The sequence below is a fragment of the Erpetoichthys calabaricus genome, chromosome 5, assembly GCF_900747795.2.
Source record: "Erpetoichthys calabaricus chromosome 5, fErpCal1.3, whole genome shotgun sequence".
Taxonomy (NCBI): domain Eukaryota; kingdom Metazoa; phylum Chordata; class Cladistia; order Polypteriformes; family Polypteridae; genus Erpetoichthys; species Erpetoichthys calabaricus.
The window spans coordinates 16275797-16408330 of record NC_041398.2 but is presented as its reverse complement, the minus strand read 5'-3'; the positions used below and the strand labels follow the sequence as shown (position 1 = coordinate 16408330).

Genomic DNA, 132534 nt, shown 5'->3' with positions numbered 1-132534 from the left:
TAGATAGATATATATATATAGATATAGATATATATATATATATAGATATAGATATCTATATATGTATATGTATATATAGATATAGATATGTATGTATATATATATATATATATATATATATATATATATATATATATATATATATATATATATATAGATATATATATATATATATATAGATAGATAGATAGATAGATAGAGATATATATATATATATATATATATATATATATATATAGAGAGAGAGAGAGATGAAAATACTCGAAAATGTAACAAAAAATAACAACTTTAAAAATAGTCAAGTGTAGCATATATTCAACTCTATGCTCTCTCATGCCTTATATTTTGGGGGAAAAAAGACCCCAAAACTTTAATCAATTAGAAATATATGTGTGACTTGGTGGCCATTTTGCCGACCACCCAGCTCGTAAAGTCCTAACTCGCACACAACTTACCGTCGCTGCAGTCCTGCTCTCCATTCGTCACATGTGTCCAGACTTCTCAAACGAAGAAACCAAAGTGTGTGAGGTAAGAGACACTCATTCGGCTGGGACTCTGGTGTTGAAGGCTTACTAAATTTAGGAAATGCCCGACATGGCATGGGTCGCTCGCATCTACAGATTGTTTTTAATTTTCTGTTTTTTGGTATTGGCACTGCAAATTGCTCCCTTGCAGCTTACTCTGAGTAGCGGTACTGCAGGAATTCTCCCCCTGTGTTTGGGATCTTATGAAAGTGTTGGTGCCCCTTGAAATAATCACGCCTTTTCATTTAGTGCAGGCTTAGGCGTGAGTGTTACTGATCTGCTCTTGGCCGCATATTCCGTATTTCACCCATGTTTTGTGTCTTTCGTTGGTCACACGCACACGCAGCTGCATGCTCTTCTTTACGATCCTGCACAGTGTCGTCTTAGACTCGGTGGGCAGCATGCTTGGCCCCCGCTTTTCAAATGAATTCTTAAAATAATCGTTCAGATATGTGTATCAATTGTTAATGCATGTGTGTTACATCTTTTAAATGAAATAAAAATTCTAGAAAAAAAATAATCTAAAACCGTTAAGTGGTTCTGTCATTCGCTTAGGCTGGTGCGTGAGTGAGGATTTGTGTCACTGTACTCTGCAATGCGGTGTATGAATCACATGACAGTAAAGCCACCTGACTTAATCACAAAATGGTTGAGCTATACTGTTCTTTGAAAATTAACGGGAATTCGTAATCCGTCACATTTGAATGTTTGTGCCATTTGTCCACATCTAAAGTCGTTGTGACACTAGTTAATGTTCTATAAACTTCTCGAACTTCGCCAACACAGTAGACTGCATTCACGTGTGAATAACGACACAGACGGGCTCATTAGGTACAAATCATTTATAGCTTCAGAGTGCAGGACGCTCCTGTTAAACAACGTTGACTTGTGCAGTCGGTCATGTTGATGAGGGCAAACGAATCAGCGGGAGTGACAGTGGGGCACTGCCACTGGGGCTGAAACTGCAGTTTCCTTTTTGCTTGTGTCGTGAATCCGCATGATCTTGACCGCATGGTAAAAAGTTTGTGTCTGTGGAATTGATTGAGCCTCAACATGAAAACAAGGTTTATTCATGTGAGACTTTATCAGCTGTGTCTTAATTTCATAAGCGGTCTTCTTGCAATATTCCTAAAAACAGAACTGAACTGAGGGGTGAGGAGGATATATGAACCATTGTGCCTATCTTGTGATAAGGTTTTATTTATTTTAAAATGTTTAACTAAACTCTTTGTATCCTTGCAGATTTACAGGAAATTGTCAGCTACTCTCCTTCTTCATCGGCTCAGCCTTCTCTTCAGTGCAAACTGGAACAGAAATGGGACATGGAGAAGAGGAAGAACTCAACAAGAGGATCACTGAATTTGACAACACCCTCCTTCCGATGTAGTTCTTTGCCTGTGAGAGAAGCTTTTAAAACTGACCAAGAGGCTGTGTGCGTGGACCAAGTGTGTGGAGGAATTTTTAAAAACAAATCTGACTGTAAAGATAAGTCAGTTCACTCAAAACCAAAGCCATTTTGCTGTTCTGAGTGTGGCAAACGTTTCCTCTATAACAGCAAGCTTCAGGCACACCTAAGAACTCATACTGGAGAAAAACCTCATTGCTGCTCTACATGTGGCAAAAGATTTAGCCAGAGCAACAGTCTTCAGAGACACGAAAGAATTCATACTGGAGAAAAACCATATTGCTGTTCTGAATGTGGCAAACGATTTACAGAGAGTAGCAGTTTTCGTGTGCACACTCAGATTCATACTGGAGAGAAGCCATATAGCTGTACTGAGTGTGCAAAAAGATTTACTAGAAGTAGCCATCTTCAGAACCACTCAAGAATTCATAGCGGAGAAAAGCCATATTGTTGTTCTGAATGTGGCAAACAATTCTCTGACTGTTCCAGTCTCCTAAGACATAAAAGAATCCACACTGGAGAAAAGCCGTACAGCTGTGATGAATGTGACGCACGATTCTCTTACAGTTGCCAGCTTCAGCAGCATAAACAGATTCATACTGGAGGGAAGCCATATTGCTGCTCCGAATGTGGAAGAACTTTTACCAAGAGTGTCAGTCTCCGTGTGCATGCCCAGATTCATACTGGAGAAAAGCCACATGGGTGTGCTGAATGTGGAAAAAGGTTCATTAAAAGTAGTGATCTTCAGAGGCACACAAAAATTCATACTGGAGAAAAGTCATATTGCTGTTCTGAATGTGGAAAACGATTCACTAGAAGTAGCGATCTTCTGAGGCACAGACGAATTCATGCGGTTGAGAAGCCATATTGCTGTTCTGAATGTGGCAAAAAATTTACCAAGCGTGGCAGTCTCCATATGCACATTCAGGTTCATACTGGACAGAAGCCATTTGACTGTGCTGAATGTGGAAGAAGGTTTTCCACAAGTAGCAATCTTCAGAGCCACACAAAAATTCATACTGGAGTGAGGCCATATTGCTGTTCTGAATGCGGTAAAAGATTCATTAGAAGCCACGATCTTCTGAGGCACATGCATATTCATTCTGGAGAGAGGCCATATTGCTGCTCTGAATGTGGAAAAAGCTTCATTAAAAGTAGTGATCTTCAGAGGCACACAAAAATTCATGCTGGCAAAAAGAATAAATTACAGAAGGAAGCACTGACAATGTAAGTACTACACAGAGCCCTGGCAGAAAATCGAAGACAATGACAACGGTAGCAGTGCAAAAATCACTCCGGAGAAACGAGTGCACTTCAGGACTCGAGAGTGAGATTCATTCTCTCCTGAAAAGTAGGCAAACTAAACCGTTGTTAAGAAATCAATCCACCAAGAGAACAGTCACATTGTTGTTATGAATGTGGAAAAAGATTTGTTAGCAGTAGCGATCTTCTGAGGCACTTACAAATTCATGCCGGAGAGAACCATATTGCTGTTTTGAATGTGGTAAACGATTCTCTACCAGTGCCACTCTTAGAAAGCACAAATTTGTATTGGAGAGAAGCCATTTTGTGGCTCTGAATGTGGTAAAAGATTCTTCCATTTATACCATCTTAACAGCCACAAACGAATCCCCCCTGGAGAGAAACCTTATTTCTGTGCTGAATGTGGGAAGCGATTCTCTAGTCTGAAAGTCAACCCTACATAGACAGACACAGAGGCACAACTTCAAAGCACACAGGGCTTTTATTTTTATTTTCCCTTGTGGGAAACGCCTTCCCCATTCCCCACAAGTATAACACAGTCCTTTTCCTTTTCTTGCTTTTTTCTCCTCCACTCCTCCCGACTCTGGCTCACCGAGTAGTGGCTGCTGACCCCTTATATAAGGTACCGGGAAGTGCTCCAGGTGCTCGTTGATGGATTTCCGGCAACAGTTCTGGGTGTGGTGGAAGAGCTGCACTCCAGGGCTCAACGTCTGTTGCAGCACCCCCTTGCATTGCCCACGGACCCCAACAGGGCTAGTATTAAACTGCAACTCCCATGGAGCCCTGCGGGAGTCCGAGGCACCTCTGTCAGCCAGGGCAGTTGCCACCCAGCTCTCCGGGGGAGGTAATGTTCTGGCCACGTTTCCTCCCCTGGTCCTTCTGGCGTGGAGGCTTCCCGGATGGGTGAGGGCCCTGGCCGTGTATGACACTAGTAATAGAGCTCGTCGAATAGCACAAATGCATTCATTGAAGGTAAAAATCTTTCAGGTTTTCTGGATTTCTCAAAAACCAACAAGTCTTCAAAAATACACTGGAGAGAATTGCATTACAGTGTTGAATGTGCTGAATGATTCTCACCAATAAACAATTTTCAGTGCGACTGAGGAATCCACACTGCGGAAACATTTTTGAAAGAGTAAAGATGGAGGGTGAAGAAGAAGGTAATGAAGGAAGAAGTGTAACTTTGCATCCTACTCAAGTCTTGATGAGTATGTTCACCTGGTGAAACTACTCTCACAGTTTAAAATGCACCCCAAAAAAAAGTCATTTCTACTCGTTGCATGTCCGCTAGAATAAAAAAGTGCCCACCTCTGCCTCTGCAGCATTATTTGCAGCAAATTTACATGTTCGCATTTGCTCTAATTCGTCAAATTATTTACTGATCATTCAGCCAGTTTAGGAGAACGTTTCTTGTTCAGTGTCCCATGATGCTTTGCGATGCCTCTGCAGCTGTAACAACCAACATTAGATGGGACCACCCCTACGACCAGGGTATATAATGCTGATCATTTCCATTACAGACTGGTTACAAAGCTTGTGCATCTCTCACTATGTTCTGATCTCATCAAGGCACATCACGCGGTGATTGGCACCATGAAGAGCACACGATTGTGCTCACACTTGTATATCGCTAGTCTATGGGCCAAAAAAGTGCAGATTTGAACTCTGGGAGAAACTCGGGTTTAGCAGAGAAAACCCATGCACATTTAAACAGAACGTGCAGACTTGATGGAAACCAAAGGTTCTAAGGCAGCTGCTGAACTACTAGAGCGTCAATATTCACTGCAGTTTTATTACATTATTGCGATAAAATGTAAAGCCATAAAGGCACATTAACACTGTGCGTATAGAAGGTGAACTCCATCAAAGGAGCTTAACAGATAAGTGAGTAATGCAGGTTCTCAATTTTTATTTTTATGAAACATAAACAGCTTGGGGAAGCACGGTGGCGCAGTGGTCGCAGTAAGGAGACTTGGGTTCGCTTCCCAGGTCCTCCCTGCGTGGAGTTTGAATGTTCTCCCAGTGTCTGCATGGGTTTCCTCCCACGGTCCAAAGACATGCAGGTTAGGTGTATTGGCGATCCTAAATTGTCCCTAAGGTGTGTGTGTGTGTGCGCACACACGCGCCCTGTGGTGGGCTGGTGGCCTGCCCGGGGTTTGTTCCTGCCTTGCGCCTTGTGCTGGCTGGGATTGGCTCCAGCAGACCCCCGTGATCCTGTGTTAGGATATAGCGGGTTGGACGATGACTGACTGTACAGCGTGATACCGAGTTATCTCTGCTTGTCACATTTGTGCAAGTCGATCACCGAGTTCCACGTTAGTATAACAGGAGGAGGCCCATGCCCTATGCTTGCGTAATTAGCCACGTGGAGATAAGAAATGAGGCTGACAAACCCCAAAACACCCCCAAACACACAAAACTCTAGCAAATAGTAATAATAATGAAAGATTTATTACTATTTACAAGACTTTTTTGTATCTTTTTGATAGAAGAAAAAAGTACAAAGCATCAGCACCAACAGTTTGGACAGCCTTCAGCGCGACTTCAAAAAAGAAGAGAAACGAGCCAGCGGCTTCAATCATCACCTGCCACTTTGAGTTTTCTGCCTTTAATAATCATGCATGTCGTCTTCAGCTGCATAATATTAATTTTATTCTTGCACCACCCGCAAATAGAGGCAACATCGTCCATTGGATGATCAACACTGTGAAGAAATTTAATGATGTTCACATTGAAAATTTCAATAAAAATATTGGCAACTACATATTCTCCTCAGTCACCACGTCTTCTTCGGTTACCCGATTCCATTATTCGTCATACCACAAACACACCAGATACTCAAATTTTGTTTGATGGGACAGCTATAAGTGCTGAGGATATTGGATTTGTTCAGACTACGATGGCTGTGTAGCGCACATCTTCGATAGTATGAATCATAAACAACTCACTCAAGGAGAAAATGTCTATTTGGAAAAGTTGTGCGGTGCTAACTTCCAAAAACAATTCCGTCCAATCTTAACTTATGTCGACTGTGGGTTCTGTTCTATTGCTTTTGCTGTCTCTATGTGTTTTGGTAGAAAGCCATGTGAAGGATTACGATATAACTTGTTTACGAAGTTGCACCACAGAAATATTGCAGAGGCAACGTTTGGAACCATTTCTGTAAAAATTTTAGATGTATCAAGTGGTCCTTTTGTACAGATGTTCAATGTGGTGTATTGTTTAATTCAGGTTATCGAATGTGTGACAATGAATTTTATTTGCATTGAATATTTTTGGGGTTCTTATTTTCTCTGTGTGATTTTGATTAAGTTATCTCTCTAGTATAACAGAAAATCTTGACACGAGATGAAAGAAAATCTTGAGATGAGACAACGGCCAAGAGATGTTTTCAAGTCCCGCCCTCCTCTCAACAGGCCACGCCCTCTCACGGTCCTCTCACCTCTCATTCGAGTGAATGCTTTTGACAGACACAGCTCCTACTCTCTCAGCTCTTATAAATTATTACGTTTTCCTCACTTTAAATTCCCAATCAAAGTCTAAACGCTAAAATAGTATTTCTGCAGGAGACCCAGTCATTAAGCAAGGATCAGTTTCGGCTGCACAGACACGGGACTGGCCAAATATTCCATGCCAGCTTTACAAAGAATACTAGAGGTGTGGGAATTTTAATACATAGAACAATCTCATTTGTATTATCAGATGTGGTATCTGATCCTGAAGGGCGATATGTGATCATCATGGGGACTTTAATTGTATTTTAAATCCAGACCTAGATAGGTCTCCTGTCACAGGGATGATGACATCTAACACTGCAAAGACAATTACACAGTTTCTAACTGATCACAACTTATCAGACCCCTGGAGATTTCTAAACCCAAACTCAAGAGCATATTCCTTCTACTCTCCAGTGCATCACTGCTACTCAGTAACTGATGATTTCTTTGCAGATAACAACTTCTTGCCTACAATTAAATCTTCTAAGTTTGACGCTATTGCTATTTCCCTTTGATTTTGGAGCTAAAATCACTATGCCCCACATACTCATCTCGCAGATGGCGTCTTAATCCACTTTAATTCACAGACGAAAGCTGTACAGAATTTATATCCAACTAAATCGATTGTTTTTTAGTAAATTCCCAATAAAAGAAGATGTATTATGTCTAAATCTTATTGAAGAATCTCATCCTGATGGGTTATCAACAGAAGAAATGAGTACACGGGCAATTCTAGAAACAATGAAGTCAAATGAATTAACGCAAAAATCGTCGATCGGTTACACGGCAAATTGGTTAAATGCGTATCAATAGACAACGCTGAAACAGTTGGTGGAGATGGTGTGGAAGATGAAAACATCGACTTACAATATCACAAAGAATATCTACAACCGCTAACACCGTCCGGTCTTTTCTTTCTGTTGAAAGAAAAATGTATCGTAATGTAATTGCGTAATTGATGTCTGAGTGATGGGCTATGCAATGGGACAAGATTAGTTGTATTCAAATTGGTCGAACAATTCTGACATGTCAAATTTTAACAGGCGACAAGAAAGGTAACGTAGTCGATCTTCAGGGGATAACATTAGACACTGAAGGAGATCTTGATATGCCATTCGTATTAAAACGTTTACAGCTTCCCGTTAGAAGAGCTTTTGCTATGACAATTAATAAATCACAGGAACAAACATTCGAAAAAGTCGGTTTATTTATTAGAGAGAAAGAAACGATATTCACTCACGGGCAGTTATACGTTACATTGTCATGACGTAACTCCAAACACGGAATCAAAATTCAAAGCGATCTTGACGAAGTGTTAATTCCAAATGTTGTTTTTTACTGGCGTTTTACAGTAAAAGTGTAAGTTTAAAAAGTATTGGCGTATTAACTTCAAAGCCAAATAGAACGAAAACATATAATGCAACGAATACCTCTAACGCAACATGAAGCATCATTTTCATTCAATTTATTACATTCTCCTATTTTTTACTATGGTGAATTAGTCACTGTAATGTAAAATAGTTAGGTCTGTTATGCATACGTAAGAATTTCCATGAAAATAACAATCTGTTTAAATTGTACATCCGCTTCCTCACACGTGAGTGGCAGAGCCACGACCACCCGGGGGTTGGCGAGCAGGGGGCAGAGCCCCCCAGTTTATATTAATATATTTATTAAATTCACTCTTATGGGTGTACCAACTACCCATTGATTGTAAATATATAACTATAAAACACACATGTACAGAACCCACCACAAAATGGGTAATGGGAATCTGTGTCTGTCGCATCCACGTCATGGGTCCTGGGCAATGTGCATTTTTATTCTTATTAAATATGAACATAAACACGTAATCAAAAGACAGATATTCAAAATGTGCTTCATTTACATTTGAAAATAGCATGCCAACATAAAACCTTTACAAATAATAAGGTTCATAATAAGATAACCTTTTCTTTCGGTTTACCTATATGAATGACTCATCCCTATGTCTGAGTATACGAGAAAGTCGAGGGGAGGTCACTCCCAAATTTTTTGTATAGTAATCAATTGTTTTCTTTTGTGTGAGTTTTGGTGATTTGTAAAATTCATGAATAAATAAAAAACAAAGAAATGCAGTAGGGGGTCTGCTGGACAGGACAAAGATGACAAAATATTGAAGCACCACTTCATTACTGATGTAATAAAACTGCACATACAACAGTATAACATCAAGCAGAACCAATCCATGAGCGGCTGATTCATCCGGACAGCCCATTTCATGAAGACACTCGACTCACTGAGCCCACGTTAACACAATCAGCTTGTGATCTCCTCTAAAACGTCTCCAGTTAAGAACAGAGCTGTCCACGTGTGCCGAGTGGATCTGCACATCCACCGACTCTCTGGCAGACCATCACACCTAAGACACGTCTTCAGGTCGGTTTCTCCTTTCTCAGCTTTATAACCGTGAAGATGAAGGAGTACACATATGCCCTTGGGGGGAGCAACAGAACAGTAATCTTAAAAAGAAACTGAATGTCAGGATTGCTTTTTGTGAGTCTTCCTGACATATGCATTAGTTGTAAATTCTGGATTTTGTTTCTGCCAGTAGCAGCACTTGACCTCCTCTTTGTCTTCAGTTGACCACTGTGCTGTGTTAAGTTCTCTTCATTGTCTGCTCAAGTTGCACTTTTGTGGTTTTGTTTGTTCCACTGTTCATCTGGGTTGTCACCTTAATGAAGTTCTTGTTCTCTTCTTCTGAGGACATTACACTCTCACTACCACTGTCACCTATCCCACAAAGGAAGGGGGTACCTTTTTAATCATGGGAGATATGTTACTACTATGAATGATGTTTTTTTTTTTTCATTTTCATATTGTAAACGTATTTTTTTTTACTGTTAAAACAACAAAGCCCACCACGTGGAGGTACTCATCAACACTTGAGTAGTTAGGAGAGTTACGTTTCCTTCCTCCTTTCATTCCTTCATAATTCACCCTTCAGCTTATTCTTACAGGGCTTCTCCACTGTGAATTGCCATGTGGCCATTAAGACCCCAACTATGTGAGGTACGCATGAAACATTCAGAACAACCGTGTGCCTTCTTACCAGTGTGAATTCTTTAATGATCATGAAGTCCAATGCTGCCTGAAAATTGTTTACCACACTCACTACAATAATGGAGCTTCTTACCAGTGTGAATTCTTTAATGGACATAAAGTTCACTGCTGTCTGAGAATTGTTTTCCACACTTGATACAATAATGGAGCTTCTTACCAGTGGGAATTCTTTAATGGTCATGAAATCCACTGTTGAGAATTGTTTGCAACACTCGGTACAATAATGGAGCTTCTTACCAGTGTGAATTCTTTAATGGACATGAAGTCCACTGCTGTCTGAGAATTGTTTACCACACCCAGTACAATAATGGAGCTTCTTACCAGTGTGAATTCTTTAATGGACATAAAGTCCACTGCTGCCTGAGAATTGTTTAACACACTCGGTACAATATAGAAGCTTCTTACCAGTGTGAATTCTTTAATGGACATGAAGTCCACTGCTGTCTGAGAATTATTTACCACACTTGGCACAATATAGAAGCTTCTTACCACTGTGGATTCTTTAATGGTCATGAAGTCCACTGCTGAAAATTGTTTACCACACTCAGTACAATAATGGAGCTTCCTTTCAGTGTGAATTCTTTAATAGTCATGAAGTCCACTGCTGAGAATTGTTTACCACACTCAGTACAATAATGGAGCTTCTTACCAGTGTGAATCCTTTAATGGACATAAAATCCACTGCTGCCTGAGAATTGTTTAACACACTCGGTACAATATAGAAGCTTCTTACCACTGTAAATTCTTTAATGGACATAAAGTCCACTGCTGCCTGAGAATTGTTTAGCACACTCGGTACAATATAGAAGCTTCTTACCACTGTAAATTCTTTAATGGACATAAAGTCCACTGCTGCCTGAAAATTGTTTAGCACACTCAATACAATAATGGAGCTTCTTACCAGTGTGAATTCTTTAATGGACATGAAGTCCACTGCTGTCTGAGAATTATTTACCACACTCGGCACAATATTGAAGCTTCTTACCACTGTGGATTCTTTAATGGTCATGAAGTCCACTGCTGAGAATTGTTTACAACACTCGTTACAATAATGGAGCTCTTACCACTGTGAATTCTTTAATGGACATGAAGTCCACTGCTGTCTGAGAATTGTTTACCACACTCAGTACAATAATGAATAATGAAGCTTCTTATCAGTGTGAATTCTTTAATGGTCTTGAAGTCCACTGCCCAATACAATAATGGAGAATCTTACCACTGTGAATTCTTTGGTGGTCACACATAATCTGCCACAGCTTGCATTCATCACTAGGAATTGTTACCTGAATTATCCAGGCTTTCTTAAGACTGTTTTCCTTGATAACATTATCTTGTTTTCTGGCATCTGTTTTTCTGTCAGTTGGTATTGATGTGTCCCAAGTGACTAACATCTTATCATTTTCCATTATTCTTACTCTCACTGTTGTAGCACCTGCATCATTCCCTTACACAGTCTGGACTGTGGTCCCAGTGTCTTTTTGGCGCCGGTATGTTGTATTTCTAATAGATTTTCCAGTGAATGAATCTGCCCACTTTGCTGTCTCTTTCAGCATATAATCTTCCTTGCATCAGGACCGCACACCAGGCCACCAGATGTGTGAGCATTTCTAGCTTTCTTTGGCCAAAAAGGCTCTTATTGGTTATATGCTGCATCTTCTTCTTTTTTTTTGTTTTCTACAGTATGTTTTTTTGTGTGCTTCTGCTGGTTGCTATTGTCAATTAATCTATTGTCACAATAAGCACAGTCCTACAGTTTATCCTCTTGTTTAATTTCTCAGCACTACAATGGCTTGGTTTACATACCATCTAGACAGGAGTGAACCTCCCTCCTGAGTCATGTAGTGATTTTTACACTACTGCTGATGTTATTCCCTGAGATTTGTTGCCAGGGCCCAGTGTGGTATTTGCATTTGACCCCATTAGTGTTTCCTTCTGTAATTCATTCGGTGCCGTGGCAATTGGTAAGATGATCCGATGGGCTTGATTTTTTATTTTTTTTTATAAGACCGGTTTATCCCAGAACCACTACCACAATTTCAGTTGTTTATTTCTCCATTGTGGATTGCTGTGTGCCTTTGGAGACCGCGACTATCAGAAAATTGCTTGCCACAATCAGAACAACAATATGGCTTTTCTCCACTGTGGATTCTTGCATGTCTTTGGAGATTGCAACTGTTTGAAAACTGTTTCCCACATTCAGAGCAGCAATACGGCTTCTCTCCAGTATGGATTCTTGTGTGTCTCTGAAGGTGGCTACTGATGGTAAATCGTTTGCCACATTCAGAGCAGCAAAATGGCTTTTCTCCAGTATGAATTCTTGTGTGGCTCTCAAGATGGCTGCTTTTAATGAATCTTTTCCCACATTCTGCACACTCATATGGCTTTTCTCCAGTGTGGATTCTTTTATGGATGTACAGACTGTAACTGTTAAAAAATCTCTTTCCACATTCAGAGCAGCAATGAGGTTTTTCTCCAGTGTGAATTCTAGTGTGGCTCTGAAGATGGCTACTTTTGATGAATCTTTTTCCACATTCAGCACACCCATAGGGCAGTTGTCCCGTGTGGATTCTCGTATGGCTTTGGAGACTGTAAATGGTGGAAAATTGCTTGCCACATTCAGAACAGCAATGAGGTTTTTCTCCCGTATGCTTTCTAATATGTGCCTGGAGCCAGCTGTCATAGAGGAATCGTTTCCCACATTCAGAACAGCAATACAACTTTGGTTTTGTATAAATCGATTTGTCATCTTTACAGTCAGACTTATTTTTCAAAGTTCGTCCACATTCTCGGCCAGCATACGGAGCCTCTGGATCTGCGTTATGGCCTGGTTGTTGGTTAGTACTGGTGGCTTTTCTCACAGGAAGAGAACTGCACTGGAAAGAGTTAGCTGTCACATTCTCTGAACATCTTGTTGATTTCTTCATTTCGTCCTTATTCTGTTTCTGTTGCATTCTGCACTGAGCAGAGGTCTGAGCAAATGAAGATAGGGATAAGCTGATATTCTCTTGGAAATCTGCAGTGTTAGAAAGAATTAGAAAAAACTTTTTAATGTATTAAAATAAAAAAAATCTTAGCATGAGATACATGGCACATTGTTTGGTGTTTCTGGTGCTGCTCCTAGAAGAACACTTATGAAGTTCAGATATAGCTGAAGAAGTTTTACCTGAATGATCATTATTTTGAAATTGAGTCTCAATTGATTCCGCAAATGCAAAGTGTTTACCATGAACTTAAGATGGCCTGAGACAATCCATGACTATGTGCACACTTGTGATGTTTAAGAAACCCTAAGAAATTGAACATTGAGAACATCTATGAGGGCTCAGAAGGACAGTCCACACATACCAGTAACAGCATTTGACGTAACTGGCCCCACGCGGGGTTGGTCAGCCCTATGCCTGGCCCACACCTAAATCCGCCTCTGGGTGTACCTCAGGAAATGGGATGCTGAAGGTTCACCTGAAAATGGGGAAATGCACCTGAAAGAAGAAGATACAGTGCGGACAGGACGGTCAGGATGAAGACAATTAAACCCGGAAGGGAAGGAAGAGACAGAGAGAGAGAGATGCACATTGAGTGATGAAGCGAGGAGCAACAGCGTGTTAGCGCTGAGAATCCACTTGCAAGCCACCAGCTGGAAGAAGGTTTATTTTACCCAGGGATACAAGGGAGACGCGTCTCTGAAGACAATCTTTTTTGTAGTCTCATGGCAGAGATCAACCTATGGACTGGTAGGACAGAACATTTATGCTGTTGGCATCGGCTGCCTACGTACTCTGTTGTGTTTCCAGCATTCCATCTTCCTCTTGAACTTTAAAGACAGCAAACCAATGTGTGATAATTTGGGGTTATCTCTAGCGATAGCATATTGTACCCTAATTTGTCAGCTTTTGTCTTTATTTATGGTATGTACTTGTTGTTCTGGGAATTATGTTTAAACTGTCTTGTCTGTTAATATGTAAATACTAGGGGGCTATGCCCCCTGCTCGCTTCGCTCGCCAACCCCGTATGGAGCCTACGCACTCGTCATTTCCCGGATCTGCCGCTTGCAACGAATCGTGCTGTGATTTTGGATAAACACAAATATCAACTCTTTCTTTGACATCTCAGTCTTTCAAAACTATTATCGCTGACAGTTCCTCACCTGTTGGCTTATTATACAGTCATATGAAAATGTTTGGGTACCCCCTCTTAATTCTTTGGAATTTTGTTTCTCATTGGCTGAACTTCCTTTTAATACGACATTCCTTATGGAAACAGAACGATTTCAGCAGTGAAATTACGTTTATTGGATTAACAGAAAATATGCAATATGCATCATAACAAAATTAGAGAGGTGCATAAATGTGGGCACCCCAACAGAGATATGACATCAATACTTAGATTTACAAAAGGAGGCTCAGCTAACAGCCTCTAGACGCTGTCCTCCTATACCCTCTGATGAGTGTCTGATTCTGGATGGAGGTATTGTTGACCATTCTTCATACAAAATCTCTCCAGTTCAGTTCAATTTGATGGACAGCCTGCTTCAAATCATCCCATAGATTTTCAATAATCTTCAAGTCAGGGGACTGTGACGGCCATTCCAGAACATTGTACTTCTCCCTCTGCATGAATGCCTTTGTAGATTTCCAACTGTGTTTTGGGTCATTGCCTTGTTGGAATATCCAACCCCTGTGTAACTTCAACTTTGTGACTGATGCTTGAACATTATCCTGAAGAATTTGCTAATATTGGGTTGAATTCATCCAACCCTCGACTTTAACAAGTGCCCCAGTCCCTGAACTAGCCACACAGCTCCACAGCATGATGGAACCTCCACCAAATTTGACAGGAGGTAGCAGGTGTTTGTCTTGGAATGCAGTGTTCTTCTTCCACCATGCAAAGTGCTTTTTGTTCTGACCAAATAACTCCATTTTTGTCTCATCAGTCCAAACCACTTTGTTCCAAAATGAATCTGGCTTGTCTACATGAGCATTGGCATACAACAAGTGACTCTGTTTGTGGCGTGAGTGCAGAAAGGGCTTCTTTCTCATCACCCTGCCATACAGATGTTCTCTGTGCAGATTGAGCTGAATTGTAGAACGATGTACAGATACACCATCTGCAGCAAGATGTTCTTGCAGGTCTTTGGAGGTGGTCTGTGGGTTATCTGTCACCATTCTCACAATCCTGCTCATATGCCGCTCCTGGATTTTTCTTGGCCTGCCAGATCTGTTGGGTTTAACAGCAACTGTGCCTGTGGCCTTCCATTTCCTGATTCCATTCCTTACAGTTACAGAAACTGACAGTTTAAACCTCTGAGATGGCTGTTTGTAGCCTTCCCCTAAACCAGGAGACTCAACAATCTTTGTTTTCAGATCTTTGGAGAGTTGCTTTGAAGATCCCATGCTGTCATTCTTCACAGGAGAGTCAAAGGGAAGGAAGCACAACTTGTAATTGACCACCTTAAATACCTTTATATCTCATGATTGGACACACCGGTCTATGAAGTTCAAGGCTTAATGAGCTCATCAACCAATTTGGTGTTGCAGGTAATCAGCATTGAGCAGTGACAGGCATTCAAATCAGCAAAATGACAAGGGGACCCACATTTGTGCACAGCCAGTTTTTCACATTTGATTTCATTTCATACAACTAAATACTGCGTCACTAAAAATCTTTGTTTGGAAAACACCGCAGTACTCGGATGTTCATAGGAAATGAAAGACAGACCACTGTTATCTTTACTGTTGAAAGGAGAGTCAATTATTATGCAGGCTGAGAGGGAGTCCCAAACTTTTCATATGATATTCTTATAATAGTAATAAACTACTCACAAGCGAGGAGAGTGTGATGAGAAGATTGAAAGAGTACTTTGAGAGGCTGATGAATGAAGAGAACGAGAGAGAGAAGAGGTTGAATGATGTGTAGACAGTGAATTAGGAAGAGCAACAGATTAGAAAGGAGGAAGTAAGGATAGCAATGAAGAGGATGAAGAATGAAAAGGCCGTTGGTCCAGATGACATACCTGTAGAAGCATGGAGGTGTTTAGGAGAGATGGCAGTGGAGTTTATAACCAGATTGTTTAATGGAATCTTGGAAAGTGAGAGGATGCCTGAGGAGTGGAGAAGAATTGTACTGGTACCGATATTTAAGAATAAGGGGGTTGTGCAGGACTGTAGTAACTACATGGGGATAAAATTGATGAGCCACAGCATGAAGTTATGGGAAAGAGTAGTGGAAGCTCAGTTAAGAAGTGAGGTGATGATTAGTGAGCAGCAGGATGGTTTCATGCCAAGAAAGAACACCACAGATGAGATGTTTGCTCTGAGGATGTTGAATGAGAAGTTTAGAGAAGGCCAGAAGGAGTTGCATTGCGTCTTTGTGGACCTGAAGAAAGCATATGACAGGGTGAAGAGAGAGGAGCTGTGGTATTGTATGAGGAAGTCAGGAGTGGCAGAGAAGTATGTAAGAGTGGTACAGGATATGTACGAGGGAAGTGTGACAGTGGTGAGGTCTGTGGTAGCAGTGACAGATGCATTCAAGGTGGAGGTGGGATTACATCAGGGATCGGCTCTGAGCCCTTTCTTATTTGCAATGGTGGACAGGTTGACAGATGAGATTAGACAGGAGTCCCCGTGGACTGTGATGTTTGCTGATGACATTGTGATCTGTAGCGAGAATAAGGAGCAGGTTGAGGAGACCCTGGAGAGGTGGAGATATGAGAGGAGAGGAGAGGAATGAAGGTCAGTAGGACCACCAAGACAGAATACATGTGTGTGAATGAGAGGAAGATCAGTGGAGTGGTGAGGATGAGGGAGTAGAGTTGATGAAGGTGGATGAGTTTAAATACTTGGAATCAGCAGTACAGAGTAATGGGGATTGTGGAAGAGAGGTGAAGAAGAGCGTTCAGGCAGGGTGGAGTGGGTGGAGAAGAGTGTCAGGAGTGATTAGTGACAGACGGGTATCAGCAAGAGTGAAAGGGAAGGTCTGCAGGGTGGTAGTGAGACCAGCTATGTTATATGGGCTGGAGACTGTGGCACAGGAGACAGAGCTGGAGGTGGCAGAGTTAAAGATGTTAAGATTTGCATTGGGTGGGACGAGGATGGACAGGATTAGAAATGATTGTTTTATTTTCAATAAATATAACATTGACAATGATTTACTGTAAAAATGACAGCTTTGAATGGGTAAGTCATGTGGTGGACGCTTTCCGTTTTTCAGAGTTTGCACAAACCTTTACAGTTTTATTATTTTTTAGGTCAGCTATTGTTAGACGCCTTGGACCCCTGCAGCTCATCTCCGTTTGTGTGCCTGACTGCCACTTCCACCTACTTAAAGTGGTAACACAAACACAGATTGGACTTGTAAATGTCAGGTGTTTCTTGTGTCCTTGATGTTTAATCACATTACTTACTTGTTCCCACATTCCCAGATGACAGCTGCTCTTCTTCTTTCCAGCTTCCTTCACTGATTTTCTCTTCAAACTTGAATTTCACTTCTGAAGAACTCTGCTGGGTAGCCGGTTGTCCCGTATCAATGCCCCGATGCTGTAAACTGGGAGGAGATTCTTCAGAATTCTCTTGTTTGAAAAGATTCCCACTTTCAGGGTTTTGCAGTTGAAGACTAACTGAGACCTCTTCCAAATCCTCCACTTTAACTTCAATCATCTCCCCCTTGCACTCCCCCTCTTTAAAAACTGACATTCTCCCCTCACGGGCCTCTGACTTCACATCTTCTGGTTCACCCCACTCACAGTCCTCTTCTTTAATGTGCGACAGTCTTTCATTCATGGTGGAGGCCATGCTCTGTGTTAAACTCTTCTTTTCTAAGGTTTGCTTCTCAAACAAACGCCATTAGACACCTCCATGCTTGGCTTAACGTGAAGGAGGCAACTTTTTATCTGTGAAAAACAAAGTGACAGAATTACTTTATATAAGTTACCCAAAATAACTCAAAAACATTTAAGGGTTAACTTCCAGTTAATAGCAAACACAGAGAACTACCACCTCTGTTTTTTTGCAAAATTTCAACTGCTTTGAACCCTCACTGTTAGCCTAAGAAGAACGTTTAAAAATTCAGGATTTAAAATTTTGAATCATTTCAGAGTGGCAGCACAGGTCTACTCAAGTCTAGTCAAAATGTAACCTAAACTCCGGATTGGGTCTAAAGACCACCACCGCAAAAGAGACTCGGCATGTGATGTACTGATTTGACACACAACAACTACAGAGATACCCACAGAATTAAAGAGAGCATTTCAAGCACAAACACATATGGGGGTCACGTTTGGCAGCCATTAACAAATATGAAGAAGCTGACAGATGGCTTCAGTGGACCTGCCTGAATGGTTGCTAATGGTCTCCCATCTACTAGGAGGGGCTGCTCTTCCACCAACCCACTCCATACTCAAAGGCACTCCTTCTCTCATTCCTCTTGCTTTATCTTTCTGGAATGGAGAGGGCTTTAATGCCCCATCTGTCACTTCCATCCCAAACCCAAAATGATTTCTCTGGATCAGAGGGAGCCCTGTTTTTGCTCCACTTGACCCCTGGACTGAATGCCCACTGCCTGCACCCAATGCCCCCACTCCTAGGAGTGACCACTTAAAATACATTTGACATTCACATCGGTTTATCCTACACACATGTCTCTTGTTCTGTGAATTTGCATCGAACTGACATCAGCTGTTAGGTTTTTGTCACTAGCTGGCGTCTTCACTTGCGGTGATCGATTTTGTACCCTCGCCCTGTCACACTTGTTGTTCCCAAACAGTTCCCTAGATTGATGTTTACTCCATTATGTTTGCCTCCCTTGTAAGCTGCATTGGATTAAAAGCATCTGCTAAGCAAACAAATGTAAATGTATCTGGCTCAGACATAAACTACACAGAACCAGCTCCACATTGTACGCTCCATATTGTCATTCGATTTGAAGAAACACAAAAGGATGAAGAGCAGGAGAGCATGCCATGGAGGACACAATGATACCACAGACGCCATTTTACAAGTAACTCATTACAAACTGGCCACTTAAACCAGACGTTCTCAAGCTTTTTTTTACTCCCCTCCTGGACCCCCTTTTGTAACATGAGGGTCACTACTGGCAGTCACCCCCCCCCCCCCCCATTATACACAGTTTCATTTACTGTGCCCATAATTTAATCACAGCTGTGATGACAAACACAAGTACCTGAGCAGACCCGCTTATTCATCACACTGGACTGCAGACTCAGCCCTCCGCCAGATTCATTCATTCAATGACGTTCAGCAGGTCATTATCACAGACAGAGGATCCAACATATCACCATATTCCAGAAAGTTGATTCAAAGTTCATCTGGACATAGTTCTTTTCCAGGGAGATATGTTACATCACTCATCCAAGTGACTTCCTCAGTCTCAGCTAACTGCAGGTTTCTCCAACCTTATAAACAATACCTTGGCATAGTGACCGAAACTAGCACCATTGACTAACAATGGGCCGTGTGATCAATGATACGCAAATTGTCCATTGATCAATGGCCATGAGTACCATTCACAGAGAATTGGGGAATGGCTGCAATCACAGCATTGTAAGATGGTAAAAGATATACCCTTCGGCCCCCTCCTTGTTCCTTTCTCACGTAAGTGGCCTCTTTGACTCCTCACTCAAACCAGAGTTCCTCCCTGTCTAGGATGTGCACATCTTCATCACTGAAAGAGTGACCGCTGTCCTGTAGGTGTAAATAGACTGCGGAGTCCTGGCCTGATGAGGTAGCTGTTCTGTGTTGTGCCATCCGCTTAGATAGATAGATAGATAGATAGATAGATAGATAGATAGATAGATAGATAGATAGATAGATAGATAGATAGATAGATAGATAGATAGATAGATAGATAGATAGATAGATAGATAGATAGATAGATAGATAGATAGATAGATAGATGTGGTGAAACAAAATGCCGACATACAGATGCATTTGTGGTGCTTTTATATTCAAGCGTCGCTTATTCCCCATTGTAATGACACGATACATTTGAAAATTGTGAATTTCCCCTTTGGATTAATAAAGTATCTATCTATCTTTCTAATTCTGCCAACTACGCTATCTATCTATCTATCTAGTCTCACACACCATCTTATTTTCTGGGGCTTCCTCCTTCCTATTTTTCATAAATTTCGCCAAAAACCTCAAGTAAATTTTTTTCACGTTGTCATTGTGGGGTGTTGTGTGTAGAATTCTGAAGAAAAAAATGAATTTAATCCATTTTGGAATAAGGCTGTAACATAACAAAATGTGGAAAAAGTGATGCGCTGGGAATACTTTCCGGATGCACTGTACATACTTTAATGCATTTCATCATGAAAGTGAAATCAGGTAATAATGTATGGATCATAAATGTGCAGAGAGTTGGAATATCTTACATTTAATGTGCTGTGTGTGGTGATGTATTGCTGCGTGCCACTTCTGTCAGGTCCGGAGGAAGCCCCAGAAAAAAAGATGGTATGTGAGACTAGATAGATAGATAGATAGATAGATAGATAGATAGATAGATAGATAGATAGATAGATAGATAGATAGATAGATAGATAGATAGATAGATAGATAGATAGATAGATAGATAGATAGATAGATAGATAGGAAAGGCACTATCTATCTATTATATAGTGTCTTTCATAGATAGATAGATAGATAGATAGATAGATAGATAGATAGATAGATAGATAGATAGATAGATAGATAGATAGATAGATAGATAGATAGATAGATAGATACTTTATTAATCCCAAGGGAAAATTCACATTCGCCAGTGGTTGTTTGGTTTCCCCGATGTATGATTCACCGCAATCCTCTTAAACTATATTACTCTGTCTGTGCCGGGCATCCGGTCCTTGGGGTGGACCCGTTTTTGATGTAGCATGTTTAGGGGTTTGAAAGCCACCGAGACCTGGGGCCTCATGCATAACACCGTGCGTAGAATTCACATTATAACATGATAATGTAAGCACAAAAGTGTAAATGTGCGTATGCACAGAAAAATCCAGATGCATAAATCTGTGCGTTCACCAACTTCCATGTTCTTCTGCTACATAAATCCCGGTCAGCGTGAAAAGTAACGCACGTGCACGCACCTGCTGTCCCGCCCCAACTCCTCCCAGAATTACGCATCTTTGAATTTGCAAATCAATATAAATAGCCCTTAAGCTCAGCCTTCTGTGAAAAGACAATGGGAAAAGCACGGGGGAAAATAGAAGAATTTCAGCGAATACCAAGTGGAGGAAAGGAAAAACATACTATTAGTTGTTTTAAACAGTTCTATAAGCAACAAAAGGAAGTTGATTGAGTAACATAGCGTGTCGGAGAAACTTGAAAGCTCAGGTTCACAAAGTCGCCCTAAATAAAAAAGAAGTCACATATCAAAGTTTGAGTGAAAAGGCGAGTCGTAGCCCACCGTCTCAGTGTCATACAAAAGCTTATTAGGGTACAGAGAAAAAAAAAATAGGCACACAGTGGGAAAAACGCACGAAATGTCAACTTTAATCTCTAAATTTCCACTTTAATCACATAGTTTATTTTGTCAGTAAAGTAAAACATCATAAACTTCATCTTAAAATCGTTTATTTTACTAGTTTCACAAATCCCATCGTAACTAAAGTAGCATGTTAATGCTTTGTTGTGTATTTGATCTCCTATGTGCTCTGTGCCTGAATCACTACGTGCTCTTCCTCTGACAGGACACAGAATCCATTACGTTAGTGATATTACAGCTCTCTGAGTAATTAAAATACTGAGATGTATACGTGATATCATTTTCATGATGATAGGAGTTAAAGCACGTTATTAAACATGGGAACACGGTGGCGCAGTGATTGTTCATGTCTTACACAAGATGATTACTGCGCCATGCGCGACCTTCAATGAAATGCTTTATCACAGAAGTACTGTCTCTTTCAAACGTACTAACCCCCAATTCCTGTCCTTACTTTTCTTTCTCCAAATACCCAATCGCCACACAATCAGCTCTGTAATAGACGTTAAGCCATCTGTAAGCTTAGAACGCTGATTCTTCAAAACTTTTAAGGAACATCGAAATATCTTTGTAATGTTTAATTATTCTAACCATCTATCCTTCCAGTGTCGCGCCAGCCACAACAAGAATACCGCGCGAGGCAGAAACAAACCGTGAATGGAGCGCCAGCTCCTCGCTAGCACTGTGGCACCGTGTGATTAAAGTTTTATCTGTATAATATAATCAACATATTTTGCTGCATTTCATCTTAAAAATGATATCGTCATCATATGTAAATACGTGCTTTATAAAGTGGCTCAGGTTGTGTAATAACTGTAGTGCAAGTTTACAGTGAAGTGATTGTACTTATAATTCCAAACAGTTCTACAAGGAGCACTTGTTGGACTGATTGAGTGCGTTTAGAGGTCTTGGGATGAAACTGTTTGTGAACCGCGAGGTCAGTACAGGAAAGGCTGTGAAGCGATTGCCACATGAAAGCAGTTCAAATAGCGAATGGCTGAGGCAGCGAGTGCTTGATGCTGTATACCGATAATTCTCTTTCCGATCAGCTGCTGCTGTGATTCCCCACTCAGATACAGTGATATAAATACTCCGAGTGGTGCAGTGAGAGTAATATGGAAAAAGATGATCCGCTGTGGCAACACCTAACGGGACCAGCTGAAAGAAGAAGAAGGTGCAGTGAGAGTAACAACGCTAAAGCAGTTATGATATTTAGAATAGTTTGACCATTCTGTGGACCATTATACTGTTACAGGTTAATTACAATCAGATGCATTAAACTAATAAACAATATGTGGTTAATTTCAGCCGCGTCAGGGATGTGGATCTAAAAAAGAAAGGGTGACCACACAGGAACAGTAGCACTGCTTTGACGCTGGGTGCCGCCAGTCTGCAAAACTGAGCGCAGAACTTGCCTATACCAGGGTATGAGCTACCGTGGAAATGTGCGTTGCTTTACACCAGGTTTAGGTTTTATACATCGTGAAACGGGAAATGGGAGTACGCAATATTTCTGTGCGTACGCACCATTTATACATGAGGCCCCAGGTGTTTTGAAAAAATGTGTCCCAGCGGTTCTGATACTCCTGACACATAAGGGATCACCAAAGGTTTTTGCTTAGGCAGTGGTTGCTTGTCCTTCCTCTCTCCTGGATTGCTTAGAGCATTCTTTGGGTGTCTTCCGTGCTTTGACAAAAGTCCAGCTGGGATAACCACATTTACTCAGGGCCTTTTTGATGTGATGTTCTTCTGCTTCCCTGGCCGCTGTGTCTGTGGGTTTGGTGTCTGCTCGGTTTTGTAGAGTTCTGATGACACCTATTTTGTGCTCTAGCGGATGGTGAGAGTCAAACCTTAAATACTGATCCGTATGTGTTGGTTTATGGTACACATCAACTTTCAAATGTCCCCCATTGCTGATGGAAATTTCACAATCTAAGAAAGCTATCCTGTCACGTTTTATGTCCTCCCTGGTGAACTGGATGTGTTTGTCCACTGAGTTGATGTGGTGAGATTTGATCTTCACCCAGGTGTCATCCACATACCTGAACCAATGGCTCGATGGTGTTCACCATACAGCACTTTATTCATTGAAATCACCGCTGGCTGAATGAGGCTCTTGTCTGTTGTGTGAATCTTTTTGCCTTTAGCTGTTAAGTCCACCATGTGTGCTTTATTTATCTTTGTTTAGTTTGGATGTCACAGTGTCCGCCTAACCGGCTGTCATTGCGATGACCAAATTCAGTTGTTTTTTTCTTTCAGTGGCATATACAGTGGTGTGAAAAACTATTTGCCCCCTTCCTGATTTCTTATTCTTTTAAATGTTTGTCACACAAAATGTTTCTGATCATCAAACACATTTAACCATTAGTCAAATATAACACAAGTAAACACAAAATGCAGTTTGTAAATGGTGGTTTTTATTATTTAGGGAGAAAAAAAAATCCAAACCTACATGGCCCTGTGTGAAAAAGTAATTGCCCCCTGAACCTAATAACTGGTTGGGCCACCCTTAGCAGCAATAACTGCAATCAAGCGTTTGCGATAACTTGCAATGAGTCTTTTACAGCGCTCTGGAGGAATTTTGGCCCACTCATCTTTGCAAAATTGTGTGTAATTCAGCTTTAATTGAGGGTTTTCTAGCATGAACCGCCTTTTTAAGGTCATGCCATAGCATCTCAATTGGATTCAGGTCAGGACTTTGACTAGGCCACTCCAAAGTCTTCATTTTGTTTTTCTTCAGCCATTCAGAGGTGGATTTGCTGGTGTGTTTTGGGTCATTGTCCTGTTGCAGCACCTAAGATCGCTTCAGCTTGAGTTGACGAACAGATGGCCGGACATTCTCCTTCAGGATTTTTTGGTAGACAGTAGAATTCATGGTTCCATCTATCACAGCAAGCCTTCCAGGTCCTGAAGCAGCAAAACAACCCCAGACCATCACACTACCACCACCATATTTTACTGTTGGTATGATGTTCTTTTTCTGAAATACTGTGTTCCTTTTACGCCAGATGTAACGGGACATTTGCCTTCCAAAAAGTTCAACTTTTGACTCATCAGTCCACAAGGTATTTTCCCAAAAGTCTTGGCAATCATTGAGATGTTTCTTAGCAAAATTGAGATGAGCCCTGATGTTCTTTTTGCTTAACAGTGGTTTGCGTCTTGGAAATCTGCCATGCAGGCCGTTTTTGCCCAGTCTCTTTCTTATGGTGGAGTCGTGAACACTGACCTTAATTGAGGCAAGTGAGGCCTGCAGTTCTTTAGACGTTGTCCTGGGGTCTTTTGTGACCTCTCGGAAGAGTCGTCTCTGCGCTCTTGGGGTAATTTTGGTCGGCCGGCCACTCCTGGGAAGGTTCACCACTGTTCCATGTTTTTTCCATTTGTGGATAATGGCTCTCACTGTGGTTCGCTGGAGTCCCAAAGCTTTAGAAATGGCTTTATAACCTTTACCAGACTGATAGATCTCAATTACTTCTGTTCTCATTTGTTCCTGAATTTCTTTGGATCTTGGCATGATGTCTAGCTTTTGAGGTGCTTTTGGTCTACTTCTCTGTGTCAGGCAGCTCCTATTTAAGTGATTTCTTGATTGAAACAGGTGTGGCAGTAATCAGGCCTGGGGGTGGCTACGGAAATTGAACTCAGGTGTGATACACCACAGTTAGGTTATTTTTTAACAAGGGGGCAATTACTTTTTCACACAGGGCCATGTAGGTTTGGATTTTTTTTCTCCCTAAATAATAAACACCATCATTTAAAAACTGCATTTTGTGTTTACTTGTGTTATATTTGACTAATGGTTAAATGTGTTTGATGATCAGAAACATTTTGTGTGACAAACATGCAAAAGAATAAGAAATCAGGAAGGGGGCAAATAGTTTTTCACACCACTGTAATGCCTGGTATTTAAAAAATCTTTCAACACATTTTAAGCCGCCGTGAGTGAAAATACTCCATGATAAGAGCTAACGAGCATGGAAATCCAAAGAGCTGGGGATCAGCCTCATCTTTTCTCACTTGTCCTTTGCCTTTTTACGTTTATCATCATCTGCTGGTGTAAACAATCCAATCGATTTATTAGTCAGTTACAGGTGACATGTATTTTTGTTTTTTATAAACATCTCGATTACCGTTTTAGTGTAACTGCCTGCGTAATAAGCCGGCCCAACCCCGAGGTCCTGGCATTTCAAAGGTTTACTTCTAATCTTTGCTGTGCTACAAACGATGTCTTAATTAACTGGATTAACGAGCGCGCTTTCAAACTATAAAAGCAAAGCTCTCCTTATCTATCAGCTTGTCTTCTGCCACTCACCTTGTGTCTTTTTGTAACCCTCTATAACACTCCTCTTGTTATCTCCTGACTCCTTAACCTACAAGCCTCCTCCTGTCTCTCATTTCCAAAGACTCGTGTTCGCCCCTATAAGACAGACCCCCCCTTCTAACAGCCCCCTCACTTACACAGCTCTACCATTTCGTTCCCTAATTCATAGTCCATTAGCAGCCACCTGCACGCCACAGTATAAAAGGATTATTGGATGGTTAGTGAGGACACGTATGTGAGGAAATGAAATGTGGATGATGAAGCGAACACCGCTGTCTGTACAAAATGGCAGAATAAAGCCGTTAAAGTGACGGGCGCGACCGAAGCCCTGCCCGCCATCACAGCCGCCACTCCATCCGCCTTTACAGACCAGTCGAGCCGCTTCAGGCGCCGCACCCATTAAGTCCCACCGAGTCAGACGACAAGTTCCAGGGTGTGTTACTGTCTTTTAAATGTAATCGCTACGATTTTAAGCACTCGAAAATATATTACAAAACTTAGAAGGTGTCGTGATTTTGAATGTCACAGCTACGCGCCCCTCCACTCACTTAAACCCCCTGTTTAAGCCTCTGCATTAACCCAGCCCTGTCCAAAAACCCCCTCTGTTCGTATTGAAAACGATATTTACGGTAAGGGTCAGATGAGTCTCGTAGATTCCCCCGCACACTAAATTGAGGTGACCAGAATTTTTTGGGTCATTCCGGGGACATGGGTTGAGGGGGCGGGACGACGACTTCACTCTAAACACCACAGAGTACAAAGCGAAAGCTTGTCACGTGATTTCTCGCCAAAGTTGCAGGATGTGGTAAAGCATAACCGCTGTCAAAACACCGCGCACGCGCGCTGAGTTCAAATTATCGTGGTGATGAGATACATTCAAAAAAAGTGAACCAGCTGAAACCGGGGACGAACTCTTAAAACGGGGACATGTTTCTGAGTGGGGACAGTTGTCCGGAAAACGGGACGGATGGTCACCTTAACTAAATTCAGGCTGAATGACGTGGACAGACGGGACGAGCTAGCGGCTCACACGGCAGCCTGGAGACTCAACGTGAACGTAAACGCGAGAGGGGGTGCGTTTTCTTTACAATCAAAGAAGGATGGCTGTGACGGACTGCCGTGAATCTCTCGGTCCCTCTCTAGCCTTCTCCCTTTCTCCAGGTTTTGAATCGCAGGACTTGTCTCCCCACGTCCTGCTCCATTTTTTTCCTCGCGTACCCGCCCGTTGCTCTCGTTGCTTACCGACACTTTTCCTCCCGCTCTTTATCTTCTCTTCTTCTGCTCCCTTTATGCTGCTCACGTGTCTGCTATACAGTCTGAGCCGTCAGCCAGCGGCATCAAACGAAGAGAAACAGAACGAGTCATCAACGAGCGACTCGAGTGAAAAACGTGATATAAGTAGCTAAACACTGCCATCTACTGGACAGAGAAAGGAATATTTATAAACGTTTCGTTTTTCTCTGTTCTTTAAACCAGCGTTTCTCAACCTTTAAGTTATTTGCGACCCGAGTTCTCATAACAGTTTTAATTGCGCCCCCCTCACGTTTTTTTGAAAGGAGCCCACTAATACCAATTTGTTTTTGTTTGAACCAATATATCATAGATGCATATTTTATTATACCTACTTAACTTTTATCGACATTTATCTAACTCTATATTTATTTTTCTAGTAACAGAATGTAGTTTAACTTAATTTGTTTTGGTGTCAATGGATGTATTTCTCATATTTTCGATTCTTGTTTTCTTTTTTTCACATCTTCAGATTGAGAACCGCTGCTTTAAAGTAATTTCTATTGAATAAAATAATACAAATCAATAATTAGGAGAGAAGAGTGACTGTATTAGTTCTTGGATTTTTTATTGTTATTTTTTAGTTTAATCAGTTAAGTTAAATCATTGAAATGTTATTTACAAAAAGGTTGGACAGTTTGTGAAGCCCAAAGCCACCCTTTTAGTAATGAGGCCAGAAGCAAGTCATGTTGGACTTTTAGAGCAGGGGTCGCCAAGTCCAGTCCTGGAGGACCACCGTGGCTGCAGGATTTCATTGTAGCCCTTTTTTTTTTTAAATGAATGCCCTGTTTGTGCTGCTAATTAACCCCTTTTTCCTTTTATTTTTTACTTTTATTAAGATTTCATCCATCCAGTATCCAAACCGCTATATCCTATCTACAGGGTCACGGGGGTCTTCTGGAGCCAATCCCAGCCAACACAGGGCTCAAGGCAGGAAACAAACCCTTGGCAGGGCGCCAGTCCACCGCAGGGCACACACACCCACACACCAAGCGCATACCAGGGACAATTTAGAATCGCCAATGCACCTAACCTGCATTTCTTTGGATTGTGGGAGCGCCCAGAGGGAACACACGCAGACACGGGGAGAACATGCAAACTCCACCCGGGAAGCAAACCCAGGTCTCCTTACTGCAAGGCAGCAGCGCTACCCCTGTGCCACCGTGCCGCCCTTCTTAAGATTTGTTCCCCTAAATTGCTTCATTTCTTTCCTTAAACAGAAATGAAATGTGAAGTGAGGGAGCCAACAGAAGACCAACTGAGTCAGGGCCTCAAACGCCAACCAGTTTCACTCCAACCAGCTGCTTAATGGGGTGCCAATTCTTGTCATTAATAAAACTTGTTCTTTAATTTCGTGGCTTTATTGACGCTCTCGTGGTGCATTAGCAGACATTTCTGAAATTGTTGATTTTCTCTTTTCTAAGAGAACTTTTAAAATGTTTTGTGGACCTGAGCAGATTGACATTCCCGAGATCTTCATCTTTCTTTATTTTCAGATATTGTGCGATGGACACCAGTTGTTTTGGCTCATTTTGTATCTCATTATTGTGTGGCTGCTAATTAAGGAAAAAAAAAACAATTAAGGGGTCTGAGTCTTAAAGAACAAGTCAATTAAAATTAGTTCAAAAGTTAATGAGCAGTAAAAACAGGTCACTCATTAAGAGAAGGGTTAGAATGAAAAGAATTGAGTCTGAATGGGCCATGTTCCGAGCCTCCATTGTTGAAGCAGCAGAACGGAGCTGTGGCCGCAAGGTTGTTGGTGCCTCTCATGGCGGCAATCCACAAACCCGGTGGTGGACACCTAAGGTTCGTGGGGCCGTCAAGTTGAAGAAAGAGTCCTATCGGGTCTGGTTGAGTCCCAGTGGGACTCCAGAGGCAGCTGAGGGGTACCGGTGGGCCAAGCGTGTGGCGGCTTCGGCTGTTGCAGAGGCAAAAACTCGGGCATGGGAGGAGTTTGGGGAAGCCATGGAAAATAACTTTCTGTCGGCACCGAGAAGATTCTGGCAAACCGTCAGGCGCCTCAGGAGGGGAAAGCGGTGCTCCACCAACACTGTGTACAGTGGAGATGGGGCCCTGCTGACTTCAACTGTAGACGTTATTGACCGGTGGAAGGAACACTTCGAGGATCTTCTCAATCCTACCAGCATGTCTTCTTTAGAGGAAGCAGAGCTGGAGGACTCCAGAGGGGTGGGGGGGGGGGGCTGTCCATAACAGGAGCTGAGGTAGTTAAAAAGCATGGTCCCTAGGGTGGACAAGGTCCACCCTGGGTTACTCAAGGCTCTGGATGTTGTGGGGCTGTCCTGGTTGACACATCTCTGCAGCATCGCATGGACATCGGGGGTATTGGCAAACCGGGGTGGTGGTCCCCCTTTTTAAGAAGGATGACCGGAGGATGTGCTCCAACTTTAGGGGGATCACACTCCTCAGCCTCCTCGGTAAGGTCTATTCAGGGGTGCTGGAGAAGAGAGTTCAGTCAATGGTCGAATCTCGGATTCAAGAGGAACAATTCGGATTCCGTCCCAGCCACGGAACACTGGACCAGCTCTATACCCTGGCCAGGATCCTGGAGGGGGCATGGGAGTTTGCCCAACCAGTCCACATGTGTTTTGTGGATTTGGAGAAGGCATTCGACCATGTCCCTAGAAGCATCCTGTGGGGTGTGCTCCAAGAGTACGGGGTACAAGGCTCGTTGTTACGAGCCATTCAGTCCCTGTACAGAAGGAGCAGGAGCTTGGTCCGCATTGCCGGTAATAAGTCGGACTTGTTTCCTGTTGAGGTTGGACTCCGCCAGGGCTGCCCTTTGTCACCGATTCTGTTCCTAAGTTATATGAACAGAATTTCTAGGCAGAGCCAAGGAGCAGGGGGTCTTGTTCGGTGACCTCAGAATCTCGTCTCTGCTATTTGCGGATGACGTGGTTCTGTTGGCTTCATCGGACAGTGACCTCCAGCTCTCATTGGAGCGGTTCGCGGTGCGAAATAGTGGGAATGAGAGTCAGCACCTCTAAATCCGAGACCATGGTTCTCAGCCAGAAAAGGGTGGAATGCTCTCTCCGGGTTGGGAACACAGAACTGTCTCAAGTGGAGGAGTTCAAGTATCTCGAGGTTTAGTTCACGAGTGAGGTAAGAATGGAGTGGGAGGTTGACAGACGGATTGGTGTGGCATCTGCAGTAATGAGGGCTCTGCAACGGTCTGTCGTGGTGAAGAGAGAGCTGAGCCAAAAGGCGAGGCTGTCGATTTACCAGTCGATCTATGTTCCTACCCTCACCTATGGCCATGAGCTTTGGGCAGTGACCGAAAGAGCAAGATCGCAGATACAAGCGGCTGAAATGAGTTTTCTCCGCAGGGTGGCTGGACTTTCCCTTAGAGATAGGGTAAGGAGTTCAGTTATCTGGGAGAGACTCGGAGTAGAGTCGCTGCTCTTCTGCATTGAGAGGAGTCAGTTGAGGTGGTTCAGGCATCTGGTTAGGATGCCCCCTGGACACCTCCCTGGGGGGGGGGTTCCACTGGGAGAAGGCCACGGGGCAGACCCAGGACACACTGGAGGGATTATATCTCACGGCTGGCCTGTGAATGCCTCGGAGTCCTCCCAGAGGAGGTGGAGGAGGTGGCTTGGGAGAGGGAGGTCTGGGCTTCCCTGCTTAGACTGCTGCCCCCCCGACCCGACTTCTGATAAGAGTTGGACAATGAATGGATGGATGGATGAAAACTTGCAGCCATGGTGGTCCTCCAGGACCGGAGTTGGTGACCCCTGATTTAGAGGATGGATTGGAGGAGTCAGTCCACTTTAAAGACTATCTCTGCAAGTATCAACACCAAGTTCTTGACATGCTGACCCAACACCACAAACTCAGGGTTGCTGAACTGGAGGAGGAGTCGACTGGCCTGCATTATAGCAGAGAATTGGCAGACATGACCCAGGTGTCCTTCAGACAGTGTGCACCTCTAAGACCAGACAGGCAGAGATACTGTAGATGGGTTACGATCACAAGGCGTAAGGTAAAGGGTGCACACTGTCTGGGAGCACCAACCCCAGAAATAGAAGTGTCAACCCATTTTCAAGTCCTTGTGGATCTGTACGGAGTCACTGAACATTCTGAGATGTTAAATAGGCAAAAAAATAGTCCCAACAGGCCACCTGAAAACCAGTTCACCAAAAGAGAGGGGCAGTGATAGCTGGGGACTCAATCATTAAGGGAACCGAAGTGCAGATTTGCTCCAGAGACTACACTGTGTGCTGCCTTCAGGGTTCACAGGTGGGAGTGTGGATAGGCTCCTGGACAGATGGATCCAGTTGTCATTGTCCACGCTGGAAAAAACGACATGCAGTACGTTTAATCACATAGTGCGTTGCACCAAACAGTTGACTCAGATGAACCCCCTCCCCAACATATCATGTATGAAGCCTTGCATTCTGCTATTCTTCGCGACTTGGCTGACCATCTGCCTCACAGGAGAATCACCGAGGTCATCAGGTGGGCCCCCTTCTCTCAAATGGCGTTTCGTTACATTTAAGGCCCCCGACACCAAGAACATTTTTAACAGCGCGTGTGACGTCATACACGCACCCCGCTCCTTTCCTGATTACAGAGGCTCGGCCAATTCTATACATCTCCCTTAGTGTTAATATGAAAACCATATTACAGAATAATAAAATAATAAAATCAACCCACTTATTTCCTGTAAGAGCCTGTTCTGCCAGTCTAGAAGGTAAACTCCGATCGGAGTCACACAAAACAGGCGCGTACTACAAGCTCGTCTCGGCAAACTCTGAGGTGAATTCATATCGGAGTCGCGTATTATTTTTAAAACTGTCTTACTACTCTTAAAACATACATCACCCAGCATGCATTCATCATGCACCTTTAAAACCAAAGCTAATTATCGCTACCGTAATATACTGTTAAAACTCTAAAATAATGAAATCGTAAAACATTCGCGAAAATAACCCCACCATCCTAAAACGCGCGACATGCATTCCACGCGTGTCTTATAAAGTCCATTGCTATTCAGACGTATTGTTAAGACTCTTAAAAGACGGTAATAGTCTTTTCTCAGAATCTCTAGACATGGGAAAATGATACGGAAGCGTCGAAGCTTGTGTGGGTCAGTCAATCTGAAGAGTAGTGAGTCAAATCAATTTGTCAAAACACCCCTGTCACGTGACCCGTGACGTTTGAAGCTTTGAATGTCATCAGTGCTTCACAGCGCGCTTTATTGGTTTGACAGCTTTGGCGCTAAATGAACAGGTAGCCTATTTATATAAAATGCGTCATTCTCATTCAACAATGTTGAGTTGTGAGGAGAGAGAGAGATTTGGTGAGCTTCGGTGACACTTGGCGACTAACAGCGGAAAACGGCAGTCAAAATTTTAGGAACACTCATACCAACGAATAAGGTAAAATATGTTACCTCCTGGGTAGCACAGTGGTAGCGCTGCTGCCGTACAGTGCGGAGATTCGGGTTCGCTTCCCAGGTCCTCCCTGCGTGGACTTTGCATGTTCTCCCCGTGTCTGCGTGGGTGTTCTCCCACAGTCCAAAGACATGCAGGTTAGGTGTATTGGCGATCCTAAATGTGTGTGTGTGTCCTGCGGTGGGTTGGCTGGAATTGGCTCCAGCAGACCTCCGTGACCCTGTGTTCGGATTCAGCGGGTTGGAAAATGGATGGATGTTACCTCCTTATCTACATTTTATGATCTGATTAGAATCGAATCTTTACGCTGTTAAATGAAATTATAAAATTATCCTGTTTCAATTGTACAATTTTGTGTAGGTGCGGTGTTTGCTGTGCACGCAAGAATTGTCTCACAACACGTCACGCATGTTGAGAAACCTGCATCGCCACTTGTCAAGCCGCAGCAGGAAATATCTCTGGTATGTCTTTTTAGTCCAGTGTTTCGGGTTCAAACTTAAAAAAAAAAAAAAAAAACTCGAAATCCTAAATCTGCTTGAAATGAACCTGCAGACATTTTAGCCATCATACTCAAACCAAGTTATATTTGTTCTTAAATTGAATCTGGAATGTGTCTTGGGTTTGCACGTTAAGTCTGCCATTATACTGCTATCCTCTTTATTTAGAGATGACACAGAACACTTGCTTCTGGTACAGTGTCAAAATCTCTTCTAAGAAATCTATTCATCCTTTAATCCCAAGTATGTGAATTTCCCCTTGGGATTAATAAAGTATCTATCTATCTATCTATCTATCTATCTATCTATCTATCTATCTATCTATCTATCTATCTATCTATCTATCTATCTATCTATCTATGATAGATAGATATGAAAGGAACTATATATCTATCTATTTTAGATAGATAGATAGATAGATAGATAGATAGATAGATAGATAGATAGATAGATAGATAGATAGATAGATAGATAGATAGATAGATAGATAGATAGATAGATGTGAAAGGAACTATTTAAAATAGATAGAGAGATAGATGTGAAAGGAACTATATAAGATAGATAGATATATAGTTCCTTTCATATCTATCTATCTATCTATCCATCTATCTATCTATCTAATGTCTAACGATTGTGCATTTTTTAAATAGTATAAATGGACAAGAACCTTAGCAGAATAAAATGAGAACAGACTTTTCTGACTTTTTCCTGGTGACGTGTATGGAGGACTATTTCGGACAAAATTAAATAAATAAATAAATAAATGCGCAAATAAATTAAAGTTCTGTGAAATGTGAGCATAAATAAATAAATGTATCATGAAATGAAGCCTTAATAAATAAATGTGCCATGAAATGAGAGCATAAATAAATAAATGTGTCACGAAATATGTTTTTTGTTGCTTATTTATTTATTTCATTTTGTCCGTAACATTCCTCCAAACCATCATGAAATACGACTTGAAATAAAACTGTCACTTTCACTCGTTAAAGTTGAGAGGGTGGGCTCTAACACACCCTCTAGTTATTGATTTGTTGAGTGTTACCTTCAGCCTAGAGTAATCGAACTATGAGCCATATGATTCTCAAGGTACCAAAGCGCATGCTTAAAGTTGTGCTTGTGAGTGTCCATGGCGAATATGACTGCTACAAAAAGTTGCCCAGAGTTGCTACGTGAAGCGGCAGTTTTAATTCAGGAAGCTCTAACCTCTTCATCCCCTCAGGAATCAGCACATGAGGTTTCAGCTGTAAGTGCCCCACTTGATAGCCGAAGACCTACCCCCACTTTGTCGAGTACTCACTCTACTCCTGTTCAAGATATACTACTGTATTTTAGGTGGCTGTGCTAATAGCGCTGTAAATTTGCAATAGTTATTTGTCTGCAAAATACAAACCTGCCTACAAGTAAACAGAAAGACCTGACGGTAGCCACATCACAAACGAAATATCAGTTGCTAAATACTGAAGAGCTATTAAATCTAACAGAAATATTTTGTGAATGTCGCACAATAGTTGAGTTGGAGCCATCATTTTATAAACATACTCGCCTCTTTATATTCACTTTGTTACAATGAGTATCATTGAAGAGTGGCTATCTTAAAATGCAGTTTTCACCTACTGTCAAGTGATTTTGGTAGACTGAGAATGCAGAAATTAATTTGATGCAAAGTATGTGGAGGAAACAAAACAGGTTTATGTGCATTTTTAGGATAATAAACTTTAATATGAACAGTTGTTTTTCTTCTCACTTAACGGTATGTTATACACATATATTGTTGCAAGTGTTTGTTTTAGTACATTCAGTAACCCACAGCAGAAAGACTGTGGAAACAATTTTGAGTTAATTTTTCATGCTATTAAATAGCTTTCCGTTACTAATTTCCTATGTTGTTATGCATGTATTTTTCCTTGATTTCTCAATATGTGACTGTATTTCATTTTTTACTTTTTTCTTAATTATTTTTCTATGTTTACCAATATGTTCTATTTTCTTATATCACATTGTTTATATTTTTCATGTAATTGTATTTTTAATTTTTTATTCTATGTAATTGTTAGTCTACTACCTTTGCCTTTTTCTGCTTTTTCTACCACTTTTTATATTTAAAAATTTGATTCATTTTCATTTCAGTTTGTATTCTTTATACAATTGGTTTCTGGGGGGTTTTTTGTTGTTGTTTTACCTGATTTTTCCCCCCTTTTCGTAATTAAACAACACGTTTCTTTGTTTTTCACCACCCCCCATAATTACTGTTTAAAGTAGGTTTTAAACATTTATTTATACTCTCTCTCTCTCTTTCTCTAAGACCTGTGGTTCCTTGCAGTTTAGTGAGCATATTTTTTATACAGTGTTTCCTGGTATCCTGATTCAGTTTTACCCTTCTGTAGTTATTTGTAGTATGTTGCTACTTCTAGCTTTCCTAAACAATCCTCAAAACATGGTGCCCACATTCCAGAAAGGATGATTCTCCTCTACATTTAACTGGGCTTTCAGTGTTGCAGTGAAAGAAATACAATGATGAGCACATTTATTGAACACATTCAATTTTATCTTGTTAAAAACTATATTGTTGCATGTCAAAAATTAAATGTGTTGCTTCTTTTAATTAACAGCAGAGGTAGCACGGCTATTTGCCCCGTATGGGGGCTCAAACAACCCAAGGAGGCAATTTAGGTCTACTAGAAGGATGCCTTCTTCAAGCATAGTACATCACATAATGTACACACATAATTTCTGTTGTCTAAGTGACCAGACTTCTACCAAAACATCAAGTGTGTTTGTCAAAGCGAGCCTTGCTGCCTCTGGACTTGGAGAAAAGAGGATCTCCTTCACAGGTATGTAATATTATTAGACCACAAATAAGTAGCCCAGTTAACATAATGTAAAGTATGGAAGGAGAGAAATAATTTTGGTTTTGCAGAATAATGTCAGCAGTGTGAAAAGATCATAAATGTGAAATTACATGGTTAAGTAAAATGTGTGATATTTAATTCAAACTGGAACGTCAGTCTTCTTGCATTCTTCCATTTCTCTGCAACAATTCTCTCTCTGAAATATGTGATATCTTCGGCAGAATCCATTTCATCGGCAGTAGTAAGCATTTTTCTAATTAATTCTTGTGCTATCTCGTTTACTTCCATCTCACACACAGCCATGTTGAATTAGGCATAGCCAATCTACAGAAGTCGATTAACCAATCAATAACTAGAGGGTGTGTTAGAGCCCACCCTCTCAACTTTAACGAGTGAAAGTGACAGTTTTATTTCAAGTCGTATTTCATGATGGTTTGGAGGAATGTTACGGACAAAATGAAATAAATAAATAAGCAACAAAAAACATATTTCGTGACACATTTATTTATTTATGCTCTCATTTCATGGCAAATTTATTTATTAAGGCTTCATTTCATGATACATTTATTTATTTATGCTCACATTTCACAGAACTTTAATTTATTTGCGCATTTATTTATTTATTTAATTTTGACCGAAATAGTCCTCCATAGTCCATAGACGTGAGGCTGAAACAGCGAGTGCAGCTTCACTTGCGCTCTTGAGATCTTGCCTTGACCTCAGTTAACCAGCAGATGTCGCTGTTCATACTGGGGCTGAGACTTCGAATCTTTTTCGGCACAAACAGAGGAAAGCCAAGCAAAATGACACCTTTTATTGGCTAACTAAAAAGATTACAATATGCAAGCTTTCGAGGAAGAAGGGGCCTGAGTTTCCTCGAAAGCTTGCATATTGTAATCTTTTTAGTTAGCCAATAAAAGGTGTCATTTTGTTTGGCTTTTCTCTACATTCATAATGGCTAACACGGTACAACACCCTAGTACAGGGGTCGGGAACCTTTTTGGCTGAGAGAGCCATGAACGCCACATATTTAAAAATGTAATTCCGTGAGAGCCATATAATATGTTTAAAACTAAATACATGTAAATGTGTGCATTTTATGTAAGACCAACACTTTTAAAGTACAATAAGTCTCTGAATTCTTTTTAATAACGTTGTTATGCTTTTGCTAACCAATGATGAATAAAGTACTTCTTACCATTATGCGACTTCTGGTGCTGCATGGTTTTGCTGATGGCTTTGTAGTCTGGTTGATACGTGGTGAGATTAAGCTTCATGCAGGCGTTGAGACTTCTATCCGTTAAACGTGATCGTAGGTTGGTCTTAATGTTCTTTAGATGTGAGAAAGACTGCTCACATGTATACGTAGAGCCAAACATTGTCAGTACAGCAATACTCACACGCTGCAGTGTGTGGTATGTGACGGGATGCGCGTTCCAAGTTTTGACAATCAGCTGGTCTGCGGGTTGAAGTTTTTTCATTTCTCCCCACTTGTGTTTGCTCGCCAGCTCTGCTTGCTGTCGTGCAAGTATTTCCAAATCTTCATTCAGTGACTTGAACTTATTCACCCACATGTCTGAGGCCTTCAGGTCAGCAGCTTGTAGCTCAAAATCTCTGACGGAGACACCGGGGATGTAACTCAGGTCGGCGATGTCCACTGCACACTCGTGTGGATGGGTGATGAACTTAAAAAGACGAGTGCGCTCACAAAATTCTCCAAAGCGCGCTTTGAATGACTGCAGGAGATTAGATGTGAAGCCCGCTAGCTGCTGAAGATCAAGATGTTGAGCAGGGTCACTTGCTGTGCATGTATCTTTAAACTCTCCCAGTTTTTCAAAGTAAACGACCTGTTTCAATGTCGGCGATGAAGAGTTCTAGCTTGTTTTCAAATGCAAACACTGCTTGTTGAAGGGATAAGACTGTATTTCCAACACCTTGCATTTTCACATTGAGCTGGTTCAGATGTTCAGTCATGTCCACGAGATAGTAGAACTTCAGGAGCCACTCAGTGTTAGCTAACTCAGGATGCTCGACGTTTTTCATTTCAAGAAAAGTCCGGATTTCGCTCAGACAAGCCGTGAAACGGCTGAGCACCTTCCCTCTTGACAACCAACGCACATTGCTGTGCAGAAGCAGACCAGGATAATTATTCCCAACTTCATCCAGCAGTGTTTTAAACTGGAGATCATTTAAAGCTCGGGCAACAATAAAGTTGACCACCCGAATGACCAGCGACATCACCTCACAAAGCTGTTCGCCACACATCTGAGCACAAAGCGCCTCCTGATGTAGGATGCAGTGAAAACGTAGGATGGGTCTCTTTTCATGTTCACGAAGAAGCGCTACGAATCCTCTGTTTTTCCCCACCATGCACGGAGCACCATCAGTACACACCGAAATAAGTTTATCCATCGGTAGATTTTTTTCTTTAGCGAGCTCAGTGAAAGACTTGAATAAATCCTCCCCTCTTGTTGTCACTTTCATAGGCAAAACAGCAAGACTTTCCTCACAGCATACCTTGCAATCACGCTGAACTGGGATAAATGGTTTACGTCTCTTGACTCATCCAAAGCGAGAGAAAAGAATGGTGCTGCATTTATGTCCTTCACTTGTGTTGCCTCAATTTGATTTGCCATCATGATGGTACGATCGTGAACAGTTCTTGCCGACAGAGGCATGTCTTTTATTCGTTTGATTATCCCGTCTTTATCCGAAAAGTCGTCAAAAAGTTCATTGGCAACATCAAGCATGAATGTTTTGGCATACTCCCCATCTGTGAATGGCTTTCCGTTTCTCACAATTGCTAAAGCACCAGCAAAGCTAGCCGAATTCCAGTCACCTTGTTGGGTCCAAACACGGAGTTGCTGCTGACTAGCTTGCACTCTGCACAGTAGCTCTTGACATGCATTCTTCCTGCTGTCCCCCGCAGGATATTTCGATGCAAATGTAGTATAGCGTGTGTCGAAGTGCCGCTTTATATTTGACCGTTTCATCGATGCAATTTTATCATTGCATATTAGACACACTGCAGAACCTGCTCTCTCCACAAAGGCGAATTCCTCTGTCCATACTGTCTGATACTCCTCATCTTTTTTTCTTTTAGCCATTTTCTTCGATAAAAGGGTTTCTGCAATTAGCTAGCTGACTACTTGATTAAAAAGAGGGAAGTTTACTTCCTGACCTCACAACGACCCGTGTACGTTACGCATTATCCAATAAAAATGTGGTGTTGTCCCGGAGGACACCTGTGATTGGCTCCAGCCACCCGCAACCATAACATGAGCGGTAGGAAATGAATGGATTGAAATACATGAGAATGTTTTATATTTTTAACGTTATTATTTTTTTTATTAAAGATTTGTCTGCGATCCAGATACAGTCATCAAAAGAGCCACATCTGGCTCGCGAGCCATAGGTTCCCGACCCCTGCCCTAGTACTATCGGCACAAATAGAAAGAAAGCCTCAAAGCTTCACGAGGGTTCATTTTCCCATCACTGCAGTGAAGCTGTTGAGAATGATCGCACCTTCATGTGCAGGCGCGTCTCGACCCAACTACGTCATTAACTCCCCGCGGTTGCGCGTGTGCGCCCACGGAGACTGTCACGGCCAACGGATTATTTTTTTAAAAATAAAATAAAATAACAAAATAAAATGCCATTCTTTCGTAGCCGCGGACCCGCTACATCACAGGGACTTCTATCCATGTCCTTAACCAATTCTTCTAACGGCGGCATATCCCCATGGCAACCTCATTTCTCCCAACTTTTCCTTTTCGGTATATATGTGTTATGCAAGTACCCCTCTAATTCTTCTTTGGACACTTTAAGCCGTCCACTTCTTCATGTTAAAACAAGGATTTTGTAAATTTAAATGGGTCATTCAAAAAAGAAAGCCATCCCTGCCCGTTCCTTCATCTTCTAATTTATTCTCAAATTCTCTGCTCTCCTCAGCGCTGCCAATTTCACTTTTGTCTCCTCTTGTAGGACCCCCTATGCCCTCTCTTCAGTAGCAAATGGTACATTTTCCCGTTGCTTTCTTCTTTCTACCATTAATTTACGTTTTTGCCCTGCAATCCAAATTTAAAGTTACGTACCAGGCTGAGAACAACTGACAAGGGTCATCTTCCCTGAAGTTCTGCCTGTGCCACCCAACAGTCAAGGTAAGCTTGAGGAGATTAGAAGGCTTAATGCATGGCTCAAATCTTGGTGTATAGCAGTGGTTCTCAACCTGTGAGGCGGGCCCCCTTAGGGGGGTGCGAAGTAACAAAAAGGGGGGTACGAAGATGTGAAAAAAAGAAAACAAGAATCAAAAATATGAAAAATACATCTATTGAAACCAATTAACTTAAACTACATTCTGATACTAGAAAAATAAATATAGAGATAGATAAATGTCAATAAAAGTTAAGTAGGCATAATAAAATATGCATCTATGATATACCATTAATTAAAAAAGAAATTGGTATCAGTGGCTCCTTTCAAAAAAACGTTAGGGGGGCGCGATTAAAACTGTTATGAAAACTCGGGTCGCAAATACTTAAAGGTTGAGAAACGCTGGTGTATAGGGTAGAAGGGTGTAGGTATAGGTGGCATTGGGACTGTTTTTGAAAGAGATGGGACCTGTTCCATCATGGCAGGCTACATCTGAACTGCAGGGGCACCAGCGCATTGGGGAATCATAGGAGTAGGTGAGTTGAGGATTGTATACAATAAGGAAGTGGGCCAGGGGGTTCAGGGAGTTTAGGACAGACCAGGTTTAGAATTGTACATATAGGAACAAACAATAGTGAAAAAATAAAAATGCATAGTAATGTAAATTCTAACTCAAAGCTGGGCTATCTATTAGTATGAAAAAGTCCAATGTCATGGGCCAGGACGTCCCAGTGCTTGAAGTCACCGACCACTTCACTTACTTGGGTTCCATCATCAGCAGCAACCTATCACTGGATAGTGAAATCAACAGGTGGACTGGCAGAGCTGCTGGGTTTGATGGCTAAACAACAACAACAACATTTATTTCTAGAGCACATTTTCATACAAATGATGTAGCTCAAACTGCTTTACATGATGAAGAAAGAGAATAAAAGATAAAATAAGAATAAAAATAAGAGAACACTAATTAACATAGAATAAAAGTAAAGTCCGATGGCCAGGGGGGACAGAAAAAAAATAAATAAATAAAAACAACTCCAGATGGCTGGAGAAAAAAACTCAAATAAAATCTGCAGGGGTTCCAAGGCTACGAGACCACCCAGCCCCCTCTAGGTATTATACCTGACATCAATGACCTCAATTAGTCATCATGGTATTCAGGCTTCACATGGAAGAACTTGATGATGATGGTCAAGTGGACTTCTTACCCCATGAACTGACCAAGAAGAGCGTGGACCCTGAGCACTAAACGGAAGGAACAGTCATATGAAAAAGTTTGGGATCCCCTCTTAATTCTCTGGATTTTTGTTTCTCATTGGCTGAACTTCCTTTTAATATCTGACTTGCCTTATGGACACAGTAGTAGTTCAGCAGTGACATTAAGTTTATTGCATTAACAGAAATTATGCAATATGCATCATAATAAAATTAGACAGGTGCATAAATGTGGGCACCCCAACAGAGATATGACATTAATACTTAGCTGAGCCTCCTTTTGCAAATCTAACAGCCTCTAGACGCTGTCCTCCTATAGCCTTTGAGTGTCTGGATTCTGGATGGAGGTATTGTTCACCATTCTTCATACAAAATCTCTCCAGTTCAGTTCAATTTGATGGACAGCCTGCTTGAAATCATCCCATAGATTTTCAATGATCTTCAAGTCAGGTGACTGTGACGGCCATTCCAGAACATTGTACTTCTCCCTCTGCATGAATGTCTTTGTAGATTTCCAACTGTGTTTTGGGTCATTGTCTTGTTGGAATATCCAACCCCTGCATGACTTCAACTTTGTGACTGATGCTTGAATATTATCCTGAAGAATTTGTTGATATTGGGTTGAATTCATCCGACCCTCGACTTTAACAAGTGCCCCAGTCCCTGAACTAGCCACACAGCCCCACAGCATGATGGAACCTCCACCAAATTTGACAGTAGGTAGCAGGTACTTTTCATGGAATGCAGTGTTCTTCTTCCGCCATACAAAGCGCTTTTTGTTCTGACCAAATAACTCCATTTGTGTCTCTTCAGACCAAAGCACTTTGTTCTAAAATGAATCTGGCTTGTCTAAATGAGCATTTGCATACAACAAGTGACTCTGTTTGTGGCGTGAGTGCAGAAAGGGCTTCTTTCTCATCACCCTGCCATACAGATGTTCTTTGTGCAAATTGCGCCGAATTGTAGAACGATGTACAGATACACCATCTGCAGCCAGATGTCCTTGAAGGTATTTGGAGGTGATCTGTGGGTTGTCTGTCACCATTCTCACAATCCTGCTCGTATGCCGCTCCTGAATTTTTCTTGGCCTGCCAGACCTGCTGTGTTTAACATCAACTGTGCCTGTGGCCTTCCATTTCCTGATTCCATTCCTTACAGTTGAACCTGACAGTTTAAACCTCTGAGATGGCTTTTTGTAGCCTTCCCCTAAACCAGGAGACTCAACAATCTTTGTTTTCAGATCTTTGGAGAGTTGCTTTGATGATCCCATGCTGTCACTCTTCAGAGGAGAGTCAAAGGGAAGGAAGCACAACTTGCTATTGACCTCCTTAAATACCTTTATATCTCAGGATTGGACACACCGGTCTATGAAGGGTTAACAAACTCCTCCAACCAATTTGGTGTTGTAAGTAATCAGCATTGAGCAGTGACAGGCATTCAAATCAGCACAATGACAAGGGGACCCACATTTGTGCACAGCCAGTTTTTCACATTTGATTTCATTTCATTCAACTAAATACTGCGTCACTAAAAATCTTTGTTCGGAAAACACCCCAGTACTCAGATGGTCCTAGGAAATGAAAGACAGACCACTGTTATCTTTTTTGTTGAAAGTCGAGTCAATTATTATGCAGGCTGAGAGGGGTCACAAACTTTTTCATATGACTGTACACTTGCCATGTGTCCTCAGCTCCATGCTGTATGGCAGCACATCCTGGACTACGAATGCCAGGCAGGAAAATCGCCTAGAGAGCTTCCACCTTCGCTGCTTACGACACATCCTTAGCATCACATGGCAAGACAAAGCTACCAACACTGTCATACTGGAGCAAGCTAACTCACAAAGTATTCTCCTTAGCCACAGACGACTGTGCTGGCTGGGACATGTGCATCGAATGCCAGATAGTCACATTCCCAAGGATCTCATGGTATGGTGAGCAGTTCACAGGACATCGCCCAGTGGGCCGCCCAACACTGCCACAAAGATGTCTGCAAGTGTGACCTAAAACGAACAGGCATTGACAGAGAGAATTGGGAACTTCTCGCAGGTAACCAAAGTGGCTGGCGCTGGGTAGTTCAAGAAGGCATCAAGAGAGGCGAAGAAAGACGCAATCAGCAGCTAGAAGACAGAAGGCAACTCAGGAGGCAGAGACAAGAAACTCAGACTCCAGTTTCAAAATCCAACCTTATAGGCAGTGCCTGTGGAAGAGACTTCCATGCAAGGATCGGATTGCTATGCCACTTCACATGTTGTTCTCAACAGCACTAAGATAGACCGACCATGGCACAACCATCATGTTCCGAGATGGACGGCTGCCTACTACTAACCCAAAGTTTAAGCGCAAAGGTAAAATGAGTAATGCGTAAAAAATAGCTTGCCTTAATGTTAGAAGTATCAAAGATAAAGCAAGTAAGCTGGACTTTTACGTAATGGAGCATAATTAGATTATAACAATAACAGAAACCTGGCTAAGTAACAAAGATGGGGATGAGTAGAACACAGAGAGGGTAAACATTTTCTAGAAGGATAGGCATGGCAGAAAAAGAGGGGGGTGGCTGTTTATGTCAAACAGAATTTAAACACAAGCCCTGTACAGTTGGATGATGAGCCCCATCTTAGTGAAGACATCTGGCTTCATGTGGAAAGAGGCGTCATCTTTGGAGGGCGTTATCGACCAGCCAATGCAGACAATAAATTCAATGCACACCTTTTTTTGGTAATATTAAAAAGGCAAGTTTACTGGGGGGTATTATAGTCATGGGGGGCTTTAACTACCCAAACATTAACTGGAATAACCTAAGAGCAGGAGCTTTGAGATGAAATCAGTGACTGTTTGTTGTTTTTTTTATTACAGTATGTTAAAGAACCAATGCGGGGAGAGGCCTGTCTAGATTTAGTATTTTTTTTAATAATCAGGATAGGATTTAAAAATACAGACAGTGAAATAGAAGATGCTCTAAACTCTTTTCTGAGGTCATGAAATGTGAGGAAGTGGACAAGTTCCCAGCACTAAAATGGGGCTCCTAAGGAAGTAGTGAGGGATTTGGAAATTGTAGAGGGAGAAGAGCTGTTCAAGTTAAATAGGCTGAAATCAAACAAATCACCAGGAGCAGATCATATTTACCCTTGAGTTCTTAAGAAGGTTAGTGAGTACAGATAGAAACCCTTAATGCATATTTTTAGGAAGTGTGACACCCCGTATAGTGGGAATTAGCAACACCAGCCTACACTCTAGGTATCTAGTTTGTGAGACCGAGCGTGACCAGGATGATAATGCAAGACAGGGAGACACGGACACAAAAAAGGGTTGGGTTTTTTGAAAAATAAAGTGAAGTTTTATTTACATGTGCACTTAACAAAAATAATGTCCTGCGGAATTTTATATATTAAAACACAGTTCAATACCACAAAAGACACACAAAAACAGTCAATAAATGAAATCCAAAAAATAGTGGCTATATACAAAAATAAACTGCACCAATACCCATAACCCAAATAAATACCTTAACCAAAATTACTCCAGAGATATTTTCTGGAACAAATATTTACAAAAACAAGGCACAAGCCGTAACACTTGGTAAATTTGAAAACTGCTCTACCGAGTACCTTTCTCCAAGATCTAATCAGAAAGGGACCAACCTCTAGGGGCCATGAGTCTCTTTTATATTCGGTGCCCTTGTGCCAACCAATTAGGCTGTCCTCCGTCATCTCTCTACACCCACGCGATGACGAGAACGCGTCTGCGAGAAGTGGCGTCTCCTGCCCTGCAAAAATACTATAATAGATCAAGCAGCCGGCGCGCGTGCACATAGCTGTGCCGGCTTTTGAGACGCAACTGCGCTTCTGCCTTAAGTTACCGTAAGCACTTTTTAAAGTTTCACATCATTCCCCTGAGCTACTGCCCAGACAACTATACACATGGGATCCCTTTTCTAAACAACGGTAACCTAATACTATGACGCTTCACACTTACTTTTACTCCTTTAGAGTTGTGGGGGCGCGGGAGGCACAGGCAGTAGTGGAGGACCGACAATGCCATCCCGGCCGGTAAACAGCAAGGCTGTCTCTCCAGTCTACCCGAGGCCTACCGCGACTCTCTCCAAAAGGCGCTAATAAGGTCAGTGAAGATGTCTATCTGCAATACTATAAGAAAGGAATAAGGCAAGTTTCCTTTCTTTGTACTTTAACTTTTTATTACAAACAAATGCCTCTCAACACTGCAATGGACACTTGACAAATTTTATTTAATTATAGGTATCGCCAGTAAGGCACATTACCACAGGAAGTCATTATGCACTGGAGACATTTGAAAGGACTGGAAAATGGCAAATATGATCCCCTTAATATAAAAAGGGTGACCAGGCAGATCCAAACAACTATAGTCCAGTAAGCTTAACGCGCATCACAGGAAAATTAATGGATGGAATTATTAAGGATTAGATTGAGCAACACACGTCAAGGACAGGAGTTTACTGAACAATCAGCATGGGGCCAGAAGAGAGAGGTCGTGTTTTACTAACATGCTGGAATTCTAAGAGGAGGCAACCCAAAGGATATGAACAGAGTGGAGCAGATGAGATTATTGATCTAGACATTCAGAAAGCATTTGATGAGGTGCCACATGAGAGGGTGGGCATCAAACTAACAGGAGTGGCAGCTCAGGGTGTGGTGTGTCGATGGGTGCAGAATTGGCTCAGACACAGGAAGCAGAGGCTGATGGTGTGAGGAACCAAATCAGAACTGACTGATGTTAAGAGTGGTGACCAGCAGAGGTCAGTGCTAGGGCCACTGCTATTGTTAATATAAATGATTTAGATAGGAATATAAGTAACAAGCTGGTTAAGAGTGCTTATGATACTAAGATAGGTGGATTGGCAGATAATTTGGAATCCATCCATCCATTTTCCAACCCGCTGAATCCGAACACAGGGTCACGGGGGCCTGCTGGAGCCAATCCCAGCCAACACAGGGCACAAGGTAGGGAACCAATCCTGGGCAGGGTGCCAACCCCGTTATATCATTACAGAGGGACTTGGATAGCAGACAGGATTGGGCAGATTTGTGGGAGATGAAATTTAATGTCAGTAAATGTAAAGAATTACACATAGGAAGTAAAAATGTGAGGTTTGAATACACAATGGGCGGTCTGAAAATCGAGAGTCCACCTAATGAGAAGGATTTAGGAATCGTTGTGGACTCCATGAAGTCATTATGAAGACTAACAGAATGTCAGGTTATATAGCACCTTGATGTGTGGAGTACAAGTCACAGGAGGTTCTGCTCAAGCTTTATAACACACTGGTGAGGCCTCATCTGGAGTCCTGTGTGCAGTTTTGGGCTCCAGGCTACAAAAAAGACATAGCAGCACTAGAAAAGGCCCAGAGAAGAGCAACGGGGCTGATTCAGGGCTACAAGGGATGAAATTTAATGTCAGTAAATGTAAAGTATGACACATAGGAAGTAAAAATGTGAGGTCTGAATACACTATGGAAGATCTGAAAATTGACAGTCCACCTTTTGAGAAGGATTTAGGAGTCGTAGCGGACTCATCACTATCAACTGCCAGACAGTGTTCAGAAGACATTAACCCTTTAACCGCCAACTCCCTAAATATTCCCCAAGCCAGGCGAAATCTGAACAATTTTTGTTTTTTTACTTTTTTACATTTTTTTTACATTTTTTACATTTATTCAAGCAGTATTGACCACTAAATGTTGTGCAAGTTGCCAGTGTATACACGAAATCTATAAATGTAACCTGAATTCTCAGCTAAGCAAAACATCTTGATACCAAACCGTGCCCTTTTCAATGGTAGATACTGTCGAAACTGTAAGCGGCCCTTCCACGACAATAAACTTTCATCAACTGCAACTGACGGTCCTGGCATGTAGGGCAACTGAAATGCTTCAAATAAATGATCAATCAAAGGACGTAGCTTGAACAAGTGGTCGCGGTTTGGATCTTTCTTATCTGGCTCGTTTCTGTTGTCATTCAAATGAAAGAATTTCAGCAGCAAAGAGAATCGGTTACGTGTCATGACAGCTGCAAAAATAGGTGTTGCATACATAGGATCTGTAGACCAGTACATCTCAATATCTGGTTTTCTGATTATTCCCATCAACATCAAAATCCCAATGAATTTTTTCATTTCGTTTTCATCAGTGTCAAACCAAGCACGAACACGGGAATGTGGAGGTAAATTGGGATTTTTCTCAATAAACTGTGCTGCATACAGATTTGTCTGATGAACAAAATGTCTAATCAAATCAGGTGACACAAACAGCTCATAAAACTGCTCAGCAGTGTAATTGTTTACATCAACAATAAAGCCACACGTTCCCTCAAACGAATGCAGAAAAGGTAGTTCACCTCGGGCAGCAGCCCAGCTGAGATGCTGGGGATACACCCACTCAGCGCCGTCATCCGATGCGTCTTCATTCACAATATCATGCAGCGCACGTTGCTGCTCATCACTGTCACTAAAATCTTCTTCAGAACTGCTACAATCATGATCAGAACTGTCCAAAATCGCCTGCAAAGCCTCACTTGAAGTCAGTTTACGTTTCGCCATATTCACAGCTGTTACATGCGAATCACGTCACATGACCGGCCAAAACAACCACAGACTTGTCGAAATACAACGTAGTAATAATACCCACGCCAAACCGTCAGTTATACTACTTGCCAGGCATTCATATAACCACAGGCAAATGTGCCGGATAATTCCGGCAGTAGGGCGTTAGCATTAAAACAGCGGTGCCGGATATATCCGGCAGAGGGCGGTGAAGGGGTTAAGAAGGCTAACAGAATGTCAGGTTATATAGCGCCTTGACATGTGGAGTACAAGTCACAGGAGGTTCTGCTCAAGCTTTAGAACACACTGGTGAGACCTCATGTGGAGTCCTGGGTGCAGTTTGGGTCTCCAGGCTACAAAAAGGACATAGCAGCACTAGAGAAGGTCCAGAGAAGAGTGACTAGGCTGATTCAGGGCTACAGGGGATGAGTTATGAGGAAAGATTTAAAGAGCTGAACCTTAAGGAGATGAAGAGTTGACCTGAGTGAAGTGTTTAAAATGATGAAGGGAATTAGTCCAGTTGATCAAGACAGTGACTTTAAAATGAGTTCATCAAGAACACAAGGACACAGTTGGACACTTGTTAAGGGTAAACATCACACAAAGATTAGGAAGATTTTTATCACACAGAGGACCACAGACAACTGGACTAAGTGACCAAGTAGTGTGGGAGACAAGAGGACTTTAGGGTCTTTCAAAACTCGGCTTGATGTTTTTTTTTAGAAGAACGAAGTGGATAGGATTGGTGTGATTTGCTGGGCTGAGTGGCCTGTCCTTGTGTAGAGTGTTCTAATGTTCAAATATTCTAATGAATATTATGGGGTGTTACATTTCTATTTGAGTCCGAAGTGCACACCAAATCACTGAACGTTCCCCACACAATCTCCACGTGTATGTTGTGAGATTTTTGAGAGCCGGATATACCCTCAACTCTTGTAATGCTCTAATAACTTTATGAAAAAAGTAATCATTCAAAAAGAACAAACACACACACACAAGGCAGGGAGAAATCGCAGAGGGAAACACCCCACTTGTATTCTCACATAAAGGCTTTTGTAGTTAACACATGACACTACTGTGCTTCAGAGGCCTATTACAGATATTTAACAGAATCAAAAAGAAATCCTAATGAAGTCCCATTAGCACATCCACCTTGACAATTCATAACGCAGTACAAACACTTAATTACTGCAGCACACGCACCAAGGAGTTGAGAAGTCTTCACCACAACAGCAATTGGGTTTCTCTCCAGAGCTCATGTGTCCATCAGCTTTATTGATGCCGTGACCCTCAATGGCTTATCAGGGCATGTTGTGATGCTGCACTTCTCATGAGGGCTCACCTTAATTCAGCGGTTCTCAAACTGTGGGACGTGTCCCCCAGTAACAAAAAAAGGGGGCACGAATGTTGCCATAGGTGGCGTAATTTCGCTAGTCGTAGGAAAATTTTAAACTTGTAGCAGTGTATCGGCAGCAAAAAATATACGAATAAATTTTATTAGGGTTTCAAAAAACGTTAGGGGGTGTGTGATTAAAACTGTTATGAAAACTCGGGTTGCAAATACTTAAAGGTTGAGAAACGCTGCCTTAGTTCTTGCATAGTTCCCAGTAAGGCTAACGTTGGTCATTTATAGGGGGTGACGGTGTAATAATCAACTATGCCCGAGTTGTGTTACTAACACACCAAGGCTGACTTTCTAGACCGCTCAAAAAACTAAATCTCTAATTGATGGTGTAGGACAAAACAACCAAAATATATTTAGGATTCTAAAATGCATTCATCAATAACTACAAATACTGGAATATACATATCTATGAATACAGAAGTACAAAGTTTATATAATATCAAGAAAAGTGAGGTTTTGAAATTCCTAATAAACCCAGGCAATATTGTTTATTGTTTCCATTACAAAATAGGACTGATCTCACCCATTCCTTGTGGATATTCTTAACTGCATCCAATGCTGGTTGTTTTGTTTTTGTTTTTTTTTCCCTTTGTCTAGTTTCAGGGAACATCCAGTAAGTACCATCCGTTATTTTAGCTACTTGGAAGCTTCTCCATCCCATCTCGACCTCCACAACCACTTTGTCATACTTTGTAATCCTCGAGACTATTCTCCTCGCAGTCTCCTCTTCAGGCCTGTTTTTCCCCCAAAATGGAGGATCTCCGCTCTCCCCTTTCTTTGCCCTTCTTCCGGATGATGATGATGATGATCTTCCTGTTGCACTTTCTATCAACACAGAAGCCCTTCCTATATTCACCTTAACTCTGGCAGTCTTTTCAGAATAAAAGCTCACACCAGAATTGGAGTTTCAGTAACCCAAATTCCAAGTGTGAATTTCTGGCTCACTGTGCCATTGTCACAACGTTTGCCTAAAGGGTCCAGGAAGTTTCATGTGACAATTCTGGTTCATTCCAGTACTACTGGCACTACATATTCAGTTTTACTTCACATGTGGCATAATTCGGTTTGTGTCTCTTGGTAGTTTGTTATTTTATTTTTCTATTTAGCTCTTGTAGAAGCGAAAAATGCGCACTTTAAATGAAGGCTCTAGGAGTCGGAGGATAGGCAAAGAGAGAACTTAGTTTTATTGCAATAAACAATAATACTGACTCCACCCAATTAGGCCAAACTGAGCTGAGCCTCCGAACAAGCCAAATATCAGTTTATATAATCATTTCTTATCATCTTGACCTTGCTCGTAACAATGCATTTGCTGTCTATTCTGACTCACTACTCCAGCTGGCTTCTCATGGCCACCAATATTTTCTGCATTTCGTCATTAGTATCATTCCTTGCTTCCATTATTTCCTAACTGGTGTTCCACCCTGTTCCCCCTTCTCTGTCCTCGGGTAGTTTCCGTACGTCATTCTCTTCCTGCTCTATCTTTCCGAGTTACCCAATATTGGTGGTTTCGCTTTCAGCTTAACTATAAAAATGAAATATGACAAATGCCTTTATTTAACTATTTGCTTGACATATCTAATTCACGCTACGTTTAACGCTTATAGAAGCTCTTAATTAGTTTTATATCTGTTTATGCTAATACATAACTTTTTATTTTCCATACTCTTCCGTGTGAATGTTCATGTGACTGTTAAAACTGCTGCTTCTTTTGGAAACACTTGCCACATTTGAATCAAGTTTTTGATTTCTCATTAGCAGGAATACTTTCATGGTGACAAAGCCCACCATTTTCTAATGAATATCAGCAGCATTCAATACAGCAATAAGGTTTCTCGACATTATGAATTTCTAGCCTCGCTTTGAATACGATATTCTTGTGAGAGTCTTCATCCACTTTCAGCAAAACGAGGGAGGTTCAATAATTTATCTACCTCAGTAGGAAGGAAGAGTTTTCCAAAAATTTTATTTTTCACTATCGTCCTGCTTACTTCATACACTTCATCCACTTTTTCTGCAATGACTTTAACCCCCTTTGGAGGGAAAAAAATTTTCTGTCTGATCTTCAAAGCAGGACGTTGTCACAGCTGCCTTGACATCTTCATCACTTGAAAACCGCTTCTTCAAAACTTGGAACAGGAAATAATCTGAGGGAGCCCAGTCAGGACTGTAGTGGGGGAGATGGTTCAGCTAGTAGAACCCACCTTCTTGGATGGCAGTCTGGGATTGACATGACATGTGAACCGCCTTGTCGTGAAGAAGCTTACTTGATTCGCAAAAGGACTCTCCTGATCTCCTGTCTCTTGAAATGTTAGACTCGCACTAAGCCACAACTCTGCAGGAGTAACCTTGAGACACATCACAGCATGCCCAGACTTGTTTCAACAAGCTTGCTACTTTCTTTCATACTCGGGTAGATAAATTATCAAACACTCCTTGTAAGCTTTCTCCACCGTATGATTTTTTTTTTTATGTTTAAGATGACTACAGCTCTGAGGAAACCTCTTCCACATTGAGAACAATATGGATTTTCTGCAGTATGAATTTCTGCATGCTGCTGAAGACCTTTACTGTAAGAGAAATGTTTTCCACGTTGAGATTCACAAAATAGATTCTCTACTGACTGACTCCATTTGCACATTGGAAGAGCACTACTCGTGGAAAATTATTTTTCACATTCTGAACAGCAATCAGCTTTCTCTTAGTTTTAATTTCTCAACAATTATTTACTTTGCTTACAGGAATGAACATCACTCCTAACTCTTGTGGACTTTTGTGTGTCTCTTAAGACTGAGGTAACTGGAAAATGTTTTGTCACATTCAGAACAGCAGTAAGGTTTTTGTCTAGTGTGGATTTGTGTGTGGGTATGCAGGTTTGCACTGAATGAGAAACATTTGCCACATTCCAAGCAGCAAAAAGGTTTTTCTCCGGTGTGGATTCTTGTGTGGCTCTGAAGATGACTTATAAGTGAGAATCGTTTACCACATTCTGGACAGCAATAGGGTTTCTCTCCTGTATGAATTGTCATATGCAGTTTAAGGCTGCTGCTCACTGTAAACCGCTTGCCACATTCCAAACAGTTATATGGTTTTTCTCCGGTGTGAATGCGTGCGTGTCTCAGGAGATTGCCATTATTACAGAATCTTTTGCCACATTCAGAACAGCAAAATGGATTTTCTGCGGCATGAATTCGTATGTGCTGGCGAAGACTGCTACTGTAAGAGAATTGTTTTCCACAGTCAGAGCAGCGATATGGCTTTTCTGAAGTATGAATTTGCATGTGCTCACGAAGACCACTACTGTATGAGAAACGTTTGCCACATTCAGAGCAGCAGTAAGGCTTTTTCACAGTGTGAACTTGCATGTGCTCGCGAAGACTGCTGCTATAAGAGAAACATTTGCCACATTCAGAGCAACAATATGGCTTTTCTGCAGCATGTACTTGTGTGTGCACACGAAGACTGCTACTGAAAGTAAAACATTTGTCACATTTTGGACAACAATAGGGTTTTTCTCCAGTGTGGATCCTTCTGTGGGTCTGAAGATTGCTTATACGTGAGAATTGTTTGCCACATTCTGAACAGCAATGGGATTTCTCTTTAGCATGAGTTCTCTTGTGGGTATTAAGTCTGCTGCTGTCTGAGAAACACTTGCCACATTCAGAGCAACTGTGAGGTTTTTCATCAGTATGAACTTTTTTCCGTTTGTAAAGTGAACTACGGCTGGAGTACAGTTTACCACATTCAAAACTTGCACATGACTTCTGTCCCGTATGAACCAACTTATCTTTACAGTCAAGAGTATTGTTCAAATTAATTCTGCATTCTTTGTACCCACGCAATACCTCTTTACCTGAATTATGCACTTGTTGTTGTTCAGTATTGATGACTTCAGTCTGCTCTCGTTTGTCAGCAGGAAGAGAACTACATTGCAAAGTGGCTTCTATCACATTCTCTGATCCTCCTGTTGCATTCTTCTTCTTATCACTATTCTGTTTGTATGGCAGTCTACACTGAAGAGAGGTCTGAGCAAAAGAAGATGGCGTGAAGCTGTCATTGTTTGGGAAATCTATAAAAACAAAAACAGATCAGGTAAATGTTTTTAAATACAGAAATTATGAAAAGAGATATCTGGCACATTGGTTGGTGTTGCTGTCTTAACCCTCAGTTCAATCCACATCGATGACACGATGGACTGATTGCGTAATACAGAGGTGCAACTTCAGAAAGGGAAGAACAAGTCAAGTTGGGGAGCATGCACTGGTACAGCGCGTTGCCACACCCACCACACGACACGGATCCTGGTTGGCAATCCCCCAGGCAGACATGCGGTCCAGTCCCATCCTCCGGAAATGACCCTCTATCTGCCGCAGCCAGGTGTTACATATGCATCCCCTTGGCCTGGTCCAGCCACTCGGGTCCCCAACAATGAGGATCTTATCAGCTGGATCACCCTCTGGGAAAAGCACCACATGGCCGTAGTGCCGTAACTGACGCTCCCTCACAATGCAGGTAATGTGCCTCATTCGGGACTCCATGAGCAAGACAAAGTCAAACCAACGGTACCCAAAGATTTTCCGGAGAGACACAGTACCAAAGGAGTCCAGTCTTTGTCTCAGGTCACTCTAACATCCATGTCTCGTAACCATATAGCAAGGTAAGAAGCACCAGGAAGCTACAGACTTGGACCTCCATCCTTTTCAGAGATATCAGGAGCGTCACACCCCCCTTTCCAGCGACCTCATGACCCATACCAATGCTCTTCCAATCAGTCTACTGAGATAATAGAAAGAATCACCAGAGACATGAATGTCACAACCAAGGTAAGTAAACCACTCGATGAGGTCGCCACACTCTCCGCAGAACACTCTTCTTTTTAGAGGAGACTGCGCTCATTTAATGTAGTAGTGAAATCTACAACTCAGTGCTAGCCAGTGTGATTTTTGTATGCTGTGTTGTGCGCTGGGCCAGTAACATCACCAAAAGAGAGGCCCATCAAATCAACAGGCAGATTAAAAGGGCAGGCTCAGTTGTAGGGTGCACTCTGGACCCACTTGGAGCAGAGAATGAAAACAAAATGGAGTGCCATCATGAACAATGGACAGCAGCCAAAGATTAAAATCAGTCCTCCGTTGTCTTGTTCTGTTGACATTCACCTCCACCCTGACTGGCTTGTGGTCAAATGAACGGCACGGTGTGATATCATTTTGAACTCTCTTTAATTTGTCGAGATTTATTTCATGACATTTTGATACTTTAAAAACTCAATTTTTGTTTTAATAAATGCACGGCATTATGCTTCCCCACAACCTTCCCTTAGATCAGAAGATTTAGCTGTGTGCTTAGTGTGTGAAGAACATATAGCGGTGTTTAAGGAATACAATTTGAATCGCCATTACGAGAGTAAACATGGAGGAAAATACAAGAATTTCAGTGATGCAGAGCGGGTACGGGCATCGGAAGATTTGCTAGCTAAACTGCAAAAGCAACAAGGATTTTTTACAAAGCTCCACTCATCCAGGGATGCAGCAGTCATGACCAGCTTTGTAATATTCCACAAAATTGCAAGATACAGTAAGCCATTCTCTGATGGGGAGAAGGTGGAGTCTTCAGCACTAATATGCCTTGAGAAAAAAAATCGCGTTTGCAAATATGTCTCTCTCGAGGCGCACCGTAACGAGGCGGGTGGAGAACATCGCGGGGAATTTGGTGATTCAACTGCAAAAGAAAATGGACAATTTTGTCTCGTTTTCCTTGGCTCTGGACGAGAGCTGTGACATCCGTGATACAGCCCAGTTACTTATCTTTGTACGTGGATTAACGAAAGACTTTGAGATGACGGAGGAGCTGGCAGCTATGCGGCCAATTTAAGGGTCTACAACGGGGAGTGATTTGTTCACAGAGGTAAATGCATCCATGGACATGCTGGGACTAAAATGGGACAAACTAATAGGAGTTACAACCGATGGCTGTCCAAATCTGACGGGGAAAAATGTTGGACTTTTGAGGCAGATGCAAGATAAAGTGACTGACATGAACCCAGAACAGAAATTGATATTTTTGCATTGCATCATTCATCGGGAGATGTTGTGCAAGTCAGTGCTAAAAATTAGCCACGTTGTTGATGTTGTAACTGAAATAGTTAATTTCATCAGGGCAAGAGCACTGAATCACAGCTGTGAGACGGCTCAGCCTTGGCAAGGTGCTTAAAAGAGTATGGGACCTGAGAGCAGAGCTTCAGGAGTTTTGTGAAAAGAAAGACAAGGACATTCCAGAGCTCTCAGATACACACTGGATTGCAGATCTGGCCTTTGCTGTTGATGTGACTGCACTAATGAATGAACTAAACACCAAGCTGCAAGGCAAGGGCCTCTTTCCACACAAAATGTACAGCTTGGTGACGGCTTTCATGAGAAAGTTGAAGTTTCTTTCAAGTCAATTAGAGGGCAACATTCTCACTCACATGCCAACACTGAAAGAAGTCACACTAACAGCTGATCACCTCCACAAGTATTCATCCATGTTAGGGGCACTGCATGGTGAGTTTTCAAGAAGATTTGAAGGCTTCAAAACAGTGGAGAGTGAAATGCACAGGATTTCTTCTCCCTTTACTTATAGTGTGGATAATGCAGTGATGTCCAGCTTGAACTCATTGATCTGCAGTCTGACAATCTACTGGCCGAGCATTTTAAATCAGTATCACTGGTAGAGTTTGATTCCTCTCTCAAAGAGGAAATCTTCCCACACTTGAGAAGGCATGCGCAGAGGATGTTGGTTCTCTTTGAATCTACCTACATCTGTGAACAAACATTCTCAGTGATGAAGTTTAACAAATCCAGATGCTGTATAGATCCTGTCTCAGTGATGATCACTTGTGTGCTGTCCTTCGCATATCCACCTCAGATATTCAACAGGACTTCAGTGTACTTGTTCAAGCCCAAAACAGGCTAGATTTCTCTCACTGAACACCAAAAGAACCGAGGTAAACTAATGTGATGTTGGTCTTTGAAAACTAGTTAATAAAGTTAAGATGCTATTTTTTAAATGCTGCAAAAAATGCACATTTTCTAAATTGTTTTTATAAATTTTCCTTAAATAGTACAATAACTCTGTGCTCAATGCTTGTTTGATTGACTGTTTGACATGTTTGGTTTACTGTAAGTTGATGCTGCTATTTTACGTTAAGTTATGATGCTAATTTTTTTTAAACATTGCAAAAGTTGAAATTTTCTAAACTGTTTTTGTGATTGTTCATTAAATAGAATTTTATATCTTCTATATTTTCTCATTGTAATATTACATTTACTGTTTCTTATAGTGGGATATCATATCTGTGGTGGGTTGGCGCCCTGCCCGGGATCGGTTCCCTGCCTTGCGCCCTGTGTTGACTGGGATTGGCTCCAGCAGACCCCCTGTGACCCTGTGTTTGGATTCAGCGGGTTGGAAAATGGATGGATGGATGGACGGACGGATATCATATATATTGGAAATTAATTAAGAATATTATAGGTATTAAGTATATATTAGGAATATCATATATATTCCGGCCCTCTAAAACCATTCCAATTTCTCCTAGGGTGTTTCATTTTTCCAAAGATGTGATTTTCATATTACTTTGCTTACGCCTCAAGTCTCAGTGATGTAAAAGATATACAGGTGCTGGTCATAAAATTAGAATAAAATGACAAAGTTGATTTATTTCAGTAATTCCATTCAAAAAGTGAAACTTGTATATTAGATTCATTCATTACACACAGACTGATGTTTAATCAAATGTTTATTTCTTTAAATGTTGATGATTATAACTGACAACTAATGAAAGTCCCAAATTCAGTATCTCGGAAAATTAGAATATCAATTAAGACCAATGCAAAAAAAGGATTTTTACAAATGCTGGCCAACTGAAAGGTATGAACATGAAAAGTATGAGCAGGTACAGCACTCAATATTTAGTTGGGGCTCCTTTGGCCTGTATTACTGCAGCAATGCGGCGTGGCATAGAGTCGATCAGTCTGTGGCACTGCTCAGGTGTTATGAGAGCCCATGTTGCTCTGATAGTGGCCTTCAGCTCTTCTGAATTGCTGGGTCTGGCATATTGCATCTTCCTCTTCACAATACCCCATAGATTTTCTATGGGGTTAAGGTCAGGCGAGTTTGCTGGCCAATCAAGAACAGGGATACCATGGTCCTTAAACCAGGTACTGGTAGCTTTGGCACTGTGTGCAGGTGCCAGGTCCTGTTGGAAAATGAAATCTTCATCTCCACAAAGTTCGTCAGCAGCAGGAAGCATGAAATGCTCTAAAACATCTTGGTAGACGGCTGCGTTGACCTTGGACCTCAGAAAACACAATGGACCAACACCAGCAGATGACATGGCACCCCAAACCATCACTGACTGTGGAAACTTTACACTGGACCTCACGCAACGTGGATTCTGTGCCTCTCCTCTCTTCCTCCAGACTCTGGGACCTTGATTTCCAAAGGAAATGCAAAATTTACTTTCATAAGAGAACATAACTTTGGACCACTCAGCAGCAGTCCAAAGGCGAGACGCTTCTGATGCTGTCTCTTGTTCAAGAGTGGCTTGACACAAGGAATGCGACAGCTGAAGCCCATGTCTTGCATACGTCTGTGTGTGGTGGTTCTTGAAGCACTGACTCCAGCTGCAGTCCACTCTTTGTGAATCTCCACCACATTTTTGAATGGGTTTTGTTTCCCAATCCTCTCCAGGGTGCGGTTATCCCTATTGCTTGTACACTTTTTTCTGCCACATCTTGTCCTTCCCTTCGCCTCTCTATTAAGGTGCTTGGACACAGAGCTCTGTGAACAGCCAGCCTCTTTAGCAATGACCTTTTGTGTCTTGCCCTCCTTGTGCAAGGTGTCAATGGTCGTCCTTTGGACAACTGTCAAGTCAGCAGTCTTCCCCATGATTGTGTAGCCTACAGAACTCGACTGAGAGACCATTTAAAGGCTTTGGCAGGTGTTTGGAGTTAATTAGCTGATTAGAGTGTGGCACCAGGTGTCTTCAATATTGAACCTTTTCACAATATTCTAATTTTCCGAGATACTGAATTTGGGACTTTCATTAGTTGTCAGTTATAATCATCAACATTAAAAGAAATAAACATTTGAAATACATCAGTCTGTGTGTAATGAATAAATCTAATATACAAGTTTCACTTTTTGAATGGAACTACTGAAATAAATCACAATATATACACACACACACACACACACACACACACACACATACAGTGCATCCAGAAAGTATTCACAGCGCATCACTTTTTCCACATTTTGTTATGTCACAGCCTTATTCCAAAATGGATTAAATTCATTTTTTTCCTCAGAATTCTACACACAACACCCCATAATGACAATGTGAAAAAAGTTTACTTGAGGTTTTTGCAAATTTATTAAAAATAAAAAAATTGAGAAAGCACATGTACATAAGTATTCACAGCCTTTGCCATGAAGCTCAAAATTGAGCTCTGGTGCATCCTGTTTCCCCTGAGATGTTTCTGCAGCTTCATTGGAGTCCACCTGTGGTAAATTCAGTTGACTGGACATGGTTTGGAAAGGCACATACCTGTCTATAGAAGGTCCCACAGTTGACAGTTCATGTCAGAGCACAAACCAAGCATGAAGTCAAAGGAATTGTCTGTAGACCTCCGAGACAGGATTGTCTCGAGGTACATATCTGGGGAAGGTTACAGAAAAATTTCTGCTGCTTTGAAGGTCCTAATGAGCACAGTGGCCTCCATCATCCGTAAGTAGAAGAAGTTCGAAACCACCAGGACTCTTCCTAGAGCTGGCCGGCCATCTCAACTGAGCGATCGGGGGAGAAAGGCCTTAGTCAGGGAGGTGATCAAGAACCCGATGGTCACTCTGTTAGAGCTCCAGAGGTCCTCTGTGGAGAGAGGAGAATCTTCCAGAAGGACAACCATCTCTGCAGCAATCCACCAATCAGGCCTGTAAGGTAGAGTGGCCAGATGGAAGCCACTCCTTTGTAAAAGGCACATGGCAGCCCGCCTGGAGTTTGGCAAAAGGCACCTGAAGGACTCTCAGACCATGAGAAAGAAAATTCTCTGTTCTGATGAGAGAAAGATTGAACTCTTTGGTGTGAATGTCAGGCATCACGTTTGGAGGAAACCTGGCACCATCCCTACAGTGAAGCATGGTAGTGGCAGCATCATGCTGTGGAGATGTTTTTCAGCGGCAGGAACTAGGAGACTAGTCAGGATAAAGGGAAAAATGACTGCAGCAATGTACAGAAACATCCTGGGTGAAAACCTGCTCCAGAGCGCTCTTGACCTCAGACTGGGGCGACGGTTCATCTTTCAGCAGGACAACGACCCTAAGCACACAGCCAAGATATCAAAGGAGTGGCTTCAGGACAACTCTGTGAATGTCCTTGAGTGGCCCAGCCAGAGCCCAGACTTGAATCTGATTGAACATCTCTGGTGAGATCTTAAAATGGCTGTGCACCGACACTTCCCATCCAACCTGATGGAGCTTGAGAGGTGCTGCAAAGAGGAATGGGCCAAACTGGCCAAGGATAGGTGTGCCAAGCTTGTGGCATCATATTCAAAAAGACTTGAGGCTGGAATTGCTGCCAAAGGGGCATCGACAAAGTATTGAGCAAAGGCTGTGAATACTTATGGACATGGGATTTCTCAGTTTTTTTATTTTTAATAAATTTGCAAAAATCTCAAACTTTTTTCACGTTGTCATTATGGGGTGTTGTGTGTAGAATTCTGAGGAAAAAAATGAATTTAATCCATTTTCGAATAAGGCTGTAACATAACAAAATGTGGAAAAAGTGATGCGCTGTGAATACTTTCCGGATGCACTGTATATATATATATATATATATATATATATATATATATATATATACACACACACACAGAAAAGCAAAATTTGAAGCCGTTTTCCCCCACAGTGATGCAAGTCAGGAAGCTGCTCCTTCAAACGGTGTATATTACAGGATTCACCCAAAAATATTCAAAATAGAGAAAAAAAAAAGTGTATATACAAAAATAAACAGTGCACCAAAAACCACAACTTAATAAATACCTCCACCAAAGTTAATCCATAGATATTTATATAAGGAAAAAAAAGAATACTTACAATAATCACGGCACAAGCAGTAGTACTTGGAAAATTCAAATAGCTGTTCTACCAAGTACCTTCCTCTAGCAAGATCTAGTCAGAAGAACCAGCCTCTAGAGGCCATAATTCCATTTTGTACCAATTAAACTGCACTCCGTCATCCCTCCGTAGGCACGCGATGACGTGAATGCATCTGCAAAAAGTGGCGTCTCCTAACCCTGCAAAATACTATAAAAAGTCGAGCAGCCGGTGCACGTGCGCGCATAGCCGTGCCGGCTTTTGAGATGCAAACTGCGCTTCTCCCAAAAGTGAAAGTAAGCATTTAAAAAAAAAAATTTCCTCCTTCCCCTGAGCTATAGCCCAGACAACTGCAAACCTGGGATCACTTTTCTAAACCGTGGCAAACTAATATTAAGGGGCTTCGCACATTCTTTTGCACCTATAGAGTAATGATGTCGTTGGGAGGCACGCACTTGGAGTGGAGGAGCGACAATGCCATCCCCAGCCGGTCAATGGCAGGGCCGTCTCTCCAGTCTACACGAGACCCGCCGCGACGCTCCCCCAAAAGGCACTCATATCATCAGCGAAGACGTCTCTCTACAGTATATAAAAGAAAAAGGCAAGTTTCCTTTCTTTATACCTTTTTGTCATTTTTATCCCAAACAAATGCCTCTCTCTTAACACTGCAGAGGACACTTAACTAATTTTCTTTAATTGCTGGTAATGCCACTAAGGCACATTACCACATCCAGTCCTTCAGAATCTCTCCAGTGTGCAGTGACTTCCTAAAAATATGTGTCAAGGGTTTCTATCTGTACTCACTAGCCTCCTTAAGAACCCGAGGGTGAATATTATCTGGTCCTGGTGATTTGTTTGATTTCAGCCTATTTAATCTGAGCAGCTCTTCTCCTTCTACAATTTCCAAATCTCTCACTATCTCCTTAGTAGTCCCTGTTACTGATAGTAGGTTATCCAATTCCTCACTTGTGAAGACCTCAGAACAATACAAGTTTAGAGCGTCTGCTATTTCACTGTCTGTATTTCTAATTCCCCTTTACTATTCCTGATGCACTTCACCTCCTCCTTGACTGTTCTTTTACTACTAAAATACTGAAAGAATCTCTGAGGGTCTTCTTTCGCCTTATCTGCTATATTCCTCTCCAACTCTATTTTAGCCTCCCTGATATCCTTCTTAATGGTTGCCCTCATGTTCTCATACACTCTGTGATTCACTTTTCAGTCATTAGTCGTGTATGCCTTATAGAATTTAAGTTGGAGGATAAACTAATTCATAATATTGTTTTTGACACGGTGTTGTCGTCATTTAATTTATTTACTTTTTATGTTTTACTTTTTTACTTCTACCTTTTACTATGGGTTGTTATTCAATGCTATTTAAATAGACACTTGTAGTGAAACACTCAATTAACTGATTTTCTGTCTGTAATAACTGAGGTCCAAACCGTTTTCCTCCTGCGCACGCATACTCTTCTATATGCCATCATTTTAAATACAATCACTGTCTCTAATGGAGGTGCACCCCAATGCCCTTCAAGCAGCTCAGCCATGAGATTGTGGGCACCTAGTGCCAGCCCCTGGGGGTTGGCGAGCAAAGCAAGCAGGGGACCGAGCCCTGCAGTTTCATTAAATATTGTCCTACAATGATTTACTGCTAGAATCACAGCTTTATGTAAGGAAAGTCACATGTTGGATCCTTTATGCAAACATCCACACATTTTCAATTTATAATTTAGTAAGTCAGTTCTTGTTAGGTGTCATGCACTTGACCAGGTGGTCTCTACTCAAATTCAATCACACATGTACCAAACAGCCACAAGTCGAATTTAGAAATGTTATTAGTTCCACTTTTATATGTTTAATCACATTACTTACTTATTCCATCGCTACTAGATGACTGCTGCTCTTCAGCTCCTCTCCCTCTTCCGTCATCGATTTTCTCTTCAAACTCAGATAATTCAGACTTCATTTGCACAGAATTCTGCTGGGTGGGCAGTTGTCTCGTATTCGTGAACCAGGGCTGTAAACGTGAATGAGATTCTTCACAAACATCTTGCTTGGAAATACGCCCACTTTCAGGCTTTCTAACCGAGAAGTCTTCTGAATCCTCAACTTTCACGTCATTAGTCATCTCCTTGTACTTCTCCTCCTTAAAATTTGAAAACTTTAATTTACCATCTTCTGTCTTCACACACCATGCCTCTGCTGCACCCCATTCACAGTCCTCTTGTTTAATGTGTGCCAGTCTCTCGCATGTGTCGTCGTCTTCTTCTTTGGCTGAGGCCATGCTGCATGTCAAACTCTTCTGCTCGTCTTTGTTAAGATCCCCACTCTCTCACATGGACAGTCCTGATGTGGAGGCCAGTAGACATTTCACTGAATGGCAGGCTGAACTGGGAAGTGGGCTTCTTGTCAACTGTTAAAATAAAAGTGATAGAATTACTTCATAAAGTCATCAAGAAAAACTCAAGCACATTGCCAGGTTAATATTCAGTTGTGTCAAACACAGAAAAATACCAACAAAGTGTGGTGAAAGATCTAATGCTGAAATTGACGCACACTAAGGCCATCATTTTATAGGGACCCAGTCTGTGATGTATTGATGTCACACTTCAATTACAGTGAACATAACAGAAAGACATGCTGAAGAAAACACATTCAGTAAAAACATATATTGAGTTATATTTGACTGTTATTAAAAGCACTAACAACTCAGCATACAGCCTCAGTGGGCAGCTGTTGACCACCATCTGTTAGGAGGGGGTGGCTCTTCCACATGTCCTCTTTCCCACACACAGAAGCACTCATTCTGTCACTCCGCTTCAGTTTTCTGTCTTTCTCTATGCTGTTAGCTCTCCAGTCCTATCTCAACAGACGTCTTGCATGGAGACGGCTTTAACGTCTCCGCCAATTGCTTTTCTTTATCAGAGGCAGCCCTGTTTTTACTCCTCAGACACCTGAATTGAATTCCCACCGAGTACACCTGACGGCCCCACACCCAGGTGTATTCACTTTAAACAGATTTGACATTCCTAATGGTTTATCCCTCTCAAACTTTGTTGTCCTCACATCATCAGAAAGTATATTTCTAACTCTGCCCTGTTCGTTAGTGCTCGGACGCGTTTCTTTTGCTCTGTCAAATTTCCTACTACATGCCAAACTCACATGTGTCCTGTTCATTAGCAGTTTTAAACTAACCTCGATGACTGAGTCTGTCCTGTCCTGGAGTGTGGCATTAAACTGGCATCCCCTCCATTGCTAGTTCCTACCTTGCACCCGATGCTACGTGTGTCCACTGTAACCCTGAACTGAACTTAGTGAGTGTGAATACAGAAGGATGGCTAGCGCAGGACAATGGCTGATCTTGTTGTGTTAATGGCCACCATGTGAACTGACCTGCTCAGTGTTATTTCTGACCTGTTCAACACAAACTCCTCACATTTCTTCAGATAGACAGAATTTGGTATAGTAGGTAGAAGTAGATGGACAGACAGAATTTTGTAGCCAGGAGTAGACAGGATTTTGTATGATAGGCAGGATCAGATAGACAGACAGACTTTGGTATAGTAGGCAGGAATAGATAGTAAATTCTGTCTGTCTGTCTGATCCTACCTATCATACAAAATCCTATAATAGGTAGGATTACATAGACAGAATTTGGTATAGTAGGCAGGAGTAGATGGACAGACAGAATTTGGTATGATAAGCAGGATCAGATAGACAGAATTTTGTATAGTAGGCAAGGTTAGATAGGATTTTGAATGATAGGCAGGATCAGACAGACAGACAGACTTTGGTATAGTAGGCAGGAGTACATAGGATTTTGTATGATAGGCAGGATCAGATAGACAGACATACTTTGGTATAGTAGGCAGGAATAGATAGGATTTTGAATGATAGGCAGGATCAGATAGACAGACAGACTTTGGTATAGTAGGCAGGAGTAAATGGACAGACAGGATTTGGTATAGTAGGCAGGAGTAGATAGGATTTTGTATGATAGGCAGGATCAGATAGACAGACAGACTTTGGTATAGTAGGCAGGAGTAAATGGACAGACAGGATTTGGTATAGTAGGCAGGAGTAGATAGGATTTTGTATGATAGGCAGGATCAGATAGACAGACAAACTTTGGTATAGTAGGCAGGAATAGATAGGATTTTGTATGATAGGCAGGATCAGACAGACAGAATTTACTATAATAGGTAGGATTACATAGACAAAATTTGGTATAGTAGGCAGGAGTAGATGGACAGACAGAATTTGGTATGATAGGCAGGATCAGATAGACAGGATTTTGTAAGGTAGGCAGAAGTTGATGGACAGACAGAATTTGGTATAGTAGGCAGGATTAAATAGGATTTTGTATGATAGGCAGAATCAGATATACAAACAGAATTTGTTATAGTAGGCAGGATTAGATAGGATTTTTCTATGATAGGCAGGATCAGATAGACAGGATTTTGTATGATAGGTAGGATTACACAGACAGATAGAATTTGGTATAGTAGGCAGGAGTAGATGGACAGACAGAATTTTGTAAGGTAGGCAGGATCAGATAGACAGGATTTGGTATAGTAGGCAAGATTAAATAGAATTTTGTATGATAGGCAGGATCAGATATACAGACAGAATTTGCTATAGTAGGCAGATTTAGATAGACAGACAGGATTTGGTATAGTAAGCAGGATTAGCTAGACAGGGAGGACAGATAGATCTTGATTTGTCATCAGAGGGAAATTTTTTTTTTGTTTTTAACATAAGCTTTTAAAATAAATAAATGGGTAGATAAGTAAGTAAATAAATAAATTTATACAAACACACTTTGATCTGAACACACACCGGAATGACTATACAGCAAGAAAATTCAAACGAAAGAATAGTTTTGACTTGGCTGTCACAGTCCCAGTGAGGCATTACGTACACGTAGACATATTGCTGTTGGTATACTCGACACATTTCTGCTGAATATTTTCTTTTTCTGAATGTCCTCAGTGTTAGTGTGTCACAGAGAGGATGTGCAGCATTTTGTTCATAATGTCACTCAGTTTTGTTTTAATTCTCTCCTTTGCTATGACCTCCAGGGGGTTCACCGGTGCATCCTATAATACTGAGATGCTCTCTCATTGAATCACAGATTATATTAAGTTCTGTGTCGACACAGTGGTACCCTCAAAGACAGTGTGCTGTTTTCAAAACAACAAACTCTAGATTACTATGGAGGTAAAAGATGAATGAGGAGAAGAGAACGCTGTTCAAATCCGGCAACAAAGAGGCTCTGAAAGACATGCAGTTAGTATAAAAAAAAAAAAAAAGCAAAGTGAAGGAAATGAAGCTTACAAAGCTAAAACAGAAAAACTTGCTCACAACAGCATGTAGGATATCTGGAATGGACTGGGTGTAATTACTGGACTAAAGAAATCAAGGGCTCAGGTGCTGGAAGGGGATGTGGACAAAGCCAACATCCCGAAACTAATTTCTTAATAGATTTTCCCTCCCACTGCCACCTTCTTTCAATGACCAGTCTTCCCACACCATACCTAATACATCAACAACTCCTACCATGTCAACTGGAATGACCAGTGACATGTCCACCTCTGACCACCAGTGTGGACTGTCCATAACTGAAGACCAAGTAAAGAGGCAACTGAGGAAGCTACACACAGGAAAAGCTGAGGGATCAGATAGAATCGGTCTTCGAGTTCTTAAGGCCTGTGCTGACCAACTTTGTGGTGTCCTCGGTCACCTGATCAGTCTGTCCCTAAGGCTTCAGAAAGTGTCACAGCTGTGGAAAAAATCCTGCATTGCTCTTGTTCCAAAGAAGGCAGGCACTTTTTCACCTAATGACTACAGACCAGTAGCATTCACGTCTCACATCATGAAGACCTTTGAGAGGCTGGTCCTGAACTATACGAGTCCTCTTGTGGTAGACCACCCTATCGGACAAAGACTGGAATGGAGGATGGAATTATCTAAACTGCTCCACAAGAGGATACCAAGAGGATTGTGTGTTTTGATGTATCCAGTGCCTTTGATGCCATCTAGCAATTCCTGTTAAGGGGTAAACTCAGTGATATGCAGCCTGTGATGCCCTGATGATGGATTATCTGTCGTGCAGACCAGTTTGTGAGACTCAAGGACTGTGTGAGCAACATTGGAGCACCAGAAGGAGCAGTCCGGTCTGCTTTATTCGGTAAACCTCAGACTATAACAGCAGATCAGGTCACTTGCAGAAATTCTCAGATGATTCCGCACTTATGGGGTGAAGAGGAAGAGTGAGGGCAGAGCCAAGGATAAAATGGTGGAAGATGAAAAAGGAAGACTGCAAGGTTGAGTTTAGGGAGGAGGTGAGACAGGCACTGGGTGGCAGTGAAGAGTTACCAGACAGCAGATGTAGTAAGGGTGACAGCAAGAAGGGTGCTTGGCGTGACATCTGGAAAGAGGAAGGAGGAAAAGGAAACCTGGTGGTGGAATAAGGAAATACAGGAGATTATACAGAGGAAGAGGATGGCAAAGAAAAAGTGGGATAGTCGGAGAGATGCAGAAAGTAGACAAGAGTACAAGGAGACAAGGTGCAAGGTGAAGGGAGAGGTGGTGAAGGCTAAAGAAAAGGCGTATGATGAGTTGTATGAGAGGTTGGACACTAAGGAGGGAAAAAAAGACCGGTGGGCTAGACAGAGGGACTGAGCTGGGAAAGATGTGCAGCAGGTCAGGGTGATAAAGGATAAAGATGGAAACAAGCGAGGAGAGTGTGTTGAGCAGATGGAAAGAGGACTTTGAGAGGCTAATGAATGAAGAGAATGAGAGAGAGAAGGTTGGATGATGTGGAGATAATGAATCAGGAAGAGCAACAGATTAGCAAGGAGAAAGTAAGGACAGCAATGGAAAGGATGAAAAATGGAAAGGCGGTTGGTCCAGATGACATACCTGTGGAAGCATGGAGGTGTTTAGGAGAGATGGCAGTGGAGTTTTTAACCAGATTGTTTAATGGAATCTTGGAAAGTGAAAGGATGCTGAGGAGTGGAGAAGAACTGTACTGGTGCTGATATTTAAGAATAAGGGGGATGTGCAGAGCTGTAGTAACTACAGGGGGATAAAACTAATGAGCCACAGCATGAAGTTATGGGAAAGAGTAGTGGAAGCTCAGTTAAGAAGGGAGGTGATGATTAGTGAGCAGCAGGATGGTTTCATGCCAAGAAAGAGCACCACAGATGAGAGGTTTGCTCTGAGGATGTTGATGGAGAAGTAGAGAGAAGGCCAGAAGGAGTTGCATTGTGTCTTTGTGGACCTGGAGAAAGCATATGACAGGGTGACTAGAGAGGAGCTGTGGTATTGTATAAGGAAGTCGGGAGTGGCAGAGAAGTACGTGAGAGTGGCACAGGATATGTATGAGGGAAGTGTGACAGTGGTGAGGTCTGCGGTAGGAGTGACGGAGGTGGGATTACGTCAGGGATCGGCTCTGAGCCCTTTCTTATTAGCAATGTTGATGGACAGGTTGACAGACGAGATTAGACAGGAGTCCCCGTGGACTATGATGTTTGCTGATGACATTGTGACCTGTAGCGATAGTAGGGAGCAAGATGAGGAGACCCTGGAGAGATGGAGATATGCTCTAGAGAGATAGAGGAATGAAGGTCAGTAGGACCACCAAGACAGAATACATGTGTGTGAATGAGAAGGAGCTCAATGGAATTGTGAGGATGCAAGGAGTAGAGTTAACAAAGGTGGAGGAGTTTAAATAATTGGGATAAACAGTACAGAGTAATGGGGATTGTGGAAGAGAAGTGCAGGCAGGGTGGAATGGGTGGAGAAAGTGTCAGGAGTGATTTGTGACAGACTGGTATCAGCAAGAGCGAAAGGGAAGGTCTACAGTACGGTAGTGAGACCAGCTATGTTATATGGGCTGGAGACGATGGCACTGACCAGAAAGCAGGAGACAGAGTTGAAGGTGGCAAAGATAAAGATGCTAAGATTTGCATTGGGTGTGACAAGGATGGGCAGGATTAGAAATGAGGACATTAGAGGTTCAGCTCAAGTTGGACGGTTGGGAGACAAAGTCAGAGAGGCGAGATTGCGTTGGTTTGGACATGTGCAGAGGAGAGACGCTGGGTATATTGGGAGAAGGGTGCTGGGGATGGAGCTGCCAGGGAAGAGGAGAAGAGGAAGGCCTAAGAGAAGGTTTATGGATGTGGTGAGAGAGGACATGCAGGTGATGGGTGTAACAGAACAAGATGAAGAGGACAGGAAGATATGGAACAAGATGATCTGCTGTGGCGACCCCTAATGGGAGCAGCCGAAAAAAGAAGAAGAAGTGAATTAAAGGAGTGGATGGATGAGAACCACTTGTCTTTAAACATTGATGAAACAGAGATGTTACATATTGGAGGGAATGGCACTGATCACAACAGTATTTTGTCATCATTTAACTCAGTTAGAATCACCATTAGTTTTATTGAATCAGCCCGCAATCTCGATGTTATCTTTGGCATTTAAAGCGCACATTTCAAAGTTGTCCAAATCATGTTTCTTCCATCTTAAAAATGTCGGGAAATTAAGCCATTTTCTAATGAAGTGGAATTCTGAGAAATTAATTCCTGCATTCATTTCTAGTAGGATTGACTACTACAATGCGGTGTCCACTGGATGTTCAAACTGTTCTTTATACAGCCTCCAGTTAATCCAAAATGCGGCTGCAAGAATTATTACAAGAACATGAAAATATGAACACATAACTCCAGTTCTTAAATCCTTACACTGGCTCCCGGTTAAGTTTAGGGCAGATTTCAACATCCTCCTTTTAACATATAAAGCCTTAATTGGCCGAGGTCCGGCTTACTTGTCTGAACTTATCATGACTTACAAACCAGAGTGCACATTAAGATCTCAAGATGCCGGTCTCCTTAGGATTCCAAGGATTAATAAAATAAGAGTGGAAGGTCCAGCTTTTAGTTACAGGGCCCCTAAACTGTGGAGTGGTCTGCCTGCTACTATAAGAGATGCCCCTTCGGTCTCAGCTTTTAAATCCCGGCTGAAGACTCACGACCTTCAGTTTAGCACATCCTGACTAGAGCTGCTGATTAACTGTACAGACTGGATCTTGGTTGGTAGGTAGGTAGGTAGGTAGGAAAGACACTATATGATAGATAGATAGATAGATAGATAGATAGATAGATAGATAGATAGATAGATAGATAGATAGATAGATAGATAGATAGATAGATAGATAGATAGATAGATAGATAGATAGATAGACAGACAGACAGACAGACAGACAGACAGACAGACAGACAGACAGACAGACAGACAGACAGACAGACAGACAGACAGAACGAACGAACGAACATAAAATTGTTAATAGAGAACTTGGCTCATACATGTGTTTATCAAAGCTGTGCTTGACAAATACAAGCAGCTGAGCAAACTCACCCGCTTATATCAGCTGATTCTTCTGAGTTCGCCAAACGTTCATCTCGGGTGGCAGGTCATCAATGCATAGCCCCATGGTTCTCAAACTGTGGGGCGGCGCGAAGTAACAAAAAGGGGGGGGGCGCGAAGATGTGAAAAAAAAAAAAAAACAAAACAAGAATCGAAGATATGAAAAACACATCTATTGAAACCAAAACAAATTAACTTAAACTACATTCTGATACTAGAAAAAATAAATATAGAGTTAGATCAATGTCGATAAAAGTTAAGTAGGTATAATAAAATATGCATCTATGATATACAGTGGAACCTCGGTTCACGAACATCTCGGTACACGTACAAAATCAGTTTACGACCAAAAAGTTTGCCAAACTTTTGCCTCGGTTCACGACCACACACTCGGTATACGAACAAGCCAGTGTCTCTTTCGGTTTGTGCGTGCCGATAATTGCATTGTTCTCGGTCAGACGTGCGTGCGTGCGTGCGTGCTTTCGCTGTGAAGTCTTTGTGCTCTATTTCATTTCCCTTCCGGTTCGTACGCGCCGATTACTGTATTTAAGTACGTGTTCAGCCTCTTCCCTGTTCATTGTTCTCAGTCAGACATGCGTGCTTTACCTGTGAACTCTCTGTGCTCTACAGTATTTTGTGTGCTTTTGCAGTTAACCATGGCTTCTAAGCAAGTGAAGAGTGGTGAGAAGAAAGTTTTGCAGAAAATTGAAATCGAAGTAAAGAAAGAAACTATTGAAAAGTATGAGCATGGCGTTCGTGTTACTGATCTTGCCACCGAGTACAAGAAGTCAAAGTCTACGATTTTGGCTGTTCTAAAGCAGAATCTATTAAAGCAGCTGATGTTGCAAAAGGAGTTACAGCGTTAACCAGGCAGAGGCCTCAAGTGCTGGAAGAGGTGGAAAAACTGTTGCTAGTGTGGCTGAACGAGAAGCAACTTGCAGGGGATAGCGTAAGCGAGGTGATGTTATGCAAGAAAGCCGGGAAGATTCATGGTGAATTGCTGCAAAACTATCCTTCTATGAGTGGCGAAAGTGAGGAATTTAAAGCCAGTAGAGGATGGTTTGAAAAATTTCACAAGAGAAGTGGCATTCATAGTGTGGTAAGGCATGGAGAGGCTGCTAGTTCCGACGCTGAAGCTGCGAAAGAATTCGTGAAAAATTTCACAAAATTAGTGGAGGACAAAGGCTACATCCCGCAACAAGTCTTCAACTGCGACAAGACCGGATTGTTCTCCACCCAGTTCCTCCTCACTTCATGCCAGAACTCGACTCATGCAAGGTTAGTTTTCTTGGTGGTTTATGGTTAGTTTTTGTATTACAGATTTTTCAAATGTTCATTTTTCGGTTCGTAGCGTGAACTGTTGCAATGTTCATTTTTTTCCCTGTGCTTAAAACTCATTTAAAAAAAGTGTTTACAGCGAGTGGTTCGTAGCGTGATTTGTTGCAATGTTACTTTTCTTGGTGGTTTATTAAATTACAGATTTTTCAAATGTTCCTTTTTTTTCCCTGTGCTTAAAACTCATTAAAAAAAGTGTTTACAGCGATCGGGTCATAAGGTTACAGTATAGCGCGAACTCTTGCAATGTTAGTTTTCTCTGTTGTTCAAGGTTTTCTCAGTGTTATTCAATGTTTTTACATTTAGTTTACCATTACGCTGTGCATTCTATGGTTTAATTAACTATATTTGTGCTTAAAAACTTAAAAATATATATATATTTACATACAGTTCATATGGTCTGGAACGGATTAATTGTATTTACATACAATCCTATGGGGGAAATTGCTTCAGTTCACGACCAGAGTTTTGGAACAAATTATGGTCGTGAACTGAGGTTCCCCTGTATCATTAATTAAAAAAAGAACAAATTGGTATTAGTGGGCTCCATTCAAAAAAACGTTACGGGGGGCGCGATTAAAACTGTTATGAAAACTCAGGTCGCAAATACTTAAAAGGTTGAGAAACCCTGGCATAGCCCAACCACCACACAAAGGGGGACCGCATTCAAGCAGACAATGAAACTTAATCACCATGCAGGACTTTACTCATTGCACTGGTCGCTGGATAAATGAGGCTCTCGACACCTGTAAGAGGTGTTTTGCACCAGTCTACTAAATATGCTGTTTGTTGCAGTAATTATTTAGTGAATGTGTACAAGGAATTTTTCTAAACGCCTGTTAAGTTTAATCGATTTTGAAATCACATAGGCGAGGAATTCTGAGCATAAAACACTCGGTGGATGAGAACTCGCCTTCAAAAAGCAAGAGAGCGTAAAGTCACACTGCAGGGAATCAACTTGACATCTGGGCTTTTCACTTTCTTTTCTGGTAAGTGTATTTGTCCTACGCCTTCCGTTTATCAACACCTTCTGGAGCAAACCATTCCAATCGATCTATTCGATTTGTCACTTAATGATGACATGGGATCATTATCTCGATTTGTTTGTTTAACATGAGCCACTTTTCTACCTTGATTACGAAGTGTGTTACTAAACGGACGGCTAGTACCCTTTTCTATTATCATGATGCAAATGGAATTTTCGTTTTTAACAGTAGGCACCCAAAGGGGTGAATAACATTAGGGTTCTATAGGCAACTATGCTCCACCCCCATTAACTTTAAGGTTAGTATTTGTGGTTGGGGTAGGTCAGCCTAATAATTTAAACTCCAAAAATTAAGCAACCCCCACGGAGCCCAACACTAGAATGGGTAGGAACTGCCGTCCGTTTAGTACACTAGTACCAAAAAGGATTTTTGGAGCTGAACGAGGACGCGTATGTAACGAAATGAACGGCTACAACGAACGTAACGCCGCTGGTTGTACAAAACGGCAGAATAAAGCTGTTCAAGTGACGGGCGCTATTGAAATCCTGCCTGCCGTCGCAGCCGCAGCTTCGTCAGCTTTAACAGAGAAGTCGAGCAGCTACGGGTGCCGCCACTTTAGAGACCCACAAATTCAGACTGCAAGTTCAAGACGTCTTGATTGTGTCTTTTAAATAAAAGCGCTACGTTTTTAACTACTCGGAAATGCATTGCAAAGCAGAAGAATTCCTAGTATTTTAAGTCATGAGCATGCGCCTTTCCACTTTGATGATCCCCCAAACTGCCCGGTTAAATCCGTCCCCGTGTCATTTTCGTCGGTGCTCTGCTCATATTGTAAACGCTAATTGGTAGAAGGTTCTTTTTAACGTGAATCCCTCTGCACGCTAATCTCGGGCTGAATGGCGAGCATAAACGGACGGCAGCATTGGAGACTCAGCTGGCGTGAACGTGAACAGGGCAGTGGAAGTAAAAGTGAGCGGCGGGCTTTCCCATTCTCCCTTTGCTCTCCTGCTTTTTATGTCCGTCCTGGATTTTCTGTCCTTTTCACTTTCCTTCCCTCTTGTCTCCCACCCGTAATTTCCTTCCCCGACTCGATCCTGCTGTTACTTACCGTCACTCCTCTCTTTCACCGCACTTTCTCTTTTTTTTTCTCTCTCTTTCTGCTCCCATTTGACTCTGAAGTGCACGCACGAAGTCTCGCAGGGCAGTTGGCACAGCCCGCCAGAGGAATTAAACAAAGAGCAACCAATCGAGTCATCAAAGAGCGACTCAAAGGATAGTTGTTGTAGAAATCAGGTGAACACTGCCATCTACTGGCCAGGCAGAGGATTATTTATAAATGATTCTGTTTTCTTTATTCTTGGCCTCCGTAGCGCAGTGGCGTGCAGAGACTAGAAGATGCACGGGGCAAACTCCTTGATTATATTACCCCTGCTGTCAAAGTGAACGGTAAAGGTGGCATATGAATATGATAAAGATAGGCATATTAAATAAGAAATTAACTCTTTATTCAAATTAAATATTCATTTGTTTGTTTCCCCAAATTAGATCTTCTCTCCGAAAAACAATTGTACTCCTTCATTTTTTACATCATCTGTGAGGAATTCTTTTTCAATGCAGATTAAAGCCAGACTGGTCGGATGCTCTTGTGACATGGAAGATCTCAGGTGAGTTTTTATTAATTTCAATTTTGAAAATGATCTTTCACGACTTGCGATTGAAAAAGCGATGGTAAGCAGTATGCAACGCAAATCGTGGGAAAGACATCCCTTGCAAACGGTACTAACCACTGGAGAGCATTCTTACGATCAGGGGGGGAACTGTATTCCCCCCAACTGGAAGGAGCATCACAAAGTCAATAATTTCGTCATGTAATTGAATTGCTGTCATATCATTATTATAGTAATCTGCAAAGGCTGAGCAGTCATTTTTTAATCTCTCTCTTTCTTTTTTGTCTTTAATTGTGACTGAATGCAAATCCAGAAGAAATGAAAATCGGTTTCGAAGGTCTTGAAGTCAAACACTGCCGTCTTCAATTTCCCCTTTCAGTCGGTTCATAATCTCTCTCATAACTCTATTCATTTCTTGCTGTGGCGACAGTCCACTATATCTCCTGCTGATTCTCCCGGCATTCTTCTTCTTCTCCTTGTTCGGACGATTGGCATTTCCTAATTAATTTTGAAACTGGGCTCTCCTAGAGAGTAACACTCTTTGGATTGGATGCACCCCCAGATATGGATACCCGGGGCTGTAACCACCTAGTCCTAATCCCCCACCTCTTTGCACGCCACTGCCTTAGCGTTATGTTGAAACCCAGAAAAGCGGGCCAAAAACGTTGATTTTTTTTTTCTACATTTTTATTTACTTATTAACAAGAGAAATGTTATCAGGGATGTGCGGTCAGGGGAGACAAAAGTAAAAGTGTGAAAAGTAAAAAATAATAATAATAATGACAACTTAAAATAAATTTGTCCACTGGTCTGTACATAAATTTGCTTTCTGTATGATTACAATTTTGATCATTTTTATAGTCAAAATCGCTGAATCTGCGCATTGCCTATTCAAATACAGGGGAGAAACTCGAGGTGCAGCAGCGACGAACCTCACCTCGCCTCGGACTGCGCTCTCCTCACACACTTGGTGGATGCCTTTAATTGGCGCATGCCTGTTGCTGTCTCTCTGTATGTTGCCAATATAATGTTTGCAGACACGTTTATTATACACCCTGACTGTCCACAGTCTGGCTAATATCTTTAATGAATGTGTGAGACATATTTAGTCTTGCTGATCGGACATAGGGTGGTGCAGTGGTAGTGCTGCTGTCTTGCAGTTAGGAGACCCGGGTTCGCTTCCCTGACCCGGATTTTTGCATGTTCTCCCCGTGTCTGTGTGGGTTTCCTCCCTCAGTCCAAAGACATGCAGGTTAGGTGGATTGGCGATTCTAAATTGGCCCTAGTGTGTGCTTGGTGTGTGTGTGTCCTGCGGTGGGTTGGCATCCAGCCCGGGATTGGTTCCTGCCTTGTTCCCTGTGTTGAATGGGATTGGCTCCCGTGACCCTGTGTTCAGATTCAGCGGGATGGACAATGGATGGATGGATGATCGGACATAAAACCACAGTGAAATGGCACAAGAAGAGTGAGGCAGACAGTACCGTCCTGAAGGGGGCGCCTGTGAGCCCAACAGGTGCTCGTTGCTGCTGACACAGAGTCGCCAATAAGTTAGCGACATCAGAAAGTCACCTGCACTGCAGCGGTCTGCTTATTTTTATCTTTTGTTCCGAGTGACTGTCAAAATGGAAGATTAAGATTTTTAAAACTAAAGGCAAATAAGGAGGACTTTTATAAGAAAGTGACAGAGATTTCCGTGGAGAAGGAAAGGCGCATGGACTTCATTTACAAATAAAGGTAAGACTATAAACGGTTTTCAATTTTATAAAAAAAACTAGCCGACGCCCACCGTAGCATATGGCGGTGTAAGAATAGGAACGGAAAACGGTGAGAAAGAAATTCAAAAACCAAGTAGAAATAAATACTTCTTGAAAGACGCAGTATGCATGTAGAATTTCCGGCCAAGCAGGATTACATGTGTAAATTGATAAATAAATCATGCTTTCCAAATTTAGGTACTATGGCCATGGCATCCTGATAGTTTTGTTGCATGTATCTTGGACTTCCTGGAAATGTGGATAGTAATATGATCATTTTGCCTACACGTACGTTGTTATTTTCAGTGTTTGTTTGCAGTGCATCTGATAGTTCGACGCACAGATCTTGTTGATGTAATCTGAGGTAGCTGGGACACGCGCCCTCTGTTTTAACATACACTGTAAAAATGTCAGTAAATTTAATGGTAAAAATACTGTAAATGGTGAAAGTAAAAGACCTTTTCTGAAAAAAAGGAAAGTTACCTTATGTTCTACTGAAAATTACCTGTATATCTTAAACAATACATTTCATTATTTTTTACAGCCAAGTTCTGTAAAATCGATATTTTTCTACCTTCAAAATGTGCTAAATACACTTGACTTGAGCATTCCTAGTTTTCCTCCTCTTTCTCTGTATGTTTATCATTCGTTTGCTCAGAGGTTGATGTGCTTGCAGCTTACTGAGCAGCTCTTCTCTTTACTCCACCCTAGCGGCCCGCTGCTTCTCTTCTTCTGTTGGCATCTTTTCGCGTTAAAACTGATTAAGTCAGTGTTTGTGTTGCAATTACTCAGTACGTTTTCCTTAATTTTTCACTTAAGCTGGCACTTAAGTCTTCAATCTGCCTCAAGAATGATTAAAGATATGAAGAGGTAGGGGAGGTAATGGCGAAGGTGGTATAGGGATGAGAATGGAGTGGTGTTTTGTCTAACAAGGTGCAAAACAATGGTTACCGCAAAATCCTGCCGGACTACGCCAATTGTTTTGTCTTGGTAGAGTACAGTAATCCCTCACTTATCGTGGGAGATAGGTTCCAAGGCCGACCGCGATAACTGAATTTCCACGAAGTAGGGACACTATATTTATTTAATTATTTAACGTGTATTTGGACGTTTTTAAACCCTCTCTGTATTGTTTACAACCCACCATTTACTCTATTAAAAACAGGGACAACTGCTAAGCAATATGAAATCGGTAGTTAAGTTTACACTTACTGTATAGCGAAGTACATGTAGCAGCTTGTAGGCGGTCATGACGTCGTCGACCTTGTTGCAAAGATTCCTAAAGCAGATTCCATCCAGACTACTGCCTTATCACGTCCACTTGCAACTCGTTTTGCACCCTGGTTAAAGGACACTGCGGCCGTAGATCTTATATGCTTTTCCTCCTTTTTAAATAAAAAGAATCGATGTCCTGCAGCGGTGTAGCTGTTTCCTTCCTTCAACATATCCAAAACTTTTACCTTTTCTGCAATCATTTGCATCTTCTGTTGGTGCTTGGACACAGCCCCTGAAGCATTAGCACGTTAATGATGAATGAGTGAGATGAGACTTCCTGGTTAATGCAACACTCCGTCGCTGAGCCAATCAGCAGCGCACAGGATCTTAACTGCGTGCTCTGATTGGGTAGCTTTTCAGCCATCCGCCAATAGCATCTCTTGTATGAAATCAACTGGGCAAACCAACTGAGGAAGCAAGTAAAAAGACCCATTGTCCACAGAAACCCGCGAAGCAGCGAAAAATCCACGTTATGTATTTAGATATGCTTACATATAAAATCCGTGAAGTCGTGAATCCACGAAAAGTGAACCGCGAAGTAACGAGGGATTACTGTAATATATATTGCTCTACTTTCCCCTATTGTATTATTAATATGTAGCCTTAGAATGCCTAATCTCACAGACTTACCACTGTTTATAAGGTTTTATTGTATATAACTTATCCCCACCTTCCCTTCTGCATCTATAACCTCAGGCAATTAGATGTAGTAAAAAGACAAGCAGAAGTTACAGTTTAAACAATGTATTAGTATTATTGATAATATTCATAAATAATAACAAAATGCAAAGTACATTTGAATATTGGCAACCATACAACCTGATTAAATGATATGTAGTTCAGGCGGCACACAGTCTTGTGGTTACTTAAATGTCTCCAGTTAAGGCATCATTGGTGCTCAGCTTTCAGCCACATGTCTGTTCAAAATGGCTGCTGGGCTGTGCTCTTCATCACAGGATAGCAAGAGAGATGCTTCTTTCAGATGTTGGTTAGTAAGAGAGAGATACTGAGGTTAAACACATCCATTTATAGATGTTCTGTCCAACCCAGAGAGCCAATAGCACATCATGGTACTTAAAGGCTTCTGAACCAAGCCAATTCCAAACAGCCATACTTCAGACCAATGGGGGAAATAGAACATCTGCCACCAAAGCATATGTTAAAGTACACCTTAGCCCATTTGCGAGGGTAAAAATGACTTTAGGAAAGAAACACTTGCCAAACTGGTTTAAAACACACATCCCCCAAATCCTGTCGTAAAATTCAAACAGACCCATTCCTAGGGGGTGGGGGGTGGGGGGGTTTGGGGGTTTGGAGAACACTAAATTACATTCCTTTGCCTAAATTAGAAATAAACACATGCAAACCATTTATCAAGTTATATGTAAAATCTCACATCACAACAAGTGGTCACTCTGAGGATAGGGATCTGCACTGGCAATCAGAAGGTTGCTGGTTCGAATTCCGTAAAATGCCAAAAAAAGGGACTCTGCTCTGTTGGGCCCTTGAGCAAGACCCTTAACCTGCCATTGCTAAGCACTTTGAGTAGTGAGAAAAGCGCTATATAAGTGCAAAGAATTATTATTATTAAAGGCACCTGTAAGCAATCGCTACACGGCTGCTGTCGTGAGTTGATTCTACAATAAAATATAAAGAGGAATAACCTTGGATGTCAATCATCACCCCGAAATCGGATAGTAGACGTCACGTAGTATACGCGTACCAAATTTCAGGTCAATAGTTTAAACAGTTTGCGAGCTACAGGCGATTTAAAATCCTGGACAGAGAAGTGAACAGCCACGGTAGCGTATTATAGAAGAAGATCTCGAGGTTGGGGTATTTCTTTATGCAAGATTCTGAGCTCATTAGGTGCAGGTCTTTTAAAGGCAGGAAAATCGAAGTGGTGTGTCACGATTGATTCCGCGTGCTGGCTCGTACTGTTTTTTGAAGTCGCTCTGTAAATAGTAATACATCTTTCATTATTATTGTAATTTCATAGAGTCTCCCGCGTTAAAGCGTCAGGCTCCTTCAAGGCTTGTTTTTTTAATCATAGCACATGCTCCTCCTTCTCTCATAATGACGTGGATCTCAACGATTGACCTGTGCATTTGCGACAAGCAGAGATAACTCGTTATTTATGCAGTATATGTTTCATAAAAATAAAATTTTGAGAACCTGCATTATTTATGTATTTGTTGTACCAGTAATAAGAGTCTTTAATGCAAATCATCAGCATTATATTCCCGGGGGGCAGTCCCACTCAGTGTTGGCAGTTACAGCTCCGGGGGAAGACGCGCTTGCCACACAAAGCATTATGGGGGAAAAAAAGGTTCTCCTAAACCGGCTGAATTATCGAGAAGGGTATTGCTGCGGGAGAGGAACTATCAGTAAACAATAGTGATGGGAAGTTCAGATCATTTTACTGACTCAGACCTTTGAGTCTCGTTCAGCAAAATGAACGAATCCTTTTTCGAGTCATTTCGTTCATTTTAGCAAAATATAATTAAAATGTCACCTGTTACCTCCCTAACACATCTACTGCTTACAGAAATGTTGATCACACTACAAACAAGACAAAACTATAATGCTATAAGAAACAGAAAATATTAATTCGTTGTTTTCCTGGGTCTTTAGTCTATGATTCGCTCACCTCGCCTCTTATCTGACAAGTTTTCGGGTTTGAGTCGTTCGTTCATCACGTGACAGCCCAATTAGCTAACCAAGGCAGTCTGAGCCAGAAAGAGAATTGATTAGTTCATCGTTCGAGTCGTTCGTTCATCACGTGACAGGCCCATAAGCTTAACCTAGTATGCAGTCTGAGCTGGAAAGAGAATTGATTAGTTCATTCCTCGAGTCTTTCGAGTCATTCGTTCTTTTGTCACGTGACCACTTACCGGCTCAGTACCTCAGTCAAATACTAACGTAAAATTCCATTTGTTGTATGTTGGATCATATTTAGAAATTATCATAAAATTATCAAAAATATCTAAAACGCATTTTCTTATAAAAGAAAGTGAACGAGTGAACAAATCACTCCCACGAGACGACTCGTTCTTCCCGAGTCACATTAAAGATTCGTTCAAAATGAACGAATCGTTCAAGAATGACCCATCACTGGTAAACAATTTGACGAAGAATGGCGAATGCAGCAGATTCACTGTGAATAACGCTTTGGTGAAATTTTCTCATTAACACTACGGAGAAGTAAAGTATTGTAGCGTCCCAGCCAGGCTGAAGCCCTTTTTTTTTGGATTGACTGTCGGGTCTGATTGAGGGAGGGCAGAGTACAGCGCGGGTATGATTGATTTGGTAAGGAAGGTCGTGCGGTAGGTTGGAGAAGGGGCTAGAAGGTTGTGTGGTGGGATTACAAAGTTGGCGTTTTTTTCTTGACTGTGAGACTTTACTACGTCTGTGTTTTTTCGAACCTATTGTGGGAGCCACATCTGATCCACGTTCCCCGTAAAAAATAAAAGCGTAAGGCCGCCGTGGGGGGGGGGGGGGGTGCCAGAGAGCGGGGTGTTTGGCTGACACCTTGGGCAGTCGGTAGTGGTCACTCCTGCTGAGTGTGTAGTTGAGGAGCAGGAGTGACCGGAAGAAGGTTGGCTCACCGTGGGAGGCTTGGGAGGTGGATGCCCCAACGTGAGTGTCCTGCTTGCTGGGGAACCCAAGTCTCGGTCTGGGGAGAGCAGAACCAAAGCCAGGGATCGGGAAACCTCCAGACCAGCAGGTAGAGCAGGTCAGCTGCAGCTAGGGTGACTCCCCAGTGCATTGCCTGGATGGGAGAAGCAGGGGAGTCGCCAGTAAAAGAAGAATGCACTGGGCTTTATTTTTTAAAAAAGGGACAGCTTCCAGCTATTGTTTTAACCTCGTTTTAAAAAGGATTTTTTCTATTAGTTGGATTTTAACCTCCACCAGTTCACTTGTTTTATTGGATTATCTCTCTATATTATAATAAAAAAAAAAAAAAAAAATCGTGGGTGAGAAAGACTAGGGAGACGAGACGTGATCTTCACGTGAAGACACCTAAAAGACCCGTGAGACGAAAGAGATTGGCTTCGGAGCGTCTCATGGGGACCTTAAACATGAGACTTTGTGCCAAGAGACTGACCCAGGACCATCTCACAGGGACGTAGAACATGAGATTCTTGCAAGACACACCCTACTTACAACCAATATCAAATAAGACCACGGGCAGCAAAACACTCAATCATGTAAAGACTTTGAGCACACACAGATCCAGGGCTCTCAGCGCATATAAAGCATGTAAGGACAATACGTTGCAGATGAAACGTTGACGACTAAGCGAAGATGAAAAAGCAGCGTGGAGAAAAGAGACTCAAAAGTTTTGGAGAGAAAAAAATGCAAAAAAGAATAATCTAGGTGCAAATTCAGAAAATAAGTAATAATCAGCCCGTAACAAGTGGAACTGAAACAAAGCACGTCCAATCGGGCTCAGAATTAAAAGACAAAGTAGAACTTCATAAAGACGTTCATAAACGTTGGTGCTATACACATGCAGAGCAGGTTAGAGATTATGAAAGCAGTGGAATTCGAAAGGCTCAAAAAAACAGCGCGATACAAATGCAGAGAAAGTTAAAGAATATGAAAGCAGGAAAATTAGAAAGTATCAAATAAAAAAGAAAAGATCGCAGTAGCGCAAACAAATGGAAATCATTAGTCGATAAAAGGGAAAATAATCACCACGGACCTAGTGTCATTGAAAAAAGAAAAGCAGGACAAAGCGAGTACAGAAATAAAAGACAAAGAGTAGAAAACAAAGTAAAACGTCATAAAGAGGTTAAAAAACAAGGGGGCCAAACACATGCAGAGCAGGTTAGAGATAATGAAAACTGGAATTCAGAAGACTCAAAAAAAAAAATGTAGGCGAGAAACACATGCAGAGCAAGATACAGAATATGAAAGCAGAAAAAAATGACAGTGTCAAAACAAAGAAAGTCAACGTTAGGGGTTGCCACAGCGGATCATCTTCTTCCATCTCTTTTTATCCTCATCATCTTGTTCTGTCACACCCATCACCTGCATGTCCTCTCTCACCACATCCATAATACTCCTCTTAGGCTTTCCTCTGTTCCTCTTACCTGGCAGCTCTATCCTTAGCACCCTTCATTCATTCTACTCAGCATCTCTCCTCTGCACTTGTCCAAATCAACACAATCTCACCTCTCTGATTTTGTCTCTCCAACTTGACTGACTGAAGTGTTTAAAATTATGAAAGGAATTAGTGCAGTGGATCGAGACAGTGACGTTAAAATGAGTTGAACGAGAACACGGGGACATGGTTGGAAACTTGTTGAGGGTAAAAATCACACCAACTTTACAAAGTTTGTCATCACACAGAGAACCACAGACACGTGGAATAAGTGACCAAGTAGTGTGGTGGACAGTTAGGACTTCAGGGTCCTTCAAAACTCAACTTTATGTTACTTTGGATAGGATCGATTAGCTTTGTAGGGCTGAATGGTCTGTTCTCATTTAAATATTTCTAATGTTCTAAAAAAACATTAGGGCACACAATCCTCTGTTACGTTTTCTTTCCGAAAAAAGTTTATGGTTACATGTCTCAGCTGGCAGTATTCTGACTAAAAGTGTAGCTGCTATTGTCAAAGGTCTCCAAAAATGTTGCAGCCTCAGCTTGCTTCATAGAATGAGTCAGACAATGAAGGTGACATGTGCAAAAAACTCCACAGTCCAAGTATCGTCACTTGAAATGTTTTAATAAAATTTAAAGCAGAAACAGTTCACACAAACTAGTTACATGTCCGGTTTTGAGTCTGTTTGTTACCTCATGTGTACATGCATACACAACAGACAATCATTTGGTCAGAAAACCGTACACCATTGCATCCTTCTATTTGCAGGAAAATCGAACAACCCATTATTCTAGCAGACAGACCATGACCATAAATTACAAATATAGCAGAGAAAGTTCTATAAGATGTTATCTTATAGGATAAAAGATTACAACATTCTCTAAGTAACGTTGTAAAACTTATTTTCTATTCAGATTAGCAAACATTTGTGTGAATTTACCATTAGTATTCTAATTTTGGCTTTTACATCCAGAATGAATTCTCATGTGACGCAGAAGGTTGCTGTTGTCAGTGAATTGTTTGCCACATTCAGCACAGCCATAAGGCTTTTCTCCAGTGTGGATTCTTTTGTGTTTTTGGAGAACGCTGCTGTAGGAGAACTGTTTTCCACAATCAGAACAGCAATATGGCTTCTCTCCTGTGTGAATTCTTAGGTGGGTCTGAAGACTGTTCTTAAGGGGAAATCGTTTGCCACATTCAGTGCAGTAGTACGGCTTTTCTCCAGAATGGATTCTTGTGTGCTTCTGAAGATGGCTGCTATCAGCAAATCTTTTTCCACATTCAGTACAGCCATAGGGCTTTTCTCCAGTGTGGATTCTCGTGTGTCTTTGGAGACTGTAACTGTTGGAAAATCGTTTGCCACATTCAGAGCAACAATGAGGTTTTTCGCCAGTGTGAATTCTTATGTGTAATTGAAGGTTGCTGTTATGGAGGAATCGTTTGCCACATATCGAACAGCAATATGGCTTTGGTGTTGTATGACTCGTCCTGTGATCTTTACAATCAGATTTGTTTTCATAAGTATTTCCACCCTGTTGGCAGGCATGCAAATCCTTGTCATCTGGATTATGCAGTTGTTGATCAGTGTGGACAATATACTTCAATGAGGCTGGGGTCAAATTCTCTGTTCCGCCCTGGGAATCTGCAATAGCATATTCAAATAAATAAAGAACAAATGATAAAATTAGATGGGTAGCACATCAAATAATAAAAATAATAATAATAACAATTATTTGCATTTACATTCATATGAAAAAGTTTGTGAAACCCTCTCAGCCTGCATAATAATTGACTCTCCTTTCAATAAAAAAGATAACAGTGGTCTGTCTTTCATTTCCTAGGAGTACTGGGGTGTTTTCCAAACAAAGATGTTTAGTGAAGCAGCATTTAGTTGTATGAAATTAAATCAAATGCGAAAAACTGGTTGTGCAAAAATGTGGGTCCCCTTGTCATTTTGCTGATTTGAATGCCTGTCACTGCTCAATGCTGATTACTGTCAACACCAAATTGGTTGGGTGAGCTCATTAAGCCTTGAACTTCATAGACCGGTGTGTCCAATCATGAGATATAAAGGTATTTAAGGTGGTCAATTACAAGTTGTGCTTCCTTCCCTTTAACTCTCCTCTGAAGTGTGACAGACAGCATGGGATCCTCAAAGCAACTCTCCAAAGATCTGAAAACAAAGATTGTTGAGTTTCCTGGTTTAGGGGAAGGCTACAAAAAGCCATCTCAGAGGTTTAAACTGTCAGTTTCAACTGTAAGTAATGGAATCAGGAAATGGAAGGCCACAGGCACAGTTGCTGTTAAACCCAGCAGGTCTGGCAGGCCAAGAAAAATACAGGAGCGGCATATGTTCAGGATTGTGAGAATGGTTACAGACAACCCAAAGATCACCTCCAAAGATGTGCAAGAACATCTTGGTGCAGATGGTGTATCTGTAATCGTTCTACAATTCAGCACAATTTGCACAAAGAACATCTGTATTGCAGGGTGATGAGAAAGAACCCCTTTCTGCACTCACGCCACAAACAGAGTCGCTTGTTGTATGCCAATGCTCATTTAGACAAGCCAGATTCATTTTAGAACAAAGTGATTTGGACTGATGAGACAAAAATGGAGTTATTTGGTCAGAACAAAAAGCGCTTTGCATGGCGGAAGAAGAACACCACATTCCAAGAAAAACACCTGTTGCCTACTGTCAAATTTGGTGGAGAGTCCATCACGCTGTGGGGCTGTGTGGCTAGTTCAGGGACTGGGGCCCTTGTTAAAGTTGAGGGTCAGATGAAATCAACAAATTCTTTAGGATAATGTTTAAGCATCAGTCACAAAGTTGAAGTTACGCAGGGGTTGGATATTCCAACAAGACAATGACCCAAAACACAGTTGGAAATCTACAAAGGCATTCAAGCAGAGGGAGAAGTACAATGTTCTGGAATAGCCGTCACAGTCCCCTGACTTGAAGATCATCGAAAATCTATGGGATGATTTGAAGCAGGCTGTCCATCAAATTGAAATGAACTGGAGAGATTTTGTATGAAGAATGGTCAACAATACCTCCATCCAGAATCCAGACACTCAAAGGCTATAGGAGGACAGCGTCTAGAGCACTGATTCCCAAAGTGGTCTATATGGACCCCCAGGGGTCGATTTTGACTTGCAGGGGGTCTATATCAGCAAGAAAAAAATATTGGGGGTGCACGAGATGTAAATGGTGGTCCACGTGAGCGGACACAAGTTTTCATATCAGCAGCAACGCATCTATTCATCTATTATAAATAAGAGCGTTAGAGACAAACACTGTTCATTAGCTTTCTGAGTTTTGAGAAGAAAAGTGCCTTGAAAATACGTTCAAAAATATAAATAGGTACAAGTCAAAGTGAATCAAAATCATCTTCTTTAGGAGTGCCCAAGAAAAGTAAGTACAAAATTTTATACATATTTTTGTATTCGCTCCGATTGCATAGAGCCATAGATGCTGATCACGACTTTAGATAAAGTTGATTTTTCCTAAATTCCTAAAAAAACATTTTCTAGAAATATTTCTGTAAGCTATTTTCACGGACATTTCAACATTTTTAAAATATTTTTAAAATATTTGTGTGCTCTCTGGGCAGGAATAAATTTTGAATTGCTCTGTCTTATGTTTAAATAGCTTTTTTTATATATTTATATTTTATATTGACTATATATTTATATTTTGTGTCTTTTCAATAAAGGTATGAATAAAAATTGTACATGTTTTTCTTTTTTTTTACAATTGTCCACTCTACAAAAAAGCAGCACTGTGTCAGTTGTCAAAAACACATTTGAAGTTAATAAGTTTAGGAAAATTCAATATTAAGCAGGCAGGGGGTCTATGGAAATCGGTAAGGGGTCTACAGGGCAAAAAAGTTTGGGAACCTCTGGTCTAGAGGCTAGTAGATTTACAAAAGGAGGCTCAACTAAGTATTGATGTCATATCTCTGTTCGGGTTCCCACATTTATACACCTGTCTAATTTGTTATGATGCATGTAATAAAAAAAAAGTTTTCTCTGTAACAGGAGAAGGGATGAAATAAAGGAGTAAGAGGAGGTTGGTCGCTTCAGTGCAAAACCAGCTACAAAGATTGGAATGTCTGGGATGATAGCGAAAGAATGTGCAAAAACCTGTTTCTTGTAGAGGGCTTCAGAATGTTTTAGGGAAAAGGTTAAATTAATGCAAGATGTTTTTCTGTAAGTTGTTTTGATGTCTCTAAGAAGGATTGTTTTAGGCTTAGTAGAGATAAAACAAATGTCCCGTGGGAAGAGGTGTGCAGAAACTGATCACTTCTGTATACACTGCTTACACGTAAGCCATTTTGGGTAAGGACACTCAATTAGTATATAAGGGAAGGTTCCGCCCTCAGTTTCTTTGGAAGCTCAACCGTGGGGAACGTGCACACCGCCCGGTATTGGACCAGGCTCACGAGTTGATCCTCTGACGAGACTGACACGCGGGCTCCCTCAGTCTACTGGTCTAGGATGATGGCTCTGGGTCTTTTGATATTACTGTAAGTCAATAGTATAGTTTATATATATATATATATATATATATCTGTATTACTGTAAGTCAATAGAATAATTCATATATCTGTATTACTGTAAGTATAGTATAATTCATATATCTGTATTACTGTAAGTCAATAGTACAATTCCTATATCTGCATGTTTATTACTATTATATTGTATGTAACTGATACTATATTTGAACAAGTAAACAATTGAAGTACTGGACCTTTCCTCTCTGATTCCTGCCTGCTTATTTTCTGTTAAAAGCTTTGAACCATTTTCCCAAAAATAAAACAATGCATATTGCATATTTTCTGTTTATTCAATAAACTTAATGTCACTGCTGAAATACTACTGTTTCCATAAGGCATGTCAGATATTAAAAGGAAGTTGCTACTTTGAAAGCTCAGCCAATGAGAAACAAAAATCCAAAGAATTAAGAGGGGGTCCCCAAACTTTTTCATGTGACTGTATATAGTTGCTTTTCTCACTACTCAAAGCGGTCTCCACAGCATTCTCCACGCAGGGAGGACCCAAAACGTGAACCCATGATTTATGTACTGCGAGGCAGCAGCCCTCCCACTGCGTCACCTGGGTGGATCTGTCAGTGTTGGTGGGTTCCATCCCACTCCTCACTGCTCACTTTCTCCCTTTTTCTCTCATAACCCAGAGATGCGTCCGCTGTGTTAAACACTTTCTGGTGTGACTGAGGGTGGATATGTGCGCTAGCATTCCCTGCCTTTAAAGTCGGGGGGGCGGGGGAGGGGGTGGGGGGTATTGGGTTTGGTCCATCTCTTAGCAGTTATGCAAGGGTGGTCCCACCATTGAGGGTCCCCCCTCACAAAATACAAGGAACACTGGAGATCACACTTAAGTATATACATACAATGAAAATGACAAATCGGAATGATGAAAACGGAAAACACATACGGGAAATAAATACATGAAAAGTGAAAATAAGCATATAAATTGGGGAAAAGGATTTTATTTCCTTTTTTATTTATTTATTTATTTTTTTCCTACTCTTATAGTTTTACTCTGTCTGCTGGCCTAGCTCTCTTTCTCATGGGTGGGGATTGATTGGATCTGAAGTCTGTTTTGTCGAGTTTGACTTGCTTGTATGGAGTGTTATTTGCTTTTAATAAATTCAATAAAATGTTAAAAAAAAAATGGAGACATAACAATAAAGAAGGAACACGTCGGAAAGAGAAATAAATAAAAGCAAGGGGAGCACATCCTGACATGGACTGGACAAGAGGAGCCGATGAAGGCTCTAAATAAGCCTCGTCTCCCGATTGCTGCCATCATTTTGACTTTTGGTTTTTAATCTTTGCTAATAGCAGTAAGGTGATGTACCCTGTTCGCCATTATGGATGTAACGAGAACTCGGGCAAAATGACCCCTTTTATTGGCAGTTTGCAAGCTGCCTGAAGAAGGGTCTTGAGTTGCCTGGAAAGCTTGCAAATTGTAATCTTTTTAGTTAGGTTAGGGAAAAGATGGGTTCCCCATAGGCTACAAGCTGTTTGTTTCTGGCCCTATGGGTGCCCAGAAGGCACGGGCCATCAACCCCAATTTTATTTGGGGGCTAATCATGCCTGAGTTGCCTCAAAAGCTTGCATTTTGTAATCTTTATAATTAGCCAATAAAAGGGGTAATTTTGCTTGACTTTTCTTTGAATCCGTAATGGCTAACACTGGACAGTACATCACCCTACTACTATTAGCAAAAATTAAAAAGCAAAAGTCAAAACGATGGCAGCAATCAGGAAATAACCATTACAACACCCTGGTACTACAAACATTTATGATACAATTAGTTATGTTTTGTTTGCTTTTCCAATTGGAGCCCAGGCAGGTGAAGTGACTTGTTTAGGGTCACACAGTGGTGTCAGAAGTGGGATTTGTACTCGAAACAACAGGGTTTGAAGTCTAAAGCCTTAACCACTGCACCATAGAAACCATTGACACATATTTTTAGGAAGTCACTGCGCACTGGAGAGATTCTGAGGAACTGGAAAATGACAAATATCATCCTATTATATAAAAAGGGTGACAGGGCAGATCCAAGCAACTACAGGCCAGTAAGCTTAACATGAAACATCACAGGAAAATTAATGGAAGGAATTATTAAGGATAAGATTGAGCAACACCTGGCAAGGACCGGAGTTATAATGAACAGTCAGCATGGGTTCAGAAGAGGGAGGTCATGTTTTACTAACATGCTGGAATTCTATGAGGAGTCAACAATAGGATACGATCAAAGTGGAGCACATGAGATTATTTATCTGGACTTTCAGAAAGCATTTTATAAGGTGCCACATGAGAGGGTGGGCATCAAACTAAAAGAAGTGGCAGTCCAGGTGTGGTGTGTAGATGGGTGCAGAATTCACTCAGTCACAGGAAGCAGAGGGTGATGGTGTGAGGAACCTCATCAGAACTAGGTGACATTAAGACTGGTGACCAGCAGCGGGCAGTGCTAGGGTTGCTGCTATTTTTAATATACAGTGGATCCTTGACTTACGAACTTAATTCGTTTGCGAGGGCTGGTTGTAACTCAAGTTGATTGTAAGTCAAGACTATTTTTCCCATAAGAAATAATGGAAATACCCATAATGTGTTCTGAACCTCCCACAGCAACACTTACTTAACCTTTTCATAATAAAAAAGGGTTGTATAATGTGCATAATTTACCAAAACACCAGTAATTTTTCTAATGTACTAACCAAAAAGTTACGTATAAAAAGTGCCTAGCCTACCAGAAACAACAATTTCATACTGTACTCGCCATTTAATTTGACATCTTTGGGCTGCAGGAAGGAAGGAGCAGGAGAATGAAATGGAAGGTGGTTATTGTTTGGAAGGAACCTCCTTATACAAATCTTTTCTTTGTAAAATTGTCGAGATGGTGGATTTTGACATGCTGTACATATTAGCGAGATCGGTCACACAAACACCACTCTCATATTTCCGCACAATTTCCTTCTTCGTTTCGATTGTGATCGCTTTCTTTACCTTCATTACCTTCTCTTCCTTCCTTAGCAATTATCAAAAAAAAAATGATATAAATCACTGCACTGACCGAAATTACGTCCACAAACACACGTATCTGGGCTCCGACTGACGCTTACAAACGCTCTCGGCTGTTTGTTTACAATCGCGCAAGCGGATACACGTGACCGCATTCGGGTCGTAACGCAAGATGTTGGTCATAAATCAAAATAAAAATTTTGGTCGTAAATCAAGTTGTTCGCATGTCAGGCCGGTCGTATATCAAGGGTCGACTGTATATATAAATGATTTAGATAGGAATATAAGTAACAAGCTGGTTAAGTTTGCAGATGATACCAAGAGAGGTGGATTAGCAGATAATTTGGAATCCGTTATATCATTACAGAAGGACTTGGATAGCAGACAGGATTGGGCAGATTTGTGGAAGATAAAATTTAATGTCAGTAAATGTAAAGAATTACACATAGGAAGTAAAAATGTGAGGTTTGAATACACAATGGGCGGTCGGAAAATCGAGAGTCCACCTAATGAGAAGAATTTAGGAGTCGTAGTGGACTCTAAGCGATCATAAAGCCTATGACAGGGTGACTGAGAGGAGCTGTGGTATTGTATGAGGAAGTCAGGAGTGGCAGAGAAGTACATAAGAGTTGTACAGGATATGTACGAGGGAAGTGTGACAGTGGTGAGGTCTGCAGTAGGAGTGAAGGAGGTGGGATTACATCAAGGATCGGCTCTGAGCCCTTTCTTATTTGCAATGGTGATGGACAGGTTGACAGACGAGATTACACAGGAGTCCCCGTGGACTGTGATGTTTGCTGATGACATTGTGATCTGTAGCGATAGTAGGGAGCAGGTTTAGGAGACCTTGGAGAGGTGGAGATATGAGAGGAGAGGAATGAAGGTCAGTAGGACCACCAAGACAGAATACATGTGTGTAAATGAGAGGGAGGTCAGTGGAGTGGTGAGGGTGCAAGGAGTAGAGTTGGCGAAGGTGGATGAGTTTAAATACTTGGGATCAACAGTGCAGAGTAACAGGGATTGTGGAAGAGAGGTGAAGAAGAAAGTGTAGGCAGGGTGGAGTGGATGGAGAAGAGTGTCAGGAGTGATTAGTGACCGATGGATATCAGCAAGAGTGAAAGGGAAGGTCCACAGAACGGTAGTGAGACCAGCTATGTTATATGGGTTGGAGAAGGTGGCACTGACCATAAAGCAGGAGACAGAGCTGGAGGTGGCAGAGTTAAAGATTTGCATTGGGTGTGACAAGGATGGACAGGATTAGAAATGAGGACATTAGAGGGTCAGCTCAAGTGGGACGGTTAGGAGACAAAGTCAGAGAGGTGAGATTGTGTTGGTTTGGACATGTGCAGAGGAGAGATGCGGAGTATATTGGGAGAAGGATGCTAAGGATAGAGCTGTCAGAGAAGAGGAAGGACTAAGAGAAGGTTTATGGATGTGGTGAGAGAGGACATGCAGGTGATGGGTGTAACAGAACAAGATGCAGAGGACAGAAAGGTATGGAAGAAGATGATCCACTGTGGAGACCCCTAACGGGAGCAGCCGAAAGAAGAAGAAGTGGACTCTAAGCTATCGACTTCCCAACAGTGTTCAGACGCCATTAAGAAGGCTAACAGAATGTCAGGTTATATAGCACCTTGATGTGTGCAGTACAAGTCACAGGAGGTTCTGCTCAAGCTTTATAACACACTGGTGAGGCCTCATCTGGAGTCCTGGGTGCAGTGTTGGTGTCCAGGCTACAAAAAGGACATGCTGTACAGCACTAGAAAAGGTCCAGAGAAGAGCAACAAGGCTAATTAGAGGGCTACAGGGGATGAGTTATGAGGAAAGATTAAAAGAGCTGAGCCTTAAAGAGATTAAGAGGAGATCTGACTTAAGTGTTTAAAAATATGAAGGGGGTTAGTCCAGTGGATCGAGACTGTTATTTTAAAATGAGTTCATCAAGAACACGGGGACGGAGTTGGAAACTTGTGAAGGGTAGATTTCACACAAACGTTAGGAAGTTATTCTTTACACAAAGAATGATGGACACTTTGAATAAGCCAGCAAGTAGTGTGGTAGACAGTAGGTCTTCAGGGACTTTCAGAACTTCACTTGATGTTTTTTTATAGAAGAATTAAGTGGACAGGACTGGCAAGCTTTGTTGGGCTGAATGGCCTGTTCTCATCCAGAGTGTTCTAATGTTGTAATGAAATACCACACTGCGTGCATGTCCTAAGAAGGGGTGGGATTGTATGCATGTCTGATTTTACCACACTGTAATCATTTGTAATCTGGAAAGCACTTTGTATTTAAAATGTCCTACATAAATAAAATTATGATGTAAGAGACGGCCAGCAGCTCAACCCGACTGGGACGCCCCGAGAATGGAAGGATGGGGGTAGGAAGCTACTTTTGGACACTTCCTTCCCACAAAGAAGTTAGATGGCAGCTCCCCTGGAGTGTTGCGGTACCCCAGATTCCCACAGGGCATCCTGGGACATGGACTTTGGTATCTCAGCCCTGTATGGTGCCGTGAAAGGACCTGGGGAGTCATGATTCTCTTATAATCCGAGGACAGAAGCCCCAAAGTACTTCCGGGCTGATCAAAGAACTTGAATTCTCCATCTGACCCAGAAGTGTGGGCATGTCACGTGGGAGGAGGAACAGAAGCACTTCCGGGTCAAGAACTATAAAAGGGACTGCTGAAATGCCCAGCAAGTGAGCCAGAGTCGGGTGGATGGTGGCTGAAGCTTGCTGGGTGGTGTGGAGGAGAAAGAGAGAGAGTTGTGTTTATTATTGTAATTACTTGTCTGTTTAATGTGGCTGTGGTGCTTAGACGGCACCATTTAAAGAAGAGGATTATTAAAAGATCTTCTTGGTGCTTTTACCTGGTGCCTTGAGTGCCTGTCTGTTGGGTTTAAAGGGGCAACAGTGCCACCTAGCGTCCACAATAATTACTATTACTACTATAGCTCAAACAGGGCTATCCATCTGACAATATTGGTTTTAGAATGCCTACCAATTTTTGAGATAAAAATAATAATGTGTATTGTGTGGGGATGGTGAAGGACCCCTAAGGATGAGATGATAACCCCTAGGATTCTGATGAGACCCTGGAGTTGAGGAGCAGAAATTGTTTATCTTGCAAAAACTGCACTATAGGCTGTCATGCCATCCTGTCTTTCTACATACAGCCTGCTGCCCACCATGGCATTGGACAGAAGGTCTTATTGCCTTGTGAACAACGTTTCTCCACACTGAAGCTTGTGAAGAACAGGCTGAGGACCTCCACCACCACACAGGAGCTCCTTGAGGCCTTTACACTCAGGTCAGTACAGAGGGAGACTCTTGTTGGACTCGACATGGACAGTAGAATCGAGGAGGCTGCACAAAGAAGTGAACTCTTGCGCCACCAGTTGATTTTCTAGGCCAGGGTAAAAATGTCTTTTATATGGCGTGGCTTTTATTTTTGGTACATCAGTGGCACAGCCTTGGTGGGTATGAGAATCCCGGCCTGAATTTTAAATTCCAGTCCAGCCACTGTGTGACCCTGTGGACAATGATAACTAAACACTGAATCCCACAATCCAAATGAAGGAGTCACCAGAACATTCTAGTAAATCTGCTCCAGTGGATTTGTCCACCCAGAGGTAACAATTTTGCAGTTTTGTTTTTTGTTCACAGTTTTCTCTCAAGTGCAGCACATTTGAGAAAATATACAAAATTGAACAAGATGTCATTCTTTCATTTCATTAACGAAAAAATAGAACAATATTGGCTTGCAGTACTTCACTACCACACTGGACTCCTTCAGTACACATGACCTGCATTGTGACGGAGTGTCAAGTCAATTCAAGTTGGGGAGCAGGCACTGGTACAGCGCGGTGCCGCACCCGCTACATGATGAAACAGCTTGGGATCCCGGTTGGCAACCCCCCAGTCAGACACGCGGTCCACTCCCACCCTCCGGAAATGACCTTCTATCTGCCACAGCCAGGTGTTACGTGGACGACTCCTTGTCCTGGTCCAGCCACTTGGGTCCTCAACAATGAGGATCTTACAAGCTGGATCACCCTCGGGTAATCACTCCACATGGCTGTTGTGCCGTAACTGACGGTTCCTCACAATGCAGGTCACGTGCCTCATTCGGGACTCCATGACCAACACAAAGTCAAACCAGCGGGACCCAAGGATTTTCTGAAGAGACACACATGAAGGAGTCCAGCGTTCATCTCCAGTTATTGGATAGCGTCCATGTCTCACAAACAGGAAGCACCTGGACTCTAAAGACTTGGACCTTCGTCCTATTGCAGATATCAGGAGCGCCACACACCCCTTTCCAGTGACCTCATGACTCCCCCATGATCTCCAAATCCGTCTACTGACTTCATAGGAAGAGTCACCAGAGGCATGAATGTCACTGCAGAGGTAAGTAAACCTCTCGAAAAGGTCAACACTCTCACTACAGACAGACACCCTGCTGACGGCCATGCCCAAGAGATCATTAAAGACCTGGCTCTTTGGTTTTTATCAGGAGACTCACAAGCCCAGACACTCCACCCCAATTAGAGCCTCCGTTGAAGATCACAGCATCATCAGCAAAGTCAAGATCAGTGACTCTTTCTTCACCAACAGATGCCCCACAGTCACTGGACCCCACCACCCTGCCCAACACCCAGTCCATCAAACATTGAACAGAGCAGGAGCAGAACACACCCATGACAGACCCCAGAATCAACTGAGAGGTTCTACCTCCACTTTGCACAGCACTCACAGTACCAGTGTACAGGCCGACCATGATGTCCAGCAACCTTGAGTTGATCCCGCGAACCCTCAGGATGTCCCACAGGGCACCTCGATCAACTGAGTCGAACACTTTACGAAAATCAACAAAAGCTAAAAAAGAAACTCTGCCGATATTCGCGTTTGCACTTCATGAGAACCATCAGTGCCAGGATGCGGTCGATGATAGACTTCTTAGATGTAAAACCAGACTGTTCCGGTCGCTGGTAGGTGAGCAAGTGATCACAGATCCTATTGAGGACCTTACCCGGCACTGAGAGCAGTGTTATCCCCCTGTAGTCCCCCCAATCCAGGCGATCACCTTCCCCTTTCCAGATAGGGACAACAAGTCCCATTTTCCAGTCAGTTGGGATGATGACAGTCTCCCAAATGGAAGCAAATACTGCTTGCAATGCCAGGAGGACAGCCTGACCACCTGCCTGGAGAAGTTCACCCTGGATACCACAGATCCCTGCTGCCTTTCCCCACCTCAGCTAGTTCACCACCTGTGTCATCTCAGTGAGATGGGGGGGGGGGGGGGGGGGATGGGGGTTCACAGCTAATTGGAGGATCAACCCCAAGAACCGTGGACCCAGAGATATCCAACATCCTAGCCGGAGGATCAGCTTTAAACAACTGCTCAGAGTAGCCAGCCCAGTGGGTCACAACTGCCGTGTCATCCATAAGGACCATTCCATCAGCCACCCTGACTGCAACTCTCCGATTAACAGATTCAGATGTGCTTAATGCTTCGTGGGAGTGTCAGTTACGGTGTAACAGGCTTAATCTGGTTTTCTAGGTTATATTTTTATTTTGGGGGTTTGTTTGTTTTTTTTTGTGTATTTCCCAAAAATTGTTATGTTTATATAGTATGTACATAATGTGAAGTAGGAACCAATCATTGGGAAAGCAAGCTCTCGATTGGGGTGCTTTTATGGGTACTCGTGTCCTTATTTCAGCAGGCGTGTATATGGCTTGCTAGAGGTAGGGTGGGCTTGTGGAGCTCCATTTATTTCTTTGTTTGAAAATCTTTTGATTGTTTGTATTGTTTTCCCTGCCGTGCCAACCAGGATCTCAAGCTGTTTTGTCGTGGGGTGGGTGTGACAATACGCTGTACCAATACCTGCTCTCCAACCTGACCTAACCTGAGCACTTTATGGTTAAAAATCACATGTTTAATACTGGGAAATGCAGCAAGCTCAGCAGCTGGTCGGTCTTCAAATTCGATTAAAAGATAGTAGCCTGCTCTCGATTAAGCTTCATAAAAATACCAACACACGCAACATCAGAATGTATAAATGTGACCAATTTCACTTCCTTTTTCGTTTACTTGCACTACTTACTTAATCCAACATTCCCAGATGGCTGCTGCCCTTCTCCTTCTCTCCCATTTCCCTCGCCAACTGTCTCTTCAAACTCGGATTTCAGTTCCAGAGAATCCCGCTGGGCTCCCAGTTGTCTTGAATTTGTGAGCTGGGACTGTAAACCATAATGAGATTCTTCACAGATATGCTGCTTGAAGATGTTCCTATTTTCACACTTGTGCGGATCAAGGCGAACCGAGAGATCCTTTGAATCCTTGACTTTCACGTCAACAGTCTCTCCCGTGGGTGCCACCGCCTCCTCCTCTTTAAAGACTGAAATTCTTTCCTCACAGTCCTCTAGCTTCACGCACAAAGCTGCGGATGCAGCCAACTCACACTCCTCTTGTTTAAAGTCTGCCAGTCCGTCATCCACGCCGTTATCTTTGACTGAGGCCATCATTTGTGGAAAACTCTTCTCTCCCGAGATTCCCTTCTCACATGGACCAGCCATTAGACACCTCATTGCATGGCCATGTGAACTTAGGCTCCTCCTTATCTGTCAAAAAAAAAAAAAGATAAAACTACTTCATTAATTCATCAGACATAACCTGATCACATTTCAGGGCTGAATTCAATTTTTACCAAACACAATAAACACAACAAACTACTGGCTAAGCTTTTTACGAGAGATTTTGAAATGCTGTGGACTCTCCACGTCAGCCTAAGAAGCTCTAAACTGATTTGTAGCGTACAACTATTTGATACAAAGTCCATCCGATTGAGAAATGGCCAATAGGAGGAGGGGAAGGGGAAACGCTTCAAAACCTTTTCTTATTTATCACTTTGAAGCATTTCACACTGGCAGCATGGTCTAGTTGAAGCTGGCCAAAACACAGTAGTGAATGACACATTACAGTGATGACAACAGAAAAACACACTGCAGAGAACACATTCAGCACAGACCTGCACAGAGCCACAGATGTCAGCCATTACAAACATTAAGAAGCCACCTGTTAGCTCCTAATAGACAAGGACCTGCCTATTGACACTACCAACACATGCAGCATTGGAATGTATAAATGTTACTAGAATTGCTTCCTTTTTCATTTAATTGCATTACTTACTTAACCCAACACTTCTAGGTGGCTGCTGCTGTCTATTGAATGGCTGTTGATCCCCGTCTATGAGGAGAGGTGGCTCCTTATCACAAACTATTGTATTTAACTCAGGTGCTTTCCATTTCTTCTGATCATCCTTGAGATCACCTTCATTTGAGTCCAGCTGTGTTTGATTATACTGATTGGACTTGATTAGGAAAGCCACACACCTGTCTATATAAGACCTTACAGCTCACAATGCATGTCAGAGCAAATGAGAATCACGAGGTCAAAGGAACTGCCTGAAGAGCTCAGAGACAGAATTGTGGCAAGGCACAGATCTGGCCAAGGTTACAAAAACATTTCTGCTGCACTTAAGGTTCCCAAGAGCACAGTGGCGTAGATAATCCTTAAATGGAAGACGTTTGGGACGACCAGAACCCTTCCTAGAGCTGGCCGTCCGGCCAAGCTGAGCTACGGGGGGAGAAGAGCCTTGGTGAGAGAGGTAGAGAAGAACCCAAAGATCACTTTGGCTGAGCTCCAGAGATGCAGTCAGGAGATGGGAGAAAGTTGTAGAAAGTCAACCATCACTGCAGCCCTCCAGCAGTCAGGGCTTTATGGCAGAGTGGCCTGTCGGAAGCCTCTCCTCAGTGCAAGACACATGACAGCCCGCATGGAGTTTGCTAAAAGACACTTGAAGGACTCAGAGATGGTGAGAAATAAGATTCTCTGATCTGATGAGACCAAGATAGAACTTTTTGGCCTTAATTCTAAGCGGTATGTGTGGAGACAACCAGGCACTGCTCATCACTTGTCCAATACAGTCCCCACAGTGAAGCATGGCGGTGGCAGCATCATGCTGTGGGGGTGTTTTTCAGCTGCAGGGACAGGACGACTGGTTGCAATCGAGGGAAAGATGAATGCGGCCAAATACAGGGATATCCTGGACAAAAACCTTCTCCAGAGTGCTAAGGACCTCAGACTGGGCAGAAGGTTTTTCTTCCAACAAGACAATGACCCTAAGAACACAGCTAAAATAACGAAGGAGTGGCTTCACAACAACTCTGTGACTGTTCTTGAATGGCCCAGCCAGAGCCCTGACTTAAACCCAATTGAGCATCTCTGGAGAGACCTAAAAATGGCTGTCCACCAACGTTTACCATCCAACCTGATAGAACTGGAGAGGATCTGCAAGGAGGAATGGCAGAGGATCCCCAAATCCAGGTGTGAAAAACTTGTTGCATCTTTCCCAAGAAGACTCCTGGCTGTATTAGCTCAAAAGAGTGCTTCTACTAAATACAGAGCAAAGGGTCTGAATACTTAGGACCAGGTGATATTTCAGTTTTTCTTTTTTAATAAATCTGCAACAATTTCAAAAAATCTTTTTTTTGTCTGTCAATATGGGGTGCTGTGTGTACATTAATGAGGGAAAAAATTAATTTAAATGATTTTAGCAAATGGCTGCAATATGACAAAGAGTGAAAAATTGAAGGGGGTCTGAATACTTTCCGTACCCACTGTATATCAGCTGGCTTTGAGCAATATAAAAAATGAAGAATTCATTAATAAAGGCTTGATAGCACTGTGCTTGCTGACTCAAGGCCTCTCGCCTGCTTCCAGCTCCAGCAGCTCAGCTCTTATCAGTAAAGCTGTGTGCTGCACTTACCAGAACAGCTAGCTGCCTCTGATTTTAGTCTTACTGGGTGCTGGTGCAACAAGCAAGTATTAATTGAACAGTTCAGTTTTTTTTATATGTGGGTCACCCTGGTTCCAACTTAATGATGAGATCCAATCAATTAAAAGGCCACCACTTTTTATTAGCTCAACACTGGGAATGTGAGGAATGTAAAACATGATCAGATGATGGTCGTCTCTGTGGCAGGTGGCAAGTACGACCTTCTAGTCCTAACGGTGGCGGACCGTGCATTTCACACCTAGGCCTTCAGCAGTGCTCCGTCTGAATCAAACCGCCCCTCAAAAACTAATTTATGGTTATAAAAACCATCTTCATATGCAGAAATACAGTATAAAGAGCCGTTGCATCGCAGATAAATAACTCCTATAGCCACAATAAATGCCTTTATTGAACAGACAAACCAGGGGTGAACAAGTTCCTTTCTACTGCAGCTACAGCCTGCGACACACATAAAAATCATCAATAATAACTCATAAACTTGCAATATTATTTAGGAAAATCGCAACATTTTACTCACCAAAAATTCGGATTATTTGTAAACCAAATCCATCCTCCTCTCTTTCCTCAAAAACAGTTTAATTACTCTGTCATACAGATTATCTGTGCGCTTCAGTTCCATCACGAAGTCCCTTTCTATCGCCATCAAAACTAATGCTGAAAGCCAAACCTGCCCTGTCGTATTTCTGGCATAAGTTTTAATTCGCTTTATGGCTGAAAATGTCCGCTCGACAGAAGCAGGGGACACGGGAATGGTCACCGCCAAACATACCAATGTGTACAGCTGCCCCATGATGCTCTAATTCAGATTTTTATATTACACCATCCTATCCAATCAACGGGTCTGAATACGGTGACGTTGCCGAACGCCTGCTATAGGGCCCTAGTGAAACCAACTCAAAATCTGATTGGTTGAAGCAACGGTTTAATGGACATTTATTTTGTGTTAGAGGGCCTGCAGAACGGATTGTGAAGGCCTCCTGGCAGACTTCTTTGACTTTGACCCTGCCTGGCAAAAAGTGATGGTTGAAACGTGACTAGTTAAATGCTTTAATACGAAAATACATGTCTGGAAGCAGCACAGCCATCGGAAAAGCTATGAAAGGAAGCGGACAGACTATTTGGAATTATTTAATAAGTATTCATGGACAAAATATAATTAACATCAGTTTGTGATTCAGATATTTTTTTAGGCCAGCAGAGAAGGCCTTGCAGGCCCTGACGGCCCGCCACTGATTCCTAATGATTGTTATGAAAAGACTGATAATCACTGGTCTACAAAAAAATATTTTTTCTTTGCTTCTGGGAACTTCAGAGCATCTCTTTATTAAGAGATCGGAATTAAGCTAGCACATCAGGTTTTTGAAATACACATCATTGACGTTTTGACACTTTTGAATATCAATATAATAGATCAACACGATATCTGGAGTTTGGACTCTGTCCCACCAACATTGTTTTGATGTGTTTATTCTGAAAAAAATCCAGAAGACGATACCAGGGACACGTTAAAGTATATTCATGTCAATTTACCTCAATATAAACCCCAAAAATGTTGGAGGCCCTCGCTTTTGCGTTTGTACTGCACATTCGTCTCTCTTTGCAAGAACCAACAGTAGTCACCCATCATGCTCGGAGTGAATTTTTCCCCCCCGATATCAGTTTTCCGTCACCTTTATATCTTGACGACATCTCTCCCCATGCTCATCTCTGACATCGCGTAGATTTGGTGGAAAAAAAGTCGAGATGAGAATGTAAAAAATGTGTCTTCAGTGACATTCTTGCTCCCGTAAGCTAATATCCTTTCAGCAGGTTCTCCACAAGCTCAGTATGATTCTCTGCTCTGTGACAGTCAAGAAAATTCTGGACAACCTGCACGGATGAGGGTGCTGATTCAGTGGGCTTCAGTTTCCTTTTGAACTCCTCATCAAGCATCAGTTCACGGATTTCAGGGCCAACAAAAACACCTTCCTTCATTTTGGCTTCCCTTTTCTCGAGACCAAACTTATTTCTTAAATGCTGAAAACGCATCGCCTTTACTGTCCAGTCAACCTAGTTGTTCAAGACCTGGAACATCAGAACTAAAAAAATGGGACATGCTGGACGAAAACGGTTTTCAGATTTGGAATCAGTAAGTGAAATTTATTCAAGTAACAAATTCAGAGATATTGCGGTAAGATGTTGTGATTTTAATGGCTGCTCCAGGCAATTCACAACACAGCGAAGCCGGACCTGTTCTCACCATGATGAGATCTCGCACTGCCACCTGGTGGATTCTTCCAGATTTACGTAAAGTATGCATGCAAGTCAGTCAGTCAGTCATTTTCCAACCCGCTATATCCTAACACAGGGTCACGGGGGTCTGCTGGAGCCAATCCCAGCAAGCACAGGGCGCAAGACAGGAATAAATCCCGGGCAGGGCGCCAGTCCACCACAGGGCACATACACACACACCAAGCACACACTAGAGACAATTTAAGAACGCCAATGCACCTAACCTGTCTAGAACATGCAAACTCGGGACCCGAGAACCGAACCTTGGTCTCCATACTGTGAGGCAGCAGCGCTACCACTGCACCACAAGTATAAACAGTACAACGCTTGCGTAGCAGGAGCGTCCGCTGGAGCATGCGTTGCATCGAGCGAAGTATAAGCCTACCACTTTAGCAAAACGCTAAACTAGTAGAAGTGGCAGCATAATGTGGATGATAATTTTATAATGTATTGAAACGCGGAAAAGAAAAAGGAGAAAAAAAAAAAAAGAAACGTACGGCAAAACGCTGGTGTGTGCAAAGGGGGGATTTGGGGAACCGAAGTTGTTAAACGATTTAGTGGGATGAAAATAAACGCCATTCCTAAACAGGCACTACCGGATGGAAGGTGTCCAGCAGGGGTGAACGGAGCATGCAGGAAATAAATGAGGAGAAAGTCGATAGGACACGAGTGCAACCCGCTAGCAAGTTTTTCACGATACCAGACTGGGGTGAGACGAAAAGACAAAGGAGGGACACACGGAAGAAGAATTTATCCACCCAAGGTCTGTGTTTTTTATTATTCCTTTGATTTATGTGGCTTGAGGTAAAGCTCAAGTGAAGGAGCCCGTGCTGTTTTGTTTGTTGGCCGCTACACACCTGAGCTACGATTGGGACTCCCAATGGAGTGACTAACTACTCTAAAAGGGTTTAGATATTAACAGTGAGCTCAGCAGTAGTGTTGAAAGGATGGCCTATAGTTTTATACAGAGCATCCGGAAACTATTCACAGCGCATCACTTTTTCCACTGTAACAAAGGCGCTATATAGGCGCCTGACCCGGCACAGAAGGACACAGAGGCACGTATACAACACACAAGGACTTTTATGTTCTTCTCCCGTAGGCGCACGTCTTCCCCGTGACCCACAGGCAATACACAGTCCCACAAAGCACAAGTCCAACACAACACAATTCTCTCGTCTTTCCCACCACTCCTCCTCAGGCTTAGTCCTCCTGCTCCCGACTCTGGCTCCCGAATGGTGGTGGCTGGCCCTTTTTATAACCCACCCGGAAGTGTTCCAGGTGCTTGGCCACCTGGTCCTAATTGCACTTCTAGGTGTGGCTATAGAATCGTCCAGCCGGGCTGTTGGAAGGAGACAGCCCCCCCCCCCTAGCGGTCACCCCGGGCCCCAACCAAGCTGTGGAGGACTCCATCTCCCATGGAGCCCTGCGGGAGGTTGGGGAATCAGCGTCGGCCAGAGAGGCTGCCACCAAGTGCCCCGGGGGAGGTATTGAGCTGTCCATGGCTGCTCCCCCGGAACATACACAGCAGGGGCGTCCCGGCCGGGCATGGAACCTGGCCGTTCATCACACCACATTATGTTATGTTACAGCCTTATTCCAAAATGGATTAAATTCATTTTTCCCCTCAGAATTCTGCACACAACACCCTATAATGACAACGTGAAAAAAGTTTACTTGAGGTTTTTGCAAATTTATTAAAAATAAAAAAATTGAGAAATCCCATGTCCATAACTATTCACAGCCTTTGCCTTGAAGCTCAAAAATTGAGCTCAGGTGCATCCTGTTTCCCCTGATCATCCTTGAGATGTTTCTGCAGCTTCATTGGAGTCCACCTGTGGTAAATTCAGTTGACTGGACATGATTTGGAAAGGCACACACCTGTCTATATTAGGTCCCACAAAGAACCCGATGGTCACTCTGTCAGAGCTCCAGAGGTCCTCTGTGGAGAGAGGAGAACCTTTCAGAAAGACAACCATCTCTGCAGCAATCCACCAATCAGGCCTGTATGGTAGAGTGGCCAGACGGAAGCCACTCCTTAGTAAAAGGCACATGGCAGCCCACCTGGAGTTTGCCAAAAGGCACCTGAAGGACTCTCAAACCATGAGAAAGAAAATTCTATGGTCTGATGAGACAAAGATTGAACTCTTTGGTGTGAATACCAGGCGTCACGTTTGGAGGAAACCAGGCACCGCTCATCACCATGCCAATACCATCCCTACAGTGAAGCATGGTGGTGGCAGCATCATGCTGTGGGGATGGGAGACTAGTCAGGATAAAGGGAAAGATGACTGCAGCAACATACAGAGACATCCTGGATGAAAACCTGCTCCAGAGCGCTCTTGACCTCAGACTGGGGCGACGGTTCATCTTTCAGCAGGACAACGACCCTAAGCACACAGCCAAGATATCACAGGAGTGGCTTCAGGACAACTCTGTGAATGTCCTTGAGTGGCCCAGCCAGAGCCCAGACTTGAATCTGATTGAACATCTCTGCCGAGATCTTAAAATGGCTGTGCACCGACGCTTCCCATCCAACCTGATGGAGCTTGAGAGGTGCTGCAAAGAGGAATGGGCGAAACTGGCCAAGGATAGGTGTGCCAAGCTTGTGGCATCATATTCAACAAGACTTGAGGCTGGAATTGCTGCCAAAGGTGCATCGACAAAGTATTGAGCAAAGGCTGTGAATACTTATGGACATGGGATTTCTCAGTTTTTTTATTTTAAAATAATTTTCAAAAACCTCAAGTAAACTTTCTTCATGTTGTCATTATGGGGTGTTGTGTGCAGAATTCTGAGGAAAAAAATGAATTGAATCCATTTTGGAATAAGGCTGTAACATAACAAAATGTGGAAAAAGTGATGTGCTGTGAATACTTTCCGGATGCACTGTAAATTGCTTATCATTCTTGTGTATTTTTTTTTCCATTCTGTACATAGTTATAATATGCAGATGTCTGGTTGTCTGTTTCTTGGTTTTAAGTAAAGAGAAAGTTTTCTGTTATTTAAATGGAGTGAAAAGTGTGATTTGTTACGAGCCAAATGAGCTAAATGGCTGAAAGTAAATTTAACTATTGGGTGGCGACACCAAACTAAAGAATTCAGGGTCTTGCACATTGCTTGAGAAGGAATTGCCGTGCAAGGGGGTTATACAAGTGGGGTTAAAAAGTGTACTATAAAGTAAAAAATAAGTCTCTCGTACATCACTCGTAAAATAAAAGCGGGGGCGCTTTTGCCAAGATTTTATTGATTGATGAAAAGCGCCCCCGCTTTTATTTTACGAGTGATGTACGAGAGACTTATTTTTTACTTTATAGTACACTTTTTAACTTAATACAAGCATGGTTTTTAAAAAGTATATATATATACTGTGATAGCGCTGCTGCCTCGCAGTTGGGAGACCTGGGGACCTGGGTTCGCTTCCTGGGTCCTCCCTGCATGGAGTTTGCATGTTCTCCCCGTGTCTGCGTGGGTTTCCTCCCACAGTCCAAAGACATGCAGGTTAGGTGGATTGGTGAATCTAAATTGTCCCTAGTGTGTGCTTGGTGTGTGGGTGTGTTTGTGTGTGTCCTGCGGTGGGTTGGCACCCTTCCCAGGATTGGTTCCTGCCTTGTGCCCTGTGTTGGCTGGGATTGGCTCCAGCAGACCCCCGTGACCTTGTGTTCGGATTCAGCGGGTTGGAAAATGGATGGATGGATGGATAAACAATCTTCCACTCTCCCAGATGCGTTGCCACACTTCCACCCAGCTCAGCTCCACGACTGTGATCTCCCCTAGTCCTTTTATATTTCCTAACCCGGAAGTGTTTCCAATCCTTCAGTCCACGTCACCTCCTATCACTTCCAGGTCAGATCAAAAGTCCTCTTCTTCATCCCGGAAGTACGTCATTCCTCCTGTTGCTGTGACTAAGACATACTTCCGGGTTATAGGGCATGTAAGAGTCACTGGGCCTCCCTGCAGCGTCCTCTGTTGGGCCCCCAAGGTATCCAGCAGGGCTGTAAAGGAAAACTCCATCGTCCAGGATTCCCTGCTGGTCTTCGGGGCACCTCCATGTTGTAGGGAGGTCTCCATTTGGCGGCCTGGGGTATTGGTCGGGATGAATGGCCGGCCATATATCACAGTACTTCCCCCCCCAGTGAAGAATCGTGATTCGGAGCAGCCAGTCCCGCGAGGGATGTCTTCCTCCAGGAGGAGTTTCTGGTCGGACCATGGCGAATTCTTATTTCACCTTCCCTGGAGAACATAGGGGGAATATTAATCCAATGAGCCATCTGGTCCCCTGTTCTCCAAGGACAAAATCGCCAAATGTGGCCCGACCTTCGGCATCCATAGCACTGCCTCCGTCCTCCTGCTATTCTCCATCCATCCATCCATTTTCCAACCTGCTGAATCCGAACACAGGGTCATGGGGGTCTGCTGGAGCCAATCCCAGCCAACACAGGGCACAAGGCAGGAACCAATCCTGGGCAGGGTGCCAACCCACCACAGGACACACACAAACACACCCACACAGCAAGCACACACTAGGGCCAATTTAGAATCGCCAATCCACCTAACCTGCATGTCTTTGGACTGTGGGAGGAAACCCACACAGACATGGGGAGAACATGCAAACTCCACGCAGGGAGGAGCTGGGAAGCGAACCCAGGTCTCCTAACTGCGAGGCAGCAGTGCTATCACTGTGCCACTGTGCTGCCATCCCTGCTATTCTCCCTTTTCCTGCTGAGGAGGATTCTATCACCATCCTTGAGCTCTCAGCTCCCTTTTCTATTTTGTTAGGAGACCCCCGTTTTATTTTTGGGATCTCCTGCTTACTCCAGGGCTTTCCCACAGTCCGAGTCTCTCTATTTATTAAAGAGAGCCCCTTTACTATTTGCACCCCTCTAGATTTATTTAGAATACGGGTCGGGGTCTTCAGGATTGCATCGGTCCATGAGACAGCACCATCCAGTTGCTCTGGCTCGATCGAGCCTTCCCCCGACCGCTCTGTCATCGTCCATACATATACATTCTATATATACAATATCATCTATACTAATAAAAGGCAAAGCCCTCACTCACTCACTCACTCATCACTAATTGTCCAATTTCCCGTGTAGGTGGAAGGCTGAAATTTGGCAGGCTCATTCCTTACAGCTTACTTACAAAAGTTAGGCAGGTTTCATTTCGAAATTCTACGTGTAATGGTCATAACTGGAACCTCTTTTTTGTCCATATACTGTAATAGATTGCAGCTCAATGGCCGTGGGAGTCGGAGTTGCGCATCGTGTCATCACGCCTCCCACGTAATCACGTGAACTGACTGTGAACGCAGTACGTAGAAAACAAGGAAGAGCCCCAAAGAGCGCTGAAGAAAACATTCATTACACAATTGAGAAGGCAGCGAAACAATAAGAAGCGAGCGAGTGACGCATACAAGCATATTTATAAGTGCAGCTACTGCGGAAACAAAGCACGGTGTAAACCGTAAGTTTAAATTAAGTTTATAGAAACGCTCCCGCTGCCGTTTTCAATACCATATTCGCGACATACAAGTTTAATGAGAAGACACGAGGTATAAACGAGACATTGTAACAGAGTTAAAATTGCTGTAGCGAGAAACTTTTAAGTGCCGGGTCTTAGCTAACATTAAATAAAGCTGTGGACATTGCAACATCACACAAGAGAGCGGCTCACGTGAAGTGACTGAACGCAGCAGGAGTGATCACTTCGATGAATCAAACCTGTTCAAAAAACACATTACACAATTGATAATGTAGGAAAAGAATATGAAGTGACTGACGCATACAGACATATTCATGAGTGCAAGTACTTCGGAAACAAAGCACCGTGTAAACCTAAAGTTTAAATTAAGTTCATAGACCTACAAAAGGTTGCCATTGATTTGAGGCAAGATTGATTTTCTCCTGTACAACTATACGTTGCATTCTCAACAGTAAGCTTGCATGGCTTGGTCATATTACAACCGGAGTGCTGAACTGGCAATGTGGTATACAAAGTGAACTATAACAATCGTAATAAACGAACAATAAAACAGCAGAGAACCCGTGGATTAAATAAGAAGGCTGCTTCCTTGGCGAAGCAAGGAAAAAGGATGGCCTTATATGGCGTTCATTTATAAAACAGCGGAGAAGCTGTGTAAAGGCTGCTTCACAAAAAAACAGCAGAGCACCTTATATGAGCAGGCAGTCAGCTAAAGAAGGGAATCAATAAATAACTCTAATCGTAATTAACGAACAAAAAATAGCGGAGAATTTGCAGATTACATAAAGGAAATGAATACCTGAACAGAAAAGTGAGTCTCAAATAGCTACACAATAACTATAACAATCGTAATAAATGAACAATAAAAGAATACAGAACCGCTAAACAAGGAGAAAGGAAGGCCTTATATGGCGTTCGTTTATAAAACAGCGGACAGGCTGTATAAAGGCAGCTTCACAAAAAAACAGATCCTTAACAAATTGTTATTGGTATATTTTCCCTCAATTTACAAAGGTTTTCTTTCCTTCTTAATAAAAATTTAAAAGCAGTACTTCGCCGCTGCGAAGTGCACGGATTTGGCTATATACAGTATATATATATATGTATATATATATATATATATATATATATATATATATATATATATATATATATATATATACTGTATATGTAGATATATGTGAATGTATGTATGTATATATGTATGTCTATATATGTGTGTGTATATATATATATATGTCTGTAGATATGTATATATATATATATATATATATATATATGTGTGTGTGTGTGTGTATGTATGTATGCATGTGTGTATATATATATATGTTGATATATGTATATATATGTATATATATGTGGATGTGTATATGTATGTATATTATATATGTAGATATGTATATATATGTTTACATAACCTCTTTAACACACTACTTCTCCGCTGCGAAGCGTGGGTATTTTGCTAGTATTTAATAAAACCCCTGTGTGCGTCCAGTGTCCATGTGTGTGTGTCTTCTGGTGAAGTGCGCATGCGTGGGGCAAGGTGCGATGCTTCAAAGGCCGCCTGACGCGTCACACAAGACAGAGAGGGCGGGACCTATAAAATATCACGCAGCTGATCCAATTGGATTTCGGTAAATGAGGTAACACATAAAACATAAGGCACGAAAAATCCAATCGGGTACTGAGACGTGGAGACCAGCTTCCCCGAAGAGGTGGGATTAGTGTTTGTTGTTGTGCAAGTGTTCACTCTGAGGATGTCAGCTTGGCCCGGTAAAGAGTAAAGTGTCAGTCGTTGAAGGGGTTTTCCTAAATATATACAAATTTTCATGATATTACAATAGGATGACTTTTAAAAGTAGATTTATTTTCGTGCACATAAAATCTGTTTCTGGGGAGACGCCACACATACAATAATCAGCTGCAGGCCAGCACAGATTAAAATACTTGCTGGAGATACGCCACAGGCACGATTATCAATTATATGCCACACATTACATCAGTTGCTGGGGACACTCTGCTGATTGCCCACTGCTGTGACAGAAAATTAAACGCATATTACAGACATCAAAGCCAGTATTACTGTCAGAGAAAATTAAAGGCATACAATACAGCGACGCATATTACAGCCACATACAAGCGAGTAAATATACAGCCATTTAATATAGACTGTTCCTACTAATGTTTATGCACTACTGTTCTAGTGCCCGTTATTGTAACGGGCTTAATGTCTAGTATATACAGTGGTGTGAAAAACTATTTGCCCCCTTCCTGATTTCTTATTCTTTTGCATGTTTGTCACACAAAATGTTTCTGATCATCAAACACATTTAACCATTAGTCAAATATAACACAAGTAAACACAAAATGCAGTTTTTAAATGATGGTTTTTATTATTTAGGGAGAAAAAAATTCCAAACCTACATGGCCCTGTGTGAAAAAGTAATTGCCCCCTTGTTAAAAAATAACCTAACTGTGGTGTATCACACCGGAGTTCAATTTCCGTAGCCACCCCCAGGCCTGATTACTGCCACACCTGTTTCAATCAAGAAATCACTTAAATAGGAGCTGCCTGACACAGAGAAGTAGACCAAAAGCACCTCAAAAGCTAGACATCATGCCAAGATCCAAAGAAATTCAGGAACAAATGAGAACAGAAGTAATTGAGATCTATCAGTCTGGTAAAGGTTATAAAGCCATTTCTAAAGCTTTGGGACTCCAGTGAACCACAGTGAGAGCCATTATCCACAAATGGCAAAAACATGGAACAGTGGTGAACCTTCCCAGGAGTGGCCGGCTGACCAAAATTACCCCAAGAGCGCAGAGACGACTCATCCGAGAGGTCACAAAAGACCCCAGGACAACGTCTAAAGAACTGCAGGCCTCACTTGCCTCAATTAAGGTCAGTGTTCACGACTCCACCATAAGAAAGAGACTGGGCAAAAACGGCCTGCATGGCAGATTTCCAAGACGCAAACCACTGTTAAGCAAAAAGAACATTAGGGCTCGTCTCAATTTTGCTAAGAAACATCTCAATGATTGCCAAGACTTTTGGGAAAATACCTTGTGGACTGATGAGACAAAAGTTGAACTTTTTGGAAGGCAAATGTCCCGTTACATCTGCCGTAAAAGGAACGCAGCATTTCAGAAAAAGAACATCATACCAACAGTAAAATATGGTGGTGGTAGTGTGATGGTCTGGGGTTGTTTTGCTGCTTCAGGACCTGGAAGGCTTGCTGTGATAGATGGAACCATGAATTCTACTGTCTACCAAAAAATCCTGAAGGAGAATGTCCGGCCATCTGTTCGTCAACTCAAGCTGAAGCGATCTTGGGTGGTGCAACAGGACAATGACCCAAAACACACCAGCAAATCCACCTCTGAATGGCTGAAGAAAAACAAAATGAAGACTTTGGAGTGGCCTAGTCAAAGTCCTGACCTGAATCCAATTGAGATGCTATGGCATGACCTTAAAAAGGCGGTTCATGCTAGAAAACCCTCAAATAAAGCTGAATTACAACAATTTTGCAAAGATGAGTGGGCCAAAATTCCTCCAGAGCACTGTAATAGACTCATTGCAAGTTATCGCAAACGCTTGATTGCAGTTATTGCTGCTAAGGGTGGCCCAAGCAGTTATTAGGTTCAGGGGGCAATTACTTTTTCACACAGGGCCATGTAAGTTTGGATATTTGTTCTCCCTAAATAATAAAAACCATCATTTACAAACTGCATTTTGTGTTTACTTGTGTTATATTTGACTAATGGTTAAATGTGTTTGATGATCAGAAACATTTTGTGTGACAAACATGCAAAAGAATAAGAAATCAGGAAGGGGGCAAATAGTTTTTCACACCACTGTATGTATGTATGTATATATATATATATATATATATATATATATATATATATATACACAGTACTGTGCAAAAGTTTTAGGCAGGTATGAAAAAATGTTGTAAGCAAAGAATGCTTTCAGAAATGGAAGTGTTAATCATTTATTTTCATCAGTCAACAAATTGCAGTGAATGAACAAAAGAGAAATCAAAATCAAATCCATATCTGGTGTGACCACCCTTTGCCTTCAAAACAGCATCAGTTCTTCTAGGTACACTTACACACAGTTTTAGAAGGAACTCGGCTGGTAGGTTGTTCCAAAGATCTTGGAGAACTAACCCCAGATCTTCTGTGGATGTCGGCTTCCTCACATCCTTCTGTCTCTTCATGTAATCCCAGACACGCTCGATGATGTTGAGATCAGGGTTCTGTGGGGGCCATACCATCACTTCCAGGACTTCTTGTTCTTCTTTACGCTGAAGATATTTCTTAATGACTTTGGTTGTATGTTTGGAGTCATTGTCCTGCTGCAGAATAAATTTGGGGCCAATCATACGCCTCCCTGATGGTATTGCATGATGGGTAAGTATCTGCCTGTATTACTCAGCATTGAGAACACCATTAATCTTGACCAAATCTCCAACTCCATTTGCAGAAATGCAGCCCCAAACGTTCAAGGAACCTCCACCATGCTTCACTGTTGCCTGCAGACAACAAACTGCCTTCTGCTACAGCGAAATATTTCAAATTTGGACTCATCAGTCCAGAGCACCTGCTGCCATTTTTCTGCCCCCCAGTTCCTATGTTTTCGTGAATACTTGAGTCGCTTGGCCTTGTTTCCACGTCGGAGGTTGCAACTCTTCCATGAAGACCACTTCTGACCAGACTTCTCCGGACAGTAGATGGGTGTACCTGGGTCCCACTGGTTTCTGCCAGTTCTGAGCTGATGGCACTGCTGGACATCTTTCGATTTCGAAGGGTAATAAGCTTGATGTGTCTTTCATCTGCTGCACTAAGTTTCCTTGACCGACCACTGCGTCTACGATCCTCCACGTTGCCCGTTTCTTTGTGCTTCTTCAAAAGAGCTTGAACAGCACATCTTGAAACCCCAGTCTGCTTTGAAATCTTTGTCTGGGATTTTAATTGCTCCTTATTAGCAATAAGATGCAAACGACAAATGAAACCAGCAGTTGTCCATTTTGCTTGTTACCCTTTTACACCTCTGTGTGTGTTTATCGTGCACTATTTGGTTTAATTAAATACTTGGAAGGAAAGAGAAGAGAAAAAAGTGAAGGATTGAGAATTAGTCATCCGTTTTACACTTCAAAGTATTTGGATGATATCCTTAGAATGGAAAAAAAAATCTAGGATATGAGAATGACTTGACATAGCAGAGTTAAAGCACTAACAAGCCATGAAATGTAATTATTGGCAAGGATTGTTTTCTAATTAAGCAACTGGGTTGGAACAAAAACCCGCGGCCCTCCAGGAATGACTTTGCCCACCCCTGACATAGCCGGTAAAATGAGCTCCCTGACTGGGATCAGTTAGAAGTAAACGGACGGCTAGTACCCATTTCTATTATCGTGATGCAAATCGGATTTTCGTTTTTAAGATTAGGTGTAACAGGTGTATAAAATAAGAAATTTAGTTTGTTGGAGTTTCACCAAATCCTGATAACATTCATTGTGTTGTATGTTTTCTTGTTGTGCTCCTCTTATATTTCTCTCCTCTGTGCGTTGCGTTAATGTGACGTCATCAGTGTGCGCCTATCCGAGTATTCGTTGTCTTACTGTGAGCGTAGGTAAGCACGCGGTTATTCTCTGTATGGTAAAATTATTTTAGATTGAGTTTTTTTTTTTTTTAATATGACAGTAATTGTAATATGATTTTTTGTTGTATACAGTTGTTGTTTTGAAATATTTTGAATGCTTTTCTATTCATTTTAGTTATGTGTTAATGTGAGCGTTCAGCAGCCTTTCCATGTGGTTTTCTTTTGTTAATAGGAGGAATCACAGAGCTTGAATTTTCACTTTTTTATGTTCTCTGTTTTAATATTTCATGTATGTTATTTTTTTATTTGTATATTGAGCTATGCATGCCGTTGCAATTTAGATTGAGTCCAGTGTGCGTTGTGTTACTGTGAGAGGAGGAGGAGAAATCACAAAGCTTGAATTGTCACTTTTTATGTTCTCTGTTTTAATATTTCAAACAATTAATAAAAATAAATAAATAAAGAGAAATCATCAAGAACTAAAGGGTGTTTGCATTACTCCCGTGTGGCGGTTTGGGTAGGTCAGTTTAATAATTTTAAACTCCAAAAATTAGGGGCGGCGGCCCCACCGATTTGCGTGACGATAATAGGGCCGTCAGTTTAGTAACCCAGTTTGAACTGGGCCAGTCGGTAGCCACTGCTGTTCACTTGAAAGAAATGAGGACGGCGGGTAAGAAATGAAAACGACTACTTACAACTGTTTAGAAAGAGAATGACATTTATGTTATTTACCCAGTTTGAACTGCTCCGGTCGCTAAACCGGGAAATTGAACTTCGCAGCACAGCTTTACCTCTGCAAGTAGTTTTGTTCTCCATATCAAAGTTTCAGGAAAACAAAATGGAGTTATTATCCATGACTCTTAAAAATAAATGTCACTACATGAGTAAATGTTTAAGGGCTACTTATAAAGTGAAAGTGGCCGAGTACATTTGCTTTGACTGAATTTGAGAAACAACTTAAGGACTTCTTCTGGTTGTGCAGGAAGAGTTGTCATTTGCAGTAGTGTCCATTAAAACACTTGGAAGGTAGATTTCAAATCCAAACTTTAATTTGCAGATATAGATGTACCTATACTTTATTTTTTTATTGTAGACCACACAGTCATATCTATTCTTAGTTCTCAAATTACAACAAAGGAAAATCACGTTGCAAATCTTTCACAAATAATTAATCGTAAAGTTGCAATGCTGAAGTTGGCCACGAGATGGCACATTTGTAACTAAAGGTACTATTGAGAAACGTTTTAGTGTTAATGAAATTACAAGCGTAACTATTATAATACAAACAAAAAACCAAATGAACAGAACTTAGGTTGCTTCGTTTGACGCCCACTACTTTTAAGGAACTCTCTAACTTTGTGAAGTACAAATGCTTACACAGACTGTGGGAACAGCCACGCTTTCTCTTTCTACCTACAACCCACAGTACTTCGCTCAGCAGAAGGCAGCGTCTAAGTCCGTCGTCCTGATGACTGAACTCCGCCTCTCAGACAGTAACGGTTTGTCTTTTAAATGTCTTTGTCCAAATTACTATTGCTATCCTCATTAGTACTCTCATCACTGCTATTTTGGCACACATACGTCACACTGTACATATTTCTGGGTTGATGACAAACGTATTGTTAATTGAGCGGAGTATGAGCGCCAAACTAGTTGAAGACAAATCTAAAATCTTTATAAAGTGTCATTTTTTTTCCGACAGCCCTTTACAGAAGCTTACTGTCACGTTTGAAATGCAATCACACGAAATGCTGGCGAAACTAGAACGAGGACTTCACAATTCTGGTGTGATGGAGTGAAAAGCAGAGCGGGCGTTTGGCACGGAGCGGAAAATCAAATGCAATAAATTCGGGAGTCGTCTCCCCTCGACTGTCTCGTATATGCAGATATGATGATGGATATTTGAGGAGTAAAACCGCAAGACAAGGAATCTGTTTTCAATGTTATGTACATTAAAGAAGCACCCATTCATTTTCCAACCCGCTGAGTCTGAACACAGGGTTACGGGGGTCTTCTGGAGCCAATCCCAGCCAACACGGGGCGTAAGGCAGGAACAAATCCCAGGCAGGGCGCCAGCCCACCGCAGGTCTCACACACACTAGGGACAACCATCAACAAGAAATCACATCAAATTAATCATATATTGAACAGTTATTATAAGAGTAACGTTGAACAAATCGGACTCTGCAGCTGCATTAATAAATAAATAAAATAAACTCGAGCGTGTGTTCAGGTAAAGTACCACTTCCGGTTAGTGGAAATAGCCCAAAAGTTGCTTGGTCTAATTAAAACCGTACTTAAGTTATCGCGTTTAAATTGACATACACTCACACACACACACAGACATAATTCCAAAAATGGTATTTTCGGACTCTTAAACGTCAAGATTCATCAAAATCTCGAAATGGAATTTTTGGACGATTCCAATACTTTCCCTGTGCAGTAGTTCGTATACGCGAAAATTTCAAGGGGTTTAAAATGTCGAGTCATTAAAATCTCGACATCGAATTTTTGAATGATTACAATACTTTCCCTATACCAGGGGTGGGCAGATTCAGTCCTGGAGGGCCGCAGTGGCTGCAGGTTTTTGCTCCAACCCAATTGCTTAATAAGAAGCCCTTATTGCTCAAGTAACACTTCAGCTTCACTTAAGTTGTTTCGCTCGTTAAGATTTTGAACCCTTATTGCTTATTTTAGTCTTAAACAGCTGTACTCTTGGTTTTTAATTGCTCCTAATTAGCACCACCACGCAAATGACAAAAGAGACCAGCATTTCTCCATTTAGCTTGTTTTCATTTACACCTGTGTGTATTTATCATGCACTATTTGGTTTAATTAAATACTTGGAAGGAAAGTGAAGAGAAAAAAGCGAAGCACTGAGAATTACTCATCTGTTTTAGACTTCAAATCATTTGGATGATATCCTTAGAAAGGAAAATAAATCTAGGATATGAGAATGACATGGCAGAGGTAAAGCACTAGCAAGCCATGCAATTAAATAATTGACAAGGATTGTTTTTTAATTAAGCAACTGGGTTGGAACAAAAACCTGCAACCACTGCGGCCCTCCAGGACCGAATCTGCCCACCCCTGCCCTATACGAGAAAGAAAAACGGTGGGCGAGCACGAGAAGATCAGGAACACTCACCGCTCAATGCGCCTGCGCTAAATGAAAAGACGCATTGAATTCCACGGGACCCCGAAATCTTCAGCACAGCGCAGCTCCCAGTCAGAACGTTATCACGGCACAGGTTCAGGAAGCGAGCGATGACCACCGTTCGAAATAAACGCGTGAACGAGCGATTCGCCAGCAAAACGAACCGCTTATTGGCCACACTTGAACTCTGCGCGCGCTACCTTGTCCCTCACCGCCGGGCATTTCCCACAAGTACTTGACTTTTCCTTACCTTTCAGCACATTTGCTTGGTTTTCAGGTAGAGCGAAGACACTCCATTGGAGAGCGGAAGCCGTGTGCTAGGAGAAAAGGAATCAAGACAAAACAAATGACGTCATCGTCACGCGACGAAGGACACGTGATCCCGCGCACACCTTATTGTTACTGCAGCCCAGCTCTCCATTCGTCACATGTGTTCACTTCTCAGACAAAGAAATCAAAGTACGTGAGGTAAGAGAAAGTCGTTAGGGTGGGAATCTCCCTCGTTGAAGGATTTCTAAATGGAGGAGATGTCCGACACAGAGTGGGTCGCTCGCATTTAGGGGCTGTGCTTTTGTTCTCTCTCTTGGTATTGGCAGTTCAAATCGCTCTCTCACAGCTTACTTCGAGTTGCGGTACCGTGGAAATTTTACCACTAGGTTTGAGGTTTTATGAAAGTATCGGTGCCCCTTGAAATAAGAACACCTTTTTCATTTAGCGCAGTCTTATTTGTGCTCGCGCATTTTCAGCGCTGTTTCGCCCTGCGAGTTCACGCCTTGTTTAGTGTTGTTCGTCGGTCCCACGCACGCGCAGCCGCACGCTCTTCTTCACGATAACGCACAGCGCCGTCGTTAAATGTCTTATCGACTTCGTCGGCGGAACGCTGGGCCCCGCTTTCCGAATTAATTATTTAAAATAATCGTTCCGATAAAATTGTTAATGCATGTATTTTATAGTTAATATAAAATAAAAACGAAATAAAAATACTAAACGTGATATGGAAATGAGTGTCCTGTCTAGTGGAACGTACGTAGACACGACAGTGCCACAGACAACTTCCAGCAAGCTTTTAAAATAGAGTTTGCACACTTCTTGCTATCTAGTGTTCCTGTTAACAAGCAGCAGTCGGGGGGCAAAGACTGAGCGGTGAAAATGAGAAGCCCCTCCAGTGGAAGGACAGCCGATAAAGTGAAGACTGTCTGACAGGATTAGTAAGAAAACTGAACCATATCAGCTGTCCAGTGGTCATTTAACAAGGAGCAGACACCTCCGTAGCAAAGGGCCAGCTGTGGAAATAAGGGCCCCTTCCAGCGTGAAAGCACCAAGGGGCACAGCAGATGCGGAATGTTATAGAGACCTGTGGAAGAAAAAAAAAATATCGGACACCCCCCACTGGGATACCCCTGTTTAACGATAAAACACAAGCAGGAAAAATCAGTCATTCTTATTATGTAAATCTCACAAGAGGCAACGCAGCGTATCTTATTAGCAAATGTTGCAAAAGAAAAGAGGGTCCTCTGAACTCCTCCACTTGGGGCAGGATCTCGCTCCCAACCCTGAGAGGGCACTCCACCCTTTTCCGGCTGAGGACCATGGTCTCGGATTTGGAGGTGCTGATTCCCATCCCAGCCGCTTCACACTCAGCTGTGAACCGATCCAGAGAGAGCTTAAGATCACGGCCTGATGAAGCAAACAGGACATCATCATCTGCAAAAAGCAGTGACCCAATCCTGAGTCCACCTAGCCAGACCCCCTCAACACCCTGGCTGTGCCTAGAAATTCTGTCCATAAAAGTTATGAACAGAATCAGTGACAAAGGGCAGCCCTGGCGGAGTCCAACTCTCACTGGAAACGGGTTCGACTTACTGCTGGCAATGCGGACCAAGCTCTGACACCGATCGTACAGGGACTGAACAGCCCTTATCAGGGGGTCCGGTACCCCATACTCTCGGAGCACCACCCACAGGATTCCCCGAGGGACACGGTCGAACGCCTTTTCCAAGTCCACAAAACACATGTAGACTGGTTGGGCAAACTCCCATGCACCCTCCAGGACCCTGCTAAGGGTGTAGAGCTGGTCCACTGTTCCGCGACCAGGACGAAAACCACACTGTTCCTCCTGAATCTGAGGCTCAACTATCTGACGGACCCTCCTCTCCAGAACCCCTGAATAGACTTTTCCAGGGAGGCTGAGGAGTGTGATCCCTCTGTAGTTGGAACACACCCTCCGGTCCCCCTTCTTAAAGAGGGGGACCACCACCCCAGTCTGCCAATCCAGAGGCACTGTCCCTGATGTCCATGCGATGTTGTAGAGACGTGTCAACCAAGACAGCCCTACAACATCCAGAGCCTTGAGGAACTCCGGGCGTATCTCATCCACCCCTGGGGGCCCTGCCACCAAGGAGTTTTTTGACCACCTCGGTGACCTCAGTCCCAGAGATGGGGGAGCCCACCTCCGAGTTCCCAGGCTCTGCTTCCACATTGGAAGACATGTTATTGGGATTGAGGAGGTCTTCGAAGTACTCCCCCCACCGACCCACAACGTCCCGAGTCGAGGTCAGCAGCGCACCATCCCCACCATACACAGTGTTGACACTGCACTGCTTCCCCCTCCTGAGACACCAGACGGTGGACCAGAATCTCCTCGAAGCCATCCGAAAGTCGTTCTTCATGGCCTCCCCAAACTCCTCCCATGCCCGAGTTTTTGCCTCGGCAACCACCGAAGCCGCATTCCGCTTGGCCTGCCGGTACCTATCAGCTGCCTCCAGGGTCCCACAGGACAAAACTATTCACATAACAATGATTAATACAAAATCCATCCATCCATTTTCCAACCCGCTGAATCCAAACACAGGGTCACGGGGGTCTGCTGGAGCCAATCCCAGCCAATACAGGGAGCAAGGCAGGGACCAATCCCGGGCAGGGTGCCAAACCACCGCAGGACACACACAAACACACCAAACACACACTAGGGCCAATTTAGAATCGCCAATCCACCTAACCTGCATGTCTTTGGACTGTGGGAGGAAACCGGAGCGCCCGGAGGAAACCCACGCAGACACGGGGAGAACATGCAAACTCCACGCAGGGAGGACCTGGGAATCGAACCCAGATCTCCCAACTGCGAGGCAGCAGCGCTACCCACTGCGCCACCATGCTGCCCTTAATACAAAATATAAAGTAAAAATACATAAAATAAATTAACCTGCACTCTACCTTTGAAAAGAGTCATGGCTGGTGTGAGTGAGTTTCAAAACTGTTGGGTGGAATCCCACAACAGGACAACACACAGAAGAGCGTCCCAAAGCAATCGCAGTCTCCCAGCGCTGTAGCAGTTCGCCGTGAAAGCGAATGCGAAAAGATTGCAGACATGCTATAAGCGTCTGCCGTCGATGGGCGACACAAGGAACATTATAAATGCGCAGGGCACAGTACTACTTGGCCACGGCCCTTCCTGACTGCTGTGTCTGTGTATAGGAGAGCAGCAGATCCTGCGACAATAAATAACCGCGCTGTTACTGTTTCAAACTGAATAAAGCTGATGCTGCACAGTACTGAGTACACTACGGTACTGAGACTCCGCTTTGTGTTTTGGGGTGCAAGACGGTGACTCGCATATATACAGTATAGAGTCACAAAGCTGTAATAAACAGTATACACGCATACGGATGTTGACTATATGAGTGAGGCACGCTGACTCAGACGGAGAATAGGAGACGATTACCCACAATCCCACAGCAAGAGAGAGAAGAACCATCAGCTCAGTTGTGATCACATGACGCTCAGCAGACAAAGTGTATACATACTACTCGTACTGCAAGATCTCGCTCGTTTTATCAAGTCAACATTTATTTATTGTCTTGCAAAACTCTCAAACCGAGGTTCCACTGTGTGTGTGTGTGTGTGTGTGTACATAAATATATATACAAACATCCATACATAACAGGGGCCTCAAACCTTTGTACAGTATTGTGGGCTGAAAATGACAGCAGGGGGACATTAAAGCCATCTCCATGCCTGAGGAGTGAGAAGTGGGCAGCTCTTAGATCAGGTTCTATTCAATAAGGGCGCACACAAAAAGGCAACCTCAATTGGGCGCGGCGAATAAAGGCAAATGCAACAAAATTATTACAGAAAATTTATTAGATAAAGGCGATGATTGAACGTATAAAAAAGTGAAAGTAAGTATATTAAAACATCCAATTAATTAATGCATGAACTTCTAACGAACTATTTCTAAAGCTCTCTATATTTCGTTGTTTTCTGCTCTTACTCATTGTTGTGTTACACTTGAAGCTGTAGATTATGTGCAATGCCACGTAGATATTTGATTATTATCTACTATCCATCCATCCATCCATTTTCCAACCCGCTGAATCCGAACACAGGGTCACGGGGGTCTGCTGGAGCCAATCCCAGCCAACACAGGGCACAAGGCAGGAAACAATCCAGGGCAGGGTGCCAACCCACCGCAGATTATCTACTATTATTATCTAAATTATCTACGAATGCCTTTATTCGCCGCGCCCAATTGAGGTCGCCCTTTTGAAGCTCGCCTTTATTGAAGGATACCCTTAGATCATCCTCCTGTAATAGATGTTCAGGCAGGCAAACTGAGGATGTTGATTGGTTTGCTAACATTTTAATGGCAGTCACATGACTTGACATGTCTTTGTGCTCAGTGTGTGTTTCAGTTGTTTTAACCGTGATTGAGGTTTAGACTATGAAAGCGTCACAGGCCGAGTCTCTTTAAAATGGTGGCTTTAGTTACGGCCGATCTCCTCTTTGGATCATTTCCTGTTGCATTTGGGACAGCTTTGACATACAGTATATTGCCAGTAGAAAACAGCTTGATAGTATAATACAATTTTTAGTCTTTTGGAAAAGTACAGGTGCAAAGACTAAAACTGCTTAAGTTTTAACTTTGTGACATCTGCTCAAAATTTGTTCTATCGGAGTCTAAGGAGGATAGACCTGGATAGGCTGTTCAGTGCAGAGACAGTTGAGGAGCAGTGGAGAAGGTTTAAAAGGGGGTTTACACATAATGCATGACATGTACATAGTAAATTTGGAATTTGTAAGATATTTATTAAAAGTCTAAAGTGGGTTAATAAAGGGCTTGAAAAGAAACTGATAAAAAAACAATCCTATGAACCAGGCGTATGAGACTAACAACTTCAATCTGAATCATAGGGCATATGAGAACATGAGGGCAACCATTAAGAAGGATACCAGGGAGGCTAACAGACATTGGGAAAGGATGTGCATCAGAAATAGTGAAGGGGAATTAAAAGATATAGACAATGAAATAACGGATGCTCTAAACTCACATTTTTCTGAGGTCTTCACAAGTGAGGAAGTGGATGACCTCCTATCAGTAACAGGGACTACTAAGGAGGTACTGAGGGTTTTAGAAGTTGTTAGAGGGAGAAGAGCTGCTCAGATTAAATAGGCTGAAATCAAATAAATCGCCAGGACCAGATAATATTGACCCTCGAGTTCTTAAGGAGGCCAGAGAGTACAGATAGAAACCCTTGAGTGCGCACTGGGGAAATTCCAAAGGACTAGAAAATGGTAGATATAATCCTGTTATATAAAAAGGGGGTGACAGGGCAGATCCAAGCAACTGTAGGCCAGTAATCTTAACGTGCATCACAGGAACATTAATGGAAGGAATTATTAAGAATAAGATTGGGCAACACCTGACAAGGACAGAAGTTTACTGAGCAGTCAGCATGGGGTCAGAAGAGAGAGGTCGTGTTTTACTAACATGCTGGAATTCTATGTGGAGGCAACCAAAGGATATGAACAGAGTGGAGCAGAGGAGATTATTTATCTGGACTTTCAGAAAGCATTTGATGAGAGGGTGGGCATCAAACTAAAAGAAGTGACAGTTCAGGGTGTGGTGTGTCGATGGGTGAAGAATTGTCTCAGACACAGGAAGCAGAGGGTGATGGTGAGAGGAACCTCATCAGAAATAGGTGACATTAAGAGTGGTGACCAGCAGGGGGCAGTGCTGGAGCCGCTGATATTTTTAATATATATAAATGATTTAGATAGGAATATAAGTAACAAGCTGGTGAAGTTTGCAGAAGATACCAAGATAGGTGGAAATCAGAATTGGCCGATGTTAAGAGTGGTGACCAGCAGGGGGCAGTGCTGGGGACGCTACAATTTTAATAAATATGAAGGATTTAGAATGGGAATATCAATAACAAGCTGGTTAAGTTTGCAAGTAGTGTGGAAGACAGTAGGACTGTAGGGTCCTTCAAAACTAAACTTGACGTTATTATGGATAGCACTTGCAAGCTTTGTTGGGCTGAATGGCCTGTTCTTGTCCTTGTTAGTCTAATCTTCTCAATATTCAAAGCGATAGTGCAAAATAATACCTTTTTAAATGTTTTCCCCTTCCGTGTTTTTGACTTTGCATTAATCACTCAGACTTTGTCTTCCCATCAAGTAGGGTTTCACTCCAAATCTGTTGATCTTGCTCACAGAGGGTTCACAGCATTTTAAATGTCTCTTAAAATCTCATGCAGTCATTTTGTTGGTGTTTTAGTTACCTCTGAAATGTGGTTGCATTATTTTTTTTTTTGACAGATTTATGAAGTAACTATATAACTTTTATTTTGACAGATATAAAAAGAAGCCTCTTTCCCAGTTCACTTGGCCATGAAGTGAAGCTGCAAATGGCCTCCAGGCCAGAGCGGTCAGTGTGAAAAGGGAATCTCGGGGGAGAAAAGAGCAGACATTTGGGAGAGAGAAGAGTTTTACACAGAGCATGGCCTCAAGCAACAATGACAGCATGGACAAACAACTGGCATGCATTAAGCAAGAGGATTGTGAGTGGGGTGCATTAACAGATTTGTACGTGAAGGCCGAGGATTGTGAGGGGCAATGTTCAGTTTTCAAAGAGGAGTCCAAGGAGAAGGCTATTGAAATTAAGGTCGAGAAGTCCGAGGTTTTGCCAGTTGCTCTTGATCTGCAAACGCGTGAAAGCGGGAATATTTACAAGCAAGATAATGGTGAAGAGTCTCGTTCCAGTTCACAGCCCCGGTTCACTAATATGGGACAACAGGCGACCCAGCAGAATCCTGTGGAACTCAAATCCGAGTCTTCTGATTCTGAAGAGAAAACCACAGCAAGAAACGTGAGAGACGAAGAAGAGCGGAAGTCCTCTATGAGTGTTGGAATAAGTAAGTAATGTGATTAAACCTCAAAGAAGGTGAAACTGAGAGCATGTGCTGAGTTTTACCTGGGTTTGTCTGTGGTGTTTTTAGTAGATACGGGAATAGAGATGAGCCACTCGGGTGCATAACGACCTGACAGCTAATAAACTCTAAAAGTCTAAGTAAAACTGAACGTGCCCAGCACAAGATTTTTCCCACATAACGCTCTGATTTTAGCAGTAGATTGTGACCAATATTATGTTTAATGAAGTAAAAGAATCAAGTCTTCTATCAACTGTGCTCCAATGAGGGGACACATGCACAAATAAATCAAAATCATTACATTTGTACCGCTAAATCTACTGGAGTGATTTTGGTCCAAAGGCTTCTGTCCTTTTCTGAGGCCGTCCCCAGTGTCATTCAGATCGAGTGACTTGTCTGTGCTCATCGTGTCCAGAGCCTCGCATCCTAACATAGACGTTTTGTAAAACACAGCCCTGGCCTTATGTTGATAATTATATAATACACACCTCACATAATATGTGGGGAACGGTCAATGATTCAGTGCGCACTTACAACTAAAACAGACATAATGTCCCATCATCTTCTCAGTCACCGTTACTCGGTCAAACCTGGAGGAAGAGCAGCCACATCACACAAGCCGACCTGTAGGGGGTGGACAGTCCAGCCTGTCTGACTTCCCTTCACCCTCAACTTACAACCACACTGGGCCAGTTTAGAGTCTCCCCACCTCCCCATTCCACCTGACCTTCTTGGGAATGTAAAGGAAGAATTGGAGTCGCGTGATGACATAAAGAGAATGTGAAGTCCATATGGACAGGATTTACAAATAGAAGTTATAGGTAGTCTTATTGTTTCATTTAACTTTGGTTTCTAAGGCATCAAAATCGTATCAGAAAATTCAAGCAAAGAGAAACTGAAGTCCACATGGGCAATATCTGGGTGCAGGATTTGACCACAGAATGCGGAACATCTGAGACCGCAGAGAAAACTAAACTGACCTGCCAGATTTCAGTTGGTGGTGGTCAATGAATTCCAACCCACCCCCTGTCTATGGTCACTCCACAACACATAGGGCTTCAGCCAGAAACAGTTGTGCTAACCACTGTGGTTTACTAATAGAAGTTATAGGTAGTCTTATTGTAGCAAAGGACCAGTGTGTCTGTAGTGTGTTCAGGACTCCGGAGTGTCGGTCAGGACACTGGTAAATGATTCCGAGAATTCCACACAGCAGCTCAGAATGAAATTTATTTGAAGATTTACACCTGTGTTTGAATAGGTATATATGTGTGGTCTACAATACAAAAGAGTACATAAAACGTATTGGTAAATTACACAAAGTCCACTAGATGGCAGTGTTACTCAAATTAGACACTATCGGCAGAATGGAATCCAAATAAATAAAGTATCCATAAATAGTATTAACAAACTTATAGTGAAGTACATTGATGTAGTACCATAAGCTATTATTAAATAGTATTGCTTCATGTAAATAACACTAAGGTACATGTAGCTGCTGAAATATAAGGTGTCATCAGGCACAGGTAAGACACGTGTCAAAAGAATTCTCAGAGTCCAAGAGTTCGTTTTAAAGGTATCTAGTGAAAGTTAAAAGCAAATAATCCAAACAAGAATTAAAGAAAAAATAGAATAAAAGGCAAAAAAAGGAAAAAAAAATGTATCTTCTATAAACTTAGCTTTTCTTGAAAGACTTTAGTTATTTCTATACTTAAAGGTTCTTAATTTCTTCTTCTGTACGCTTTACACACGGCACAACACATAAATTATGTGTTGTTTTCTTACATATTTTACTTCTCACACTCAAAAGGCTCGTAAGCCGGTTGGCACATAGGCAAGTGCCCAGGCACGGTCATGTGCGGTCACGGTTAAAAACCGTATGCCTCTACACCTTATACAAGGCAAGGGTGTCACTAACTAACTGAAGAATAATGTTTATTCCAAGCTGTTAGAAATGGCAAGAAGATACCAATACGATTCTATTTATGGGGGTTATAGGAACCTCCCATAATTTATGCATTGTCATCTAAGAAATATTCATGAATATTATAGAACAAGGAAAATGGGACCCTAATGCCCATCATAGTCTAATGTGATGGGTGTTATGTGACTGACGTTGAGGGCGTTCCGTGATGTTGAGGCATTACAATGGCTGACTGACTTCATAGGTACTGCGGTCTGCAATTACACTTTGTTGAAATTAAGTGGAGATTGTTAATTTGAATATAGTACACAAGCAAACAATAAGCCAATACGTATTTTTATCTTACCACAACTTACCTCAAATTTGGACGATTTCTTGAAATTAGTAGCCAAAATCCATGTGCACAGCCACACCAACACTTTGCTTCCACCATGCGGATGTAATTTCCACCACGACTGCTAGATGGCGTGACCAGTACTTCCAATATGATCCTTGGTACATATTGAAAATGCATCAACTGGCCTTGGTGGGATACATATGCCAATTCAGCTGCATTCAGGCCGGAAGCAATTTGAAGCGATTTTGTGACAATCGTCTACAAGGGGTTAAAAAGAAGTAAAATGTTCAGTGAAGAAGTTTCAATAAAAGATTGAACAGAGATGGATACATACATTGAAAATATCTGTATTTGGCGGGTCTATGTAGACCCAGATGTGTAATAGTGTCAGCTAAACTCAAGGGTTAACTAAACTCTTTGTATCATTACAGATTGTCCACAGAATGTCAGCTTCTCCCCATCTTCATTTGCTGAGACTTCTCCTCAGTGCAGACTGCAACACAAACAGGACAAGGAGGAGAAGATGAAGAAACCAACAAAAGGATCAGCAAATTTGACAGCATCCTCTTTGCGTTCCAGTTCTCTTCCTGCAAGAGAAGCCATCAGCACCGACAAACAACAAAGGCATAATACAGATCAAGAAGCTTTGTATGCTGGCCAAGAGTGTGGACAAGCTTATAAAAGCAAATCTGAATTTAAAGATCTCAAGTCAAATTGTACAGCATCAAAGCCATTTTGCTGTTCTGAATGTGGCAAACGATTTTCAGACATTTACAATCTCCAAAGACATACAAGAATTCACACTGGAGAGAAGCCATATGGCTGTGCCGATTGTGGAAAAAGATTCATTAAAAGTAGCAGTCTAAAGAACCACACAAGAATTCATACAGGAGAGAAGCCTTATTGCTGTTCAGAATGTGGGAAAAGTTTCACAGAGAGTACCCATCTGCAGAAGCATAAAAAACGAATTCACACAGGAGAAAAGCCTCATTGCTGCACTGAATGTGGCAAACAATTTTACGACAGCTACAGACTCCAAAAACATAAAAGAATCCACACTGGAGAAAAGCCTTATGGCTGTGCTGAATGTGGAAAACAATTTGCTGACCGTAGCCGTCTTCACACCCACACAAGAATGCATAATGGAGAAAAGCCATATTGCTGTTCTGAATGTGGGAAACTATTTTCTGATATTTACAAGCTCCAAATTCATACGAGAATCCACACTGCCGAGAAGCCATTTGGCTGCGCTGATTGTGGAAAAAGATTCAATCAAAGTAGCCGTCTTCAGAGCCACACAAGGATTCATACAGGAGAGAAGCCATATTGTTGTTCTGACTGTGGGAAAAGATTCAATGACAGTAGCAACCTTCAGAAGCACAAAAGAATTCACACAGGAGAAAAACCTCATTGCTGTCCTGAATGTGGGAAACAATTCTATGACAGTTACAAGCTCCAAAGACATAAAAGAATCCACACTGGGGAAAAGCCTTATGGTTGTGCTGAATGTGGCAAACGATTCACGGACAGTAGCAATCTTCAGAGCCACGCGAGGGTTCATACTGGAATTAAGCCATATTGCTGTTCTGAATGTGGCAAGAGGTTTACGGAGAGCAGCAGTCTTCGTGAGCACATCCAGATTCATACTGGAGAGAAGGCATATGGCTGTTCTGAATGTGGGAAAAGATTCACGAGGAATAGTGGTCTTCTGAGGCACATGCAAATTCATGCTCAATAGAAGCTGTATTGCTGTTAACGTTCATTTTTACTCATTAAATATGATTTTTCACCATTTGATTATTTATTGATTTACATTGAATGACTTAGCTGTTAGCCTTTGCCTTTTAGCGCTCTTAGAAAACATTTTAAGTAAAGCCACTTGATCTTTGACCCATTCCCTGCTGCTATTTTAGTACAAGAACAAGTATTGATAAGAAAACCAGTACAATCTGGTGTAGCAGAATGTAATGTAGGATAGATGCTAAAAAGTATGTAATAAGTCAGAAGTGCAAGTTAGAACAAAAATGTGCCTACGTACATCATGTTGCTCACCCGGCCTCTTAAGATTTTTTATGCGGCTGATCCAGTGTTTGCTCCCGATTGGACATCAGAACTTTATACGGAGTGGTTCAATAAATGTCTTTCCTTTTTGCCCACCCAAGTTAAAATTAGTCTTTGGTACTCTAATAATGTTTGTCATCATTATTCTGTTGTGCTGCTGTATTTTTATGAGAGTCTTTATTCCACCTGTCGCCAAAATCTTGGTAAACACTTATGCTCTCCCTCCTGATATCGGATAAGTTGCCTTATGCCAATGTAGACCTACCTGAATCTTTTACTTTAAAAAATATACAGTGGTGTGAAAAACTATTTGCCCCCTTCCTGATTTCTTATTCTTTTGCATGTTTGTCACACAAAATGTTTCTGATCATCAAACACATTTAACCATTAGTCAAATATAACACAAGTAAACACAAAATGCAGTTTTTAAATGATGGTTTTTATTATTTAGGGAGAAAAAAAATCCAAACCTACATGGCCCTGTGTGAAAAAGTAATTGCCCCCTTGTTAAAAAATAACCTAACTGTGGTGTATCACACCTGAGTTCAATTTCCGTAGCCACCCCCAGGCCTGATTACTGCCACACCTGTTTCAATCAAGAAATCACTTAAATAGGAGCTGCCTGACACAGAGAAGTAGACCAAAAGCACCTCAAAAGCTAGAAATCATGCCAAGATCCAAAGAAATTCAGGAACAAATGAGAACAGAAGTAATTGAGATCTATCAGTCTGGTAAAGGTTATAAAGCCATTTCTAAAGCTTTGGGACTCCAGCGAACCACAGTGAGAGCCATTATCCACAAATGGCAAAAACATGGAACAGTGGTGAACCTTCCCAGGAGTGGCCGGCTGACCAAAATTACCCCAAGAGCGCAGAGACGACTCATCCGAGAGGTCACAAAAGACCCCAGAACAACGTCTAAAGAACTGCAGGCCTCACTTGCCTCAATTAAGGTCAGTGTTCACGACTCCACCATAAGAAAGAGACTGGGCAAAAACGGCCTGCATGGCAGATTTACAAGATGCAAACCACTGTTAAGCAAAAAGAACATTAGGGCTCGTCTCAATTTTGCTAAGAAACATCTCAATGATTGCCAAGACTTTTGGGAAAATACCTTGTGGACTGATGAGACAAAAGTTGAACTTTTTGGAAGGCAAATGTCCCGTTACATCTGGCGTAAAAGGAACACAGCATTTCAGAAAAAGAACATCATACCAACAGTAAAATATGGTGGTGGTAGTGTGATGGTCTGGGGTTGTTTTGCTGCTTCAGGACCTGGAAGGCTTGCTGTGATAGATGGAACCATGAATTCTACTGTCTACCAAAAAATCCTGAAGGAGAATGTCCGGCCATCTGTTCGTCAACTCAAGCTGAAGCGATCTTGGGTGCTGCAACAGGACAATGACCCAAAACACACCAGCAAATCCACCTCTGAATGGCTGAAGAAAAACAAAATGAAGACTGGAGTGGCCTAGTCAAAGTCCTGACCTGAATCCAATTGAGATGCTATGGCATGACCTTAAAAAGGCGGTTCATGCTAGAAAACCCTCAAATAAAGCTGAATTACAACAATTTTGCAAAGATGAGTGGGCCAAAATTCCTCCAGAGCGCTGTAAAAGACTCATTGCAAGTTATCGCAAACGCTTGATTGCAGTTATTGCTGCTAAGGGTGGCCCAACCAGTTATTAGGTTCAGGGGGCAATTACTTTTTCACACAGGGCCATGTAGGTTTGGATTTTTTTTCTCCCTAAATAATAAAAACCACCATTTACAAACTGCATTTTGTGTTTACTTGTGTTATATTTGACTAATGGTTAAATGTGTTTGATGATCAGAAACATTTTGTGTGACAAACATGCAAAAGAATAAGAAATCAGGAAGGGGGCAAATAGTTTTTCACACCACTGTAGCTTTATTGTTCTAGAGGAACAAAGGGGTGTGTGTGGGGGAGGGGGGGAATATTTGAAAGTTAACCCTTTCGGCCCTGGATTTTCTGTTTTTATAGGGAAAATTATTTTGTGAGATATTCTACCTTTTGGGGTGTCTAGGCATCTCAAAAATGAAAAAAACAAAATAATCCATCCATTTTCCAACCCACTGAATCCGAACACGGGGTCACAGGGGTCTACTGGGGCCAATCCCAGCCAACACAGGGCGCAAGGCAGGGAACCATTCCCGGGCAGGGTGCCAACCCACTGCAGAAAACAAAATAATAATCACTATTATTATACAATAGCTGCCAAATACTTCAATACTACTTGTTTCACTTCCATGTTTTGTGGACTGTATGCCAGCTTCTCCGGTCTGCACTAATAGCATGCCCGCTTCCAACAGTTGCGAACATACTTGTATTTTACAAAAACGGCTGCTTATATATGTACTAGTTTAAGTGTATTTAAGAAGTTAACACAATCTGTAAGTGTCAATAAAGGTATTGTTCTCATCCTGGACTGGCCTTGTGGTTTACCTTTAACACTGTTCTGACTGTCGACATCATTGGCAGCATAAACAAGTTCATACTGTAAGGGAAGCTGTAATGCTGTTCTGAATGGGGCAGAAGATTCTAACATAACAGCAGTCTTCACTATCATTCAATAAATAAATAAAATATTTTTGTTGCTTTAAATGTGGTAAAGGAATCTCACTTTTAAATAATTTCCATGGGTGCTTAAGAATCCATTCTAGAGATAGGCCTTATTTTTGTAGTGAATGTGGCAAACGATTCTCAAGCAGCAGTCTTCACTATCATCCATCCATCCATTTTCCAACCCGTTGAATCCAAACACAGGGTCACGGGGGTCTGCTGGAGCCAGTCCCAGCCAACACAGGGCACAAGGCAGGAACCAATCCCGGGCAGGGTGCCAATCCAACGCAGGACACACACACACACCAAGCACACACTAGGGCCAATTTAGGATCGCCAATGCACCTAACCTGCATGTCTTTGGACTGTGGGAGGAAACCCATGCAGACACAGGGAGAACATGCAAACTCCATGCAGGGAGGACCCGGGAAGTGAACCCGGGTCTCCTAACTGCGAGGCAGCAGCACTATCCACTGCACCACCATGCTGCCCTTCACTATCATTCAATAAATAAATAAAATATTTTTGTTGCTTTAAATGTGGTAAAGGAATCTCACTTTTAAATAATTTCCATGGCTGCTTAAGAATCCACTCTAGAGAGAGGCCTTATTTTTGTAGTGAATGTGGCAAACGATTCTCAAGCAGCAGTGGACTTTCTAAACATCTTAAGAATTCATGTGTCAAAAATCTCAAGACTGTTTTAAATGTGTCGATTTGTTTCTTGGACAACAGCAGCCTTAATAGCCATGTGATAATCCACACAGAAACCGTAGCATCGCACAAATCACCGTCGAGAAATTTCAAGACTTGAGAGTGAGGTTCACTCCTGTCCTGAAGGCTCGAAAGTAAGCAGACTAAGCCATTGTTGTGAAATTAAAGCAGAGAGAGAACCCTTGAATTAGTAATGTTTACTAATCACAAATCGTCTTATGTAATAGATCTGGACCACCCTATAGATAATTATGCAATTATTGCATTGCATTAAAAGTTGCATAGTTAGATCTGGACCACCCTGTACTGTTAAATTCTGCTCCATACTTCTAAAATGTTTATTTATATACTGTATTGAGGATTTGTTCCGTTCTGTGTATTGTATTGACCGCCTTCTTTTTAACACCCACTGCACACCCAACCTACCTGTAAAGGTGTCTCTTTTTGAACTGCCTTTCCCAAGGTTTCTTCCCTGCAAGGGTTTTTGTGGGAGTTTTTCCTTGTCTTCTTAGAGAGTCAAGGGTGGGGGGCTGTCAAGAGGCAAGGCCTGTTCAAGCCCATTGCAGCACTAATTGTGTGATTTTGGGCTATACAAAAATAAACTGGTATTGTATTGTAATGTGGAAAATGAAGAAAGAAGGAATAGAGCGGGGATTGAAATTTAAACCTCCTAACTACTCAAATTTTCATGAGTAGTGTTGGGGGTGGCACAGTAAAAGTAACATGCTTTATGTAGCCCAATTACTTTTTAAAAGTAATGGGTAATAAACTAATCCAATTCTTAAATACATATTTTTTAAGTAAAGCTACACTGCATTGTTTAAAAAAATTAAACAAATACATGTTACTGTATTACTATAGAATTTATGGGTGGAGTGGTGGCCCTGAGGCTAAGGATCTGTGCTGGTATCCAGAAGGTTGCCGGTTCAAATCCCATCAATGCCAAAAAGAGATCCCACTCTGCTGGGCCCTTGAGCAAGACCCTTAACCTGTAATTGCTCCAGGGGCGCTGTACAATGGCTGACCCTGCGCTCTGATCCCAAGGGGTATGTGAAAACTAACAAATTCCTAATACAAGAAATTGTATAAGGTGAAATAAAGAACAACAACAAAAAAAAAAGCTTATTCCCACCACTGAAAAAAAAAAACAAAAGTTTTCCCTCAGATTGTGAAGATGCTCCCTACTTCTGCTGGTGTGACATCGTTCATGCTCAGGTCATCTGATGACACTTGAAGAGGTTAGCCGTGCAATCAAGACAAATTGACAAAAGTTATAAGTATAGTACATTTGATTTTGCATGAGCTGAGGGGCAAATTTAATCGGCCCACTTTAGAGTCACGGTGGGGGCATCACAGCAGCATTTTCTGAAAGTCCAGATAAATAATATCATAAGCTCCACCTTCCTCATGGAATTCCAGCATGTTAGTAAATTAAAACACGCCCTCCCTCTTCTGACCCCATGCTGACTGTTCAGTCAAACTCCCGTGCTGCTCAATCTTATCTTAATACATAATTCGCCTGCCTCCTCACTCACTCATGTCCGTCCGAAACCAAATGCGCAGTCACCTTCTGCACAGCTGCCCGAAAAACCTTAAGAGACCGTCATCCAACCCCAACATCGCGGCAGGCGGTGGATTTACGGCCGCAAAAATTCAAAGAGAAATGCGACTTCGATTAAAGCTCTAGAGGCCTGACAGGCGATTTCGACTACAGCTCGAGGCCTAATTACGCATTCATTCAATACACCTATATCAGGATTGTGGTACTTATACTTATTACTATTCCATATTGTACTGGAACATTCATCATTCAATATTATACTATAGGCCTGGAAAATTCACCAACTAACAGTACACGCCTGTACAGTAATGAGAAAAGTGGACTACAATCATTACAAAACAACTTCTTCGTTACTTATCATTTGTTCTTCATACACTGCTGACACAAACTCGTGCCCGTTTCATCTTACGTTGTCGAAACGGGCTCTTTGTCTAGTCCTTAATAATTCCTTCCATTAATTTTCCTGTGATGCACGTTAAGCTTACTGGCTTATAGCTGCTTGGGTCTACCTGATCAGAATTTTAATATCATGGAAAAATATTTTACATATTCCAGTCCTTTGGAATTTCTGCAATGCACAGTGACTTCCTAAAAATATGCATCAAGAGTTTATATCTGTACTTGCTAACCTGGGGGGTATTTTTCATACGTGGATTACTCATTTAGCCGGATGTAATTGTTGTCGATTTGGCCTGATCCTGGATCTGTCGGTTTTTCGAAACTCTTGCTGGAAGTGTTATCATAGCAGCACATCCTAATCCTCAGACCTGCTCGGAGCAGGTTTGTTCTACGTAAACAAGGATTAGTTTACACACGTGATCAGTGACGGTGCGTGGAATTCATTCAGTCATGACTTCACCATTCATGAATGAGCGACCAATTGATATCGGTACGCAAATTATAAGACGAGAATTTCATATAGAGAGGGGTTTGCGCGATCAGCAAGATCCTTTATTGCTCCCGGAGGAAATTCTTTTCGAAAGATACCACTTTAGCCGAGGGGGAATATTGTACCTCAAAGATTTATTAGCTCCACATATTCGAAGTCAAACTCGGTGAAGTCGGGCTCTCACAACCACACAGACAGTAGACATTGCTTTGAGGTTTTTTTACAAGCGGCACTTTTTTATATACTGTAGGCGATGCAGAGAATCTAACTAAAAGTGTAGTTTGCCAGGCAATTCGTAAAGTCTGTTTGGCTCTGAAACATTTCCTTCGGGTTTTCATTGTGTTTCCTGGACACCTGCGTGTGCAGACAATAAAAGAGGCGTTTCATGCCATTGCAGGTAGGTAATACACAGACTAAAACACCCACAGTTCCACGAAGAATCCCACAATCAGCCTGACATTCTCATTACCAGGATTTCCAAATGTGATTGGGGCACATGGGACTGATCAGAGTGGAGTTTGATCAAACATTATTTGGAAAATGTACCTCTCCTCCTGATGAATAATCAGACACAGTGTCTTCATCAAATATTTGACCTTCGTCAATATCTCGTTGGTCAGACACAGGTTCAAGGGATATG

The 132534-nt window shown here is 42.1% G+C and overlaps 4 protein-coding genes across 5 annotated transcripts in view; 2 read left to right on the top strand and 2 right to left on the bottom strand.

Moving 5' to 3' along the window:
- Positions 1–4065, top strand: part of LOC127527737 (gastrula zinc finger protein XlCGF26.1-like) — a 16049-nt gene extending 11984 nt beyond the window's left edge. For both annotated transcript variants that reach the window (XM_051927446.1, XM_051927447.1), the window contains exon 3: positions 1767–4065. In XM_051927446.1, coding sequence (XP_051783406.1) covers positions 1767–3160 — 1394 coding nt within the window. In that variant the 3' untranslated portion in view covers positions 3161–4065. The remainder of the gene's footprint in view (positions 1–1766) is intronic.
- Positions 4066–10939: 6874 nt separating this feature from the next.
- Positions 10940–26936, bottom strand: LOC114641791 (gastrula zinc finger protein XlCGF57.1-like). The gene is made up of 3 exons (XM_028790813.2): positions 26842–26936; positions 17191–17676; positions 10940–12804 (listed from the first exon to the last, which is right to left on the bottom strand). The coding sequence occupies exons 2-3, from the start codon at positions 17576–17578 to the stop codon at positions 11828–11830; spliced, it is 1365 nt and encodes a 454-aa protein (XP_028646646.1). The 5' UTR covers positions 17579–17676; positions 26842–26936; the 3' UTR covers positions 10940–11827.
- A 22131-nt stretch (positions 26937–49067) lies between these two features.
- On the bottom strand, positions 49068–114954 carry LOC114641792 (zinc finger protein 665-like). Its single transcript, XM_051927755.1, has 5 exons — positions 114874–114954; positions 95350–95866; positions 82646–83334; positions 62005–62461; positions 49068–53065 (listed from the first exon to the last, which is right to left on the bottom strand). Exons 2-5 carry the CDS (start codon positions 95831–95833, stop codon positions 51753–51755), a joined length of 2943 nt encoding a protein of 980 aa, XP_051783715.1. The 5' UTR covers positions 95834–95866; positions 114874–114954; the 3' UTR covers positions 49068–51752.
- A 60-nt stretch (positions 114955–115014) lies between these two features.
- Positions 115015–126236, top strand: LOC114641788 (gastrula zinc finger protein XlCGF26.1-like). Its single transcript, XM_028790808.2, has 3 exons — positions 115015–115091; positions 121257–121816; positions 124521–126236. The coding sequence occupies exons 2-3, from the start codon at positions 121402–121404 to the stop codon at positions 125825–125827; spliced, it is 1722 nt and encodes a 573-aa protein (XP_028646641.1). The 5' UTR covers positions 115015–115091; positions 121257–121401; the 3' UTR covers positions 125828–126236.
- Positions 126237–132534: the final 6298 nt, after the last annotated feature.

Excerpts from the sequence above, each read along its gene's own strand:
- LOC114641791 (XM_028790813.2), bottom strand. The coding sequence starts at position 17,578 with ATGGCCTCCACCATGAATGAAAGACTGTCGCACATTAAAGAAGAGGAC. Across the intron at positions 12,805-17,190 it reads ATCTGGGAATGTGGGAACAA|ATTTCCAAGAGAATATCAGC; the intron begins GTAAGTAATGTG and ends CTAACACTGCAG.
- LOC114641792 (XM_051927755.1), bottom strand. The coding sequence starts at position 95,833 with ATGAGGTGTCTAATGGCTGGTCCATGTGAGAAGGGAATCTCGGGAGAG. Across the intron at positions 83,335-95,349 it reads ATCTGGGAATGTTGGATTAA|ATTCCCAGGGCGGAACAGAG; the intron begins GTAAGTAGTGCA and ends ATGCTATTGCAG. Across the intron at positions 62,462-82,645 it reads CTGGATGTAAAAGCCAAAAT|AGTGGGGATCTTAACAAAGA; the intron begins TAGAATACTAAT and ends TCCATGTGAGAG.
- LOC114641788 (XM_028790808.2), top strand. The coding sequence starts at position 121,402 with ATGGCCTCAAGCAACAATGACAGCATGGACAAACAACTGGCATGCATT. Across the intron at positions 121,817-124,520 it reads CTCTATGAGTGTTGGAATAA|ATTGTCCACAGAATGTCAGC; the intron begins GTAAGTAATGTG and ends GTATCATTACAG.